The sequence below is a fragment of the Alosa pseudoharengus genome, unplaced genomic scaffold (assembly GCF_046254945.1).
Source record: "Alosa pseudoharengus isolate Yale_2024_CS ecotype anadromous, Long Island Sound unplaced genomic scaffold, YU_APseudo_1.1 YU_APseudo_1.1_scf_6, whole genome shotgun sequence".
NCBI lineage: Eukaryota > Metazoa > Chordata > Actinopteri > Clupeiformes > Clupeidae > Alosa > Alosa pseudoharengus.
The window spans coordinates 14,501,173-14,645,351 of NW_027468848.1; the positions used below are offsets into that span (position 1 = coordinate 14,501,173).

Here is a 144,179-nt window from a genome sequence, read left to right on the forward strand (position 1 = left end):
GCTCGGACGCAGCATCGTTTCACAAACTATGGACGCGAAGACTGCTGGTCAAATTATGTGCAGTGCTTCGCAATTAAATGTTAAGTTGATCTGTTTGCATCTTTCCAGCGTGTGTTGCTGGCCTAGCCTAGGGAAGAAAATATCTGTCTAAGTTATAATAGCCTACCTGTAATATCTGCCAGCAGCTTGCTTGCCAGCGTTTCCCAGTAGGCTAGGCCTACTTCGCAAAAGTTGTGAACTATAACCGCATATTTTTTGAATGTCGGCGACTGGCTACATAAAAACGTGTGTTCATAATACGTGCATGCTTGAGATGAAACCAGCGGTTTTCAGCAGGATCATGCGAGGAGGACCTAGCTGTCTCTTAATTAATTTAAAACAAGTCAATGGTTTTACAATGTTTCAGTCAAGCTTTGGTTGGTTTAGATACAACTGGTATGCAAAATGTAAAGTAGTGGATTAACTTGGACAATAGATGCACATAGTAAATTATATAAAGTAGGCTTATTAAAATATGTAAATAGCTTAGTCTAACTTTGAAAAAAATATTGAAGGGAATCCAGTCCAGTGCACATGTCTTTAGCCTAGGCTACTACAGACACAGGTGAAGAACAGTCAGCCTCAGCAGTAAGCAAAACCAAATATGTACAGCCAGCTTCAAAAGCAAGCAGCCCAGACCCTAAAATTGGGCATTTATAGCTTTGAAGGTAATTCACACACAATTATTTTTCTTTCGCCAACATATATTTGGTAACTTCTGTAGACATCCAAAATGGGTGGGGGTTAAAATTAGTAGGAAAAAAAAACTATTGCATAAACAGTCATATATATCTTTTTGCCGTGGTATAGTCTTAAGTTTCATTTAGATGTCTTGAAAAGGTCTTAAAAGTCTTTAAATATGCACTTGGAAAATGTGCAGATACCCTGAGAAAGACCGTTGGTTAGCTAGCTCATTTAAAATATCCTAAACTTTTTTTGACCCAGCCTCTTAAAAAAATCGGAATCGAGAATCGCTAGGAACCGGAATCGAAATAAGAAATCGGAATTGGAATCGGAATCGTTCAAATTCAAACGATACCCAACCCTAGTAGTAACGGATTACATGTAATCTGGATTACGTAATCAGATTACAAAAATCAAGTAACTATAATCAGCCCAGATTACAATAAAAAATTTGTGTAATCAGATTACAGTTACATTGTTGGGGATTACCTGATTACATTTTATCATGCAAACAATGCAACTTTTTTATGATAGCCTATCTATCTTTTAATTTGACAAGCTTCGGGCTTGCCGGTTCGATCCCCGACCAGTAGAAAAAATGTTGGCGGGGGAAGTGGTTGAGAACTGCTCTCCCATGCCCACATCCACGGCTGAAGTGCCCTTGAGTAAGGCACCTAACCCCTCACTGATCCCTGAGCACCGCTGCAGCAGACAGCTCACTGCTCCGGGTTGGTGTGTGCTTCACCTCACTGTGTGCTCATTGTGTGCTTCATCTCACTGTGTGTTCACTGTGTGCTCTGTGTGCTTCACTAATTCACGGATTGGGAGACCAAATTTCCCTCACAGGATCAAAAGAGTATCTATACTTACTTACTAACTTATTTACTATTGGGGCAGGTCTCTCGGCACACTGCCTGATATTTTCCTCCTAATCTTAATGTAGCCTCTTGTTTTAGTGTTACCGTTTACTCTGAGAAAGTCAGCATGTCCCCCTGGTTGAAAAACATCCCAAAGGAATAATTTTCTCACCTCCACAATTGAAATGGACATGGTGTCATTCAATCTCAGGCCATGTCCCTGGGTCAAAAAAAATCCAGCGAAAGCTAAATTCATTGTCCAGGTGTGCCCTTATAAAGGTTAAGCTGAGTTGTGCATGTTTGGAGAATAGTGATCGATCATATCCATGATGACTAAGTGATCAATTTTGGTATGGGGTGAAAATTTCAACCACCAAAACACCACCCCCAAAGTGGAGAATAGCTATAGAAATGTATTAGTTTTGGGTGTTTTTCAGACAATGGGACCTGGTGACCTCAAAGTAAATGGTAACACTAAAACAAGGGGCTACATTAAGATTTTTGGAGGAAAAGATCAGTTAATTCACACAGGAATGCTTTACTCAGAGCAAAGAGATTTCTTAGATGTAATGAAATAATAAAGAGAAAAATAGAAAGAGAATTCTTTCATTAATTCAGTGGTGGTGTCTTTTACTTAAGGGACATATTTATTGAAGTAATCTAAAAGTAATCAGATTATGTTACATGTTTTTGGTAATCCAACTGATTACGTTACTGATTACAAAAATTGCCATGTAATTTGTAGTCAGTAATGGATTACATTTCAAAGTAATCTGACCCAACCCTGTTGCTGAGTGACTTTCGAATGAGTTGATGGTCATATGTTATTTCTCATTCGAATGTCACTCAGCAACCCTAGGATGACATCAGAAAATTGTGCAGTGGTCTCTTCATTTTTTCAAGGGCTGTATACAGTATATACTCTATATATGTGTGTGTGAGTATGAGTATGAAGATTCCTCAGAGGAGATTCTGTGTAGAACAGGAGGACACTGTCCTGAGTGGGACAAACTCCCTTGGTCAGCTCTTATAATGTAATGCACAGAAGGGGTTGAATCATATCTGTCTATATGGTTCAAACTGAATATCCATATTTATTCTGTTTTTCTCTTAATATATTCTGTTATTACACTGCATACATTTATATTATTCTTACTACTATTACATTGTTACTACTACTGCATTGCACATATCTGTATGTTGTTCATACATTGCTCATATCACATAGCCATATTTATTCTGCTCTTATAAAGTAACTGCTAATACTACACTGCACATATTTATATCTAATTTATATTACTCTAAACCATCTTCTGTAAACCAACTAGAAGTAGAAGAAGAGGAGGAAGAAGAAGAGTTAGAAAGAAAAAGAAGAAAAAGAAGAAGAAGGTAGAAAGGAGGGAAAATCTTTTGTATCTGTCATAGATTAAACTGTCTTTTGGGTAAGAAGGAGAACTCTCCTGACTTAAAAATCAATGACCCACAGTTGAAGCGATATGTAGAGTTAGCTTAAGTCAGAAATGTGATCAATGAGTGTGCCACCAAGTCATCTCCACTGGGTGTGAGAGATACCCACCCTGCTTCTGTTTCATTTAGAAATTCAGTTAGGCTCACAGTCAAGGGCAATTTGCCTCTACAATAAAATCCTTGCAAATCACTCCAAGAACTGTAATTCACCTGAGCCATTTCCCGCTGACAGCCTGTGCAAATGACTGTATATTAGTGAGATATCAGGTGCATTTCGGTCGAAATGTTCGGCACATCTGCTTACAATAACTCTGCGCATACTATTAGAGGCTGAATTTAGAAGCAACATAAAACGGACGGCTGTGACCAGGTCACAGTGACCTCTTAGAGAACAGGTTGTTTTTTGGAGATTACCTATGCACCGTGCAACAACATGTGCATTTCAAAAGAGAAGGCCACATCCCAGGCAGGGATGGATTACTGCACGGGCCTACCGGGCCCAGGCCCAGGGGCCCAAGGCCGAAGTTGGATGCAGGGTCCAGGGTCCAGTATGAGAGTACCACAAGAGGAAAATACATCCGCACACCAAATAGCTCCCATTCATAATTTTGTATTATTATCATTATTATTATTTATAATAATAATATTTTATTAATTAAAGAAACGATTATGAATGGGAGCTATTTGTTTTAGCTATCTTGAAAAGACAAATAAACCTGGATAAAATAATTGGTAAAATAAAAGGTTATGATTTATAATTGCTTTGATTTATAAATGTTGTTCAACTCCCTCAGCAAAAGTATGTTTGTCCTTGATTGTGTTGATTTGGCATTCTGTGTTCTCAGTTTGGTGTGTTGATTTGGCATTCTATGTTCTCAGTGTGGTGTGTTGATTTGGCATTCTATGTTCTCAGTTTGGTGTGCTTGTAACTTTTTCAGTGCGGTGAATGATGGAGTCTGTATTTACCTGCAATACTCAGGTATGTCATTCATGGTTAATCAGGCTTCTTGTTACATCTGTCCTACAATATAAATTGATGTATACTAGCAACCAATGTGTCCTTACCATATTTAGCAGTAATCAGTAAATAATGTGTTATACTTACAGTATGTGTTATTCACATCAATGATATTTATGTCATATCTCTATTAACTGTGGGCTCAAATGTGTCCCTGTCTGAACTCCACTTGCTTTTCCATATTCTGTTATATTCTCGCTCTCTGTTCTCTGTTTGCTGTCTTTCCTATGGGGCAAATAACCTGCAATAGAAACAAAGTCAAGCGTTTAAATCGCATGAGTGGATTTTTGAAATTATTACATTGAGGATCACAGCACCCGGGAGACAAAACGACAGCCAATAAACAAAGACAAAAAGGTACTGGACCTACCTAGTTGGGCACTGATGCCAAAAGTGGCCCTTCGAGCCTCAAATCTAAAGCAGTCTCAGCCCTGATTCTACTGAATCCTGATTTTATGGACAGCCAGAGAGAAGAAATTGTCAGGTAAAAACAGAAAGTATAAGTAAGTATATATACTCTTTTGATCCCGTGAGGGAAATTTGGTCTCTGCATTTATCCTAATCCGTGAATTAGTGAAACACACCAGTAAACACACAGTGAGGTGAAGCACACACTAATCCTGGCGCAGTGAGCTGCCTGCAACAACAGCGGCGCTCTAGGAGCACTGAGGGGTTAGGTGCCTTGCTCAAGGGCACTTCAGCCGTGCCTACTGGTCAGGGTTCGAACCGGCAACCCTCCGGTAACAAGTCCGAAGCGCTAACCAGTAGGCCATGGCTGCCCCAAATGTCAGGGTGTTAGCTTATTTATCCCAGTGCTTTACCATGACAGTCCAGAGGAGATGTGTGTGTGTGTGTGTGCTGTTTTCTGACATCTTGTGTCCTGTGTGTAGAGTAGACTACCATAGTTTTTGGTATTTGGCTTTGTGTGAAGGGTCATAATATGTGTGCAAGATTAACATAGAGATATATCCCATGGCAAAGTCACTGCTAAATTCTCTCTCTCTCTCACTTTCCAAGCATCTATCTGTTGGAGGCTATTGCCATCTAGTGGCTTTGAGATAGCATTTCAGGCAGATCCCCCCATAACCGAGAGCAGTTCAATAAAGGAATAACTGTGCCATCTACAGGTGGAAAGATGAGTCAAGTTAGTGACAGTTTGTGTCACAAGGTGGAATTATCCTTCAGGGTATGAACAATATAAGAAACTCTGTCTGATGTTCTGTGTGGTCTGTTTATTCTTAGGCCAACAGGTGGCACAATCTGTTTTAAGCAGAAAGGATTGTAGAGGGAGCATTTAGATGTTAGAGAAATTGGTTACATTTTTAGATTAACAGAGATGAGGTATGAGGGCCCTTGAGCAGAACTTGTCTTAGGGCCCCAGGATGCCCAGACCAGCATCATTCACATTTACCGTACCCTCCAGAATTATTGGCACCTTAATTAATGTCATGCAAAATTTTGCATGAAAGCAGTCTGGCAGGCTTTGCAGGAGCTTTATCTTTTGTACTTATCAATCCTGCGGAATGAAGATCTGCCAGCAGATAAGCAGATACTGTAAGCAGGTGGTGGAAAACTGCAGGTGCAAACGTGCAAAAAGATCAGATGTGTCATGTGTGCAGAGGTGTATCAAGGTTTTTAAAAGTGTGGGGGTTGTGGGATTGGGAAGTGAAACAATCCGGCCAAATTATAAATAACTCCCTACAGGGACGTTCTTAGTATTTTCTGAGAGTGGTGCAGACTATATTGGCGGGTGTCTGGGAGTTTCTCCCCCGGAATGTTTTTGAAATTCTGATTGCTAAATACACGTATGCAGTTTGGGAGGGACAGAACAAGCAGCGCCCCTCATTTGTGTGGCTCATGTGGCTCATGTGACACGTAGGCCTACATTATCTACCTGCTATCACTTCACTATTTGACACTACTCTGGAGACACATTTCATGTTATAAATGAAGAAATTAATTCAGAAATTATGTTTTGTGCATATGGGTTAGCAAGCTACAACAAATTGCCTAATAGACAACAGCCTAATTTCGAGGTATCACTGGACTATTATATGCCTGACTATAATACCTATTAAATAAATGTAAAGGACACAGAATAATGACAGAACTCAAATTCAAAAATGTTTGAAGTCTACCCAAACATAAGGGAATATAAATACATTGTGTTGCATATAGCCATCTTAATTAATGTCAATTTAAAGATTATGATTAGCAGTTATGCTGTTTCCAATGATGGTTACAGGAAGCCACGTTATTGTTTTTTATTGTTGCTTCTAGCCCATGTTACCTTTCACTTGCTGCAGGAACGCATACATTGCATGAGCACTCATAAGCGTTCTATTTGAGATTTACATGCTGGAAATCTTAGTTCTCAGATGTAGAACTCAAATGTGTCTTGACGCCGCCGTTTGTAAGATCAAATAAGACGTTCTAAATGGAACGCGATGTAATGAAGCTGTTTTTCCAAGTGTCTTGGAGACGTGTGCTGACTGGCCTATGTCTATATAGTTGATGACACCAAATTAATAAGTAGGCTAGGCTATTTCTGATTGGGGAAACTTTTAGCCTAGTTTATTTTTCTTTCAGTCCGCGGTTCCATTCAAACTTGCTGCAAATGATCAGACGTGTGAAGCACCGGGCATAACTTAAAGGAATTATCCGGAGTAAAATGAACTTTAGATCAATTTACGGATGATTGGGAGTACATACGTTGAGTTGACATCAAAATCATGTCATTCGGATGTGTTTTGAGAAAGTTAATGTTGCTGCTGCAGCTGGCATCTTTAGGGGAAAGTCCGTAGGAGTCGATTGCCGACTGTTGAGTAACACGCTCTGGAAATTCAGTCCAGTATTTCTTTTGAAATTGAAATGAAGTTGTAGGCTATGCAACAGCAAACCCTAGCTTAGGTTGGAATTTTGAAATGTCACGTGACGTGATGTCGTGCAACGACGTGATGCAATCGACTCCTAAGGACTTTCCCCTAAAGATGCCAGCTGCAGCAGCAACATTTCCGGCATGGGCGTAGATTTAGGGTGGGACGCTCATGACTATTCCTAACCAATATTTTAAGATGACAAAATTGTCCCCACCAATATTTTAGCGAACTCATTTGTGCTGCTGATCATTCCGACAGCCAGCATGACAGTACAAGAAACGTCGTCATTTGATTGGCTGAAAAACCGAGGGGGAGGGGGAAGGGTTATCTGACACGCATAGGGAGGGAAAGTGAAAACCAGCGCCCCAAGTGGTTGCGTTCCTATCGAAGAGCAGCTTCAATGTTAAGTCCCATAGACCTATTTTAAAAAAAATACTGTGAAGCCAAATCAGCGATCTTATCCACCAAAAATATTTTTCAGTGTCTATACAGTAATAATCTTCTAACTGTGAAAATGTCAGACCCTATTTTGCCTTATTTAAAAAAATCGAAATTGCTCCTTTTGTTTCATAAACGAACTACAAAAAAGCCACGTGACTTTACCCTTCAACGTTACTCACTGTACCATGGTTTGTTTATTAGCCTGGTTAGCATTGCCACTTAACACTTACTGCCAGCTCTTCATGTGAGTAGAAGCACAACACCAGTTATCCAGACATAAAGGTTATCACCACGCGGTTTACATCACTTTCCGTTATTACAAAAATATGTAAGCCAGTTAAGCAAATTGCCGTATTGATCAGTTAGAGATGAAGCGCCCAAACATGTGACGTCACATGCAACTGTAGTTTGTTATCACCATGTTACGACAAAAACTCAAAACAATCCAACTGATCCTAAAAATAAGGTATGACCACTTGAAGCAATAGAGGTGACCCCAGTGCCTAACATATGTAAGGCATTAAATTAAGATCCCAATGTGCACCGAGATATATTTTTTCTAAAAAAAAAATCCCATCCCCTCCGCTAAACTCTAGGAACGCAACCACTAGATGGCGATGAGATTACTTTCCCTCCCTATGCTGCACTCTTGCACTGGTAGTCAAGCGAGCGGGTGTGTCAACGACAACGGTAAGTTACCAGGGCTGTCTGTCAATACATAGGCCTACCCCATAAAAGGCCAGAGTGAAACATTTTGATATTCCCTTTTCCCTTCAGCATACATACAAACCCCTTTTTGTGGTGTGTAGATCAGCTATGCCACCCAAGAAGAAGAAAGGGGGCATACGAAGCTTTTTCATAAAGCAGAGTGTAAGTAAGCAAAATAACTAGCCACACAAGCTAGCAGTGGTAGTGACCAGGCTTTCAAATTATGCAGATTCTATTATGTGGAAAAATAGTATTAACTGGTGATAGCATATGTTACCCAGGATATTGTTAAGATAAACCTAGCTTCTGTAATCTTTCAACCAAGGTCAGGAGTATTGATTAGGGGTGTGCAGCACGGTCGCATAGAAGTCGCGCAATCACATAGAAGTCGCGCTATCACAATAGATGCTATTACCAAGTCACTGAATGTTAATTAGCCTACCTTAAGTTAGAATCTTGGAAGTCATAGTAAACATTGGATCTGGACATTTTTCGTTTCTATTCTGTTTATGTTATGTATTTCTGAGTGTAGCCTACACAATGCAGAGAAATAAAAGGGAGACCCAAATTCGTTTGAAGGACTGTCATTGCATTGTTATGACACAAAACGTGTTGGCAATGTGAGTAAGTTAACACTGTTGGTTATTCAAATATAATGAATCATTATTTGATGAATAATATCCAAATAACACTATATACAATATGGTAGGAGGGTTAAACTCGCTAGCCAAAGGATAGGCTACAAAATGAATGAACCACTTTGTATGCAGGAAAGACAGCATCAAACCACTACAGATGGATGGCAGGTTGAGGAAACAGCATCAGGGCTTCAGGTGAGGTTCTAATTATTAGCCTATGTCAAATTGTCAATTGTCAGCAGCATTGCTGTACAATATAATGAGATGGAGTAGATTCACTTCTGTATTGTGATATTCTGTATTGCCAACAGTCTGAAATAACAAAGGAAATCGCCATTAAGGCACTGGTATCTTACAGCAAAAGAATTCCAATTACAGTTAAGCAAATACAAATATAATTTAGAGTCGCATAAATTCATAGATATATTCAATCCTAAATTATGGTGCATTTCCATACTCAGTAACATAAATAAAATACTATATAACTATATGACTAAATGATATATATGACTATATAATCTGGGCAAATTTAAAGGGACACCAGGCAAGCCTGATGCTTTTTCTCTACGAAACTCCCCCTCGCTCGGTCTGAAGCTCTTTTATTTTTTGCGTCTTCCGTCAAGGGTTTTCGCTGCTTCTTCGCCGGCTCTGCCATTATACACATGTTTGCAACAATCTCTAGTGTTTCGTTAGCCTGCCTCTGTGCTGTAAACTGATCCTGCTTCGGTCGGCGGGTAGGATACACCGAACTTGCAAGTGGGATATTCTTCCTACAGGCAGTAGGGGCGGGCGAGAGAGCCTTCATTCGCCCCGTAATGAGTAATTTAACCATATACCGACTTACGAAGATGATTCATTAACACGAAAACATTGCCTGGTGTCCCTTTAAGATATGCTTAGCTTCTGTTATCTGAGAAACAAAATTGGCATCTAGTGGTCAAACATTTATTTACGTTTAAACAGTTGTTTTCGTCTGCACATATTTCTCTCCAGTCGGAGATGCTAGTTTAACTTTAGAGTACTCTAAATAATGAAAGAGGCTATTGTCTATTGACAGTCTGACTCTTGTCAGTAAAAGTTAACTTTTCAGTGGGGGGGGGGGGGGGGGGGGGGGATTGGATGTCCCCACCAAAGCTGAGACCAAACCTACGCCCTTGATTTCCGGAAAGGTATTGGCTTGATGAAATTCATTCTGGACTCTCTATCCGACCACATAAAGACCTCGGGATACTTCGGTTTGGCTTTAGGGACCCTCTACTCACTACCACGTAAGTGGAATGTTGTTTGGAACTGTAGAAGAGGTAAAAAAATAGCCTTTTGTAGCGGCGAAATGACATGCCCTGGTCACTTCCAGGCTAACTAGTTTTGACTAAAAACGGTAAAATCGAACTTTCTCAAAACACATCCGAATGACATGATTTTGATGTCAACTCAACGTATGTACTCCCAATCATCCGTAAATTGATCTAAAGTGCTAGCCTGGCGACCCAGACCCACATTTACATGTAGGGTCTGGACACTCACCGTTCGCAGTGCTCAGTCCGAGGGACGGGATAATCAGTTGTCTTTCAAATTCCCTCTGCACGCAATAGGACAGCGGCAGCGCTATGAGTCCCATGCGTTTCCCACCAGCGGAGCTAGTTGGCTAGTTCAAACGTTTGCCAACTTAATAAAAGCTTAACTCGTGTCACACTGTTCGCCAACAGCAACATCCATCTTATTTGTTTTCAAGTAGCAGGGAATTCAAGCCAAACCGTTGCAACTCTGCCATCAATCATTAAGTTAAGCCCACCTACCGACTCTATACACGATTTCATTGGCCCGGCGAAGTCTGGGGATCTGGAGCTCACAAGCCAACGGAGAGTTGCTAGACTAGCCCTGGCAGCAAATGTAATTTGTAAACTGAAGTCAATTTCTGTGAGTGCTGTCAGCACTTTTAAACATGTCATGCATATTTGTGTGCGTCTCTAGTAGGCCTATATCAGAAAGTGACAAATCTGCAAGCGGCCACATCTGTCAAAGACTCGTCATCAATCATGAAACGTCATCAACGCAGCCAGTTAACACGGAAGCCAGTTGCCATGTAACACCGATACATGTGTTTTTAATAACTTTGCTTCACTTCAAGGATGGATGTTTCCTCATTGTTTTAATTCTATTTCTACCAGAAAGACTCGGGGAGTTTCAGTGCAAGTTAACACATGTTTTTAATCCATCAAAGAATTTACAAAAGACATAAGCAACAAGCAGCAGGCAGGTGCAAAGTCATGCCATAAAGACTGATGCAGACTGGTGAATGGTCGGAAGTAAAGAATGAATGATTGTCGTATCAGATATTCAGACTCGGGCCATAAATTAAGTCCAAACATCTTGTCCATGACGTAACAAAAATACACTATTATAAGTGCTGAAGTCAAAAACATATCCCAAAAAGAAGACGCAAAATTCCGGCAGAGTTCCGTGCAAAATTCCTTTAAAGTTCAGGGGTTTATAGAGTGATCACAGGTCACACATTGTTCACTCGTTTGCTCTCTTACTAGCTGTTTTGAGTAGAGTCCACCTCTGATGATGTAATTATCTCGGCAGCTGCAAGGCCAAGCATGCTTTTTTTCAAACAGGCTTCGCCCAGCTACAGTGAGAGAGTGGCAATGGGATACAGAGCGCAAATAGGGGGAATTCTGGTAGAATAGCTTCAGTATGTTAGTATTACCGGTAGTTAAACTTGTTATTTTAAATGTTATAAAAGTATGTTAGGAATAACTTCAGTGAATTACTTGATTATGGTTGAGGTTATATAAATACATGTTTTACAGTTTCAAACTCGTTCTATCTATGTCTACAAACCATAATGATAATTTTATACCACATGACGTAGGTCTATGCTGATGCCTTCATTTCTTTTTACTTAACACTTAGAGTGTGTTGAGTGCCAAAAACGCAATATTGATAATAATTAATTTTTTTAATTATGAAAATAGATGCTCTAACACACCTTATGTGTGATTTTGGGAACTCTATGATGAATAGAACTGAAATATATGACAACTCATGAAAACACACAATCTAGACATTTTATCTGGACATTTTATCATAACTGTGCTTCTGATGGTTGCCGCTTTGGGTCGAATTAGTGACACATGCACGTCAGGTTAAAACCAGGCCTTTTTCATAGGTTAATCACTAGGTGGCTGTCTCGCCAGGTCTTGCTGGGTCACTTCCCGGAAACTTTACAGGCAACACTTCATATTTCAAGAAAGACACTTTATCTCCATTTCTAGAAAAAAAAACAGGGATTTTGATGAAAACTAGTCATTGTTTAGCTTGGGATTTCACAGAGGCATGTAGAAATAAATGGTTACCCACTAAGAGCTTAAAGTCTCACCTTTCAAACGAGCCATAGTCCATAGCTAAAACATAGAATACGCTGTAGCGCTACAAAAATCGTCAACAATGATCTAGATTGCTGGCACTCTGGGCCAAAACAGTGCAGCATTCAAGTGTTAAAAGGACATTCCACCAGTGGAGACATGAATATGTATTGAAAGTGGGTCATATATGTTGTAGAATAGCAGCATAAATTTCTAATTTGGTGCCTTCTTGACCGAGAAAAGGCTGAAAATGACTTTTTAGTGCTTGTGGATTGCAGACTACAATCCCCATAGTGCATTGCAATGCTCAGCTCTGCAGGCCACTCCCACTGTCGAACTCAATTGTTTAACTCCGCCCATAATCTGTCAACCAAGGCTCAAGCATTGAGCTCCACACAATTTCTAGTGAAGAGTTAGTTTGCGAACTCATTAGTGAAATACTCCTCGTTTGTGTTTCGAAATGGACTTGCATGGTACCGGGATGTTCAGCCAGCAAAACTAATAATACAATGTATACTTGTAATACTTCATAATTTATAGAAATTATAGGTATGACCACCATTCTGTTATCTTTGTCATCTTAGGCAACAGTAGCTAGGTAGTTCCAGTTTTGAAATGTTGGTCGTTCAATAACTCAAATACACTTGGAGCAACACTACTAAGAAAGAACTACAACAACGTACATTTTAAGCATTTAATTAAATAACTATATACAAATAATACAACTGTTGAATGACTATACAAACAATGAAACTATAGCTCCTCCTGAGCATCCTCCGCTTCTTGCTGCCCGCAGTACTGGCCGTCTGGAGCTGGGTATTTCTGGCGGATAGCCAGCACGACACAAGTAGGTAACACGACACGACGACTGGGGTGAACGATTTTGGAAAAAAATCTAATTGCGATTTTTCTCACCAATATTGCGATTGCGATATGCGATTATTTTTAAGCTCTTTATCTTCTGTCTTATTCAACAAAGACAAGCAATATATTATTATATAGTATGACCAAAATTAGATAAGTTAAACATGAACTGTTCTTTCCTGGAGCCCAGGCCTATGTTATGATGCCATTAGGTTAATTAGGAATTAGGAATTAGGAATAAGATTGATGAATGAAATATTTTTTATTTAACTACTTTAATCACATTAGTAGACCTATATTTGTTGAACTTCCAGCCTTGTAAACATTTAATGATTGTGATTCGTTTCTATTTCATGTAGATATGACCTTCTTTCGTTAGTTAACAAATAGGTCTACATGTAGTGGCACTGACACGGCTTCTCCTTGTCCTGTGCTCTCCATACGCGCGCGCGCGCGCGCACACACACACACACCCACACACACACAGACCCGCTCCTCTCCTCTGTAGGCTACTTGCACGTGAATCGGAACAAACTACTGTAGATTGTTGTAGCGCAAATAAATGCGGCCGAATGACCGTTCGGCTCGGTGTTAACTAAAGGTTAGCATCATCAACACCGCAGCGCAATACGCATGCATGCAAATTAACTAGTTTGTTCATATCACAACAAAGCCAATCGCGGAGACAAAACTCTTTAAACAGGCAAAGTTATCAGCAATTAGTAGCATGTATGTAGCCTAGAGCCTTAGCTGGTAGCTGCTAAGCTAATGTTAGAACAGCTGGGGTTTTGGTGGTGGTTAGCTGTGTCAACTACTTGCGGATAACATTATGCATCAATTCATTACCTGTGAGATGAAATGTTTGTGCCGCCAACCCCCTTGGATATCGCAAATGCCCCCACTGTCACTGTACTCCAGTAAACAAAGTCCCCAGTGCAAAGGAGTTTTAATCGTCAGCTGGACAAGTGAACGAAGTTACCAGCCAGAGTAGCAGCACAGGGGAATTATGAACTAGAACCAGGGACATGGTAGGTTCGAGCAAAAGGTAATGAAGAGGTTTATTTTTAACCAAAGTAGCTCTACTGATCAGACCTTTCTTGACACTGTTAGCTGGTCCTCTTGTTTACGTTTTTTGCTTCTTCAGTGGTCGGTGAGAAGAGTCGGTGGCGCGTCGGCAAGCACAAGTATAAATGCGTTTTGGTGACGTCACATATTACAAATCGCAGCCTTTGCGGTTTGAAAATCGTGTTTCATCATATCGCGATATTATCGCAAATGCAATAAATCGTTCAGCCCAAACTATGACCTCTGCCCAATCTCTCTCCTTGTAGGACCCACTCAAGAAAGTGCGGGTAGGCTGTTAGGCGACAAAACATTGAGCACAAAGTGAGTGATGGTCTTTTAGCCTAGCGTGCCACAGTAGCTAGCATAACTGCAAGCTATTTGTGCAATGAACATGTCACGTTAGCGTGTTAGCAAGATTACTCCTTGACATTGTAACAAAGAAAATAAACTTACTTTACAGAAAGACATCCAGTTGACCTTAGGTATTCTAAAGTAGGTATCCAGGACGCCACTATCCATATGGGGTGCGAAACTTGTGTGATCAACAACACACACGTCCGTGTCATCCTCCGATTCCGTGATTTTGTCCAGAAGAAATTGGCACCGTTGGAACTCTCGGCAGCAAACAGACTCTTGTTCTGTGTCCATTGGCGCACAGTGAGAGCACCGGCACCACCAATCCGCCCCTCGTCGGGCCCCTCGTCCGCGGCAGGCAGGTCGTCTGCCTCGGCGGTTGTGGCAGCAGCTTCAGCCGCCTCCTGTTCCTCCATAGCCCTCAGCTGCTCGTCGCTATATTGTGGCTCAAAAAGATAGCCACGAACATCCGTTTCTACCATAACTTCTTCAAAATCCCAATCCTCCATATTGCATCCGTCTGCGTATTCGGTAGGGCCTACCTTCGGCCATGTTTTGTGCAGGTCTCCGCCAGTGAAGTCAAATGCACTGGCACTGATCTGTGATAGGTCTGTTAGCGCATTAGGTCCAATTTCCTATGGGCGGGGTTGAAAGTGTGGGAACTAGCGCTTGTAGTCTCAACAGAAATCCCCCCCTCTTACACTTCCTCCGACAATGACGCAAAATGATGATTTTTGCGTCATTGTGGGAGGAAGTGTAAAGAGGTGAATACGGATTTCTCCCGTCCCAGGGGGAAATGAGAGAGTGTTGCATGACCATTAAAAAGTTTGACTGGGTTTCTAACAATGCAAAGCCTAATGCAAATGGGTGGAGTGTTCCTTTAATAAAATATGGATTTTTTTACTTTTTACTTTATCAGGGTGGCAATAAATGCTGGGTTTCATATAACACACACACACACACACACACACACACATAAACACACATATACAAATCAGCTACACACTTCCATAGTAAACATGCCCCCCTCCGCCCTCCACACACACGTGTCTTGGAACACATAGCTGTGTGCAGCTGTTACTGGACACATGTGCATCCTCATGCAACAGCTGCCACTGGTGCTCGCTCGCAGTGTTCTTCACACAGAAGTCCTGTGTGCCCAGTGTAGACGCAGAGAGTACCAAGAACACTGCCACACAGTATCTTACCAAACTGCCATCCAAGTCCAACTTTGCCATTTGCAGTAATGGGGGAGAAGGTTCTAGTGAGTGTTCTAGAGAATTTTTTCTTTTCTTTCTTCATTTTCCCATCACTAGGCTACAGTGATATAGTTTAACTGAGTAATGTTTTTTTTTGTAATCATTCTTTAGGAGAGCTTGAAACAAGATTGGACGTTTATGGCAATTCAGCAGCAACATCAAGAGTTGGCGAAAGTAATCGAGGAGTATCAAGCCCAGGTAGGAATAAGAAAGTGGACAAAAGTCGTATACCTTCTGTGTAGAACCTTTGGAAAAGATGTCATTTTTGCTATTTAAAATTTCAGACGGATATGATAATGAATAATGTGTCAAAACCAGGGGCTCTACTATTAGCACTGCTCTGTCTTCTTCACTGCATAGTTACACATGCACTAAGAAAGAGAAAGTGATTTGACAAATAATAATAAAAGAAAAAAATGTGATTTAGAATTTTGCTTTCCTATATCTATATCTATATATACACCTTCCAACCTGGTGATTTCCGGTTGTTATTTTGGTTTTTGTTCTCTGCCAGCTATTTTGTTGGCCTACATTTGCCGAAATTCAGTGATTTTCCACCTGGTTCAACCTGGCGGAGATGGTGCATGTACAACTATCAATGTCCTATTACGCTGTCCAATGCTTTGGGGAAACCTGGCCCATGTATTTCATGTGTTTACACATGCAAGACTACTTAACAACATCATTGTATTCATTTAATTTCTTAATTTAATAGTAAAAGTAAAAAAGATAAATGAATGGTTTACTAGTAGTCTACTGTAGCTGATATACTGTTTTTATCTGTTAAAATGTAGCAAGAAGAGTTCAGGGTTTAACTTGATTTATTTACATAGCATTCATTAGCATTTATTTACATTTGTTATTTACATTTATTCAGTTAGCAGATGTTTTTATCCAAAGAGACATATATCAATATTATTACAAGGGCCATTGTTCCCAGATCAGCTTGGGGTTAAATGCCTTGCTCAAGGTCACAATGGTGGAAGCCAACGTGAGTGACAAGGACAACACTGAGCCATGAGTCATCTACTAGAAAAATAAACAGCATGCAGAAGTTAGTTTCCCTTGGACAGGGTCCAACAACTGCAGCCTCCCAATTAATTGGATCAGGAAAAAACATTGGATTCATGTTTGACAGCATGATGGAAAGGCCTAGGCTACATTCCTGATTAAGGGCCAGGTCTCAGCAGACCTTTTGGGCTCCTGACATAACAAAGGGAAAAATGTGAAATTTGTCACATGGAGGGCTTCAAGGAAACTCAAGTAGTGAGTCAGCATTTCCTCCCCCGAGTTCATTTACAGTAATAAATGTGGAAATATATGGGTATTTGCATGAGCAAGGTGGGGACTGGAAACTGGAAATGTACTGTAACATTTGACTATGTAATCTGGACGAGATGCCAGACATTGCACAAGCCATTTGTACCCAGGGGGGCTACAACAGCAAAGGGAGTCAGGAGCAGTGTGGAAAACTCCCTGCTGGACTGACGACGAGCCTACGTCTCTCTATGGACTCACACACTTGCTTGCGCTCATGTTCCATTTCCTCTTGCAGACATTCCAACCTGCAAAAAGCCATTTCAGGGACCTTACTTTAGCCAACTGAGATACTGAAATATAGATGGATAGCTTATGTTTGTTGTTTGTTGATGGATAGCCTGTTTTGTCTCTAGTCAGTACACCAAATAAGGCCAATAGAATTGTGATAATAATATACATAGATTTTGATAGATTTTAGAAAATACCTATAATTTCAAGGTGAGTAGGCCTTCTCATGCATATGTGCTACAATGCAGGCCTGTTAAGTGTATGACAACAGTGGCATATTTAAACTAGATCATAGCAATTTATTTTGTCAGTCATCATGCTCATTTTAATGAGTAAGAATGAAAGAATTAGCCTAGAAATCTAGACGCGCCCCTAGCGGCAGCAAATTACATTTGCTACACAAGCTTTTATTAAGTTGGCAAACGTTTGAACTAGCCAACTAGCTCCACTGGTAGGAAACGCATGGGACTCATAGCGCTGCCGCTGTCCTATTGCGTGCAGAGGGAATTTGAAAGACAACTGATTATCCCGCCCCTCGGACTGAACACTGCGAACGGTGAGTGCCCAGACCTACATTTTAATGTGGGTCTGGTTCGTCAGGCTATAAAAGAATGTCTCCCGCAACTTCAGACTTCAGGCAGACTGTAGCCGGTCTGTCCGGGATATGCTGCCGTCTGTTGTAGCTCCTCCCGGCTAGCCTTTGACGTTCATGTTGATGTAGAAAGTAAGCCAAAGTCAGGCGCAGTTAATCTCGAACGAGCCTATTCATCTGTGGGTCATGCCACCTGGGAATGACAAGGATCGCCCCTGTGATTAATTTAGGCTCGTTCGAGATTAACTGCTTCTGACTCTCCTAGCTTTCATGGGCATCGGAAAAACCTTTTTCCCAGTGGAAACATCATCATTACACATCATTCACGTCACGTCATGTGAGTCAGAGGTCGGAAACTGGGGCTAGATTTTGCTAACAGCATTCAAGATGGCAAAGCACATGAACACATTGTTTGTGGGAAAACAAAGTAATCACGGGGGTGGTCTTTGTCATTCCTAGGTGCCATGAAGACGCTTGTGAAAGAAAGATATGCAGCTTTCAAGTGACAAAAACAGCAAATTCCTAAGTTCACATTAAAACTGTTGGACATGAAAGGCCACATGGACTATAAACGAACTACAACGTGATGACAAAAGTGATGACGAGCCCCTAACTGGGCAACTCTGTTAGCAAAATCTAGCCCCAGTTTCCGACCTCTGACTCACACATGACATGACATGAATGATGCGGAATGATGACGTTTTCACTGGGAAAAAGGTTTTTCCGATGCCCATGAACGCTAGGTAAGACAACTGCAAGATCTGGCTGCAGGCGAAGACTCCCGCAATATTTTAAGGTCATGTGACATGGTGGTAAGTCCCTCCCCGGCTGCCAGAAGTCGGACAGGATTTCTAACCAGTATGCATTGCGTCCATCCCAGTATGCATTGTGTTCAACCCAGCATGCATCACATCAAGTCAGATCTGCATCAAGTCGTTTTTCCGACCGCGAGTGTTCATGTGCTTTGCCGTCGGAATGTCTGAAAAACACGGATGCCACAACAAAGGTTAAGACATATGCTCACTAATATTAAATAAGCAACTGTACTTGCTTAAAACTTAAAAATATGGTGTAAGACGCTTGTGAAAGAAAGATATGCAGCTTTCAAGTGGCAAAAACACAAATTCCCAAGTTTACAAGGCTCGTTAGACTTAACTGTCCATTTTCAAGCTAGCCCCATTCACATGGATTTTTTGAGTGCTGTGTCTCCTCATTAGAAAGTCTCTACCTACACTGTACAGAGCACAACCATCTAACTACTCAGAGTGGTGAACAAAGCTAGTTACACATCTTTGTGTAAGCTAGCTCGACAAACCCTGATTTGAAGTAAACTCTACTGATCAAACTACTGATCTGAAGTAAACTCTACTGATCAACTCTACACAACCAATCTCAAATATGAAGTCTACAGCAACCTATTTCAGTGGAAGATGAAACGCATAAATAGACAATCTAGACTACATGATCTGACTGTGTGTTCCATTAAATGAATGAGTCGGTTAGATGTATTGTTATGACATGTAAATCAGTATCAGTGTCATGCTTTCACTTGCAACGACTTAAATGTATCCAAAACACAATGGAAACGTAGAAAATAATAACAATGACAAATGAATAAACAAAGACAGTTGTTTTTATTTGTAGGACCTCCATGGGCTCTTCCCCTGGATGCTGGAGCAGGTGTGTGGGAGTCTGGATGGTTCCACTGTTGGCTGGGATCTCCTGCGGTGTCACAAAGGGGATGCTATGAGGAAGCTCTTGCAACCAAGGTGAGAAAACATTCTAGCAGTGTGACAACGTGCATTTGGGCCTCCCAGCATAATTTTGATTCAGCTCCACTGTAGTGGAGTAGCAATACCTTCGCTGACTAACAGTCGGTCTGTGTTGCTTTGGATAAAAGCATCTGCTAACAGTCACCATTGGCTTTAATGCTCAGTAATAATCATATACATTCAGGGTTCCCATAGATTCTTGAAGTCCTTGAAAGTTTGTGAATCAAAAAAAAAAATCAAGGCCCTGGAAAGTTTTTGAAAATATACTGTGCATAAATAGATACGGGTCCTTGAAAGTGCTTGAATTTATTATGTGCAAGAAGTTTTTGGTTTTTTTTCCCCCATACAATTCCCTCCGCAATGTGTCTCCATTATTTTGCCACCATTTTCATATGCATAGTTTGCCTGATTTATGTTGTTTACACGCAGTGGTGTAGTGGGGATTTTTGAAGGGGGAGAGGTTGCTATTTTAATGACGTCATTGCAAAAATGTCACACTCACACCTCCCCATTCAAGGTGTGTAAGGCCAAAGACCAAATTGTTACCAGCTTTCGTGAATGTGAACCCAAATTCACGAATACACTCAGTGATTTGGATTAGCTTCAAAATATAATGGGCCCTATCATGACATTCTAAAGTGCATCGTCACTCGTCAAAAGTCTATTCAAATTTAGTAGGATGTCCAGTTCACATTGGGAGGGGTTTCGTTATCAAACGTGGAGCGCATGGCGCAACAAGGTGTTCCTAGGTTTTTTAATCAGTCATATGGGTGTGTTTGGGGCGTAACATCATTTTAAACCAATGAGAATGACATCTGTCATTTCCTTTAACGGCGCAACGCGCGATATGTCAAATAAATGCATCGGTATTTTGGCATTCAACGGCGCATTTGAAGGGGGCTGCTTGCGAGACCGTATGGAATAGTCATTCTTAAACCATGCTTTACTCATTGGCAAACTGAAACTAACTTCACCAAGGAGTCAGTCAACGACAAGACAGTTATATGCAGTTACTTTCACTATTGACTGACAATGGGTTACCACCGAAAACATAAGCTGGAAAAAGCAACACTTACCCTAATATTGTTCAAATGACTGAATAAAACAACATTTATCCTGCAGTGGAGTTGCTTATATCTCGTGACAGTGCGTCTTCAGCTGTGCTCCATACGTGTCTCTCGCCTCCCCCCTAATCACTTTTAACCGTCATTACCAATTTGCAAATGATGGTGAATAACTACTCATTATGAGATGTACAGTATTTCGTAATATCTTTATTCTAATTATGTTTCCCATTGTAATCGTGCAATTTGTAATGCTTTTCAGGGACGTGCGCTGGTGTGCGTTCATGAATGATAGAAGGATGGTGCGTGCACCTGCCAATATGACTGTTCACATGCGCTCTTAAAATAGCATATGAACAACTCGACATTGACTTCTGACCAGGTTTAGATGGTGTATGATAGCGATTTTTAGACAACGCGCCAGGCCCCTCCCTAGGTTGTTAATTGCCACACCCCTGGGTGCAATGTTTAAAAAATAAACGTGCAAAATACCGAATTCAACTTTGCGCGGGTGAATAACGAACTTTACGCCATGCGCTGGTGCCCAAAATACAGCCCAATGTCTTCGTCCTCGCCCATACTACACTTTTGCACCAAATGTTAGGATTATCGGTTATCGTTCGGTATTTTCATTTAGTTGTATCATACAATAAACAGACAAACCATAATGTAGAGTAATGTAATCTAGTGCAGTCTAATCTTCTTGATGCACGTAATAATAACGGGGCAGTTGTGGCCTACTGGTTAGGGCTTTGGGCTTGGAACCGGAGGGTTGCCGGTTCGATCCCCGACCAGTAGGAACGACCGAAGTGCCTTTAAGCAAGGCACCTAACCCCTCACTCCTCCCCAAGCACCACTGTAGCAAGGCAGCTCACTGCTCCGGGTTAGTGTATGCTTCACCTCACTGTGAGCTCTGTGTGTTCACTAATTCACAGATGGGATAAATGCAGAGACTAAATTCCTTGTATTCACAAGTATACTTGGCTGAGAAACCTGATTTACATTTACATTACATTTAATAGCCTGATGCAAAACATAGATCCTGTTCGCCATGACAGGACTTATTTTCCGATAATTACCGCTGCACAATACATTATGCCTTACTTAATCCCTAAAACACATCAAATGAGGCAGCGCTCCTTCGACAAAAATCACATGTTTATTTCTGTTACATTGTCATGTTTCTGCAAAACATGAAGCAATTGCAACAATGGCAGTGTTTCCACTAGATTTTTTTTTAGTAGTGGGGGCAGGCCAGTCCGACGAAAAACATTCTACCTGAAATTTATTTAATTTAGTTGGTTTGTTCTAAAAAGTTACAGTGGAGCAAAGCCTGCTGGGAATTGGTAAATGTCCAATGATCATACTTCCCGTCATTCGCTACAACATGCCATCCATGTGTGTTCACTTCTGGCTCCTTGGCTATCAATTTGATAACTATAACAGGCTATTTGACGTCTTTAGAACACTAAATATATTGGAGGTGCCAAATGTTGAATTACTCCAGTCTATATTTTTTGACGTTAATCGTATGATGTGATCATGCTCGCATATATCTTATGTTAGCCTTTATATCAAGGAGAAATACTTTGTGTCTTATGATTGTTTTGCATTCATGTCACCTGAAGCATGCCGGTAGAAATATCTACTCTAAAGCACAGTTGATCTGTGGGAAACGTAGGCTAATTTACAAAGACATCATGCCACACTGAAAGCTAATATTTTGTCACTAGCAATTTACATCTGCCCTCTGTTAAACACAATTGCATTTTCAGAGCTCTGAACAAAACCTTTCACATTCAAACAAACTTTCACAACCTTTCACGTTCAAACAAACATTTTGTTTCATCCGTCCTTTCTGGCTGACCGGGACATATAAAGCAGGAATGGGGGACGAGAGACTGAAACGTTCAAAGCAATTATGCCGGAATTGTTTCAAGGCAAACACTTAAGTGTAGCATTCGAGTTATGCTCGCATAGCACACCAATTCAAAAGTATGTGTTTTCTGTCGGCTACGTGTCCAGCTACTGTAGGCCTATGAACAGAATATCAAACCGTTTTCAGTAGCCTACCACTGTTGCAGATATCACATAGGTATCCCTTACACAGGGACGGATCATGGCTTGTGCCAAGTGTGCACGTGCACAGGGGCCCTCAGCCAATAGGGGGCCTTCGGATTTAAAAAAAAAAATTGCCATGAATTTAGGCTAGATTATGCCCGGTGCTTCTGTATTAATAATTAATTTGCGGCACAACTGAATGGTGTTATGGAACCGCGGACCGAAAGAAAAATAAACTAAATGTTTTCCTGATCAATAAATACTTCTTAATTCATAAAATATAGAGGCATAACATTAGGTGGAAGTGGTAGGCTATGAGTGCTCATTCAATGTGTATGCGTGTTTGCGAAAGTGAAACTGACCCACTCGTGAGTAGGTGAATGAAGTGGATTCCTGCAATGTTCCTGAAAACAGCATATCGATTGGATAGCCTAATAAATCGCGACTTGTTGTAGGCCTAACAGTAGCTTATATCGTAGCAAATAGCCTATGGCGATGCCGATGACAGATAGGCCTACACTTATTTCACTCGTCTGGCTGGAGTGAGCGCATAATGTGGGCTATTGCGCAAAGAAATTAATTAGGGAGATGATCTGCATCTCCATTTACCAAACGCTATAGTTTTGCTAACATCTCCACTGTTAACGTGAAATATGTCTCCATGCAAGGTAGTGTCAAGCAGCAGTGAAGTGAAAACCTTATCATGCAGGTAGCCAATGTTCACGTCACCTGAGTCAGACAGAAAACGGGCCCTGCTTGCTCTGTTAAAGTTTGTATGCCCCTTCCAAACTGCGTTAAAAGGGTATATTTAACAGCCAGAATTTCGAAATCTTCCAGGGGGAGACACCCCCGAACCCCCCGTAATATGATCAGCACCACCTCTCACAAAATACTATCAACGTCCCTGCTACCGGTCCGTCAGAAATATGACAACTATTGTCCGGTCCGTTTAGTGAAAAATGTTGCTGTAGACTGTTTGGCCAGCAAAGGGAGATTACAGCCTAATAATAAAAACAGCTGCTGGAATTCATTTCTGTGTGGGCCTGAGTTATAATATATGACATAATGTAGGCTACTACATTTTCATTGTGTGAAATTGTGCACCAGCCTGCACAGCGACAGCAAAGAGAAGCGCTGGCTGCACGCGCACGTCTCTTGCACGCGTGGGAGGGGGGGCCTTTTTTGATATTGTGCACAGGGGCCCGTATGTGTTTAATCCGTCCCTGCCCTTACATGTTTGTACAATGTTGCATATTCCAACATAAGGAAGCAGTTGCGAAACTTCTAACTCCCTGTCTTAAACCAATGTGATAGCAGCTTCAAACCAAGGGGGCAGGCGAACGTTCGGAGAGCGTAGACACTATGGCTGATCTAAGGCTAAATAGTAGACCAGTTCACCTAGCCATCCCATTGAAGTCCATTCAATGTTGGCGCCACTTTGACATCAAATAGCGTTACAGCTAAAGCGTTTTAAGCCTTTATATGAACTTTTTCTATTTTCGGAGAAATACAACATTGTGTAATTGGCGTCATAACCTCGTAATTGACTTAACGGCTGAGTAATAAACTTTTTTCCGAAATCAATGCTAAAGTGACGTAATGAGCATTCAACCAGGGGGTCGTTTCTAGAAAAGTTAGCAACGACGTTGCTCAACCACCATGGTACGACGCAACTTGCGACCAAACAACGACACTGTTACACCTGTTTCCAGAAAGCATCGTACCTGTGTCGCAATTCACTACCTCCGACGTTCGAACACCGTAGTTCCAACAACGTTGTTGATGATGCAGCGATACATATCATTGGTGGAAACAGTGGCAACGTATAATACCCCACCCCCTAGAAATGTTCTGTCACGGCCTATGTCGACACTTTTCTAATCTAAACCGAGTGATTAATGCTGGCATTGTCATTGCCATCAGCCAAAACCTTAACCTATTGCAAGCATATAAAACAGTTAATTTAAGCAGACCAATATGAGTCATTATTTGTGTTAAATATCTATGTTGGAAAAAATATATAGCCTGGACAAATGTCTGGGTATCCCATAGCATATCAACTGTCTCGTGGCTTAACGGCAGCTCGTCAGTGCACTGAGCGCTCGGCCGGAGTTCGCGTCCTATGTCTTCTTTTCATCTCTGACTAAGAGTAGGCCTACGAGACACAACAATAGGTTTTGACCATACATATTTATGTATATAGTTACTCTACATCGAGAAACCATAGGTAGGCCTACAATACATCAGTCAAAAACAATTGAATGTCACACAACGTTGGGATAATAAGTCATCTGCTTTAGCCACTACACTATTTATCACTGCTGATGTAAGGGACTGTGAAGATTATAATACTAAAAGCAAGGCAATACTTGAATTAACATAAATAGCAAGAATGAGCCAAGTAGGGGAGTCAGTGTCTTAATCAAAATTAAGCTACAGGATAGATCAATCATTGAGTCACGAGATAAACATCCACTTCGCAAATTTTGGTTAGGCGGTTGTGATTTTTGGTTAGGCGCTCCGGACACCAACAGGAACTACCAAGGAATGACACAAGTGCGACTGCCTAGGGGCAGTAGTTCAAACGACCAAACTTTGCGTCCTTGTTTGCGATTGAGAGTTCGAACTACCCTTTCTAGAAACACCAAATCCAAGAACGATGGAGCGTACTACCAAGGTTGCGACGCAAGTTAGCAAACGATGCTTATTAGAAACAACCCCCTGAGCGGGTGAAAGCGTCGCACAGGAGCAAAATAACCGTATTCTCTGGATAAGAACGAAAGCATCGGAGCACATTTCTGCGAAGTTTGGATAGATTGACAGTAGCCTAGGCTATGAATGTGGCGAGTGCTGTTTATATGAAATAACATTTATCTACGAACAACTAGGACATTTAGAACAGTAATGTAGACACGGTGGTAACGAAGTAAGTGGCTACATACCCAATCTCTCGGTGCAGCTATCACAAGAGTTACAGTCAGACTACGTGCCTACGTTACATTTACGTCCCCTGAGCCTGCGCAGAAAGCCTCGTCGACCAACAGGAAACGGTTGAAATTTGCTTCACCCGCCTCGATTGACGTCTACGTGATGACTCTGTCCATATCTTTTACTGTCTATGCTTCAAACAAGCGGCAGCAGCCATCGTTGATGTTTTTTTTTAAAAACCCCGGCTTCTTCAACAGGGTGCTCTATCGTCATCGTGTAAAGCCCGCCTCAAGGGTTCTGATTGGTGCCTAGATCTAGGAAAAATGGAAATGGGCTAGAATGGGTTCTTGGCCAGACGGACTTTCAGAGTGAATGTTGAATTTGCCGGAAGTACGTCTGGGTTTTTCCCAGGCTAATACCATGTAGTAGAAATGTGCTAATACCATGTAGTAGAAATGTGTTGCCATTTCAAAACCAGTTTACTCAGGAAAGGCTTACTGTACAGAGGAATGCTTCATATCCTTGTATTCAATAAGATCAGCTGTTTATTTTGATATATGGTTAGCTATGTGTTGAGTGAAGTGTTCGTGAGATATGCCACCGAGAGTAATGGGTGTGGAGATGGACGAAGGCTGTGTGCAGAATGGAAATGTTATTACATTTCATGTAAATCCAACGTTAATTTTCTCCTGAATCGTTTATCACAACACCTAGCCACTAATATCATTGGAAAGCTCATGTCCAGCTCTGTGTGATTTATGTGTGATAATTACTCCGTAATAGCTTGGCTAACGTTTGGCTACAAGTTCATTTTCTCGTATTTAAAACATGGTTTACGAATGCCCAGAGCCATTTATTGGCCGCTACGAATGTCTATCAAATGCGTCTGTACGTAGCTTATAACCACTTCGGTGTGTCGTCATCGTCTTGCTGCCCCCCCCCCCTCCGTTTTGTGATTGGTTCCTTCGTTGAGGTGAAAACAAAGTCCATGGAATCCAGGCTGCCTAGCAGCGTGAATAAAATCGCGCGCAAGGCAGCATGGGAAAACCCAGGCTAACTCTGTAAGCAATTCAACAGGGAATAATGTGTGTGAATTTGGACGCATTTTGCTTCCATCGACCACATAGCCAGGGCTGGCCAGAGTTTTATGTTGTGGTGGCCACGGCCACCCCTTAGGGGCACCCCTGCTCACACTCAGACAATGCCGCTATTTCAAATTTATTTTATGAAACCATTCTCCTTCCCTGCCCTCAAAATACTTCATTATATCCTCAGTAAGTGGAAACCTATACTCCCTGGTTTTCATGTCCAAAGTAGAACTAGAATGTTTTTCCGAGGAACTGCGAAGTGTGCTTGTTTATGTGCGGTTTACCAACGAGAGCAGGTAGTAGAATAGGGTGCATTTAACTTGGATAGATCCAAGGATTCCAACAGTACCTAATTTTTCAACAAAAATGACTTGACTTGTTTATGATATTGAAGTAGTTCCTTACCTCACTGTGGTATGCCTTACTATCCTATTTTGTTGTGTATTTAAACAAATGTATAAAAGATAAGTCTGCGAACTGGCTTTGATTTAGGTAGGCTCTCAGCAATAATTTCATTGGCCTGGATGCCTATTATAGTGTACTGTATATGGGTATACAATTCAATGATAAATACAGCTGCCAATCTGCAGGAGTTATCTGCCTGCTTTAGCAAGCACACTAATAAAATAGGCCTTTTCCACCAACAAAAAGAACTGTGTGTAACACAGATTAGCTATAAACAACACCACTAAGGGCACCTTCAAGGTCCTAACAGTGAAATACAGAAATACTTTACAGTGATGATTTCTGTAATCCTCCATGTGTGTAGAGTATATTCTTATATGATAACTCCTGCAGATTGGCAGCTGTATTTATCATTGAATTGTATACCCATATACAATACAACACTATAATATTATACTATAATTGTATACCCATAATATTATACTATAATTGTATACCCATATACAATACAACACTATAATAGGCATCCAGGCCAATGAAATTATTGCTGAGAGCCTACCTAAATCAAAGCCAGTTCGCAGACTTATCTTTTATACATTTGTTTAAATACACAACAAAATAGGATAGTAAGGCATACCACAGTGAGGTAAGGAACTACTTCAATATCATAAACAAGTCAAGTCATTTTATTTGTATAGCACATTTAAACGAATGGAAGTTGACCCAGCAGGAAAGGCAAAAACAATATGCCTTGAAGGTACATAGACAGGTGTGCAAGACTCCATAAATATAGTTAAGTAATGTAAAATAGAATAATTTTTTTTTAAAAAGATAAAGTTTAAAGAGGTAAAACAAAGCATAAACATAAATGAAAAGACTATAAAATATAAAAACCAAATGATAAATACCCAAGGATAATACAATAAAATAAATATATTTATAATTTTATAAATATAAATATAAACAAAGGATAAAATAAAAAGGCATAAAAAGGAATTAAAAGGAATTAAAAGCAAGAGAATAAAAGTGTGTTTTCAGATTTGTCTGAAAGCTGGCAATTGTGTTACAGGATTTGATATGGGGTGGAAGGGAGTTCCAGAGTTTGGGGTCTACTACAGAAAAGGCTCGGTCCCCTCTGGTTTTAAGGTGTGTCTGGGGGATGGCAAAGAGCTGTTGGGTTGTGGACCTGAGCGATCTGGCGGCATAGTAAGTGGACAAGAGCTCAGAAATATACTGTACCCTGGAGTGAAACTTTAAAATCAATTCTAAATTTAACTGGTAACCAATGAAGCTCAGCTAAAACTGGAGTTATGTGCTCAAACTTTTTGGTGCCAGGATTTAAACCAGCATAAGACAGGGCCCTGTAGTCTGACTCTATTTTCCAGGCGATCAATAAGAGTGCAATGATCAGTAGTGTCGAAAGCAGTGCTGAGGTCAAGGAGAATGAGTAATGCACATGATCCTGAGTCAATGGTAAGAAGGATGTCATTATAAACTTGAAGTAGTGCTGATTCTGTGCTGACGAGGGCTCTGAAACCAGATTGGAATGTATTCAATATATTAAAACTAGCCAGGAAAGAGGAGATCTGCTGGAAAACTACTTTTTCCATGATTTTATGAATAAAAGATGATTTAGAAATGGCTCTAAAATTACTAGGGTCATTGGGGTCGAGATTGGGTTTTTTCAGCAGTGGTTGCACCACTGCATGCTTAAAACCAGAAGGGACAACACCAGTATATAAGGAGCAGTTCACTATAGCTAACACAATTGGACAAAGGATATATTGAGAGGGGATGACATCAGAGGGGCAGCATAAAGGCTTAAGGGTACTACATACTCGCCGCTCCCAACCGGTAGCGCGACAATGTGACGTCAAAATTGCGTAATTTCCTCTGTCGCTTTTTCAGATTTTTTTCAGATGCGCGCGACAAGCAGGATGAGCTTGAAGCCAAGATCAGGGAGCATGCATGCCTCTATACAGACATCAACCACATTCAGGCATTTCATATAGCCTAGCCCACATCTTAAACTAGATGTACAGTACCGCATAGCGGTACAAAATATGGCCGCCGCTCAGTCCTGTACATCCGTTCCACGAACATAAATCACACTGATCAATTTGTATCCATCTTCTACTCCATCCCCCACTCTTGAAACTTTTGAGTATGCTTGTTTGGCATGCCTATGCGTGTGTGTGCGGGCCGCACAGCAAGTAGCCTACTGGTGCTGCCAATGTGAATAGATTTGTAGCACTAGCCAAAAAATTTGTAGCATTGTTATAAAACCTTTAAAATCTCTAAACAATCACAAGTAGGGCAGTTCATCACAGTTCATCCATTGCAACTGGACTGATGAAAGGTCATGTACACCTGTAGGCTACATTGTATTTGGGGAAAGCAGAAGGTATCAGTTTTACATTTATTTATTTCTTTATTTATTTACAAACAAAACAATCCCTGTCATTTCCATGCAGTTTTCAACAGCTATCAAGAAGAGAGGTCATGCTATGGATTTTTGTGAATGTTTACACAGCACCTTTGCACTTTTCTACATTTTTTGCACATTTGTCTGTAGAGCCCTGGATATATGTAAAAGAATACTCATTAGTTTCACACACATTTTTTTTGCAATGTTTGCTAAATTACTTGTCAGCACATGTCATTGGCAAGGATCTATCAACATGTTCAAGTACAAAAGTACAACATGTGGGCCCTGGTCATCCATCATTACCTTTGTTTGTGTAGCTGTTTATTGTCTTTTATAGTGGCCCACTGATGAGACTCACGCTCGGCCTGCAAGACTACTCCTATGAAGTTCCCTTGGCCTCCTTACCGGTGAGCATGTACTGGACATACCACATTTACCTCACCATTTACAAACACTGGGCCTGTTTCCTGTACATTAATTAAGTGTAGTACTAAACTAAACCTTTTTCTTCTGTGGCGATCTTAATTGAAATTCTCTTTTAGGGTCACCCCCCCCCCCCATGCCCTGCTTATTCAGAACAATGAAAACCCGGACAAACCCTTTAAAAAATAGTTTCTATCCGAAGGCAATCATGACCCTTAACTCCTAAAATTTTAAATAGTCTGTTCTTGGCCCTTAACCCATTGTGCAAATTGTGGAGTATGTTTCTTACCAGTGTAATCTGCACAACTTTTTATCACCAGTATAATGATGTATATAGTCTGTACAGAACAATTCCTGTTCATAACCAGTGCAATATATGTTTATATTCTTTTTATATTCTTATATAAGTGTATATATTTAAACTATTTATTGTTCTTATGTATGAGTTGACAGCACTTTCAATCTCATTGTACCTTTGTAAAAAGTGGCAATGACCATAAAGACTATCTATCTATCTATCTATCTATCTATCTATCTATATATTTGTGGACAGCTTGTTAGAAAGTGAGGCCACATTTACATGTACATGGTTATTTTGAAAAACTGAGACATTTTCCTTCGTTTGTGCCCATTGTTTACACGCAAACGGAGAATTCGCCTCTGAAAACGATCCTTTCTAAAAACTCCAGCCAGAGTGTAAATTTTGGAAAACTTTGGTTGCACGTTTGCATGTAAACTGACAAAAACGGAGGAACTCTAGGACGCTCTAGAACTTGCATCTGCGCCAAAAGTGCAACCTATTTTTAGCCTACAGTACATTTTCATTTGGCTATTGTGATCATGGATGCATTCAAAGTATCAGTCGCATTTATGTTGGGGCAAACTCTTTTTGTTTGTTTGCAATTGCAAATATAGTTTAAAAGAGAAAGAGGAAGGGATTTGTTGCTGTTGTTGCTATTTTTGGGATTCTGATTGGCTAACGCGGCCTTGAGCTTCTCGTTACACTGCTACCTACAGGTTTGGCATGCTCTCGACGGCATATATACACGGGTTAGTGTACACGGACGGGACAGGTGTGCACAATGTTATTTTTGAAAACGCCAGCCAGCCATGTGTAAATGTAGCCTGAGTCACCCTAAGACAGTAGTCTTCCTATTCAAAGACTCTGGACCCTATCTTGGTGATCTGAAACGTTTAAGGTGTGTCCAGTCCACATTTGGTAATAAAATGGTGTGATTTTGTAATCAAACGCTGGGTGCTGGCCGCAAAAGGGTTATTCTTATGTTTCTTAATCAGTCATGGGTGTGTACTGGGTGTAACATCCTTTAAACCAATGAGAATGACATCTACAAAGAACTGTGCATTGCTTCTCCAACAATAGACCCTTTCAAGAGAGTTCCATTATCAGGATTATAGTTGGCCCCATAAGGCTTCCTTTTTAACATTTGGGAATCAAATAGAATGTTCAAGCATTGTTTTTGTTTTTCCGTTGTGAGATTTATTGTTCCATCCTTTTACGCAACACGATCGAACCATTTTCCACGACACTAAAGCTACAAACTACAAGCTCACGTTAACGCTCCTCAGCTACTACCTCAGAATACCTGCAAAATGGTGGATGATTATACTGTTACGTCATCTGTCAGAGACCGATAGACCCTTTCAAGAGAGTTCCATTATCAGCATCATAGTTGGCCCCACAAGGCTTCCTTATTAACATTTGGGAACCAAATAGAATGTTCAAGCATTGTTTTTGTTTTTATTGTTGAAAGGGTCTATAAACCATGGGTTACCTGTGAAGTAAAGATCATCCTCAACAAGAAGAAGAGGGCCTTTAACAACAGGAACAAGGAGGAGATGAAGTCAGCACAGAGGGAACTGAAACTGTGTGTGAGGGAGGCTAAAGCGAAATACAGGAAGAGGCTGGAGCAAGATGACAATATGTCTGGAAAGGAGTGAGAACCATCACAGGCTGTAAATCACAGAACAACAGTGTGGGGGAGGGGACAATGGAGAAGGTGAATTACCTTAAAGCAACACCTTTTTGTACCTTAAAATAATGTTTCCAAAATCGTTTCAGTGGTTCATCAACTCGTAACAGGGTGAACGGCACTTCTGCATTCGTTTCGCGGCCCTCTATCGGCTATAACCGCACTACGTAAGTTTGCCAGATCGGGTAGCAGATCTGTAGTTCGATGGAATGAGACATAAGAAACTACAAATTTGACTTGCATCTGATGTCGCAATACATCGTAATTTCATAAAATCTTGCAACATATTCTACCTTGTCTGTGGACATTGTTATTTGCAAAGCCGGTGCTGAATAAAGAAATACTGCGTGCGACAGAGGAAAAGTTCTTTGGTGATGCTTTAATAACTTCTTCAACAGCTTTGACCACCCCTGTCCCCCGTCCTTACCCCCTCCCCTCTCTCTCACCCAGGTGCCTCCCTCCTCTATAGACCCTTTCAAGAGAGTTCCGTTTTAACATTCCATATGTTATCTTAATGCAGAGGAAGTAGTTTGGGAACCAAATAGAACGTTCGAGCATTGTTTTTGTTTTTATTGTTGAAAGGGTCTATATCACGGTATTTTTGAACTAACCGTTATTAGCCTATTTGAATTGTAGGAGTTAAGACCCTTTTGAACAGACTTTGGGAAGTCAGCAAAGTAGGCTGTCACTGTAAAAAAAAGGTGACCGGTTCTTGTGCTGTAGCCATTGTTGTTTACGTGACCCTGGCGTGACCTAAAAATACTAGTGGACACGGAAGTGACTTCGAATGCTTCCTGACGTCACACTAGCCACGCCCATTACCTAATTCTGCGGTTAGGGAAGGGAGAATTCCCGGTGGGCTGCTTCACTTCTGGGCCGGTCGAGGGAAAAATATTGACATTTGCCACGTTAATCTATCTTCTCTTAAAATTGGCTACACACGTTCGCATTCTATGCCTAACACCGCAGACTCTGCATGGGTTGTTCTCCCCTCCCAAGCAGAGTTAATTGGTTGGGTCCATATAGCCCGTCTTTTCTAAAAAGTTTTCTCAGATACCAGCCGGGCCGGCCCTACCGTAGTGATAAGCGTCAGGGAGGATGGATGGTAGAAAGAGGCCATGAGGGACTGAAAAGGCCAGGTAAATAAGACGAAAAGTATTGGAGGAAAATGCTGCCAAATATGCCAAGCTTCCAGATTTTTTTGAAGAAGAAGACAGACATAATAGTGGCAACTGGTAAAGAGAGATTGATTATAGCGGCGTAATTATTGGGCAAATACTGGACGTTGTAGCGTTGTCAACCTATTCGCAAGCAACATATTAAATTAATTAAAATATTAGCTTTTTTGTATCATCCAATATGGCGATTCATAGACTTTGCAAATATTATGCAAATATTGATAACAAAACTCAAGCTTGATCTGTGCATGCAGTAGCCTAGGCCAAAAACCTAGTAGTAGCCTCTAAGCAGCAGATCAGCAGTCCCCAGCTGAAAATGATGAGCCTGAAATTAGCTATGACTACAGGGACAAGTAGAAAGGTTAATAGAGTTAACCATATAATTTAAAGTTATTTTATGTAAGAAAGAACAGTAGGCTATGACAGATCAACTTATACCTTGTTTGCTCAGAAGTGAGTGTAGTAAAGGAGAAAATCACCAAACAACAACATGATAACTGACCCATGCAGAAAAAACATGAACTGTAAACAATACAGTAGTTCAATATGCCTCTTAGTGGAATTGTGGGATACATTTCAAATGCTTTATTTCTTCCTTCCTGTTTTTGTTAACTTATCAACCTATCCTTGTGGAATAGTGGAATATTGGTAGCCTATAATAAAAACTATACAGGATAGTAAGAGCTAAAATGTTGCCTTATTTATCAAATTTCCACCGCCACTAAAAAAGTGGGCCGGTCTTGGGCCTGAAACTCCCGGGCTGAAAAGTGGCCCCACTCCGGCCCTGTATAATATCATACATTTTTGCTTGTCACACTATTTCCTAAACATGTCTTCCAAACACCACAACCCCACACCAAGTTTGTAAAACCGTACACTAATTCTCAGTGTTTGACTCAGTTTTCAATTTCCTAAAACACATTTTGCAAAACACCACATACAATTGTCTACAACCAAAAATCTAAGAGGGAGTAACTTGATTTCATTTTTCAAACACAACCTATCAAAATGCCACACTTATACGCCACTTATTCACACTCAGTCCTAAATATACAAACAGTCATTACTTTACTGAAGAGGCCTATGAATAGATATACTCTATATGTAGGTATAGACCCTTTTCATCTGTTCCTAGAGGATTTATGGTTCAAATGTTCAGAACCAATGCAGATACTTTGAAATGAAAATTAATTGGACTTTAGCACAATGTTCCCAAAATGTCGACTTTTACATAAAACTATGAATATGCCTATGAATATACACGCCCAACTGCCCCCCCCCCCCCCCCCCCCCCCAAACTCACACACACACCCTTTCAACTTGCTTAATGCCAAGAGGGGCCACATGGCTAACTAAAACTAGTCTTGAAACCCTAAAATTATTGCCATCATGTGTCATTTTGCTGGAGATTGGAGGCATTTTGCATTTTGTGTGAGCAATTGTGGGTTTTGTGTGTAGAGTTTTGAAAACATGTGTAAACAGTTGTAAAAAACTGTAATGACCTCATGTCGGAAAGGCGGGACATTTAAAAAAATAAAAAAAGTACCGCCAATCCGACAATGAAAACAAAAATTGTCGGAGTGGTGGGATGTTGAAAACAATGGAAGTGTCGCCACTCCGACAATTAGACCTCAATGTCGGAGTGGGGGTATGTCGGAATTGATGGCGGTACCCCCGGAAAATCTCCTGCGTCTCTCGCTGTACTGAAAAGGGGCAGAGCCTGCCAGGTGCTGACACTGAGTCGGAAAGCACCCAACTGCCTGTCACAAGGGCACTGAACTGAACAGTGAATACACCTAAAAGATAAGGAAAAGGAAAAGGCAACATAAGTACCGGAGAGGTCTCGTCCATTTCACAGTCCCTGCCTTGACGGAGCTTCCTGCTACCTAGATATTGCTGCCAAACTCGGGCCCTTGGTCTGTAACATCATCATGAATCTCATTATACCCATTCATTTGTTTCTATTTTCTATTTCCCAGAGTCCTGTGAGGGAATCATTATCTCAGGCTGATCTTGCACTCAGTCCCATGTTCCAGGACAAGCTGCAAACCCAAAACCAGGCCTTATCTCTCAGTATCCTTTGGGCTGGTGGGAGATAGATACTCAACATTTGTATGTGGGCAAATCACATGCACAACAGCAAAGCTTGAATTAAAGAAGACCCATCTTGTTTTCTGTTATGCTCCAAAAATACTGAAAAATACTGCAATGATTGTGAAACAACCTTTAGAGCTGTACCTTCACGGGAATGTTGGAAAATGAACGCTCTAAAGAACATCTGGGTTCATTGAATTCAACATAGAATTTTAGAACCTTGAATTGTTGAGGAACAGAATCTTATGTTTGAATGTTCAAAAACCCACACCTTTAACGGTTGTCTGCTAATGTCTGCTGATAATTTGCCTGACCATTTGCTACAGTTATCTTTCCTTGAATTACAAATGCACAGATAGTTTTGAAATCCACATGCTGTATTTGGCATCCACTCTCGTTGCACAAAAAGTGAGAACTTATTTAGGCTATTTAATTTTTATTAATAAACTGTTGATTTAATGATTATGATTTTATTAATAGACTGTTGATTTAATGACAATGTAATGTTTACTGATGTCATTACAAGCTGCTTTTGATAAAAGTGTCAGCTAAATACTAGCCTAGTCTTGCTGACAGATCTATCTATCTGGGACATTTCGTGTCAAATCAGATAAGGTTGTTGCTGCATCTCAGATTTTTATCTCGGATTAATATAATGAAAAGTATTATTCATAGGTAGCCCAAACTTTGGTTTCAATTCAATTCAATTGGTATCAATCATTATTTTTTTCTTAACTAATTGAATGCCAAGCTGTTTTCGGAAGCTTTGTCCTAGAGTGCCAGAAATCTAGACCATTGTTGATGATTTTTGTACAGCCACAGCATATTCTGTGTTATAGCTATGAACACATACAATGGCTTGTTTGAAAGGTGAGACTTTAAAGAGGCCCTATGCAACAATTTTAGCAAAAATGACCTTAATTATGCAGGTTGAGAGTCGTTCTGATGGTTCTACAACACTTTTTGGGTCGTTTGGTGGGTGCTTCGTCTCCCCCTAGTGCTTCTCCGCGGAAAAACCGAATATGCAACTTTCTGGTCACGGTCGGAACACATCCGGATGTAACTCGGCGGAAATACTCGAAAATGTAGTCAGATTTAGTCAGATTGTAGTTTCTAAGAAGACTGCAAAACGGACTCCGACTTGGCTTTGTTGCTGTTGAAATTGTAAGTAGCCTACCTTTGGGTGAACTTCGTTTTTGTAATGTGATTTTTGCTCGACCGTTTTATTGTGAGCCCTATGTGTTTAGCTTGGTTTATTGATGCTAGCTCGCTAGCTATTGGGGGTTTAGCGTAGCAGTCACTTGCTACCGAAGCTGCAGGGGGAGCTATGTCGTGAATAATGCGAGCCCAAATCAGGCGAAAACCCAGAAACAGCGAAGGAATAACCAGACCTGCATAGGGCTTCTTTAAGCTCTCAGTGGGTGCAAACCGTGTTTTTCTACATGCCTCTGTTCCTGAGAAATCCCAAGCTAAACAGTGGCTAGTTTTCATCAAAATCACTGTTTTTTTTCTAGAAATGGAGTCTTAGAAATGGAGGTCTTTCATGAAATATAGTCCAGTGGACAGAAAGGTGAACCCGGAAATGTTGAGTACACCAAAGTTTTATGATGGAAATATATAGTATGGGTTCCCACCATGCAGAAACTGCCGGATGCTAATTTGCATATGTTGGGCAATTTGTGTAATTGAGCTAATTAGCATAAATTAGCATAACCACCTATATTGATCATATTATAAGAGCTGCTTGGCCAAAATGGACCATGTTAGTATGTTTTTAGGGGTTACTGGAGATGCTGAGTCCATATCTGACATTTTCAAGATTCAAAATCACTATTTAAACTTGGTTTGGTCACGTTTTTACTCTCATTAAGCTGATTTTGCTGAGTTTTTGGGGGCGATTTAGACACATTTTTGGAGGATAAAAATGTTCAGTGTTTAGGAATAATTTGGATTCTCAAGTTATTTCTGAATTCCACAATCATTTTGGAAATAGCTATTCACTGGCCCTCTGCTGTGACTCACAATTGAGTAACAAAGGGAAGAACTAGCCTCTACTACTCCTCGCTGTCCTCATCCGTTGTCCTGTCGCCATCTTCTCCAGACTCTTCATCCCTGTCCTTCTGCTGTTTTTGCTGTGTAAATATATTGCCACATGTAACATCACTGCCTTTGCAGAAACAATAATTAGTACAGGCCAGGCCTGCAGCTGCACAGCTGCACTTTCCAGATACATGTATACACAGTTTTAACCCAGCTTTGCAGTTACAGCTGATAACATCTTACAAATCAGGAGGAGCAACAGGACAGGACAGAATCAAGGGTGGGCAAGTTCCTCTCCTTTCTTCATACCATAAAATGGCCTGGTTTTGAGCTGACGTGCATGCGTCACTGATTCAACCCAAAGCGGCAACCGAGTTATGATAAAATGTCCAGATAAAATGTCCAGATTGTGCGTTTTCATGAGTTTTCGATCGCCATATATTTAATTTCCATTCATCACAGAGTTCCCAAAATCACATATAAGGTGTGTTAGAGTGTCTAGTTTCGTAATTTAAAAAAAAGCTAAAAACGTAATATTAAGTTTTTGGCACTCAACGCATGGGAAGGAAAAACGTAATATTATGTTTTTGGCACTCAATGAGTTAACATACTATATCTTATTAATTAATGTTGCACCAATATTTGCGCTCTCCACATATAATGTGGACATATAATGAGACAATTTTAAGGATTGAACTAGGGGAGGTTGTGTATTTCGGTCTTTTTTATAGGATTAAAATGGCATGTGGGGTAGCTAGTAGGCACTCAAAAATCTATGTGAAAGCAGCTCAGTGTATGGGCAATTAGTCTACAAAGTGCCAATGTTGTACCATAGATACATTAATTCAATCAAAATCATTGGGTAACACTTTATTTTAATGTGTCGCTGTTACAGTGTACCTACCTAATTAGGTACAGTGGTACAAAATGTGTAACAACATGTACTATCAGGTACTATCATTGTACTTGCATTATGTATTTGTGGGTACCTACATATAGTTGTTACATTGTAATACTGAGTGCTTTTACAAAACTTTGCCAATTTGCCTAAATTTTCAGAGGCAAAGAGCTGACCTGAAACCTGCTGGATGGGGTAAATCTGGTCATAATATATTTGATATACAAAACATTCTTAGCTCCAGTCAAGGCCATTGTCTTCAGTGTACATGTAACAGCTGTGCTGCTACAACCTTGTTACTCTTTGATACAGTGGAATAAACCTATTAAGTGTACCAGTTAATTACTTACATGTACATATGACATGTATGTTGTGTCTTTGATGTCTTGGAACAGGTCTACTAATTCACACGTACTGTGTGGTGTAACAGCAGACACGTTTCAACACATCAATTACAGGATGCATGACATCATTGACATGATGTATATAATATGTACATGTAAATACTTAACTGGTACACTTTATTTTAATGGGTTTATTCCACTGTATTAAAAGAGTAATAAATACACAGTTGATACATGTACTACAGTATGTAGGGTAATGGAAGACATGTTCCAAGACACCAATGACACAACATACATGTAATATGTAATTGTAATTACTTAACTGGTACACTTTATTTTAATGTGTTTATGCCACTGTATCAAAGAGCAATAAGTGTGTACCAACACAGTTGATATATGCACTATGTAGTGAATTAGTAGACCTGTTCCAAGACATCGAAGACATAACATACATGTCATATGTACATGTAAGTAATTAACTGGTACTAATAGGTTTATTCCACTGTATCAAAGAGTAACAAGGTTGTAGCAGCACAGCTGTTACATGTTCACTGAAGACAATGAGGCCTTGACTGGAGCTAAGAATGGTTTGTATATCAAATATATTATGACCAGATTTAAAAATGCAATCACGCCTTGTTTTATCCTTAAAGGAACACGCCACCGTTTTATAAAATTGGTTTATTCACCGTCTCCCCTAGAGTTAGATAAGTGAGCAAAAACACTTTTGTCTCTGTGCATCAATGCATTTTCATAGTCCGGTAGCGCCCCCCGCTAGGTTAGCTTAGCATTGTGAATGGAATCCTTTGTAGCCAGATAGTATGTTGTGAATAAAAGTGAGCCAACAAAAAAAATCCCTAATTACTTATTGTGGCCTCCATCTTCACAACGAGTACAAATGGCAATGCAGATTAAGACGAGGTGATTTCCTATGCAGATATTGACTTGGGACTATATTGGGCCAAAGCACAGATGAAGCACAATTATACTGTTAGGGTCCGGTGCCATGTGCTGCTTTGTTTTGCCATGTGTTTAGTTTTGCCTGTTCCCCATGTGCTTTGTGTTTACCTGCCTGTCACCTGTCTTTATCTCCGCCCCATCTCCTTATTTGGTCTGTGCTTCCTGTCTTGTTAGTTTTCCCTCCGTTTCTACACCTGTTAACCGTTATTGTCTTGTTGGTCTCGTCCAGTCCTCTGTCTTTCTGTTAATTAGTCTGTTAGTTTAATTATGGTTTCCACCTGTCTTGATTTACCTTGATCATTGTCCACCTGTGCCCTGTTACCCCTGTGTATGTAAACCCTCTGTCTCCTCTCAGTCTTTGTCGGTTATTAGTCTATGTGGGTTGTGTTTAGAATAAAGATTCTTGCAATTCTAAGATTCCCTTGCCTTGTCATACTTTGCCCTGTGTTTGGGTCAAGCTCTCCCTGTGCAAACGTGACATATACTCAGTATTACCAGTTTTGCAATTTTTTCCATATCTAGGGCCTTATATAAAACTAATGTGAATGCAGTACAAACGTTTAATGATCATATTGTAAAGAGAACATGACTGTCTTCCACTCTACAAAGTTTGGGCAGGCTAGGAATCATTATTTTCAAGATATTAATGCCCAAACATGTCCTCCAAGAGAAGGCATTTCTGAGAGTGTAAAACTTATACATAATCAAGGGTGGAAAAAATGTATGAAAACGTATGAACATTGGCATTTAACACAAATATTTTACTGGTCATAGTTTTGGGACCTAAATATTAGGAAGACAAACTTTCAACAAAATCTGAGACTGTGCAGCAACCATTTTCCTGGATTTAGTCCGATTTTGACACGGAATGACCGATCTATCTGATCTATCTGTTCTCCCAGTTGTCCTCAGGAAAGCAGTTGAATGTGGCTAAAAGCGTGTATTTCCTCTTGATGGAGGACTATCTGACTCACTTCCTGCCTCTGGAGGGCAGTATGCCAATATACACAGTGGGGGATTTAACATTGGGAAGGTCGTGGTAAGCAACATTCTTTTACAGCTCATTATGTGTTCTGCAATAGTAGTAGTAGTAGTAGTAATAGGCAAGTAGTAGAAGTATTAATAGTAGTAGTAGGTTGGTAGTAGTATGTTGCTCCATAAGGGGGTTGGAAACACGTCAGAATTCAGGAAGAGCGGCTTCATTTCTGAGACAAGGACAAGACTGTTGTAAGCAGCAATATCTTTCTCTGGGCAATTAGCTGTATAAAAACCAACAAGGAAATTAAAACTCTATCAGGAGGACAGACTCTCTGATAAATGTGGACATTAAAGCTGCAGTTGCCAAGATTTTTTTGATCTTATTCACTGAAACTGGCACTATGCTCCGACAGAACAACATAAATCTTTTAGAAAAAATCCTGCACTTCTACCTCCACTTAGAGACTGTTATTTGCTGTGTGAGATCTGATTGTCAATCACAGTCTGGTGCGCACTGACGAGCACAAACTCGATGAGAGGGTGCTCGGTGGTAGTGGGGGAGGGGCATGAGAGTTGTAAACATTCAACATTTTGGCTAAGTCCCCTTAATCTGTCAGACTTGCCAACTGCAGCTTTAAGGTGGTCACTGACTCAGCTAACCTGATTTTCTCAGATGGATTGTTCCAGCCACAGGGTCCTAACTGTAAATGCCCTGTCCCCTTTAGTTTTCAACCAGGCCTCTGGAACAGTTAAAGGTGCCATGTGTAAGAATTGAGGTTAAAATATCCAAAAAATGCATGCATCAAAACAATGAGAAAAAATAAGGGCGATGATGACAACAAAGTTCGAAGATGATGATCAAAATGACAAGGTATAGTGCTGCAGATATATCAACCTGAATTAGCATGCTAAATTACTGGCCACAGCCCGACAGGTGTCATAATACCAGTTTCAGCCATGGGAGGCGGTATGCGGGCAACATAACCGCCAGCCAAACTGCAATACACGTTTCTCGGTTGTTACTCTAGGGTAGACCAACTCACTTTCTGGAGGTATACTTCCCCCATCTTTTATGGAATGTGGAGTATGAATTGATTTTTTGGCGGACATTACACATGGCACCTTTAAAGGAAGACACCAACTTTTTGAGAAATTAGCTTATTTGCATGGGCGTAGATTTGCGTGGGGTCCGAAGGACGTGTCCACACCAATATCAAATAATGACTGAAATGTCCCCACCAATATTCAGGTTGAATCGGCAAAAAAGCGCCTCATGCGGTACAAAGGGATATCTTCCCACTTCAGTACCGCCACCCAAAATACGTCTTTGAGAAGGTCTGTTTTTTGATTGGCTTATCTCCCTGTAGCCTATGCTGTCGATTAGAAGTTTTTGGCACACTTGGCTGCAAAGATCTTAGCTCTACAATCTTTGCTTGGCTGATTCGATAATGTCGGCAGGAAAAGAAAGGTGGAGGAAATCAGAAGCTATTTCAAGAAACAAAGTGTAGGCCTAAGTCATAATATCATGCGCTAGTTAAAGCCATAGAAATGCCAGAAACTTCGTTTTTTGGTACACATTTAGTTGACAGTGCTATATGTGTAGGCTATAGCCTATTAAATGGACGTTGGAATCGACCAAATACCAGCTAGTTCAGCTATATCGCGATGGCACATTTGTTAAGAAATGGTTAAGAAATGCATGCTTTTATCCAGCAATGCTATAAATGTTAGCTAAAAATGAATGAAAATGGCAAAAACACGAGGATGTCAGTGAAAACAAATGCATTTCTATGGGCTTGACGTGGTGTAGACAGAACATGAATGCAAAACATTGTTTCCAACTGTTTTCTTACTCATAATGGCAACTTTGTCAGATGACAGAAAAAGCAACCCAGCCGCTCCCTTTATCAGACAACGGTGGTGTGGCAGGGTCACTCACAGCAGCAGGTAAACTTGAATAAGGACATGGTGGTTAATTGATTTTTTAGTGTTAGCTAGTTATAGGCTAGTTATAGAACTAGTGAATACTACTGGTCTTCTTTGAGGTTTGAGTCATGCTATTTCACTGCTCACAACATCAATATTTTATTTATAAAGTGACAGAGGAACCCCAGCCAGGGTGTTGCTCAGATAGGGGAGATTCAGGGCTACAGGTAAATTTGACATGGTGTTTTGACTAAATGTTTTACTGCATATGCATCAGTAGGAAATGCATCATACAAAGTTAGTCAGGCACGCATCATACATTTTTTTTTTTTTTTGGGGGGGGGGGGGGGGTGGATAGTGTCCCCACCAAAGCTCAGACCAAACCTACACCCTTGCTTATTTGCCATCTACTTCAGAGTTAGATCAGAAGATACATACTCTTCTCTTCTCTATGCATGCAGCAGCCCAATCTGACACCATTAACCTACTGTAGCTTAGCATAATTAACTGAAAGTGGGTTACACCAGTTAGTCTATAACTCTTTTTTGGCTAACCGTCTTGCAAATGTAATTATCATATGGAAATTATTTTGCCTGATGGAATCTTCCATTAGCTATCATTGAATAAAACATGCACTGATATGTTTGAATGTTATAATGTTTGAAATGCATTGCTTTAGGTGATCTGATCAACGTCACATTCATTAGAACTCCCTGTCCTGGATGTGTTTGTACAAGTTAGAGTTTACAGCCTGTGCGTCAGTGTGTGAGTGTGTCGGATGCATTCAAAATGCACAGACAGTTTTGAAATGTTATATTTAGCAACCTATTTTTATGCTTCAGTTCTAATTTTAGTGTGTCAATTCACATTCATTAGAACCCCCATTGTCCCGTACCTGTCTGAACGAGTTTACAGCCTGTGTGTCAGTGTGTGCGTCACAAATAGTTTTGAAATGTTATATTTAGCATATATTTAATAATTTTAGAGTTTAAGTGAGTCAGTTTGGATTGCCTCGGGTGATCTGATCAACGTCACTTTCATTAGAACTCCAATTGTCCCATACCTGTGTGAACGAGTTAGAGTTTACAGCCTGTATGTGAGTGAACTAATATTTGTAACTTTTATAACCTGATTCATATCGTAGCCAACATAATGCTCTTGCCATTGTCAACATATTCCTTGATAATCAGTAATGAATGTTTATTACATACTAGTGCAGTGCCCGTTCAAACATGCTATTCCTGTAGCCCAATTACATGCCTGCAGGTAGGCCTGCTTTAAAAATAGGATGATAGGGAAAAACATAATTCCAGGTAAGCATTCAATAATGAATAGGCCTACAGATAATATAATAATATAATAAATGTGAAGTGAGCAGAATTTAAGCATGGCTGCATGTGAAATTTTTTACAAATCAAAATGACATAATCCTAACAGCTGTTTTGAGTCAAGGCTATATGCTTAGCCTATTGAATAACTTGATGATAGAGAAAACAAACCATTTTGTGGAATGATGCATCATATGGAATTTGCAACGGTGTGACTCAAAAACAGTCTCTGGTGGCCTATAAGTGACATCACACTCTGTCTGCCACTCGTTGCTTGTCGCTGCCTGGTTATGCTTTGCATGTGTGGCATTCTGAGACGTTCTTTAATTCGGGACCATTATCGCTCGTTTCAATTTAGGACCTTGCAGGTGGAATTGTCGTTTGTTTATTCAAAGTCTAAAGACAGTCCAAAGTAACCTGGGCTATTCATAAGTGACATCACACTGTCTGCCACTCGTTGCCTGTCGCTGGTTATGCTTTGCATGTGTGGCATTCTGGGACGTTCTTTGATTCGGGACCATTATCGCTCGTTTCAATTTAGGACCTTGCAGTTTGAATTGTCGTGTGCTTATTCAAAGTCTAAAGACAGTTCAAAGTAGCCTGGGCTATTCGAAGTGTCCGCTTATTGCACATCATTTTTTACGTCATTTTGAAGAGCCACCGCATATAGCCTACCTGTGTGTGTTGGCATGTTGCCGTGTTGTTGCAAAATCCGTGGAATTATCTTGCACTCGCTTAAGTTTTTACCCGTGTAACCTACACTGTCCAATTATGCCAAAGCCCTGCTTCTATCCTCACTGGTAGCTTACAGTCCTACAGTGCTGTGTGGGAGGGGGAGTGGCTAGCGGCGAAAGCCAATGCGTGCTTCTTTTACCGATATAGGCTATTTAACGATATCTTTTGCATACAACGTCAGATTCGGCAGTGCACTTACTCATGCCCGTAGCAAGACACCTGCCAAGTTTGTAATCAGTCTGACAAACAGTCAGCGAGATATGCGTGCCACACACACACACACACACACACACACACACACACACACACACAGACACACACACACACAGACACACAGACGCTTCTTGCTTTATAGATAGATTAACTACAAGATTACATGACATTATTTAGCTCACTCTCTAGATAATAGCTTAAGGATAGGGACAGTCCCCCTGGAGCAATTTGGGGTAAGGGCCTTGCTCAGGGCCACAACGATGGCAGTTGGGAATCAAACCCACAACGAAATCGCTTTATTGCTTTTTTTTACAGTGTATTCAGGCGACAGATAGCTAGCAAACCATGAAGAGATGCATGTGACAATTCGCTTTTTTTTTAGCTTAGAAACCACATGACTTTGCTTAGAGCACCTTTAATTCCCACCACAGGTTTATTCCTCCTTTTTTAAACTACAAAATCTTCCAAACGTTTTAGACCAGAATATGTATTTGACTAAATGAGAGGTTATCATTGGCCGTATATCCCACGCCTTGCTATTATCTATATACTTTGTTGATCCCCAAGGGGAAATTCCCTTCTTATCTTATCTAGGCCAAAGCCTTAGGCCTAGTCCACACGTACCAAACCGATCTTTTTTTCCTCCGTCTTCCCTGGAACCGTATCAAGAATATTTGCGTCCAAACGGATCCATCTCAACACGACTCAACACGTTACTTCATATCCCAGGCCTATAGGTGGCACTGTTTCTTTACAGTAATTTACCAAAACTTTCACGCTGTAGGCCTTACAAACAGACAGAATAGGCTATGACAAAATGGCTAGTGCAAGGAAACCAGAATTGTTTGTGTGGACTGATGGTGAACTGTCAACTGTAGTCAACTGTAAAACTAATAAACTTTATTTTACGGTTTGTGAAGGGTGCAGTCCCGTCCTTTATTTGACTAACGCAGGTAGGCCTACTAATCACCTTTACTTTCTTTGGTTGTAGGATAGTCCGTGATTCACATTAGTTTTGGCTATCACCGCAATTAGGCTACTAAACGCAAGGCTTACCCAAGTTCTAGGCTACTCTGTCGCCACATTTATAATATTGCTATAAAACCTTCGTTAGTAACAGTCAATACGTTTGCCTGCATCAAATCAAATCGCGCATTTGCATTCAGTGTGCTACCATCGGCTTAACGTGAGTTCTAAGCGTCTTTGTATGCTTATATCTGATTTCACTCGACTGTGAATGCATGTATATATGTTGTAAGACATGTAAAATAAATGAATGAAACTGGCACTACGCACAAATTAACAGAGGTGGGACCAAGTCACTGTTTGGCAAGTCACAAGTAAGTCCCAAGTCTTAGCAGTCAAGTCCAAGTCAAGTCCCAAGTAAAGACAGAGAAGGGCAAGTCGAGTCCAAGTCCAAGTCACCTCAAAGCCAAGTCGAGTCCAAGTCCAAGTCCCAACCTTTTTCAAGTCCTGAACAAGTCATCAGGTACTCTTCACTTAATAATGCCATTATTAGACTATCGATCATAATTTTAAGACATCAATCTAATCTACAGTATGTTTTTTATAAATACAGATTAAAATATGTTCAATGGTTCTGTCTTGAAATCTTTTACGATATATGCATGTGCATACCTGTGAAATATACGCATGAGCCTACCTGGGTAATCTGTACAAAACGGAAAGCTACAAGACACTCAGCACAGCAGCAAATATATATTGTTTTTCCAAATTGTGGCGTCCACTGTAAGGATGAATAATAATTTGACTGATGCCGTTTCACTGTGTTAGGCCACAGATTTGCCTGCAAACAATTTATTAGGCTGTCTGCCAGTGGCGACTCAAAAGGGAAGCCAAGGTCATGGTTAATGATTACAATAAATGGTGACGAGAAGAATCGTCACATAGGCTACATTAGTAAATTGCTGCAGTTAAATATTTTACGCTTTTATTAGGGCTGTCAAACGATTAAAAAAATAACTAATTCATCTCATATTTTGAAATGAATTAATCTAGATTAATTGCGATTAAAAAGTACATTTTTCTCCCTAAAGACTAAGCTTCTTATATGCCATATTAAATACAGCATAAATCACTTTTATTACTGAGTAACCACAAAGGTAAAAGTAAAACACTTCTATATTATTTAAATGATAATAATGACACAGTAATTTTGTTTTAAAGCATTCATTTCTTAAATACTAAACATGTGATGCTGTTTAACTCATTTGTAAAAGGTGCACTGTCACTTTAAGCCCATTGTGTGCCACTGTCCACATGTTCTCCTAATGATCTTTTTTTACCAGCTCCATTCAAATATAGCTATGGCTAGTCCACAAACTCTAACATTGTTGGTGCCACATGTATAGCACAATATTAACAATGATAAGCATGATATTAATTTGGCACAAACAGCTTTCTTTCCTTTGGAAATAAAAGCATGTAATGACATGATGCTTGCTAGACATTTTCTGTTTGTAATTAAAAGTGAATTATAAGCTTGGTATAGCCAGTAGCCACCTAGCTACGTTGAATGCGTTTCAATCGGCATAATATCATGTGCTAATGATAATATCACGTAAACGAATTATTGAAGACTCACCAGTTCCATTACACAAAGGCAAAGACAACTCTTCATATTCTTGTCCATTTTCCAAATCACAGTGAGTGCAGCCTATGTCAAAGTGCCCTGGCTCTCACAGTTTATAACAGTAGTGAGTACCGGATAAATCTGCAATTTCCTCTAATCTCGTCTTTGTTTCCTTCACGATTTCCCTTCATAGGCCTACGTTTCTCTCCCTTTCTTGCGCGCTGAGACGCGTTCTCAATTAAATGGAGTAGGCTAGCATATGTTCAAGTTGGATCTTAATGGAGAGGACCCGAAACGTATCATCTTTATGTAACATGCTGTTGATACATTTTGACATTGTAAACGTTCTCTAACAAGAATGCAAATCAGTTTGCAGTAAAGCTAATATTTATTTAATATTGGTCCTTCCTCTGTCTCTTGGTGCCCTACACACAGTGCGTGATGCATGTGGTGGTAACAGCAGCACTGGTGATCACTGTGCTCTTCCTGTTTGTGTCCACTATGTGTTTTGTTTTTCTCCTTGCGAGGTGAAAGCATCTCTGGGGTGACTGGCGAGACTTTTTTGACTCGAGACATGTCAAGTCATTACAAGTCAAAGAGGCAAAGTCCGAGTCAAGTCTCGAGTGAATAGTATTCAAGTCCAAGTCGAGTCGCAAGTCATGCCGAATTTTATCAAGTCGAGTCTGAAGTCATTAAAATCATGACTCGAGTCTGACTCGAGTCCAAGTCATGTGACTCGAGTCCACATGTCTGCAAATTAATGTAGCCTAAACTTACACCGCACTTTCCTAAGAACTTAAGTTCTCTCGCGTCACTGACAGTAGCTAGAATGCATTAAAAAAACACCGGGAAAAAACAGTGTTCAGTCCACCAAGTCATAAGCTATCGGCGCTGCGCAGTACCGGTTGTGATATTTATCTTACGGAGTGTAATCCTAGGTAATGTCATGTATGAAAACTAGTATTGTTAGGCAATACTATAAGTGCAAGTCCAGGGCAGCTGAGGTGTGGCGATGACATCATCGATACGCAAGCAGGATGTGCGGTTTCGCTGTCTAAACGAATTCAAACGGGCTACGGTTTCAGATTTCTCCACTCTGGGACCAGGTTTCAGAAAAGTGCGGTTTCGGGCAGTGCGTTTACAGGATTCGTTTGGACGCTCGGCCAAGACGAAGCAAAACCTCTGCGTTTAACCTAAAAAGCGTCTCCGTGTGGACGGGCCCTTAGAGAGAGTTTGGCCAACTCCGCCATGTTGGATGCCAAAGCCAATCCATGTTAATGGGCTAGTTGCATGAAAGGCTCCCGGTGAGCTTGTTTGTTTCCTGTGGAGCCAGGTGTGTTTGAACCTGCCGCTCTTCTGAATGTAATTAGTGTCTACACGTCCTTCTTTATCGTAACGTGCTGATTCTCTAGGTGCAACACCTAGCTGGGTCCGTGTAGACACTAATTACATTCAGAATAGCGGCAGGTTCAAACACACCTGGCTCCACAGGAAACAAATGAGCTCACCGGGAGCCTTTCGTGCAACTAGCCCATACAGGTCATGTAAAAAAAAGATGAGATATCTTGCCAATCCATGAAGCCCAGTTCAGTGCCTAGCCAGCACCAGCTGTATTTGTTTTAAAGCCAATCTATGTTTATACAGGTCATGTAAATAAAAGATGAGATATCTTGACAGCACCATTTAAGCCCATAGTTAGGCTGATTGTGCCTTTTTTTGTGACTAAAGCATGAAAAATTCACCATATAATCTTCACCCCCTAAGGTTTATTTCAGATGTGGAGGCTAGATATTTGCTGTATAATATACACATACTTGAGGAGTAAAATATTTTTCCAAGTCTGCGCGTCGGGGTTCTGTTCTCCCTGTCGGGACTTATTTTCTGATAATTACCGGTGGACAATACATTATCTCTTACTTTAAACTGGTTGCTTGAGTTCATTATGACAGTATCAAGTGGAACCTTTAATTGGCAACATTCTAATCACAAATTATTATTTATTTTTTCACCTTTAGGCCTAGACTGCTATTATGCCTATAGATAGATATATAGATAGATACAGTAGATAGATACAGTAGATAGATTTATCTGACATTATAAGCATTATAAACATTACCACCACCCTAGAATTACCATAAACTCAATTGTTAACCCCCAAGTCTCTCCAGAGGTCGAGGCATCCACCAATTGTGAAGTCTTTTACTGAGAAAATTGACCACATCAGAGCACAGTTCACTCTTGTTGTATCTGACACCCCACCCCATTTCCCCATTGCTACAGCTACTTTTGACCAATTTCAAGCAGTGTCCTACACTGAACTATGGGACATTAGCACATGAAATCATCAACAGCCCCACATGAGCCTATCCCTTCACTGATCATCAAATATGCTTTTGATGTTATTGGTCCCTCCATTCAATTATTCTTAACTCCTGCCTTGCCACTGGCACCGTTCCTATATGTTTCAACCATGCGGTTGTCCGGCCTATGCTAAAGAAACATAATCTGGATGCAAAATGTCCTAATAATTTCCGGCCTATCCCTAAACTGCCTATTGTCTCAAAAATGTTGGAAAAAGTGATGTTAACACAGCTGCTTCCATACCTCAACACAACAGAGATCCTACCATCTGGTTTCAAAGCCTGAGACAGCCCTGTTAAAGGTGACAAATTACCTGTTGCTCACCCTTGACTCAGGTGATAATGTCATTCTGGTTCTGTTGGATTCTACTGCATTTGACACTGTATACACTGCTAGAGCAACTTGAACAGTGTGTTGGCATTAAGAGTACAGCTCTAAACTGGTTTCACTCCTACCTCCACCAAAGTTCTTTTTTCTTTAGTATCGCCAGTACTCTTCATCCCCTACCCCTGTGTCTTTTGGTGTCCCCGAGTGATCCATTCTTGGTCCAGTACTTTTCTGCCTTTAGGTAACATCATCATAAAATTAAATATTTCATTCCATTTCTATGCAGATGACTCCCAACTTTACATGTACATCCCACTTAAATCCGGCAACTCCATGCAGTCTCTTTTAGACTGTTTGGAAGAAATTGAAATCTGGATGGCTAACAACTTCTTTCAGTTAAATGACAACAAAACTGAAGTTGTTGTCTTTGGCCCTTTAAAAAAAGGTCCATCCCTGCCAACCTTGGTCCCCTTGCCCCCTATGTTAAATCCCATGCATGTAACCTGGATGTTATTTTAGACTCCAATCTTAACCTGTTGTAAAGACCAGTTTATCAATTAAGAATAATTTCCAAACTCAGGTCTGTTGTCATACAATGATCTGGAAAGTCATCCATGCCTTCATAACCTCCAACCAGACTATTGTAACTCTCTCTACTTTGGTCTCCTACTGACACTGTTGGCATGGCTTCAAGGTCCAAAATGCAGCGGCTAGGCTACTCACAAACATAAAAAGGCGTGAACACATTACACCTGTCCTAGCCTCCTTGCACTGGCTTCCAGTCCAGTCTAGGATACATTTTGAAATACTGCTGATGGTTTTTAAAGATCTTCACTCCCTGGCCCCCAGCTACATAGCTGGTATCATTCATCCCCATGTAGCCCCCACCCTCTGATCCTTATTCTGTGGCTAATACGCTATGTACAGCACTTTGGCCAGTGTGAGCTGTGTTTAAATGTGCTCTAAAAATAAACTTAACTTACTTACTTACTTATACATAGTGGAATGGTAGATGGTAAATAATATGATAAAGAGAAATTTAATTCCTTTTTAATGTCATGTCTCAATGGCTGTGTATGTCCAGGCTAACAGTCTCCTTAGCAACTGCTGGAACGCTTTGTAGTGCTACTGCATGATAGGACAAGTGACATCATGGAGGTGAATGAGGCCAGAAAATACCTGTTCACACAGAAATGTAGAACTTTAGAGAACATCCCACCCACAAAGGCTGCACTTGAGCAAAATATTAAGCGGGCCACTTATCAAACCAGTGTATGGTACTAAGCTTTACTGCTTGATCCTGAGCTACCAAACCCTTCTGATTGGGGCTGGGTGAAGGATGAGACAGGATGGCAGCCTCTTAATGAGCTTGTGTGGCTTGGTAGCTTGCTGTGATCCCAGAATGTCTGTAGTGGGTGAGAAATGCACGTTGACATCCCATATGGATAAGGGTTAATTTGTTGTGCTTAGAGAGACTAGCGTAGTTCTACTACCTTTCAAACTGCAACTGTGGGTCACTGGCGCCCTCACAGATACTACCATTGGAGGCATTCAGTCAAACAAGTCCATAAAAATGCCAGTTCACAGAAATGTGAAACATACAGTATGCACATGCAACAGACAACATTTGCTTTCTTTGAACAGGTTGAACAACCAGTCCACAGGTATGTTTTCCTTGAGAACCAGGAACCTAATGAGAAGTCAGGCCTCCAAAAAAGCCTGCCAAGACAACTGGGCATCGTGGGCAATGTTACAGGTAAGACACCTGACACAGGTAAGATAAACACATTTGTGATATACATACACAATAATAGATGCACTCAAATACACTTGAGAAAAGCAGGTGATGGGGCACGTGGCCTTTGGGTTCAGATGTGTTTAACACACAAACACACACACACACACACACACACATACACACACAGCACTCGCCACAAAGGCCACATGCTCCATGATTTGCTCTTTTCTTAAGTGCATTTGAGTGCATCTGTGATTATGTATTAAATGTATTTGTCTTGTCATTGGCGGACACTTATTTTAAACACACACACATTGACAGACACTCATATTTTATAGCATTTCCTGTTGTTGTCCCTGCAGATCTTTGTGGAGATCTGGATGGCAGACTTCAACATGCAGGGAGAGCGTCCTGGTGATGTGACGGTAATCCACCATATTGTGCTTGTGTCTTTATTAATGTGGTGTTTTGGAGGAACCTCAGTAGATGTTGAAATGTGTTGATGTGGAAGTGCACAGAGGTGGCAAGCCCCTGTCTTAAGAAAGTGAAAGTCCTAGCATGTATTGGTTACACACAGACACATACAAACACATAGACACACAAAAATCACTGAAAAAGAGGAGGTTAATCAAAGTGAACACAAAATTAAATGTTTTTTTTATTAGGGTGACCACTCAAAAACACTATAGATTGGAGCACCCTGTAAAGCATCTGATGTGAAGTCACATATAACATCTAAAATTGCTTCTGCTATGACAGAAACAGGAGGTGCTACTTCCAAGCGAGGCCCACATGTTGGCACTCAGGCAGCTGCTGAAACACCTCCATGCTTTTTCTGGACGATCGATGCAAAACCCTGACATGGGCGAGGCTGGGTAAGCATCCTGTCCTCAACTTCTCCTTCTGCTATGTGCACGCAAATATTTCCTTTAAAATAATTAACGGTAATGTTGTTGGAGTGTCTATTTACACCCCTGGTACAAACAGCCACACAGCTGAGCTATTCACACCCTGTGACAACAACAAAAAGACGTTGCTTGCACAAAAAACATGGCGGACATTCGTTTTTTCGTCAGCAGAAAGTGAAGAATTCTGAAAGGTTTTGGCACTAATATATGTTCAAATTAAGTTTTAGATTGAAAAAGTTGTGTTTTATTTTCATAATCTTCGTTCAGTGAACACATACAACCGTCAGTTTGTTAGTTAACAGAAATGTTGTGAATATGGCGCTCAGGCCTATAAACTATAAGTTTACCTGCAAACACCACTCTAGTTGTGGAGGTAGATAGTGCAGTGGTCACATGGTTTAGCACGTGGGAGACCGGGGTTTGATTCCCGCATGACGCATTTTGGCAGAGTGAGTGAAGAGAGAACACTCTCTAAACACTAGTATGTTAGAGAGTTCAACATTGGGGTGAATTAATGAAGAGTGAAGCCCAGAGCGTCTAATAACATCACAGGTGGTTTTACGCTGAAGTTGGTTGAAAGCCATGTGCGTGTCATCTACACGCAAAATGGTGCTATATGCGTGGATAGAAAACGCCTAAGGATGTGACAAAACGGCCTTATATGACACCCTGAGATGAGAACGGGTTGGGCTGGCACATTCCTGTTTGCTGTCATGCATCACACTTGACTTTTTATAGGTCTATCCTACATAAACTGGCATGCAGCATATTGCTTTCACTAAAAGGAATAAATAAAGTATAAGTATATATACTCTTTTCATCACGTGAGGGAAATTTGGTCTCTGCATTTATCACAATCCGTGAATTAGTGAAACACACTCAGCACACAGTCAACACACAGTGAGGTGAAGCACACACTAATCCCGCCGCAGTGAGCTGCCTGCTACAACAGCGGCGCTTGGGGAGCAGTGAGGGGTTAGGTGCCTTGCTCAAGGGCACTTCAGCCGTTCCCACTGGTCGGGGCTCGAACCGGCAACCCTCCGGTTACAAGTCCAGAGTGCTAACCAGTGGGCCACGGCTGCCCAAATAGAAGCATATAACAGCATTAGCAGCATACATAAACACACACAGTCATACACACCCAGTCATTGCATACAGTACGTCATTGTGGTGCGTCATTGTAGCTAATATCATATTACCTTCACACTAAATGACATCTTATCAGTAGCCTAAACAATGTTTTAACAGGCTGGCACATTCCTGTTTGCTATCATGCGTCACACTTGACTTTTTATAGGCCTATCACACTTATCAATGCAATACTGTTAGTGAATTAATAGAATATAATAGAACAGGTCTTTATTGTCATTTTCACAGATACAACAGAATTTAAAGTGCTCTCCAGTCAGTGCATCATTCATTGAGTCTATAAAAAATACAATTTAAGTGCTAGTGTTGCTTAAAAAATAATAAATAGAAATATAACAGCATTAGAAGCATACAGTACATAAACATACACAGTCAAACACACCCAGTCATTGCATAAAAACAGTATGAACATCTAGACATGCATACTTTCTGTCATTGCATTGATCCATTTCATATCAGATTCCATATTGCACATGATTTTTACGCAGCATTGAGGGTAGTTATAGCAGTTGGATAAAAACTGTGTTTGAGTCTATTTGTTCTTGCGTTAATTGATCTGTACCGTCTGCCTGAAGGCAACAAATCACAGTGCTGCACTCACAAGTCACAAGATAGAACTTGCGTATTGCTCTTCCTCATGTGTAGTGTTCAGGCAAATAGACATGCAGTGGTGCGTCACTGTAGCTAATATCATATCACCTTCACACTAAATTACATCTTATCAGTAGCCTAAACAATGTTTGAACAGGCTGGCACATTCCTGTTTGCTGTCATGCGTCACATTTGACTTTTTATAGGCCTATCGTACATAAACTGGCATGCAGCGTATTGCTTTCACTATAGGGTAGGCAAAAAGCCACGACCGAAATGCAGTGTTGAGTGTAGGCTACAGTATGAAACATATTATAACAAACATTCTTCCAGAAATAAAGAAAAATAGAATCACACTTATCAATGCAATACTGTTAGAATAGAATAGAACAGGTCTTTATTGTCATTGTCACAGATACAACAAAATTTAAAGTGCTCTCCAGTCAGTGCATCATTCATTGAGTCTATAAAAATATAATTTAAGTGCTAGTGTTGCTTAAAAAGAGAATAAATAGAAAAACATATAACAGCATTAGCAGCCTACATAAACACAGTCATACACACCCAGTCATTACATAAAAAACAGCATGAACACTAGGGTTGGGCACTGAAACACGGTTCTAATACGGCACCAGTGGCAACGCAAACGGTAGTAACTGCATCGAATAACAACGTGGATTTCGGTGCCTCATTTCGGTGCTTAAATAGCGTTTTTTAAATTTATTTTTTTAATACGAGGCATCACTGCATGTCATGCGCCATCTCTAACGTCTTGCTCTGATAGCAACACATCCAGATACAGTTAGGTAACATATGATAAACACTGGATGTATAAACCAGAGGAGTGCACCACATAGGCGAGTGGACAGTGTTTGACAGCTTGAGTGAGCCCAAAGCGATTTAAAGCGATATCGCGAGCTCCTGTTAAAATCTAGCAGTGGGCCTAACTACACACAAGCAAAAGGCTATGAATAAAAACATTAACAGTAGGCTAGCTTATACGTTACACAATATCCTTGCTAATGCGCTAACTGACATTTATTTGAAATGTTATCAGCAAAGTTGTAAGGTGAAAACTTTATTTCACGGTGTGTTATGGCATGATATTAATATTTCATGTGCACGAGGCCCATATAGCATCACAATGAATATGAAGATCATGTTAAAAGTAAGCTGGCAAAAACATAAATATGTAGGTTACATACCTGATGTCACTGAGCTGTCAAAGAGGCTACGAAACCATCTCTGTACATTATCGCTAATTAAACTCAGCTGACTGGTGTTAGCGCATAGCCTAGTTGCTGTTAAAATGCCTACTAGGCTAGCGCTGGGAATCTAAACACTTCAACACCGACATGTAGCCTAACATGTTCAAAACTACTGCGTGTTATGGATTAAGACATGAAATTTCTTGAAGCATTTGGGAACACACTGAATTAACTGGAAAGTAGAGTCCCTGTTAGCTAGCTTGCTTGCAAATGCCGTTGTCCATGACCTGGCAGTTTTATGGCAAGCGGTTTTAACATACCTTATGGCAAACCACCTACACTGGGTAAACTTGAAAGCAGAGATTGTGTGTGCATGCATGGCAAGCTGTTTTAACATTTAAATGTATTATTCGTAGGAGCAATGAGATATTGATAGTAAATTGAATATAACAGTTCAATTAACAGTTCAATTCATGCTTTAGACCATTTTAATTAAAACACATTTTAAAAACAAAGTACCGGTTCAGGCACCGTTTCGGCACCGGCACCGTTTTAATAGTATTGATTTAGCACCGGTATCGGATAAAACCCTAACGATACCCAACCCTAATGAACACACAGTCATTGCATAAAAACAGTATGAATATCTACAGACATGTATACTTTCTGTCATTGCATTGATCCATTTCATATCAGATTGCATATTGCACATTATTTTTTTGCAGCATTGAGGGTGGTTATTGCAGTTGGATAAAAACTGTGTTTGAGTCTATTTGTTCTTGCGTCTCCATATGCGTCTTCCATAACTTGGAGAAGGGGCATACGCGTTTGTGGATTTCGGTCATACACTTTCCATCTACAGGCAGGAAAAATGCCTCAATAGGATTGAGGAATGGAGAATATGGAGGGAGATATACAACTAAAAAGTGTGGGTGGGCAGTGAACCAGTTACGAACCAGAGCAGCTCGGTAGAAACTTACAACGTACCTGGGCTAATTTAACATTTAACAACAATTTAACATCAGGTATACTCCAAAAACTTCTTCAGGGTTGACAGTTCTGTTTTGTTTTACTTGCTTATCCTACAACAACTTCTGCGTTTGATATTATTTTTTACCCACCCCAATTACCCCCCCCACCCCCACCCCACACACACACACACACACACACACACACACACACACACACACACAACACACACACAAGCAGACTCACACATACACGCATGCACACACTCATTTACATACACATGAGTTGCAAGAGTAGTGGATGGAGTAGGAGATGGAGACAAATTGACAAGCATGATTTATTTTGTGCAGGAATGCGTGTCGGTCATATTTTGTACTGCTCTGCTATCTACTGCTAAAATATGTACATCTAGTTTCCAATGGGCTTCTCCCAAATACTTTTTAAACCGCAACTGAAAGACTGTGAAAAGAGAAGGTAATTTCTTTGATATTTTTTTCAAAAACCATGAGAACCTTTACACCCCTTAAACACCAGGCGTTTCCATTTCTTCTCTTTGTGACGCAGGTTAATCTCCGGCCAGGTTCTCCACTTGATCCAGAGTAAAGTGTTCTCTCTTCTCCAGCACTGTTTCACGCACTGGCCACTGGATCCATCCTTCAGAGTCGTAAGTACCAGTCCAGACTGGCCATCGGAAGGCTTCTTGGTCGGGTTTGGTAGGGTTTTTAAAAGCACTGTGAGTCTAAGCAGTTTGTAGAATTCCTCTTACGGATCACCTTACAATATCTGAGCTTTTCCTAAAAGCATTATAAGTATAACCCCGTTTCCAAAAACGTTGGGGCGCTGTGAAAAAAAAATTGTAAATAAAAGCAGAATGTGATAATCGTTGAAATCGTTGAAAGTTTGACAATTTCATGAAAAATATACCCATTTTGAATTGGATGCCAGCAACATATCTCAAATAAGTTGGTACGTGTGCAACAAAAGGCGAGACAATTTGCGCAATACTAGCAACAACTAATTTAACAACAGTAGCTGGCCAGGTGCAAAATGGTACTGGTAATGGAAACTGTCATGGAACTCCCTCCTGTCTTCCACGCCATCATCATGAAGTGGGACGATTTTAATTCATCAATCAATATGTATGTAGTGACCTGATGAGTCTTGAGAGTTGGGATAAAGTCTTCAAGGGAAGTGAAATGCCAGGTGGTGTATCTGTTAAAGGAAAACAATAGATAGAGACCACTGGAATAATGGGTTTTGAGTGTTGTTATTGCTTGGGCCTGCAGGCACTGGAGACGTGGTTGAGCTACATTCAACCATGGAGATACGCTGAGCACAAAAAGCAAGTCTGCAGAGAGCCAACAGGAGGCGCTGATGAGCACTGGTAAGACAATCAAGCAAGGAGGACAAGAGTGCCTGCTCTTTGTAACTGAAATCTTACATGAAAACTACATTACACTAAATCTTCTCTAAGTTACTGTACATTGTTTTGTAGGCTATCTCTAGGTTAGGGGCAGGGGTGTAGTGGTAAAAAAAGAGGTGGGTACACTATAAATTATGTGATCAGGCGGACCACAACGCGGTTGCCGGTAAGGCGGACCACTGTATATACAGTTGTGTATCCTGACCACATCGCTATAGGCTACCATTTGACTGGGTGTTCCCTCATGGGCCTTTTGATTGCTTCTCGAGGAAATTAAATCCTTTCTCGACCAAAACTTCCTCAAAGCCTGCTTTGATATACTGTCAGCTGCCATTTTTCATAATGTATTTCTAATCAAGTCTGGTTTGTTTGTCCGAGTTTCACATGGTAACAATGGGGGGCGGAGCTTAGCAACAGGTCAACTAGTTGTGATGACTTTGTAACCAAGATTGTATTTAATTGATGAGCTAATTATGAGAAATGAAACTTTATTTCTGGCTACATCGCAAGCACGATTTCCAGTGGTTGGTTAATATTATTACAACCTAACAAAGGGAGCTTGCCACTAGCTTTTTTCTGCATGAAATAACAACCAGTTATTTATTTATCTGACTTTACATCCTGAATTTTACTTGCAACATACTGTAGGCTAATGGGAAAAGGTAGAGGTGACTTGCAACTTCGTGTCTGAACATAATGTCAACGGACGCCGTGCCTTGTTGACTCAGTGGCATGAATCCACCGCACACCAAATTAACATCAAAACGTTTTGTAGGCCTATTTCTGCTGCTCACTCACTTTGGGCTTGTAGTCGAGGCGTTTTTTTTTGGCATAATCAGTAAGAGGGATACTGTCTTGAAGCTGACACCATAATGCAGTACCCTGGAAAATCCAGAGTTCTCGCAAGAGCATAATTTGAATTGTCTCTGCGAGACACTCTGGCAATGAGTAATGATGCACGTTACTTTTGCCACTTGTATCACAGGGAGCCAATCACATCGGTGTATCTGATATAGGCGGGCCAGAGGCGAGCTTAACAGATGACAGTCGTAGTGTTATCCAATTGCGTCGAAGTCTGAAATCAGTCAGTATTGGTCGTATTGTGTTATCCAATGCGTGCAGTGAGATTTTCAAATGCCGCTTGGTGCTGCCCCTCGAGTTAGGCCATTACATTATTCGTTACATTATTCTTTCTAGATTACCACATACACACATTTAGACACACACACATACACACACACAAAACATACACCAATCCAGAAGTTATCTTGTTCACATTGCTTATCGGGGCAGCCGTGGCCTACTGGTCAGCGCTTCGGACTTGTAACCGGAGGGTTGCCGGTTCGAACCCCGACCAGTAGAAACGGTTGAAATGACCTAACCCCTCACTGCTCCTCGAAATGCAGATTGTTTCCTGTGGTGTGGATAAAAGGTGAAGCCATTAGTGAGTGTGTGTGTGTGTGTCTGTCTGTGGTGGTGTCTGTCTGGGTTGCTGATGGCTGCCACCTGCGTTCGCCTTTATGGGACATAGATTTTACACACATCATACATATTTATTATAAAACATCTATAAATAACGTTTGCTGAAAGAAAATAAAAACTTTTGTCAGAAAGTATGTTAATATTTGGTCAAAAACAAAGCCAAATCTTTACATCACGTATACATTTGCTGGTAGAAACCGAAATACTACATGTAGTATTGCTACACCAGCCCACTAAGTGTCACGCAAATTCTCCATAATCCTGCTGACAAAACGACAAACAAAGCTCTGAAACAACCTTCTTCGGCAGTGGTAATAATGATCTTAACAATGTCTAGATGAAGCCAAATCCATCCTGTGAATCTGGATCCAGTGGTACAGATGTACAGAACTGCTGTTCTCTTACATGTGCAGGCGCCTATACAATTGAGGTCTGAGATAAGATTGCACTGCCGTCTGTGTTGTTCTCCTCCCACACGCAGCAAAAAAGCTATAGCTGTCATGTGATAAAACACTACAGCGAGATGGCTGCATGTGTGAGCACAAGTACTGTGACCGCCGGTCCACGACTGGTAGAAAAAGATGATGCGAGGAGTGAAATATGGAAGTACTTTGCCTACCTTGCTGACAGTGAGGGCAAAGAGCGATGGAACCGTCAGAGCGAGCTGGCAATGAAAGTGAAGTGTTACACACTCCAGTCAGCGCCAAGTCATGGGTGTGGAAGTATTTTGGCTTTAGAAAAACAGATGGAGCAGTGGTAAGTCAGTGTGAGATAAGATATTGCGGCAATACGTCGAATCTATCTGCACACCTGAAAAGGCGCCGTGGTATTGATGGTGAGTGTGAAGAAAGAACACAGGCTTCCACGCCCACCACATCACTGACAATGTTTCTTCCTCCAAAGTTGTCAAGCACTTCAAAAAGAGCAAAAAACATCACCAAAGGCATTGCGTTTTTCATATGCAAAGACATGAGGCCCTATTGCGTCATAGAAAACGAAGGCTTTAGATACCTGCTCGAAATTCTTGAGCCGAGGTACAACATCGCCTCACGGCAACATTTCAGCGAGTCCTACATTCCGAACTTCTACACCAAAGTTCGTGATGAAGTTATTCAGGGTCTGATGAGTGCAGAGCGAATAGCCATACAGAGTCCTACATCACTGTAACGTGTCATTTCATTGACAACAAATGGCAAATGAAAAACCATGGTTTACAGACTCATGTCTTGGGAGACACTCATTCAGGAGTTAATATCGGGCAGGTTCTGAGAAGTGCGTGTGAAGAATGGGGTGTATTGGACACCGGCTCTCGTCATCGACAACGCTTCTAATATGATCAAAGCTGGTGAAGAGTCAGGGTTATCACCACATTGCTTTGCGCACACACTGAATCTGACAAGATGGCCTGAAGATTGCTGCCACAGAGGCTTTTAGGGTGCGTGAGAAGAATTGTGAGTTTTTTTCACCGTAGCGCAGTTGCGAACACAGTTTTGAAAGAGAAGCAAAGTTTGCTGGGGCTTCCACGCAACAAGCTCAAAGCAGACGTGAAAACCCGATGGAATAGTTCTTTAGAGATGTTGGAGCGATTTATTGAACAACAAGCTGCGGTGATGGCGACACTTCTCGACAAGAAAGTCAGAAAAGGCTTGTGTGACGTGCACACACTGTGAAAGTGATCTCTTGGCTGCCGAACAAATGGTGAGTCTGCTAGCCCCGCAAAAGGCTGCTACCACTCTGATGTGCGAGGAGAAGCAACCTACTGTGTCCATCGTCACACCTCTCCGAATGAAGTTGTTGACGCATTTCAAATATGCACTGGGTGACTCCCCCTTAATCAAAGACATGAAACGACTCATGTCTGATGATCTTAGAGAGCGATATGTGAACGAAGAACCATTCTTCCTTCGAGCAACTGCTTTGGACCCCCAATTCAATGTCGGACTGGCAGCACAACAAGTACCCCAAGGAGTCCAAAGAGGTAAAACGGCTTAACAGGGCAGTAGCAGAATTCATCTGTCTGAATCAGGTCCCAGTTTATATAGTGGAAAAAGCTGGGTTCAGAGACCTTATGCAAAATCTCGACAAAAGGTATGACATCACATCCAGGAATTTCTTCATGTACAATGAAATTCCCAAGATGTACAATGAAACACGATCGATAATCAGTGCACAACTTAGGCCTACACCAAATACATTTTTCACCTGCACCACAGATCTCTGGACCAGCAGAACTGTGGACACTTACAGTACATGGCTGTATCAGTCCAGTTCACTACACAGTCCTGGGAGATGCAGTCCTGGTGTTTAGGGTGCTCTGCATTGTATTCTGATCACCACACAGCAGACACTCTAAAGGAAGCCCTGGAGGAAATTATCACAGATTCCTGGGGGCTAGATATGGCCAATTTGGCTGGAATTAGACAACAGATAATGCGTCAAACTATGGATACTATGTTTTGGGCACAATCTGCATTTGACAGTGAACAAAGCCATAGATATTGATCGTGTGGCAAGCTGTCTGACCAGGCTCTGTAAGACTGTGTCAGTCTTCTCCAGATCAAACAAGATGTCTAGACTGCTCAAAGACAAACCCCCCGATGGGGTTCCACCTATGACATGGTGGAACGATTTTGTGAGCAGCCGCAAGCTGTCTCTGCTGTTCTGGCTGAGGACCGGAAGATGTGGCACCTGATGCCCAGGGACACAGACATGACTACTTTAGAAATAGTGAGGGATGTCCTGACTCCCCTCAGTGACTTCACTGATGCCCTGAGTGGAGAGAAAGAAACCGCCATATCTTCTATGGGAGGCCAAACAATTCAAAAGCTTAAGCAAAAAAGGACACCACCCATCCAGCTGGACGGAGCTAGCGACCCCACTGGGCAGCGCGGCGCTATCCGTTCGAACTAAGTTTATGCAAAACAGGACACCACCCATCCAGCTGAACGTAGCAGCTGGATACAGTCTATGGGCATACATATATGTGACATTGCTGGCATAATTTAGAGGTAACGTTAGCCTAGCAATGTAGCCTAAACTTTGGCATTAGCATAATAGATACAAAAATAAAACACCCGCAGGTAGATGTGAGCCCAGGTCAACCATTTAAAGAAGCATTTTGCAACATTTTGGTTAAATTCCAGGTATCGACTTTCTAGTGACCAGATATCCCAGTTCAGAGAGAGTGCCATGTCATAGGCCTCAATTGCTGACTGCTTGGGCATCAGCGTTGCAACCCTTTTCCGAAGAAGACGTGAATTGGGCCTACAGAGCTTTCACTCCATTTCCAATAGCGACCTTGACACCATGATCCGGGAAATTATCGCTTACACTGCAAATGCAGGGGCTAGACTTGTGCAAGGTAAATCTGACAATGTTTTGCACCCTATGTCCTCGGTTAAATGGACCGATTTGCAGAAGACGTCATAAACATTCTAAATCGCTGGTTGCACAAAGCTACATGAAAAGCATAACGTTTGTGTGAGCAAGTACCCCAGATCACAGATAAACCACCAACACTGCATAGGTAACAACAATTGGTATTGCACATGTAGGAATACAACCAAAAAAGTAAAAAGACTCCCATCTGTCAGGTCTATCTAGACCTCCCTCTCACAGAAACCGTATCAACCCTGCCACGGCGGGCTAACAGATTTGAAACAGCATGGCCTACCTTGACGGTTATTGACTGAGGTTGAATGTTCATATCATAATCCATAGTGTCTGCTAGTCTTGTCTGTATTTCCCCAGGTGTGTTTTGAAATAAACGATAGGTCTTTAGCCATAGTTTAACTTCACAAATGCCACAGAGAGGTTATACGAAACAGACGTTTGGTATTTTCTTTGCTTGGACTATCTTCACGAAGACGCATTTGAGAACTTTTTCTCACGATGTGGTCTTTCAATGTGTGACGTAATTTGTCACCATCAAAACCGCTTAATTAGTGTCTGCAATATTTCAAAATAAAAGTGTTTTGTGTAGAGCATAACACCAATGACGTAGTTTTGGAGGGCAAAACTACGTGCATTTCCCCTTGGCAAACAGATATTATCCTCTAGAATGATAGATAGATAGATACTTTAAAAGAAACTATAAAAGAATGACCCATTTATGTGGTTTTCCCCCTTTTTTGTAAACAAGGAAGTATAATGGCAAGGGGTCTTTCCATACAAAGGTGGAGAGTGCGGGAAAGACTAAGTGCAGTTGACCCAATAGGCACAATGTTGCGACGGCGACATGCCATTAGGAGAAGGGTCTACAGTGTCAGAGGCCCCAACCATCTATGGTTAGTTACATATCATCGTAAGCATTAACTTCATGGAGTACACAAAGGGAACATAATGCCAGTCATGTTAGCAATTCAATGATTCCAACATGTATTGAGTAGTTACTATAACATTCTTTTATCTTTCAATTACAGGCATATAGACTCCAACCATAAATTAATCTCTTGGAGATTTGTTTTCCATGGCTGTATTGATGGCTACAGTAGAACAGTATTCTACCTTGAGTGCTGCACAGACAACCGAGCCTCGACTGTTCTAGGTTTTTTTCAAAGAGGTGTTGCCCGGTTTGGTTTGCCCCAAAGAGTTAGAGGTGACAGAGGGGGAGAGAATAGGGATGTGGCAAGATTTATGGTTACTCATAGAGGTATTGACCGGGGGAGCTTCATTGCGGGAAGAAGCGTGCATAATCAGAGGATCGAGCGTCTCTGGGGGGATGTAAATAGGGTTGTGTCTGACTTCTATAGACAACTTTTCCAGTACATGGAGCATGTTGGCATTCTGGACTCACATGATGAAGGACATGTGTGGGCACTACATTATGTTTATCTGGGTAGAATACAGCGTTCCTGTCAGGAGTTTGTCGGGCAGTGGAATCACCATAGACTAAGAACCGAAGGGCATATGTCTCCACTGGCTCTGTGGCACACAGGCATGATGGGACAGCCAAACACCCTTGACATACCTAGCGAAATGGAATGGTATGGTGTGGATTACGAGAGAAGGAATGTTGATGTCTGTTTAGGTAATGAAAGTGTACAGATCATAGTACCCCGAAGTACTGTAGATGTACGGCAGTTAAACATAACATATTTGCAGGCCAATATCAACCCTCTTTTGAATGACGGGAACCATGGGATTGAACATTACTTGCATGTCTTAGAATATATATCACAAACACAGCATCCATAAATAACCATACATTTGTTTGAATCGTGTCATCCTGTTTTGCAGTGTGTTAAACTGTCAGTCTCACCTTTTGAGTGAAATAGTATGAATATGGAAGGATAATGTTGTATTTTGATTACTGTGACTGAAATAGTAGTTGATCTGTAACATAAGCACTCTATAATGTTAAAGTTGTACATGTTAACATTGTATGTCATGCATTAACATCAGCGATTGTGCAGAAAATCACACTTGTTTAGGATTGAGACTGCACCTTTACTGTAATTGAATCATCAAATAAGCAAAATAGATAGCATCAGACACTTAAGTTTGTTTTATGTTATATGTTTAATTCATGAACTGAATTATTTGCCACTGTCAGGTGTGTCCAAGGTCAGGGCAAAAGCTACGTACAGATAAGCCAAAACTGATGCAGCTGGAACTAAGAAAGCGCATTATCTTTCGACACAATACAACAAAATATATAAAACAAGGCAGGGACTATTTTACACTCCATCTAGAAAATAATTTAACACGGGGGAAGGAGAACATCGGTGTAAAAGTTACTAAACATTTAACATATTAAACAGAGTAATGTGGCGCTGTGCATCAAATCGAGAGCAAAAAAAAATCATATAAAAATTATCAAAATACAAAGTTAAGAACATTGTCTGATTTGACACAAAATATTACAACGGCACTTATTCCATGCCAAACCCTTGTGTATTTGTTAAGGCAAACTCTATGTTGGTTCTGAAGTCAGTGTATGTGTTGTGAATTGGTAGGCGTAAGCAGTTAATGCAAGTATTTGCTATAGGGAACCGCCCATTCCCATCGTGCAGAAATTCTACAGAAGGACTGGGAGAAAATCCAACTGGAGGCACATCATTGCTTCCTGTAGCAAAAACAAGGATGTCTCCCAACTTCTTTGGTCCTTCCTCTAGAAACACATGTATAAGATAACATAAGATAACACAGAGTAATTATTACAAACATTATAGACCTGACAAATAAAATGCTTACACACACATAAGAATAGAAAACATGATGAATGGTGTTCACTGATTGTGTTGTAACCACTTGGCTCGGGGTGAGCACGACAAGTGGAGACCACACCAAAGTGTATTTTAAGCAAAAGTATATTTGTTAAATGAGATATTTACAAAGTCAGCATATGTAAGGCAAAGCAAACTGTCATGTAGGTCAGCATGTGGATGTGTAGTGCAAAAAAGTACCACGGTAGAGTTGGGGCGTCACAATTGTAACTGTAATGGACCATTGAAATTGTATTCAAATAACTATCTGTGATCCCCCATGTTTTCCTACATGTGCCATAGTGAATACATAGTGAACACATGTTTACCTTCAGTATCCTGTAGGAAATCCCTCCAAAAGGTCACAATTTGACACTCAACATTTCGTCTGTTGCTTCCTTCCACTGACCATTGGATTTCAAACAAGTCATCCAACTTGTCCGCAGTTAAATGAACAGGTTGGTGGCAAAGGATGGGATGGAATGCTTGTGGATGTTCTTGTATTTTCGAAAGTATGCCCAAGGTCTTCAGTCCATCTCGGAATCTGAAAACCAGAACCACACAAAGATTATGTTTTCTCACCAACATCACTCAACATGAGCATTACTATCACCACACAGACTCATATTGTAATGACTACAGAAGGGACCCAGGTGCGAGGAGCAAAGGAGTTTTAATAGCGACAGTACAAAGGGGTGATCCACAGACGTAAGTCAATACAATACAGTCCAAGTTCGGTAACACAGGCAGGCAGGGAAAAAATAGGCAAAAGTGTCCAAAACACGATCCAAAGGGCAGATCAGAATACACGGTCCAAGTTGATGCACAGGTTGTTCAGAAAATAGAAGCGTCAATCCAAAAATACAGAATCCAGAAATCACAGTCGGGAAAACTATCTAGGTCATACACGGATTTATCCAAAATACATAGAATCACGGCTTAGTTCGTTATACGAGTCGCAAACAATACCTCACACTGAGGCCAGCCAGGAGAGTCTCTAAAATAGTCTACGGCTCATTAGTTCATTACTTGCAGGTGTTAAAACTCCGGTGAGCCCGGTCGGCTCTGGAGGGGGCGTGGTCGCTGTGACTGCTCTCCCCGTGACAGCAGCGGCAGAGGGCGCAGCTCCGATGTTACAGTATCCCCCTCTCCACGGGAGACCCCCGACGACCTCTGGCTAGAGGGGCGACCCCGGCAACGAGGGGCAGGTCGGCTCGGGTGCGTTTGATGAAACTCTGCAGTCAGCGTAGGGTCCAGGATGTTTCGAGCCCGTTCCCACGACTGCTCTTCGGGCCCATACCCCTCCCAGTCAATCAGATACTCTAGATGCCCCCCGCGTCTTCTAGAGTCCAGGATGGCCCGAACGGAGTAGGCAGGTTCCCCACCCACCACCAGCGGGGCCGGGGCACCGGAAGCTTTGGAGGGTGGGTGCATCGGGCTGTAGTGCACTGGTTTAAGTAGCGACACATGAAAGGTGGGAGAGATCCGGTATCTGGACGGCAACTGTAGGCGATAACAGACAGGATTAATTTTCTTTAATATTTTAAACGGTCCTATGTAGCGGGGACTCAACTTGTGACATGGAAGGCGTAGTCGTATGTCTCTTGTTGATAACCACACTCGTTGCCCAGGTTGAAGGTTCAAGTTGGGACGGCGGCGTCTGTCGGCAAAGCGTTTTTGCGAGCGGATAGCTCTCCCCAGATGTGTGTTCGCAGATTCCCAGACTTGGCCGCTCCGCTTGAACCAGTCATCAATGGCTGGTACATCCGTAGGTGACGTCTCCCACGGAAACAGTGGGGGCTGATAACCTAACACACATTGGAAAGGGGATAGTCGCAGCAATGATACAATGAATTTTGCGCATATTCTGCCCAACTAAGAAACCTGCTCCAGTCACTTTGGTTGCGACCACAGTACTGTCGGAGATACCTCCCGATCTCCTGGTTCAGTCTCTCAGTCTGCCCATTGCTTTGTGGGTGATAGCCCGACGTAAGACTGATGGACACCTGGAGACGTTCACAAAAGGCTCGCCACACGCGAGAGGTGAATTGAGGCCCTCTGTCCGACACAATGTCCTCTGGAATTCCATAAAGGCGAAATACATGGTTAAACAGACACTCAGCCATTACGACGGCATTCGGGAGACCAGAGAGGGGAATGAGCCGGCACATCTTTGAGAAACGATCAATCACTACAAGAACAGTATTGAATCCATTAGACAGCGGTAGGTCTGTAATAAAGTCTACACTAATGTGTGACCAAGGGCGATTTGGTATAGGTAAAGGTTCCAACATACCTTGGGGTAACTGGCGAGGTGATTTAGACTGGGCGCACACAGGGCACGACATCACGTAATCCTTCACATCCTCACGTAAGGAAGGCCACCAGTACTTCCGAGAGACCAGCTCAATCGTCCGTGATATGCCGGGATGTCCTGACGCAAGAGAGGTGTGTACCCATCGCATCAACTGGGGTCGAGTGATTGCCGGTACGTATGACTTCCGGGCTGGGGTGTCGTCTGGGGCCGGTTCTGCTCGTAGCGCGTTGCGGATGGCATCTTCAATTTCCCATCGGACAGGCGCGGCAACGCAGGCAGGCCGCAGAATGGGCTCGGATGCGTCGCGTGATTGTTCAGCATTAAATCTCAGAGAAAGAGCATCGGCCTTACCATTCTTTGATCCTGGACGGTACGTCACGACAAAATTAAATCGAGTGAAAAACAAGGCCCATCGCGCTTGTCTGGAGTTCAATCTCCTCACCTCCCTCAGGTATTCTAGATTGCGATGATCAGTGAGCACAATGAACGGGTGAGAGGCTCCCTCTAGCCAGTGTCGCCATTCTTAGAGTGCCAGTTTAATAGCAAGGAGTTCCCTATTCCCTACATCGTAATTCTGTTCCGCGGGGGATAATTTGTGGGAAAAATATGCGCAGGGGAACAATTTCGCTGGAGTCCCGTGCCTTTGCGATAGGACGGCTCCCACCCCTACTTCAGAGGCGTCTACCTCTACCACAAAGGGATGGGATGGATCTGGCTGTTTGAGGATCGGGGCCGAGCAAAACAGTTCCTTCAGGTGATCAAAGGCCCCCTGTGCGTCAACGTTCCACTTCAAACTCTTCTTTCCCTTCCCCAGCAGAGCAGTCATCGGCGCCGCCACTGTGCTGAAGCTCCTCACGAACCGGCGGTAGAAGTTTGCGAACCCCAAGAACTGTTGCAGTGCCTTGATCGTCCGCGGCACAGTCCACTGTTGCACAGCTGCCACCTTACGGTCATCCATGCGCACTCCATCGGGTCCCAGCACGTACCCAAGGAATGCGATATCGGTCTTGTGGAATTCGCATTTTTCAGCCTTGGCAAACAGCTGGTGGTCCCGGAGGCGTTGGAGCACCTGGCGGACATGTCGGATATGCGTAAGTATATCAGGTGAGTAAATCATGACGTCATCAATATAAATAACTACGAATTTACCCAACATGTCTCTGAATATCTCATTCATGAACGATTGGAAGACACTGGGAGCGTTCGATAGCCCATATGGCATAACTAAATATTCGTAGTGTCCCCGATTGGTGATGAATGCAGTCTTCCATTCATCCCCGGGTCTGATCCTAATCAAATTATATGCACTACGGAGGTCCAATTTCGAGAAAATCGTTGCCGTGCGCAGCTGTTCCAGGGCAGCGGGGATCAAAGGCAGCGGATAGCGGAATTTGACCGTACTAGAGTTAAGGGACCGATAATCAATACAGGGCCTTAGACCGCCGTCTTTTTTCTCCACAAAAAAAAACCCAGAAGCTGCAGGGGAGGTGGACGGTCTAATGAACCCCTGACTCATAGCTTCGTCGATGTACACTTCCATAGCTTCTGTTTCTGGGATTGTTAACGGGTATACTCGACTTCGGGGCAACGGGGCCCCCGGCAATAACTCAATGGCACAGTCCCATTTACGGTGCGGTGGCAATTTGGTGGCTTTAACCTTAAAAAAATACATCCGCAAACTCCTGGTATACAGAAGGCACGTCCTCAAAATTAAGAGTGGCTGGACTTTCGATTGATGTTGAACGGCAGGGGAGTGATAGACAAGCTGTAAAGCACTCAGTGCCCCAGGATATGATTTCGCCAGACCTCCAGGAAATTACAGGGTTATGTTGCTGAAGCCAGGGATGGCCTAACACTAAACAATCCTTGGGGGAATTGGTGATTAATAATTGTGTCTGCTCTGTGTGGATGGCCCCAACCATGAGCTGTAATGGAATAGTTTGGTGTGTTATCTGCCCTGTTCCCATAGGCTGGCCGTCAAGTGCGTGAATCGTGAGTGGAGGTTCTATGCATTGGATGGGGATTCCCAGTTTCATCACTAACGTTGCGTCGATGAAGTTTCCAGCAGCACCGGAGTCAATTAATGCTGGAAGAGAGTGAGAGATCGATGTGACAATAATCTCTGAGTTGTCTCTGAGAAACATTGTGAAGAAATCTTGCGCTCACCTCCGTTGCCGCTGCAGCATCGCCATCTCGATCAGGTGGACGGACCGGGCAGTAGAGACGCATGTGACCGGAGGCGCCGCAGTAGAGACACAGCCGGAGTTGGAATCGTCGCTGGCGTTCCTCTCGAGTCAGCGGTGCGCGCCCAAGTTGCATCGGCTCAGGGTCGGACTCAGGCCCCGGCGATATAGCGTTAACAAGGCGGCGTCATTCCATCCGCTGCCAGATGAAAGAGTGCGGAACTGGAGCGCGTAGTCCGCTGCGGTGCGCCGACCCTGACGCAGCTCACACAGGAGGCTGCCGATGTCACGGCCAGCAGCTGGATGATCGAACACCTCTCGGAAGCGTGAATGGAAGTCTTGCTCGGATCTCAGCATCGGATGACTTTGACTCCACATCGCCGTGGCCCACTCCCGGGCGCGACCAGAAAGGAGGGAGAGAACAAAGTGAATCTTATCTTGCTCAGTGGTGAATCGCTCACGATAATGAGCCAGATACAAGGAGCACTGCATAAGGAAACCCTTGCACTTCTCTGGATCACCATCATATCTCTCTGGCACGGCGACCAAAGCGGGCGGGTGGCCTGCGCCTCCTCTAGGAGGTGCCAAGAGCGATCTCCGCATCACATCCACCAAGTCCTGCAGCGTACGTTCCTGGCGATCCATGGCCGCACTTACTCCCGCTGGGTCCGTCATTGTGGTGAGGTATTCTGTAATGACTACAGAAGGGACCCAGGTGCGAGGAGCAAAGGAGTTTTAATAGCAACAGTACAAAGGGGTGATCCACAGACGTAAGTCAATACAATACAGTCCAAGTTCGGTAACACAGGCAGGCAGGGAAAAAATAGGCAAAAGTGTCCAAAACACGATCCAAAGGGCAGGCCAGAATACACGGTCCAAGTTGATGCACAGGTTGTTCAGAAAATAGAAGCGTCAATCCAAAAATACAGAATCCAGAAATCACAGTCGGGAAAACTATCTAGGTCATACACGGATTTATCCAAAATACATAGAATCACGGCTTAGTACGTTATACGAGTCGCAAACAATACCTCACACTGAGGCCAGCCAGGAGAGTCTCTAAAATAGTCTACGGCTCATTAGTTCATTACTTGCAGGTGTTAAAACTCCGGTGAGCCCGGTCGGCTCTGGAGGGGGCGTGGTCGCTGTGACTGCTCTCCCCGTGACAGCAGCGGCAGAGGGCGCAGCTCCGATGTCACATATGACACATATCCAGTTAGTCATGTTAGATTACTTCAAGCAAGGCTCACTCTAAAGGACGGAGTAAAGTGAGTGTTTTCTGTGATGAAATAATAATAACTTGATTTGTGAGAATGTTGAAACTTGAAGTACAGTAGAAGTAGTCCTTCCAAAAAAAAAAACCCTGCACATTTCCCTATAGTCACAACACACCTTTCAAATGGTGCACGGACTCTATTTACGACTTGGAAGAGTAGAACATCCTCCACCAGCCTTTCCTTGTGTGACATGTTTGTCAGCTGTCTCAGACAACCTGCATTGGCAAGGTAGTCCTGTAGGGGTCCTGTGGCATTTTTGAGGTCCTCCAGGGTTTCGGACTCTGAAACCTGAAAGACTTGGTTAAACGAGTTACTTACTCATATACACACATACACATTTACAAGTAGAGGATGCTGATATGTTGGCGCCAAACTAAATAAGTTGAATAACACAAATAAATGGAGAAATTACAGTGCAAACTAACCCTTTTCAATTTTTCCCGTAGCTCAAAATCAGCTATATCCTCCAACACAGGTTTGCACCTATCAGGGCCCTTGACAATGCTTTCAAACAGTGTTTTCGACAAGAAATTTGGTGGAGGTCCACCATGGACCAGGCACACAGCAACAGCCCTTCCAGCTACAAAGTACCTGTCTTCCCTAAGAGCTGGAAAAAATAACAAAATAAGATAATAGTGGATGCAAAGTTCTAATGTACAGTACATAAGTGCTTATTTTAAAAAAAATGTACCTGTTGCGTTTAGTGCCAGGTTCAGGTTCCCCTCACTTCCTTCAAACATCTCCGACTGCTGAAGGGCTTTCATAAGCAGCCGTAAAAATTCCCTCCTAGGCCCACCAAGGTCCACAGCCTCTTCGGCCATGCCCCTGTCATCGGAAAATTTGACCATGATCCGGTGATAGAGGTTGTACGTTTGTCGCTGAAATCCTCGGACAGCTCCATCTAACACAGAGGCACGGTTGATGTTGAACCGGCATGTGTTATTGGTCAAAATGGTTTCAGCCAACTCTGTTAGGATTTCCTTTATGGGAATCGTCTCCTTAAGGTCTTCCCCTTCAGATGAATTGCCTTTTCTGAAAAGAAAAAAGTAGGAGCAACTGTAATGCAAAGAGCAGTAATATTGTATTATGACCCAGCTATACCATCCCTATTACAAAATATTATCATTATCAAGTTTTTATAGACACCCACACTTGGTCCTCAATGCTGTCGAGTATTGCAGCAGTAAGATCCTCATCCTCGCTTTCTGTCCCACTTGACAAAATGTCAATGTATGAGGTGTAATCGGTGTCATGCATGCTTGTTGATGGTTGGGCAATAACCATCAAAGAATGGGTGGTAGTTGCATCCGTATTGTGGGAAGGACCACTTAGGCCTGCTGACTCTGTAGGGTATACAGGCTCAATGCTGTCTTCCTCAAAGACAGCAGAGCAGCTGTCTCCTGAGTCATTACTTTCCTCCTTAAAAGAAGAACAAAGTAGAGTAACAATTAAAATATATTCTATTTGTCTGGATAGTCACGCAGGTTCTCAGGAGGATAATACAGATTATAAATGCAATACAATAAAATACAATAATCTTCTAGCAATACAGTTGTGGTTATTGTTGTTACTAGTTATTATTGCAAATTACATAAATGTTGGGATTATGCAGATGCTTTATGTTGTCATACCGGTTGGACGGACTGGATGGATGTGGTTGGACGAACGTAGATGGTCCTGTCCTTAAATAGGAAGCATACCATCTTGCCATCCAAAACTTTCCCATCCTCAAGGGTGGGCCTCACCAGTGTAGTGCATACGGCCTTCACAATCTTTATTCTGTAAAGGATTTTTTTTATTATTATTATATTGTGTGTGGTATGGAGGAAGGTGGGACGTCCTTCACCTCTTTGGGAGATATTCTCCAAATACTGTATTTTAAGTGTGGCCTTTAGTTTGACTCCACATACATCGAGTAGGCATGTTATCAGCGCATCAGGTCCTTAGTGAATAGGGTTCATTGAAAGCGCTACACAAAATACTTTTATTTTGAAATATTGCAAAGACTAATTCAGTGGTTTTGATGACATGTGATGACAAACTACGTCACACATTGAAAGACCACATCATGAGAAAAAGTTCTCAAATGCGTCTTCGTGAAGATAGTCCAAGCAAAGAAAATACCAAACGTCTGTTTCGTATAACCTCTCTGTGGCATTTGTGAAGTTAAACTATGGCTAAAGACCTATCGTTTCTTTCAAAACACACCTGGGGAACTACAGACAAGACTAACAGACACTATGGATTATGATATGAACATTCAACCTCAGTCAATAACCGTCAAGGTAGGCCATGCTGTTTCAAATCTGTTAGCCCGCCGTGGCAGGGTTAGGCTATGGTTTCTTATTTTATTTTTGGTTATATTCCTACCTATGCGATAACTTGTTATTACAGTAGCCTATATAATGCGATTGCCTTGTGTGTTTATATTTTTTTTCGGCTAACATGATGCGTGGTAGCAACGCTTTCTCCTGTAGGCTTAATGGCGGTGTAGCCTATGCAGAACTAGAGTAGAAACTCCCGTTCAGTTTTGCTAGGCTGTGTATGGGGTAAATGGAGGGTGTTCTGGCCAGCAACAGGGCAACAATATGCAGTTGTGGTGGTTTATTAACCAGGTAGGCTACAGTGGGGGGGGGGGACAGGACAGGACAAAAGGAGTAATCCCAAATCTTTTAAACGATTACACTTTTGTAGCAACTACACGCTAAAAACGGTAATGTTAGCGTAGGCTGAGTTGCTCTCCTCTTTCCTGTTTTGGCACTCAAGAGCACAACATGACATTTTTGGGGATCTGGTAACTGGTTCACACCACAGACTGTACACATAGAACAGTCTATGGTTCACACAGCTTCCATTTAGAATGTAATTGTAACGTCTGCTTGCGACCCCCTGTTTTTCGCGGTCTGAGCGCGCGGGTGTGTGAATGTAAATGTGTGTGCGCGAGTGTTTGTGTGTCTCCCGCTCCGTCCCATGTCAAAGAACGTGTCAATCATTTTTGATGAGTTTGTGATTGGGGGGAGGTGTCCGAGGGGTGGGGTCATTGAAGGGAGTTTTAGACGTTAAGTAAAGTTCTGATCAGAGTTGAACAGAAGTAACTAACTGCCCGTTTCTTTAGAGTAGCCTTTTCAATCGCGTTACATTACCGAGTTACTTCCCAAGTCTAGATGGAAATAAAAACTTACTGTGTATATTCGGTAATTTTTGTCCGAAAAAGATGTCGGATATGCGCCAACACCTGTGCCTCATCCCAGTCTTTCTTAAAATTGACCCCGGAGAGGATATGGCCATTCTGACTTAGTTGAAGCCTCAGCTGTCCCCTTGGCACTGTGCCATGGCCAGGTGATGGCAGCAAGCACACTTCTCTTAGAAATGTAGATGCTCCATCACTTCTGACACGTCTTCTGTAGACATGTTGAAAGATACAAAAAAAGTAAATATAGCAACTGATCATTCATATCTATGTGTTATTCAAGACTAGCGTCACTGCTTCGCTAGCAGCTACTAGCTTCAGATTAACATTGGTTACTGGTCTTATTCATATGTCTTTTTCAGTGTGATTTAAAACTTTGAGCTAGCTCGAGCAATACGCTTATGTGATGTCACTAAAAGGCTGATGTCTGGACAAGGGAGTGAAGATTTACTGTTTATTGAACACTTTCAGCATTAACATACAAGGACATTTAGCCTACTGTGCACCGGAATATAATTTAGTTACACACTATCTAGCCTGCTGCTACATATTTAACGTTAACCTTAAGCCTACATTGACACCTACAGGTCATTTATTATATGACAGTCCCACTAACGTTAAAATGTATGCCGGCTATCAGACTTCATAGCAGTCACTTCATAGAAAATAATGGACTTACCTTCTACGGGAGTTTACAGCGCCAGCTGAGGCTTCGCAGGAAAAATTCCTGGCAAACTGAAATCTGGGGGCTCCTCGCTGGAAGATCTGGCATACTTCGTCCACGCATATCTGAGGAGTTGTAGAACTTGCTGCTGATGGTGATCGTGGTGGTTGTGGTGGGGTAAAAGATGACGGCGAGGATAAGGCTGTGTCTAATGACATTAATATGTCATTGTTGTTAAGTATACTCTCGATTACTCGTCGTGCCATCCCCCCTGACATGTCTAATATACAGTATATTCTAATCAATAGCTTATTACCTAATAACGTTCACCAACTAACTTCGAGAGTGACAGTGAGTGACAGCTAACAGCCTCTATATATAGCCTATACGTTGTATTTCTGCTTCCATGGTAACGGAAGTTGACCTGAAGTGGTAGATTCTAAAACGATAACAGATTAGCCTACTCGAACACCATCCTACAACAGGGCTAGTGCTATAGATTAAAAACTGTGTGAATTCATTATGAGTTGTTTTCATTGATAATAATACCGTATCATTTCAGTATAAGTATCTGAGTCGTGATCAGTTTGATGGGAATAGCATGTGACTTTCTACACACATTGAAAACATTGCAATCCTGTTATTGATATTTTAGGCAGAGCGAGATGGTTATAGCGCAACTTGACTAGGTGGTGTCTGTGTTGGCCAACTCGATAGCGCAGTTGTTGGACAACGCGCGATGGTCTCTGGTTAGCGCAACTTGACTAGGCGGTGTCTGTGTTGGCCAACTCTATAGCGCAGTTGTTGGACAGTGCGCGATGGTCTCTGGTTATGTTAGCTCAGATTGAATAGGTGGTGTCGGTCAACTCGATAGCGCAGTTGTAACATTGGACAGCGCGCGATGGTCTTAGGTTAGCGCAGCTTGACTCAATAGCGCGAAGTGCAACTGAATGGGTGGTGTCTGTGTTGGCCAGGCTTTTGATTTGTTTGGCTCGCCATAATTTTCAGTCCTGCCACTCATGTGGAAAATCAAAGCAAAGATGAGGAAGGTGACCACCCCTTTGCCCTAGAAATGAAGAACAAAATTAGAAGAAATTTTGAGAAAAGGTATGATGGTCACAACCTGCAGATGACACTAAACACCTCCACATTCCTTGATTCTAGATTTAAAGGTACTTTTGTAACTATGGAGGAAGATATAAAGATGGAACTGCAATAAGGTGAGGCTGTTCAGCTTCCACCCCACAGTCCAGTGGACCCTAGAGGCGCAGGTGCTGCACCAAAGAAGAATAGGAGAGACTTACAAAGTTTGCTCTGCCGCATAATATCAGAGAAGAACATTCTCCCACACCTGCAACGCCCACAAATAGATTTGGTGTGTGGGTTCACTACAAACAGTTCAGAGAAATCAGAGGATCCCCTGGCCTGGTGGAGTCAGCATGAGGCACAACTGCCCATCCTGGTGTACTTTGAGAAGAAGTATCTTTGCACAAGTTGTGCATCTGAACGGGTATTCAGCACATCTGGGAATATCTGCAGTCCAAGATGTTCCAGACTGACTGAGGAACATTTAGAAATGCTAGTTTTCTTGGCCAAGAGCTTGAATAAGACGAAGGAACAGAGTGACAAATGAACATCTGCTGGCCATTGGGCCAATGCTCACTGGAGAAAAAAAACAACAACTCAGGTTTCATAAGAGATTGTGCAGTTAAATTTGAATGCCAACAATTTGTTATATATGTATTGATATTTAATATTTTGTTCATAAGTTTAATGTAATTGTTCATATTTTCATTCAAAGTCCAGAATTAAAATAAAGCTCAATGGCTGACTGTTCTTCTTTGAAAGGAAAGGTGGCACAACTGACAGAATGAGTTACAATATCTGAGATCTATTATAGGTCTATAAGTGTAGGCCTATCTGAGATATGTCTATTATAGGTCTATAAGTTACAATATCTGAGGTAGGTCTATTGGTTGTATATGTGCCCATAACAAACGTCACTGGTTATGGCTGCATGCTTGCACTGACTTGTAACGTGGAGTATGCCTAGCATACATTCTGTTGATGTCGAGGAAGGTATTTTTTGTCCCAAAGTGCATGAAACATTCAAGTTCAAAATCCCCCCTGTAACCTACTAGTCTTACATCTCCGTTGTATATTTGCCTACAAGCCTAGCCTACACCTTCTCAGACAAAGCACTGGTCAATTTACGTGGCTACATTTCAGCCAGGCTTGTTGTAATGAGCAGTTGTGAGATTCTGAGATGAGATTCAAACTAGCCTACTGTTCCATAAGTGCTAGAAGTGCATAAGTGCTAGAGGGGGTTATTTTCAGTGCTGTGGATATATTTTTCTTCCCAATAACCCATCACCAGGCAGGCACTTAAACACCTTGACACTTAAAGATATCTGCGCTGAGCCACCCAGATTTATATTTAGGCGCGCTCGCAACATCCGCGATCGATTGGTCCACTAGGACATGCCCACCCCACTCCCTACCTCTTGGCTATCCTGTCCACCACAGGGTTTCTACAAATGCGGAAACTGTGCACAATGCTCAAATTCGTCCAATGCAAAATGCTTCTCTCACCCCCGTACTGGCAAGAAATTTGCTATCTCTTCATTTATCAATTGCAACACTACACACGTAATATATCTTCTAAAATGTCCCTGTGGACTTGCTTATATAGGCCAAACAAAACGTCAACTTAAAATACGGGTATCTGAACACAAGACCGCCATTCGCACCCAAAACGTAACATATGCCATGGCGCAACATTACAAGGAGGCCAATCATGGCTCTCCGGCATCATTAAGATTTTGGGGAATTGAGAAAATCACAGCCCCACCGAGGGGTGGTGATATTATCAAAAAACTTCTGTGCAGGGAAGCATATTGGATACATGCACTTGGCACTTTGGAACCTCTAGGCCTAAATGAAGAACTAAATAAATCTATCCTGCTTTCTGTAATGTTAACTATGAATTTGTCTAACTAACAATGTAGTTGGTAACTATGTATCAATCACTTTTATCCCCATTGTATTGTGAACTATGTATGCTTGTTTATATACGTATGCTTGTTGATCGATCATTTTAATCACGTTTCTAGTTTGTGGGCAACTTGCCTTTAATGACTGATGTTGTGAGTGTAGCTCCTTGGTAGCTTTGGGTGTATCTTCAGGTAGCCAACGCCCCCTTTACGCTAAATCACACCTGTTGATAATCCTTGCTCGGCACTGTCAGTAGCTACGCAACTGCCTATCAGGGGCCCCCTGTCAGTGCTGGGCCCTTAGAATCGTACGAACTTCGGCACCCCTGTGCTTTATGACAGACACCCATGGCTAGGGAATGTCCTTATTGAGTGTTCCCATTTCAGTGACTAATTTTCAGAGAGAGTAGTACTGGAATATCAGTAAGGAGATGCCAACGTGTCAGGTTGAGATAGATATTGTTTTTCCCAAATCGCAAAGGAGTAGGGACTACCAGTAATCCTGTTGTCATGAGCACAGCAATACAAGATGAAGTCTTGCATTTGTTCCTGGTTTGGTTTTTTTCTCTGGGCAATTAGGCTTATAGATTTGCTTAGAGCCTGCATCACCGGGGCATAAGCACTTGGTAGTAACTGTTGCATACAGAGGATGCTTTGTTGGTGATTTTGTGTTATCTGGTTTGGTTGTTGGTATTTGGTGGAGGACCCAAGAGTGTGGAGGGGGGGTGAGTCTGTCGAGCTTTCTGGAGGTGTCGTGGGCCTAATTCAATGAAAGGCCTATGAAGGATAACCCCAGTGAAATGCTCTTGAAGGCTGTTCTGTTGGTTATGTTTTTTGTCAGTGAGTGGTGATTTGTGATATGTTAGTGATTTTGGTTTTGACGGTAAATAAGCCTGGTTGTATATTGGCCGCTGTGTGAGTCCTATAGCACAATAAATGTAACATCTCTCTTGTGTATATTAAAAAAAAATAGTTGGATTGGTTTATGACATTGATAAATGAACAAATCAATTGATCTTTGCAGAAGATTACCTTCTAATTGAAAACTTATTGGATATTCACATGGGATGTAAATGACATGCAAAATAACTATAATAACTATAACTATAAACCATATACTGTGTGTGTGTGTGTGTGTGTGTGTGTGTGTGTGTGCGTGTGTATATGTGAGTGTAAATAACAAAGCCTAAAAATTAATAAAGTTATTATGGTCAAAGCCATCCGACTGATTTCCCCACAGGTCTCATTTTGTGCAAGAGAACCTCCAGGTGTACTCTGCTATCTTCCGGATGTTTCTGCGGAGGGCGTCCTGTGCAGACCTCACCGAGTCTTCCCACGCCCTTATGCTGTTCAGAGTGACCAAAGTGTTTGCCCAGCCCTGGCTGCCTCGACTGATTCACACCGGTAGCCCCACACCCCACCATGCGGCTCACAGTAATAGCTACCTACTACCTGCATTAATTCTACAGTTATTTTTAGCGTAATCCTGGATTGGTTCTGGTGTATTGTATTATATTCTTCCAATGAAAAGGTGTGTGTTCTAGTCATTACAACAGTCATCATCTCTGCTTTTTATGCCGATATTGGAGAGGGCAGGGTGATGGGCATCAAGTTGCTATGCTGAGTCAACTCATTAATACAGTGGTTATGACTGCCACTGCACCGCATGGTCATGTAATAGTTCTCATCCATTTATTTGACTTACATATGTCAGCTATATTACAAGGGATCACATTGTCCCCGGAGCAACTTGGGGTTAAGTGCCTTTCTCAAGGGCACAACGGTGGAATCCGGGAATTTAACCGACAACTTTCAGGCTACTGCACGCTAACCCAGCTCCTTAACCACTACACTACCACCGCCTCCTTAATCAACGAGACCAAACCACATGAAAATTAGCATGGTTGTAGCCCCATTTGGCTGATAGGAAATATAAGGTTTTGAGCCCTTTATGCTAGAGCAAATTGAAGCTGGGTAGGCTAAAAGCATTTTTGGGGCTTATACTATAACTTGACAATTGTATTCTCAAAAATTACAAACTGGCGCCAAAAATCTAGTGCTTCCTTAGAGCAAATATCTCATTATTTGCCGTGGCCTACTGGTTAGCACTTCGGACCTGTAACCGGAGGGTTGCCGGGTCGAACCCTGACCAGTAGGCACGGCTGAAGTGCCCTTGAGCAAGGCACCTAACTAACCCCTCACTGCTCCCCGAGCGCCGCTGTTGATGCAGGCAGCTCACTGCGCCAGGATGGGTACAACCTCACTGTGTGTACACTGTGTGCTGTGTGTGTTTCACTAATTCACGGATTGGGATAAATGCAGGGACCAAATTTCCCTCACGGGATCAAAAGAGTATATATACTTATATACTTATACTTATATACCTTTAGTTGCGTAAATGAAACTACATTTTGTTGCGTAATTTGTAATTTATCCTTTCATTGTCTGTTTTCTGATGAAAAGGAGAACGGCAACACGTGAATCAACACCTCCTCTCTCCTGCTGTGCAGAATCCAAAGAATTTCCAGACGTCAGTGAGGACAAACATGCGTCGCCATGGAGAGCTACAAGGTTCTCACTGCGTATCTATGTTTGATTCAGAGACACGCTCACAGGTAGGCTGCCTAAATAAGCATTTTTTGGCGTGAACCAGGGTTCTCAAGTCTCACGCAATGGGCGTGAGACACAATTCAACAAGTTCAGACACTCACACACCACACCTTGAATTTCTCACGCAGAAATATTACTAGGGATGTCAAGGTATCTGCATAATTATTGGAGGAGGCGCAGGGATACGAGAGGATTTCTCTCAGGGTTCAGAACTAGCGCACCACTCACCAGCCAAATAAATAAAAAATAAAAATAGCCACCGACATCCAATCATAAAATAGTATTCGATGTATCCGGGTAAAATTCCAAAATAGGACATCACCTCCCTGCAAACACGTTATGCTTGCTTATATAAAAAAAATCAAAAGTTGGTTGGTTGGCATGCACATTCTTGTTCCAATGGTTCAGTGACAATAGGCTACTCAAGTGAATAAAGCAATTAACCTAATAAATAAAATATTTGTCTTATTCAGTAGGCTACATATACATCTCGTAAATTGGCGAGCCATAGAATATCCCACCGTCAAGATTATTATATATCAAGATTCCAATCTATCCCACCTAAATATGAAAAGTTATTTCTACTGACACGCTTCCTGGTGACATAAAAACACAAACGGTTTAATACACAAACACCAGATATTGGATGTTACATCACTCTAAAAAGTGATGTGTTAAAATTACACATTGCTGTGTGCAGAGCTGCCAACCCTATCAGCGCCCCGTATCAGTTAGAATGCCACTTAAAATGCTTCTGGAGTAGAAGAATGAGTGGATTTGGCAATATGAAAAAGACAACTGCTTCCAGACACTCAAAAGCATACTTACCTCAGAGCCTGTGCTTAAATTCTATGACCCAAAGAAGAGCACAAGGATCTCGGCGGATGCGTCACAGTATGGCTTAGGGGCCGTCCTTCTACAGTTGCATGAGGAGACATGGCAACCAGTGGCCTACGCATCTAGGGCCCTGACAAGTGCAGAGGTCAACTATACACAGATAGAGAAGGAACTGCTGGCCTCTACATATGCATGTGAACGTTTTCATCAATACATATATGGACAAGAGGTTGAAGTGGAAACTGACCATAAACCCTTGATCGCCATCATGTCCAAGCCATTGACTGACTGTCCAATGAGGATACAGCGTATGTTGATAAGGCTACAGAAATATGATGTGAATATGACATATACACCTGGAAAGTACATGTATGCTGCAGATACTCTCTCTAGAGCAGTAGACAAACATGAGAAACTTGACGACGAAAAATGTGCTGACATACAGGCATATGTTTATTGATGATGATCATTACATCACTGCCAGTGTCAAGTGAAAGAATAGAGCAGATCAGAAAAGAGACTGAAAAGGATGAGACAATGAAAGAGCTAATGAAGATGATTAATTAAGAGGATGGCCTGAACACAAGTGACTGTTAACTACAAGTTCAAGACTACTGGATGTACAGAACGGAGCTGTCAGTTGTAAATGACGTAGGGCCCTATCATGACATTCTAAAGTGCATCGTCACTCGTCAAAAGTCTATTCAAATTTAGTAGGATGTCCAGTTCACATTGGGAGGGGTTTTGTTCTCAAAAGTGGAGCGCATGGCGTAACAAGGTGTTCCTAGGTCTTTTAATCAGTCATATGGGTGTGTTTGGGGCGTAACATCATTTTAAACCAATGAGAATGACATCTGTCATTCCCTTTAACGGCGCAACGCGCGATATGTCAAATAAATGCATCGGTATTTTGGCATTCAACGGCGCATTTGAAGGAGGCTGCTTGCAAGACCGTATGGAATAGTCATTCTTAAACCATGCTTTACTAAAACCTAGCATAGCCTTCACGCATTTGCACTCGTCTATTATTTGAACTCATTGGCAAAGTGAAACTAACTTCACCAAGGAGTCAGTCAACGACAAGACAGTTATATGCAGTTACTTTCACTATTGACTGACAATGGGTTACCATAGAAAACATAGGCTGGAAAAAGCAACACTTACCCTAATGTTGCTCAAATGACTAAATAAAACAACATTTATCCTGCAGAGGAGTTGCTTATATCTCGTGACAGTGCGTCTTCAGCTGTGCTCCATACTTGTCTCTCGCCTCTCCCCTAATCACTTTTAACCGTCATTACCAATTTGCAAATGATGGTGAATAACTACTCATCATGAGATGTACAGTATTTCGTAATATCTTTATTCTAATTATTTTTACCATTGTAATCGTGCAATTTGTAATGCTTTGCATGGACGTGCGCTGGTGTGCGTTCATGAATGATAGAAGGATGGTGCGTGCACCTGCCAATATGACTGTTGACATGCGCTCTTAAAATAGCATATGAACAACTCGCCATTGACTTCTGACCAGGTTTAGGTGGTGTATGATAGCGATTTTTAGACAATGCGCCAGGTCCCTCCCTAGGTTGTTAATTGCCACACCCCTGGGCGCAATGCTTAAAAAATAAAGGTGCAAAATAACGAATTCAACTTCGCGCCGGTGAATAACGAACTTTACGCCATGCGCTGGTGACCGAAAATACAGCCCGTAGTGTTTAAGGGCAACAAGTTCGTAATTCCATCTTCAATGTGCAGACATGCTACAAAAGATACACAAAGGGCACCTGGGTGAAGAAAAGTGTAAACGCTGAGCACGTGAGGTCATGTATTGGTCAAGAATGAACAAATGATTCCACAGAGTGGAAGCGGATTCGTTTGACTGTAATGGTAAGAGCCATATAGTTGTCACCGATTACTTACAACGCTACAGACAACATCGAGCAAAGCCGTCATTTCATTTTTGAAAATCGTCTTTGCAAGACACGGTGTCCCATGTGAACTGGTATCAGACAATGGTCCACAGTTCGCAAGTAGTGAGTTCGCTGACTTTGCAAGAGAATGGGGGTTCCAGCACATACATCTAGCCCACATTATCCCAGATCAAATGGCCTTGTAGAGATCTCAGTGAAAGTGGTCAAAGGTCTCATGAAGAAGGCACAAGATGGAAAGGCAGACTTTCAGCAGAGTCTGATGATCTCACAGAACCAAACAGCAGATCCGGAAGTGCCAGGCATGAATAACGATGTAAAAACACCTGGCAGACCAACACGTAATGTGCAGCCTCCTAAAAGACTTATTGAAAGTTGCTGAATGCTAGAGACTGTAAACGGGTTGAAGTTGGAAAAAAAAAGCTTTTTATTATGGGGTTGTTATGAACATAATAGCTAAAATGAGCATTCGACTGAAGTAATGTTAAGCTCTTATTTGGTGAAACGTGATGTTTATGTTGGTTTGTAAAGAAAGGTAATTTCTTCTTTAAAGGGGAGAGATGTGTTGCTATGTGTAGGTTAACTGAACTGCATTTCCCAGAATGCAACAGATATGTTAAGTGTACACATCAGGAGATGTACGGTGTTAAACGACTCCACTAAAGTTCGCAGCAAAACCCACGCATAGCTGTGTCAGTATTATTTGAAGTGCACTACACAACATAACAATTGTCAAATTGTAAACATTTTGGTGTGAGGGAGAGCTTTTGGCTTTTGTTTGTCTGTATGTATGTATGTATGTTTGTAATGTAGGTTTTTCTTTCTGGAGGTCCCCTCGAAAACGAGATGTTACATCTCAAGGGGTTTCCTCTTAATAAATTTCAAAGTCAGCGTGCCAGAGGAATCTGAGAAAGTTGCGATGGTCTTCTCTGACCAGAAAACTGTGAAACATCTGTCCCACGTCAGCTGTAATTGCAGCTGCTTCCTGCCTGAAACAAATCAATACACCTAGTAAGCTGTTGTTCAGGTCAGGCCCGGTAAGTAACACGTGGTTCAAGGAAAACACCTCTGTGTTGGGCGCTAGAATAAAAAAACACCCGTAATTGGCCTGGCTGCGAGGATGGTACAAGTCAAACATTGGTACGGTGGAGCCAGTTCTGCATAGTTCTGGTCAAATATGCTTTGCATGAATGTGACGAAATGGTCACAGATCTGTGGCTTTCTCTCCAGGATGTGACTGAGAGATTTGAAGCGCTTCATTGTCTGCTCTCTGTTATTACAAGATGGGCGGAACAGTCAAAAAACATTTCTTTGTGCATTAGTTCCAAAAACACTTGGAGGCCATGGAGAACGCAAATCGTTCATCATGTTGAATGCACTGGAGGATGTCATTGCCAAAATCATGTTCTGTGTGTGACCAAAATTACTGGTTTGAGACTCCAGCTTTATTCTTAATACCGGGAGCATGTTACCTACATGAAATGTCAAAGTAACAAGCCCACATATCTGTGGTTGAATCTGCGGTTTATTGATCCCCAAGGGGAAATTCAAGGTCTCAGTAGCATACAGACATCACACACAACATGCACTTACAGCAGAAGAAGTAAAAAAAGTATATAAATATAAAAAACTCCACTTCACAATAGAGGCAATAGAAGATAAAAAATACTAAAATACTAAATATACTAAATAAACTAAATCAAATATCCATAGTGTGCTTAAGGATGATCAAGCATGAGGCGCTTGCAGTGACAGGGCAGGGACTGAGCTTGTAATTCTGTATGCATGGTAAGGTGCTCTATGAGAGAGTCATGGTGATGGTGCAAATAAGTAAGTTCAACAGTGAAACAGTGCCTTTGCAAGCAGCCGCATCTGTCAGACTCATCAATCGTGAAACGTCATCAACGGAGCCAGCTAAAATGGGTGCCAGTTGCCATGTAACACCGGCTTTATAAGTCCCGACCTCCGAAAAGAGAGAGTGGTCATGAGATCAGCTCAGAAAACAAATACAGAAAATGCATAAATAAGTTATTAAAACTGCTTACTATGGTTAAGAGGAAAATGTCTCGGGTGAGTGTTTCTATCTGTAGTGTTAATTTAGTGATAAATTACCTTGCCTATGAGAGTGAAATTCCCCTCCTGTGTTGTTGCAAGGGAGGCTGCCGTGGTTGGAGCATATGATAGTGACGTCTCAACCCAACTCTGCTGATAACACATTATTCTGCACATAACTGTACATATTTAAAATACACTGCAATGCCACTAATCCAAGCATGTATGCAACAACATTAGGGGAAATAAGTATAAGTAATATATATATTCTTTTGATCCCGTGAGGGAAATTTGGTCTCTGCATTTATCCCAATCCGTGAATTAGTGAAACACACTCAGCACACAGTGAACACACAGTGAGGTGAAGCACACACTAATCCCGGCGCAGTGAGCTGCCTGCAACAACAGGGGAGCAGTGAGGGGTTAGGTGCCTTGCTCAAGGACACTTCAGCCATGCCTACTGGTCGGGGTTAGAACCGGCAACCCTCCGGTAACAAGTCGAATCGCTAACCAGTAGGCCACGGCTGCCCCTTTTGTACTAAAATTTAAATTAATTTAAAATTTACACAAGTTCAATTCAACTGAAGAAAGGGAACAGTGAAATACTGTGCTTGTGCTTGCTTTTACTGTAAGCCACATGGTGGGGCTACCGGTGTGAATCAGTCGAGGCAGCCGGGGCAGGGCAAACACTCTGGTCACTCTGAACTGCATAAGGGCGTGGGAAGACTCGGTGGGGTCAGCACAGGAGACCCTCCCTAGAAACAGTCTCAAACACAATATCAAGCTGAAATATTCTGGGAATGTGTCAGGGACCAGTGAATGATTTATCTGTGTTGCTAACACAGAATAAAAACAGAGACCAGCCTGCCCAGGTGAAAAAAATATAACATACTTCAGTATGCTAGGAGCTGCTGGGTTATTGAATAACCTGTGAGTCCGACTGTAAGTTAACGGTTAACGTGTGTCCAGTGTTTCCTCTAGATATTTTTTTACAGTGACAGTGGCAGCAGGCCAGGCCAGGATTCAGGAACTAAAGACAGGCCCATCTTCTGTCTGACTCACGTCACATTAACCCATGCATTACAGTTTTTTCTGATTGCTTAAAGGAGAATTCCGGTGTGATATTGACCTAAAGTGTGTTGAAACATGATACCGAGTGTGAACGTATGTCTCATAGCCCATCTCGGCTTGTCCCCTGCACTCCAAAATCTGGCGCTAGTTAGCCGATGCTACCAACAGCTTTTTCAATTGTGGTGCTTCGGCATCGGGCTAGCTATGCAAATAAATCACTGTTTTACACCATTTACGAGGCTCAATGTATCTCCAAACTCTCCATTGGTAGACTACCGAAGGCCCTGACATTTAAAACGAGACATTGAGAACTTTTAAAAAGCACTGGTAGTTTACTTACAAGACGATTTATACAGACAGTATCTTCACGAAGTTTAGCGTTTGCAGCCATCTTGAATTTAGTCACGATAAGTCGAGCGACGAGTAAGAATGAACAGGTATGATAAGGGATCAGATTCCAAAAATAATTCTGTGGAAATGCATGGATTCCAGTTGCTGCTACTGGAAGAAACTGGAATCCATGCATTTCCACTGAATTATTTTTGGAATCTGATCCCTTATCATACCATGCCTTTGTTCCACCAAGCAGCATGCGTCTGGACCACACTGACCATTGGCCAGATTTGAGAGCAGTGAAAGGGAGGTACAAATATCCCTGGTGCGAAGGCATCATAATGTTGACCAGCTCTAAGGTCTACCTCTGCTTTTACAGTGAGAAGAACTGCTCCAAAAGTTTTCACACTGACCCGATTTGACATCACTATCATAAATAGGCAAAATATAATTTATCACTAAATGAACTTTACAGATAGAAACATTTGGCCGAGACATTTTCCTTCTTGCTCGCCCATAGTAAGCAGTTCTAATAACGTAGGGTTACACTTGACAGTATCGACATAAGAGTGACATGACACTGTCATGAACATGTTATAAACGTTTATGACATAACGCTTCTGTCATTAAGTGACATTTGTTTTTTGTCATAACAAGTTAGGGTTAGGAAATTTAGACTTAGGGGTTAGGTAGGGTTAAAGTTAGAGGTTAGGGTTAGGGTTCATGTGTCATGTCACTCATATGCCGATACTGTCAAGTAAAGTGTAACATTGTTATGCGTTTTCTGCATTTGTTTTCCGAGCTGATCTCATGAACACACTCATGAACAGATCGGGATTTTAAAGTCGGGTCCTCCGTAGTTTTAATTTCATCAGACGAGACTAGAGGAAATATGTTCGTCAACGACCTTTTTTTTTATGACTAAGACGAGACGATGACGAGACGGCAGTAATGTCCTGAAACACTGACGAAGACTATCTTAAGATGCATTATTGTTGACGAAAAAAGACGAGACTAAAATGTTTTGCATGAAATAAAAACTAAGATAAAATCTCTCTTCATTTTCGTCTACAAAATGAGAAGACAGAATATCTAGTTGTTACGTTTTCAAAATATTCCGAATGAGTTCATTCGCAACAGCTTTCCTGTAGGCTAGTCTACGTGCTGTTGCTGCAACCCTGTGGCTGCAACACGAAACTACATGGAACAAGAACACTGGAGATTTCTGCCAGAGTTAGCAAGCTAACTACCTAAGCTTTATGCCACAATGCTACATACCTAGAAGTTGAAGCTTCTCTCATACAAATTAACATCCCCTAGAATGTCCATACGAAAATGTTCATCATGTAATGTCAACTATTTAACTAGTTAGACTGATGATGCAAAGTTTGCTAGCAAGTAAGCTAATATGGAAAGTTCGCTAGCAAGTTAGCTATGACTAAGATGGAGGGTCTATTTGGGGAATGTGTTGTGTTTGGGCGCATATCGCCATCTAGCGAGGCGGAGTAAAACATTAATACTTTGGCCTACGACAGTGTTTCTCAAACTTTTTCAGTTTCAGGACCACTTAACTAACCCTAGCTTAAAAAAAAAAAGATTAGACCTACTTCAACAGTAGCCTATAATTAGTCTACACAATAGGCCTACTCACTGAACCACCTTGCTTATTGTCTTTGCACTTTGCTTATTGTGTGGATTCATACTGTATGATTTAAACTGGCATTTCTTACATACACAGTGTTGCAGAACTGTTTTTACATACAAGTTGGTTCAATATTGCAAACAACTCATCATTATTATTTTTTACCACGTCTGCTCGCGGACCACTTGGGATAGCTTGCGGACCACCAGTGATCCCCGGACCACACTTTGAGAAACACTGGTCTACGAATATGACAGTGGTCCAGTCAAATCTTTTACTGTTTATGGTCAAATCCCAGCCGAGTTATAACTGTAGCTCGACTTACCTGTGCATGTAAACATACTGACTGACAAAAAATCAGAATGAGTAATTATAACAGACGAGTAGCCCTGTGGACACACAATATTGTTGGAAAATTGAGATGGTAATCAGAAATAATTTGTTATAAAAAAAAGACTAAAATGTGTTGACTAAAACCGACTAAGACTAATAGTGGGGGGCCTTAAGCACATTTTCGCGCAAATTCATCTAAAAGCGCCAAATTTGGTACAAATGTAGCTTAGGTCATACTGAAATGATTTAGCTAGGGCGCCAGAGTCAGCGACCCTTGGGGCCAAGATGGCGGCCAAATCCAATATGGCCGCTGCGCGAAAAGGGTTCCGGCTATAACTTTTGAACTACATGAGTTACAAATACAAACTTGATATCTTTTTCAGCTTAATTGATCATGGGGAATACATAGGAATGTTAATATTTATGACCCGGTGCATCTGGACCCCTTATTCCTCCAATTCTAATATGGCCGCTGTCCAAAAAAGCAGTTTTGGCTGTAGTATGGGGCCTTACACCCCATTGTTTGTGCAAATGAATCTACAAGCACCAAATTTGGCACGGATGCAGCTGAGGGCATAATGAAATTATTTAGCCAGGCCGCCCGAGCCAGTGGTCCCTGAGACCAACATGGCAGCCAAATCCAATATGGTTGTCGCCTGAAAGGGATTCGGCTATAGCTTTGGAGCCAGATGAGATACAAATACAAACTTGATGTCAATTTTACCTTTTTTGATGATGGGAAACCCATAGGAATACTTACATTTATGATTGGGTATATCAGGACCCGCCAAATTCCCTAAATTCAATATGGCTGTCCGAAAAAGGGTTTTGGCTTCAAATTTTGAACCAAATGCGCTACAAATGAGGATGTTGTGTTTATTTTTAGTTTATTGACCACAGGAAGTCCATTGGCATATTTATATGTATGCTTGTGTCAGTCTGGAACCTGTATTCTTTTCAAGACTTTTGTTGAAAATCTTTTTTTACCACAGCTTTGAAGGTTATTCTCAATGTGGATTAATTTCCTTATAAAAGTGAAATGCTTTCAGTGTACCACAGGTGAATACATTTTGAAATGTAATCATATAAGAAAGAATAAGACACAATTATTATTGCAAGGCAATATTTATAGTATGTCAAATTGTTAAAAGAATAAGAGAATATAATAGACTATCTAAGAGAATAATAGATAGTCAATTTGGCCAAAACTCTTCAAAGGTTTGCTTAGCATATAAAAAAAAACAGCAATAACATAAAAACAACAACAGAATTCTCATGGTCTCTCTCATGAATTTTTGCCTGAAGAAGACCCAGCAGGGTCATCTTTATGACCCAGTATATCTGGACCCCTTAATCCTCCAATTCCAATATGGCCTTACACCCCTTATGGCCTTATGGGAGTCAAAAGCAGTGTTGCGGACATTATATTTTTTCAATTGAGTAAGTTTTAATTTGTCCTGCACCTGCCAGAAGGTGGGATGTGCACACAATAACTGTTTGCTCTTTCATGAATTCTCATTCTCATGATCTCTCTCACAATTGTAGTCATAAGAACAAAACACTTATGGAAAAAAGTACACCTGGTTAGGAAGGAAGTTGGTAGGAAAAGTAGTTGGCTAAACACTGTTGTTGGTCATCTTCTGAGACCACAGGTGACTACTACAGTACATGGACCCATTACAATTTGCATACCGTCCAGAGGTGGGTGTGGAGGATGCCTTAATCTACCTGCTTCATAGAACACACTCTCACCTGGACAGGGGCTGGCAGTATTGTGAGGATCATGTTCTTTGATTTCTCAAGTGCTTTTAACACCATACAGACTATGCTGCTACGTGACAAGCTTTGAAGAATGCAAGTAGACACCTCCACAACTTCATGGATTACTTATTACCTGACTGACAGACCACAGGTTGTGAGAATGAAAGGGTGTGTTTTCTGAACAGGTAGTCAGTCACATAGGAGCACCACAAGGGACTGTGTTGTCTCCTTTTCTTTTCACACTGTACACCTCAGACTTCCAGTACAACTCTGAGTCATGTCACCTGCGGAAGTTCTCAGACAGTTCACACACTGCAGTTGTGGGGTGTGTCAGTGATGGTAAGGAGACGGAGTACAGGCAACTGGTGGACCACTTTGTGACATAGTGCAGAAACAACCACCTTGTCTTGAATGTGGCTAATACAAGGGAAATGGTGGTGGACTTTCGTAGGGCCAGGCCTGAGCTAAATACCATTTCATTACTGCACTGCAAAAAATGAATTCTAACCAAGTGTTATTGATCTTATATTAAGATTAAAAAATCTAATTTTAAATCTAAAATCTAGTTTTTAGTTTGAAAAGACTTACCTAGAGCCCTCTCAAAAGATCATTTTGACTTAATTTAAGAAGACTTTAACTTATTTTAAGGAGTCTTATCAAGACAAATTTGCTCAACGCACTGGCAGACAAATTTGCTTGTTTTTAGGACAAATTTGCTTAACGCACTGGCAGACAAATTTGCTTGTTTTCAAGATAAGATGTCTTAAAATAAGTGAATTATTTTTTAAATTAAGTCAAATGATTTCACAAGAAAGCGCTAGGTAAGTCTCTTTATACTGAAAACAATACCAACTAGTTTTTCTTATCTTGATATAAGATTAATAACACTTGGTTAGATTTTGTTAGATAAGCAGTTTTTGCAGTGTGGGTGAGGAAGTTGTTGAGAACTACAAATATGTGCGGGTTCTTATAGACAATAAACTGGATTGGAGGTACAACACTGAGGCTGTATACATAAGTATATATACTTTTTTGATCCCGTGAGGGAAATTTGACTCTGCATTTAACCCAATCCGTGAATTAGTGAAACACACTCAGCACAAAGTGAACACACAATGAGGTGAAGCACACACTAATCCCGACGCAGTGAGCTGCCTGCTACAGCGGCGCTCGAGGAGCAGTGAGGGGTTAGGTGCCTTGCTCAAGGGCACTTCAGTTGTTCCTACTGGTCGGTGTTCGTACCGGCAACCCTCCGGTTACAAGTCCGAAACGCTAACCAGTAGGCCACGGCTGCTCCAAAGAAGGGTCAGAGCAGACTCTATTTTTTGAGAAAGCTTAGGTCATTTAATGTGTGGTCATGGTAAAAGAAATAGTTTTCATCTGTAGCTTATTCGGTTCAAAAGTTGTAGTCAAAACCCTTTTTCGGACAGTCACCAGATTGCATTTGGGGACTTTGAGGGTCCACATATACCCAATCATAAATAGTTTGTGTTTCCCATAGCCAGAAAAGGTGAAATATTTTTTGATTTTACATTTGTATCTCATCTGGTTCAAAATATGCAGCCTACAGTAATCCTTTTTCAGGTGGTGGCCATATTGGATTTGGCAGCCATCTTGGTCCCAGGGGCCACTGGCTCCGGCATCCTCACTAAATAATTTCAGTATGCCCTCAGCTGCATCCATGCCAAATTTTGTGCTTGTAGATAAATTGGCGAAAACAATGGGGTGTAAGGCTATATTGGAATTGGAGGATTAAGGGGTCCAGATATACTGGGTCATAAAGATGAACATTTATATGTGTTTCCCATGATCAATTAAGCTGAAAAAGACATCAAGTTTGTATTTGCAGCTCATGTGGTTCAAAAGTTATAGTCGGAACACTTTTCGGGCAGCGGCCATATTGGATTTGGCTGCCATCTTGGCCCCAAGGGTCGCTGGCTGAGGCGCCCTAGCTAAATCATTTCAGTATGACCTGAGCTACATCTGTGCCAAATTTGGTGCTTGTAGATAAATTGGCGCAAACAATGGGGTATAACTACAGTCAAAACTGATTTTTTGGACAGGGGCCATATTGGAATTGGAGGATTAAGCTATCCAGATATACTGGGTCATAAATATAAACATTCCTATGTGTTTCCCATGATCAATTAAGTTGAAAAAGACATCAAGTTTGTTTTTGTAGCTCATGTGGTTAAAAATCTAGTCGGAACCCTTTTCGGGCAGCGGCCATATTGGATTGGCTGCCATCTTGGCCCCGAGGGTCTCTGGCTCCGGCGCCCTAGCTAAATCATTTCAGTATAACTTGAGCTACATCTGTGCCAAATTTGGCACTTTTAGAAGAAATTGCGCGAAACAACCTATTTATGTGCTTAAGGCCCCCCACTATAAGATACCTTTAGTTTTCTTTTGACTAAAACTAGACTAAAATTACGAGACTTTTAGTCGACTAAAACTTGACTAACAAAAATGATATTTGAATGACTAAATATGACAAAGACTAAAAAGGACATTTCGTCACAAGACTAAGACTAAGACTAAATTAAAAATAGGTGACAAAATTAACACTAGTCCTCCGAGTTTACGGCCGGCATGAAGGCACTATCAGTAGGAAAGGTGCTAATGGGCCGCAGGTGCAGGTGATCAGTAGATTGGGGAGTGAGACCAAGAGGTGCCAACTTCACGACAGTGAGGAGAGTTAGAAGTGGGTGTGACTAGTGCAGAGCCTGGTGTGGCTGTGACACAAACTCCCAGCATGGGAAAGCTTTGAAGACCTGGCAATTGCATATATTGAGCATGAACCACATAAAACATACAGCATTCACCGTACATAAAGTAGTATTAATGCACCTTGCTAACGCCCATCCTGCCCATTTCTCATCCCTCTCAAGGAGCTCAAATTATGGTACTCTCCATTAAACTAAACAAAATCACATGGCTCCATTTTTATTGGTCAAGTAAATGAAATAAATGTCTGACTCCGGACACTGGTGGCTCTCGAAGAAAAAAACACTACACATGTTATTTGGAGAAAATGTTGGATACAATATGCAGGCATCATACAGACAATATAAGCACAGATGATATTCATAAAGTGGGTATGTGGCACTGCAAAGAGAAATAGGATGCATTTTGCATAATGAAAGTTATGAAAATAAAGTAAGCTATAACAAACATGTCTGAATCAACTGTATTATTTCGGGTGTCCATTCAAAGCTCAAAACAGGTCAAAAATGTTGTCCTAAGTGATAATAATCTAGGGTATGCTGCCTCTTCACTACTGCAGGTGCTGCAGCTGCTGCAGAAGATTTTGCAGGCACGGTGTTCTGTCAACCAGGCCTCCCTCGCTACCCAGCCAAGAATATGGCCATTTTGTCCTGCATGGTTCTCCTTCCCATCACAAGGGACACCAGTGTCAAGAAATGGGGGAGATGAAGTGCACACATCTATCGTGAATACAACAGAGCTTCTGGACAGAGCCAAACTTCTCCTCTGTCAGATCTTTAAGGTAAGATAAGATACACTTTATTGGCCTCAAAGGGGACTTCATCTTGGACTCCAGTGCTGTCACATGTAGCTACTTTACAAAGAAATAAATAACAATACAAATGCAGACAAGTGCATATACAGTAGACATAGGCCACAGGCAGCATACACAGTATTGCACAACATACAAGTGATATTTATGAAAAGAAAACACACACACACACACACTGTAGAACACCATAGATCACGATTTTAGCACTATTACACAACCTGTATGACCTTAGAAGCATTTTGAATTCTGATTGAGGTAGGCACAAATGATACCTGTAAAAGTTAACGTGGTTGATTTTGTCACAATGAAGTATGATCCCCTACTGACTGAGGATCCAGCACCATTTCTTCTGTCTTAATATTTATAGTGAGGTGATTTCCGTCACACCACCTAACAAAACTTTTGTAAAATATGAGAGAGAGAGAGCAGAGTGCTAATGGCTCTAATTAGCATATGAATGCAGCGAAACCGCGCCTGGCCAGGCCTGGGTTGAATATCCTTACTCAGTATTGGATGAAACCACAACTTTCAAACAAGTAAAATCACTCGTGATTGGTTGGCAGATCTGTCACTATTGGTCACCCTGCCTCATAATAAATGTAAACCCCAATAATAATAATGTGTAGTGTGGAGTGGGTAAGACTGTTTTTAGTGGCAGGCTAGCACATACCGTTGACTTGCGCTAGCCTAGCACCTGCGAACTCTGCAATTAGAAGGACTGGATGAAACGTGTTGGAAACGGTCTCCACTGATAAATATCACACTTGCTTACTTGGAAATGAGGTCTTATGTCCAAAATCCTGAACCACCCCTTTAAGTGAATGTTGTACTTGCGAGCAAAGATTAACCGGAGTCAAATTCCTTGTTTGTGTACGCAAACCTGGCCAATAAAGCTGATTCTGATTCTGATTAAAACTAATTTTTGAAATAAATTATTTTGTTTATCTTTTTTACATAACATTTGCCATCGCTAATGACATACACAGTAATCTAGCATACTTTAATTAAATAAATCAATTCAAGCTAAAATGTAAGAGTCTATAATTAGGCTATACTGATCCTGATCTATTTGTACCAGAGATTTTCTTACCTTTTAGAAAAATGTCACCTGGGGTAAAACTCCCAGTTGAATAGCCTACTCTACAACTAGCTGTTGTCAAATTCTTAGGGAAGAAATTTGGTGATTAACATATCACATAAACTGTTATTGAGTGTTGTTGATACACAATAGGAAACTTGACAGCAGCTTTGGAGCTTTGGAAGTAGCAGGTGGATACATGACTGGCATGCTTATCTGTTTCGGTAAGGCAAAGGCAACAAATATGATCATCATGACTTCCTTTCCTGCCAGAAATGCGGTCATCACTTCTCATGGAATTCAATTCAGGGTTATTGTATGAATTATGATGGATTCATACATGTACAACTTCTTGAATTATTAGGACAATATCCAAAATCCATATTATCTTATGCTTAATAAATCATAATTCATAATGATGTGCCCACTGTACCTAGTGCTTTAGTTGATGTGTTGTTCATGCATGAGGTCACATGAGAGACTATGAACTCATGTCAATTCCTGATGATCCTGATGAGATATGAAGTAATGCACAAATCATGAATTAATTTATGCACAAATCATGAATTAATTCATGCATAAATCATGACTTAATTCATGCACACTTATCATAAAGTGTTAGCAATCAGCTAAAAGCTCACTTAATTATTCATGTATTTGCCACATAACCATAAGGGGGCGTTAGATATCTACTAAAATAGACTATTTTATTCCACAGCATAATATGGTTGTAAATGAGCTTGTAAAAGAAGCATTTGCATTTTTGACAGACCAAAGTTACATACTTTTGATGTTAATATCAGAGGTAAAATACACAAGGGTAAAATAATCCATTTATCCATCATATCATCTTCAATAGTTAACAACTAATCAATGAATAGATGAATTATTGCAGCCTTAGTTTGAATCTAGATGTACTTGCTTACTCACAACAATCTTGACATGCCTGTCTGTTGCTACGTAACTATACTCTTAAAACGAACTTGAGTTGTTTTTAACAGTGTACAGTCAATCAACAAATGTGTTGAAAATGTCACAATTTGTTTTTTTAACACATCTCTATGACCAGATAGGAACAACACAGTTTGTCTTGTTTCTAACAAATTTGTTTTAGTGTACAAGGTATGCCTGAGTCCAAGCCCTATCTTTGATATAACAACCTTTAATCTCACCTCACAGGGTCACAGAAGTCAATATTATTGAAAGCATTATATGTGGACAAATGGGCTCTAGTCATCCTGTCTGTGACTCGGGTCACAGAAAGAATCCTGTCCATGAAAGGAAAGGTTGCGTATTGGTGTTTTGATGGTCACTGGCGCACTTGAAGGAATATGCTTGCATGCAAGACTGTATGGAACAGGTATTCCACTAAACCATGGTTTACTAACACCTAGCAGAGCATCTGCATCCTACACACATCTGCATTTGTCTATTATTTGAACTCATTGGCAAAGTGAAACTAACTTCACCGTGGTGTCAGAGTAAACAACAAAACAGTTATACAAAGCTAATTACTTTTACTATTGATTGACATTGGGTTACCATCAAAAACATAGCCTGAAAAAGGCAACACTTACCCCAATAATGTTTGAATGACTGATAATAAAAAACCTAAGGACATTTATCCTGCAGAGGAGTTGCTGCTTACATCTTGTGACAGTGCGTCTTCAGCTGTGCTCCATATGTGCCTCTCGCTATACAGTAGACCAGGTTTGTTTTAGTCAGTGGCGCAATGGTTTTTACATAGTGTACAATAGAGATTTTTAGATCAAGCACCAGACCACTAGCCTGACGAGCCAGACCCACATCAAGATGTAGGGTCTGGGAACTCACCATTGGCAGTAGTGTTGTCACGATACCAAAAGTATGACTTCGATACGATACCTGCCATAAATATCACGATGCTCGATACTGAAATGATACTACAGCGAAATCCTAAGATATCTGGAAAAGAAAGGACTCATACCTCCTCCAAGTGTATTGAGTCATTTGTGTTGAATTCGGTGCACTTTTGTAGTGTGCAGGTCAATTCTGGGTTCTAACCTTCTAAACTTCCTACATAATTATTATTTTTTATAGTCAGTAAAATAGTAGGCCTACTTTGTGTGATTAAGTCCTTGTTATAGTTCATTTGTTGCGTTGTGTTTTGGCAATAACATAGCATTAAATAGCCAAACTAGGCTAGATCAAGGTCAGTGTTGAAATTACTGCATGCAAATCACTGAATGCTATGCAGAGGGGCCTAATCTTTAGGCCATCTGATGTACAGTATAGGCTACCCTAGGCCTTCCCGTGTTCATGTGATTTCTTTGACAGTTGCAAAGGGAAAAATGTGAGGATAGTCTTCTTTGCGCCCAGTGTACAAGTACGACGTTCCAACCATTCAGGTCTTCGTCAGATAGGCTTACACCATACCTGTTGCAATATATCTGTGTGCATTACATTACGTCTATTTCTTTGATAACATGATTTACTACCACGTAACAATAAGCCGCTATTATTATTAGGACTCAACACGCTTTGATGGTATGCTGTGGGCTTTAATTAGCGCCTTTCGGGTAGCCTATCCTACATCTGGGCAATAATTATTGAACAAATTGCAGTCTACATGCCATGACAAATATTACCAGTAGTACTGACCGAACATAAAATATTTTGTTTGGTAGGGTTGGTAATGTTATTCTGGCGTGAACATTGCGCTTTCATCACGTTAGCACCCTATGATTACAGCTCGTTATGTCTCGTCAAAATGAATACAGCTCGTTATGTCTCGTCAAAATTCATTGATGAAGGAAGGTTCGCTTTACTCGTTTCACTTTCACAAAACAGAAGAGAAGAACTTGGCACTAACCATGTAGTTGTGTTTTCTATAGCATATTTGTTAACCTGTCGTTCTTTGAACTTTGAATGTTGGGATATGTCTGCGAGGTGTTTAGCCAAGTTCCATGCGTAGCATACTGCTTTTAAATGACTTTGAAACATATTTTACAAACGGGCCTCTGTGTACCTGATGGCTTGCCTTCACTATTCGCGATGTATCCAAAATAGTTCCAGATTTCACATCACCTTTTGTTTTATCCACAAGTCCGAGGACTGTCAGCAAAGAACTATGTTGACGTTGCTGCGCACTCACTCACTCAGAGCTGCCTGCTTGACACGCCCACTTGCCTAGATGCGTGTGCGTGCAAGGAGCAGTGAGAGCAGCAGTTCACACAGACTGTTATTATTTTAATAAAGTATCGATTCTAAAAACGTCGGAAATCGTATCGTTTTTTGCGTGAAGGCATCGTGATACCTTTTTAGTATCGATACACCGTGCAACACTAATTGGCAGTGCTCAATCCGAGGGGCGGGATAAATGGTTGTCTTTCAAATTTTCTCTGCACGCAATAGGATAGCGCTACAACTCATGAGTCCCATGCATTTTTCCACCAGCGGAGCTAGTTGGCTAGTTGATCAAACTTTTGCCAACTTAAAGGGAAACTTGGCAGGATTTCCCCCTCTGCTGGAGAAATTGTGCATTATGCTATTTCAAACTGTGGGAAAAGGTAACGATAAAGCACATGGATTTGTTTACAAGCTAGTGAACTGTTAGCATAAGTTTGGCAGAACTATGTGGATGTTACAAGGTAAGAAACACGATTTAAAACGTGTTTCTTGTTTCTCACTTCTCTTTCCGGAACGGTAGTCTCAATGTTGCAAGGTTGATTTTCCGCCTGGGGACGCTAGGCGCAGCGGGGAAAGTCACCATTTTCACCGGAACAGGTCATTTAACCATCCAAATGATTTCTAAACGGGTTTATTACGTTGAAATAGTTGCCAAGTTCCCCTTTAAAAAAAAAAGCTTAACTCGAGTCGCGCTGTTCGCCAGCAACATGCATCCATCTTTGTTTTCAAGTAGACTAGCAGGGAATTCACGCGGAACCATCGCAACTCTGTCATCATTATGTCAAGCCCGCCCACCGACTCTATACACGATGTGATTGGCCTGATCGAAGTTTGATTTTCCAGCTCGCAACCCAACGGAGAGTTGCTAGACTACCCTGGCTGCAAATTACATTTCCTGCCGCTACATTTCCTGATGCGTCTAGATTTCTAGGCTACCGGACCACACCTTAGGTCGTTAATTGCCACACCCCTGAGCGAATTGCTCAATAAAAGAGACGGGCATGGCAAAAAACTCGACACTGCAAAAAATGAAATCTAACCAAGTGTTTATAATCTTATATTAAGATCAAAAAATCTATTTGGTATTGTTTTTAGTATGATAAGACTTACCTAGTGCTCTCTCGAAAAATCATTTTGACTTAATTTAAGAAGACTTTGACTTATTTTAAGGAGTCTTATCAAGACAAATTTGCTCAACGTACTGGCAGACAAATTTGCTTGTTTTTAGGACAAATTTGCTTAACGCACTGGCAGACAAATTTGCTTGTTTTAAGGATGAGATGTCTTAATTTAAAGGAACCGTATGTAAGAAATGTATTTCAATTAATCATTAAATGGCCCTGATATGTCACTAGACATTAAATAATCATGTTCATTTCAAATACTTATATCACTGACAACAGTAGTCCGGCCAGGATATTGTCATTTAAAAAGTGAAGTTGCAGCCCTCAACTGATGTTGATATTGTGTTTTGTCATGTCAAGTTGTGTTTTGGCCTGATGCGCCACCCTCCACCTATCTACTAATCACAGTCAGTAGTGTTTTGGCATCCGGGTTGGCAACCTCGAGTCAGGGGGGAGGGGGAGGGGATACACCACTCTACAGTAATTTGAAAGTGATTGCAGTACCAGTTTTGGCCACAATCTTACAAATGGTTCCTTTAAGAAAAGTTTGACTTATTTTAAGTCAAATGATTTCATGAGAAAGTGCTAGGTAAGTGTATTTATACTAAAAACAATACCAACTAGTTTTTTTTTTATCTTGATATAAGATTAATAACACTTGGTTAGATTTTGTTAGATAAGCAGTTTTTGCAGTGTACAATAGGAATACGCTTTGCATCGTGATGAGAATACGCTATGCGCCGACGGCATGACGGCAGTCATTAAAGTCATTAAAGTCATTAAAGGCATGTCCATAAAGGACTCATATCCTGTTCAGGTCAAGTTTCTGAAGTATTTCTGCAAAGGATCATTTCTAGTTCATATGACTAATACAAGTTCTGATTCATTCATTCAAGTTCTCTTGCGTTAGTAAATGTGACAAACCCTTTTTTCCCCTGTATATACACTTACCTTTCATGATTCAATTAGAAAAAGTGGGCCACTCAACTGGAATGACTATTTTACCACAATAAGGATGTGTTTCGTTCAAAACTAGACTGTTTCATGTAATTGTAACAGAATATGGTTTAATAAATTGGACAGCCCTGACTGTTCATTTTTTACAATGTGGGCTACTCACATTCAAGCTCAGGTTAAGGGTAAGTCACATTCAGCAAACATATCCTCACAATTCATTAGCACACAATCCATTCCGTGTGTTAAAAAATCCAGTCTCTGCAGGCAGCCAAGTCTCTGAAAACTGGAAACAAAGTGCGGGCAGCCTGTCGCCCAAACAAACATGAAACCCTGTTTCTCTGGGAATACTAAAGCAAGGGCTGAGCTGGTGTGTTTCGTTTGGTCCTTGGTTAGAATATACTGTAATGTACATTGTTTTGGACAAAAGCGTCTGCTAATAAATTTACACAAACATAAACAAACACAACTTTTTGCAAAATCGCTGACTGCATCTTTCAACTCCATGGGATACAAGGATACAAGGAAGCTTATTGTCACATGCATATAGTTACTGGATGTAAGAAATGCAGTGAAATTATGTCTGGTGTCAGCCTATTTGTGCATTTATGGGGGGGGGGGGGTAAAAAGTGCAGTAGAAGAGGTGTTTAGTAGATTAAGTGGCAAGGGCTGCATAAGAAAGGTGGGGAGGATTGGGATTGGGGGGGGCACCAACAAGGAGCACCCAAGAGCAACAGAGGCAAGGAAAAACTCCCTTACTAAGGAAGAAACCTTGGGCAGATCCACGGCTCTAGGGGCTAACCCAACTGCCAGGGGTCTTGGTGTGTGTGTTGGGGGGATGACAGGGGAGATGGGATAGTGTGCTGTGTATGTGGGGAGAGGACAGTGTGCAATATGGGTGTTGGAGAAGCTTCCTCATGAGACAATGTGCTGTGTATTGGGGGGGGGGGGGCAGTGTACTGCAAGTATGGTGAAGGGACTTACTATTACAAGCAGAGTACTGTATGTATGATGTATGTGAGTGATGACAGTGAAGATGTGTGTGTGGGTGGGAGGGGAGTGGAGCAGTGACTGTGTGTGTGGGTAGGTGGGGGCAGTGTGCTGTAAGTATGTAGAGGATGTGTGTTGGAGAAGATCCTGAAGACAATGTACTGTGTCTGTAGGGAGGGGGGGGGCAATGTGCAGCAAGTATGTAGAGGAGGCTTACTGTAGCAAGCAGTGTGCTGTATGTATGTGAGGTGATGACAGTGATGATGTAAGTGTGTGTGTTTTTTGTATGTGTGTTGGGGATGGGGGGGGGGGGGCAGAAAGGCTAGGCAATCAAGGACATGGGTAGATAGATGGAGGAGAAATCAAAAATTATTTTTAAAAAAGTTCTATGGAGATGTGCAAAAGTTGGAGAAAGTCAGATGTGTGTGTGTGTGTTTTGACGTGTGATGAAATAAGAAAATAAATAAAAGGTCTGTAGCATAGGGAGAGGGATGTAAAAGTGCTAAAAGTCATGTAGGTGTGTGTGTGAGGGGGGGGGGGTCATGAGTGCTGAGGAGTGAATGAGTGCAAAGTCAGTATAGTGTGAGTTCAGGGTTGGGAAATGTTTGAGAGTGCTGAGGAGTGAATGTGTGCAATTTCAGCGGTAGGAATAATCCATTGTTAGGATGAGAAGAGTCCTTCAGAATCTTTTGGGCTCTTAGGAGTACTCTTCTGGAATAGATATCTTGTAGAGCAGGGAGTTGAGTTCTTATAGTACGTTCAGCTGAGCGCACTACTCTCTGCAGATTACTACAATCTCTAACTGTGGAGTTCCCATACCAGGTGATGATGCTACCAGTTAGAACACTCTCAACCACTGAAGTGTAGAAGGCCTTCATGATGGATGTAGAAACTTTGAATTTCCTTAGCTGACGAAGGAAGTAGAGTCGTTGTCTGGACTTCTTCAGATCATATTGAGTGTTTGAAAGTCGGGCTGAAATCACATTCATATCTAGGTTTGCTGCATGCATGTTACAAGGACACTGGGCCATGTCATGTAAAGGACATGGTACCGCAAAAAAACGGAAACATAGCCTACATTGCAGAACCACTCAACTTTATGAATTTATGGTGAATAAATGTTACACTAATGTGCACAGCCTGACGTGACGATGCTAGCACGTTAGCAGCGGTTAGCTAACTATGCTAACGTTAGTTATCTACACGTCTTCTCCAAGTGACAATCATATTATACACAATGCTGGCAATGCTGAGAACAATTAGCATCCTCGTTTATCTTACTTACATTAAGTTGACTGTGTGGCTTAATCCACAGATGTGGTGAAGCACTGTTTCGTTATGGTTTGCTAAGGAGTAACCCATTGCTTGAAATAGTGGAGAGCTGGGATGAGAACATTGTGTCAAATCTTCGCATTGTATAGCGGAGTGATTTATTATTAGCTGTGCAAAGTCTGATGAAATGTCTGTTGAAATGTCCAGGGATATTCCAACTCATGGAACGTCTCTCGGCCAATCAGAAACAAATAAATAGTTCCATAGAACCCAATTGTTGTATAATATACATTACTGTGTGCTCAGACATTCAATGCACCACCTGTGTTTTGTTGTCGACTACACAGCACCTGCAGTGCACCTGTCCAGGTCATAGGTGCATCTGTCACCTGCACATCTCGTCAGGTGTCGGGGGAGAGGTTTACATGTATTGCACAGATACTGTACTGGCTACCATTACACTAGGGAGTTGTCTTGCTCGTTGCTCAGAAACTTCATAATAAAACGAATACCTCTTTTAATAACTTTTGGTGATCCTGCAGTTGAGTGCCGAGATGATGGTGAGTTTTGGAGCCGTGGAGGAAGAGGAGGAGCTTCCTGACTGTGTTGAGGGAGAGAACGGACTCGTTCTAACTGACCTGGGACGGATGCAAGTGAGTCTGGCGTGTCTGGGAGTAGGCCTACGCTAGCCTGGCTGACACCAGACAAATTCTCAATCGATTACGACCTACAGTAATCAACTTTTTGATTTCTAAGGGACCATAACCAGAGGTTAAATGCAACTGAAGTTGGTAGATTAAACTCTTAGTGGAAATTCCTGGTGAATATTTCCGTGTCAGCAAATATTTTAAAAGACAATTCTTAATTTTTTTTAAATAAAAAATACACATCTATGTTATTTAATACTGACACAGTCAATGCAGCCATTGTGTGTGTACACTAGTGCCTTCTCAGACTTCTGTCTGTTATTGAATAAAGCCCACTGCATAGACTAATGATTGCGTTGTTTTATTATAAACAGACCAAGCATTTCAATATGAAATTTTCCTTACACTTTAGTAGATTTATATTGTACATTGACATTTGACACTAGACATAATATATTGCAGGGATGACAGATTGTCGTCCTCTATTCTGTGCTTCAAATGGGCCTTCTTATGTATCCTACAGATTATTAACGAGGTGCGCAGGGTCAGGGTGCAGTATGGAGGAGACCCTGACCTTCAGCCTGTCAGAAGCTATGAGAGCACTCTTCTGGTGAAGCTTATGGCCTGGATTACCTCACATATCAACAAACAGGTGAGAAGTCTACATGTAGGCCTAGCAATTTACAAGGTTTAAGAAGTAATTCACAGGCCTTCTCTTAGTCCTTGGTTAAAGTTGTGTAATCTGTAATCAATCCTCATCAAAAACATTTTGCCAGAATCAAAGTATCCCTTTAACACTCAATGAAACATTTACACCCTCACTGCCATTGTCCATTTTATTTTGGAAAAACTCCATAATACCCTGCCTTTTCTCTCAATGCCAATAAATAAAATCATTGTTCATGTTCATGCGGGATCAAATGACCAGACCCACTCAGAGCACATCAAATAAGATTTTAAAGGGATATTCCACCATTTGGGGAATTACACTCATTTTCCACCTCCCCTTGAGTTAAACAATTGATTTTTACCTTTCTTCAGTTCATCCAGACATTCTTTAAGTCTGGCGATACCACTTTTAGCTCCAGCCTAGCATAGATCATTGAATCGGATTAGACCATTAGCATCTCGCCTGCTAGCATCACGTTTAAAAATGACTAAGATTTCCGGTAATTTTCCTATTTAAAACTTGTCTCCTCTCAAGTTAGAAGGTGTACTGGTTAGCGCTTCGGACTTGTAACCGGAGGGTTGCCGGTTCGAGCCCCGACTAGTAGGCACGGCTGAAGTGCCCTTGAGCAAGGCACCCAACCCCTCACTGCTCCCCGAGCGCCGCTGTTGTTGCAGGCAGCTCACTGCGCCGGGATTAGTGTGCTTCACCTCACTGTGTGTTCACTGTGTGCTGAGTGTGTTTCACTAATTCACGGATTGGGATAAATGCAGAGACCAAATTTCCCTCACGGGATCAAAAGAGTATATATACTTATACTTACTTATATAAGACCAACCGAAAATGAAATGTGGCGATTTTCTAGGCTAACTTGACATGAAACTATACTCTCATTCCAGCGTAATAAACCATGGGGGCAGCAGCACAATGATATCATGCAGCACCTGAAAATAGTCCCCGTAGGCTAACTTCCAGTAACAAGGTTGAGCTGCAGCAGACGAATTGGTTAGTGACTGGATTATTACACCTGAATGAGAGTATAGCTCCATGTCAAATCAGCCTAGAAAATCACCACATTTCATTTTCCATTGGTCAACAGAGTTCATGGGCCTACACTTGTCTTTGGTCTGTGGATCACGGTGGTTTCATTGATAACTTTGATCACCTCTGGGAACATCTGTCTTTTTATGGCAAAAATGGGATCCACCCATGTGTTCTGCGTACACAAATACTGGAAACATACAACGGTAGAACTTTATAATAACTATATTATTGCCATTGGCAACTATACCTCAGTGATGAACCAGTAAAGGTGGAAAATCCACACACTCAGATCTGTGCAATAGTTTTTTTTTTTTTTTTTAAATCTGCAAGCTTTCGGTCATAGACCTTCCTCAGGCAGAGTAGTTCATACACAATCAAGTGAAAAGACCACATCAATCCTACAGTATACTTAAATCCCTGTACTGGCTTCCAGTAACTGAGTTGATTGCTGCTTGTCTATGAATCTCTAAATTCAGTTCAGCTCTGGAAAGAACTTCCTAAAGAGAAAAGTGCTACAAGTTTAAAGAGTTAGGACCAAACTATTTACCATTTTACCAAAGGTTTAAAGCACATTGAATTGCCTTTGTGGACAGAATGTATTATATAAATAAGATTGCTTTACCTTGCCTTGTCATTCTACTAGTTTGGGAGCCAGATGGTGGTCCTGTGTTCACGGCAAGACCTGGTGGGTAGCATTTGTCGACACCTGTTACTCTGCCCGCTTGACGAAAGCGAAAGGATCCGGAAGAGCCTAGTGGCGGTGAGGCCGCGCCAAGTGCAGCGACAGCATCAGCAGGTGCCACGCGTCAGCCTGCGTGTGTTGGCCAGCTACCGCACGCTACTCTCCCTGCTGCTGGTGTACGTCCTGGGCTGTGCGCTCTGCTCGAGCCCCCTGCTCCTCTGCGGCCTGGTAGTGATGCTGCTGACTGTGCTGGATCCCCTGAGTCCCAGATTGTCCCGCTGGAGCAGGAAGTACAAACGCGTGCTCCAGGTGGTGCCACGACTGACTACGGGTTTGATACTGGTGCGTCAACCTCGCGATCGTGTGACAAGAGGAGAATCATTTCAAATGAGGGAAGCAACAATGAACCAAGAACATTATTTTGTTGTAGATAAATAAAATTATTTTTTAATTAATTGACTATGCGTTGGGATTGGAGGACCATTGTCCTGACCAACAGGTGCTCAGCGGACTATTATTCACTGTCTACAGGAAAACATAGAAAGGCATATAGTAACAGGGGTAACAGAGGGTAACAGAAGTAAACAGGAGGGGGCAGTAAACTGCATAGACCACTAGAACCACTGGACATAGCCTGTCAAATTAAAAAACATCTTTGTATTATGATAAAAACGTAAAAATCACAACCTCTTACATTAACTCATTGAGTGCCAAAAACGTAATATTACGTTTTTCCTTCCCATGCGTTGAGTGCCAAAAACGTAATATTACGTTTTTAGCTTTTTTTTTTTTAATTACAAAACTAGACACTCTAACACACCTTATATGTGATTTTGGGAACTCTATGATTAATGGAAATGAAATATATGACGATCGAAAACTCATGAAAACGCACAATCTGGACATTTTATCTGGACATTTATCATAACTCGGCTGCCGCTTTGGGTCGAATCAGTGACGCATGCACGTCAGGTCAAAACCAGGCCATTTTCGTGGGTCTATCACTAGGTGGCAGTCTCGCCAGGTCTCGCTGATCACTTCCCGGAAAGTTTACACAAGTAAGTAACAGGCAACACTTCATATTTCATGAAAGACGTTATATCTCCATTGCTAGAAAAAAACAGCGATTTTGAAAACTAGCCACTGTTTAGCTTGAGATTTCTCAGGAACAGAGGCGTGTAGAAATACACGGTTTGCACCCACCGAGAGCTTAAAGTCTCACCTTTTAAACGAGCCATTGTATGTGTTCATAGCTATAACACAGAATATGCTGTGGCTGTACAAAAATCATCAACAATGGTCTAGATTGCTGGCACTCTAGGACAAAGCTCCCGAAAACAGCTTGGCATTCAATGAGTTAAGCCGCGTTCATCTCTGAAGACCTGCTGGGACTTTTTAACTTTTTTTTTTTTTGGCAAATGCAACATTACAGTGTATACTCATCCAGTGGTGTCCCAATACATGTATTATATAATTAACTTGCTATTTGTGTCTTACTGGATTGAAATAAACTTAAAAGATGTGTTCACTACCATGCATCGCAAGGTAAATGTGTCCCTCTGATTCTTTAACAATCTAACAATCACTTTCCGGTGGCGCTGCTCTGCTGGCGACCTGGGCGTGAGTGCCGACGCTGTAAACCTTGTCGTTTGTTTTATTTGTTGCGAGCATGAGTGATTGTCTAACCTGTCTGCGAAAATAAACCCCTTACATATGCTTCTTTCGCTTGTATCAAGGAAGCAGGCACAAAATTGTTGTCGGAAGGCCTGCTTGCAAGCCAGATCGACCCGACGGATCGACAGTGGATGAGCCATGAAGCCCCTTACACCTGTTCTACTGCTGCTTCTGCTGGTGGCGAGCGAACTCCTTTGCAAGAATTTGCTGCCACAAACTTCTCCCGATGGCAACAATCCGGGCCTACAGTATGTCTACTCGAGGGAACTCCTGCTGTCTCTCAGGCACAACGGCGCCATGGCTCCAAACCACCTGCCGGAGGAGGTCAGGAGGAAGACGGGTGCCGATCGACAACAGAGGCGAAAAAGAGGCAGACGCGGGGGAGTTAGGCTGCGACTCCGACGCAGGGGTAATAAACCGCCGCTTCCTTCCATCATACTGAGCAACGTCAGATCCCTGTGTAACAAAATGGACGAGTTAGGCCTACGGCTGGTCAGCCTTCACTGCTACGAGTACGAGGCAAGTTTAATGATTTTAACCGAGTCATGGCTAAGGAAGGATATACCGGACTCTCTACTACAACTGGAAGGCTTCAGCTGCGTGCGGGCGGACAGGGAGGCATCATCAGGAAAGAAAAGAGGTGGGGGTATTTGTATATTTGTAAAAGACAGTTGGTGCAGTCAAATCTCGATAAGAGAGACTGAGTGTGATCCAGACATAGAGCTACTCTGTTTATCGTTACGCCCATTCTATTTACCTAGAGAGTTTGGCAATGTTATTATATGTGCAGCCTATGTTCCTCCGAGTGGAAATGCTGCCACAGCCGCAAGTTGTCTGGCGGACTGTGTGCACAACCAACTCCAACGCTGTAGAATGTTATATCTGCATTGCATTGCTGAGCTTTGTTTGGCCCAATGAGCCACGTAGTCACGTGAGCAGGAGACCCCTGTTAGTTAGTTGGCTAGCGATGTTGGAACTGGTAACATGTACTAGCTGTGCAATGTTAAATAAAACTTCAAAAGAAAGCCTCCGTCTGAGCTATTCTACATGGTGTCAGAAGTAAAACGTCGTTAGTGGAACGTTTGAATTGGGCCATATATATATATTTGATGTTGAGTGAGACCAAAAGTAAAAGACATGGCTGATGGATTTCGGCGCCCAGATCCGCTGGTGTTCGATGACAAAATCGCGGATAACTGGCGGGTATTCGAACAGGAATATGACATCTTCATAGCTGCAGCTCACGGTGACAAGCCAGATCGGATGAAAGCCTACATACTCCTCAATCTAGCGGGAAGCGAGGCTATCGAGAGAGAACGCACTTTCACCTATGCTGTGGCTCAGCTAGACGATGATGGCAACGTAGTCCGCCCAGCTGAATCGCGGGAGAATCCAGAGTGTTTGAAACGAAAGTTCAGGACATCTGCAATCCACAAACGAACATCACGATGGAGAGACATTCTTTCAACACAAGGAACCAAAAACCTGGTGAGACTGTAGAGTCAGTCGCTTTCGCTTAGAAATAAAGCGAAAAACGTGTGATTTTGGAGCACTGCAGGATGAACTAATTAGAGACAGGCTAGTCTGTGGCATCAACTCTGATAGAGTGAGGAAGATACTGCTACGAGAGTGTGAGCTAACGTTGGCAAAAGCTATCAGGATATGCCAGATTAACGAGCTGACCGAACAGCATACCAGAACACTAGCGGCTATTCCGCGCACCTCAACAATGAGCGTGGATGCGGTGCACCGAGACAAGAGAGGATACAGGCCTGGCCATAAGCAACAGAAAGATCAAGGTGCATCAGAAAACATCATAAGCTGCAGGAACTGTGGCCATGAACACCCCGCGAAAAAAGAACTTTGCCTCGCATATGGTAAACAATGCCATCACTGCAACAAATTGAACCATTTCCGTAGCCACTGCAGATCTGCATTTAAAAGCAAACAGCACAAGTCTGTGCACCAGGTTGCTCAAACCAACTCAGATAGCTGCAGTGAGGACTCTGAGTCATTTGACATTGATGGACTGTCACTCGTAGATAGCAGCGAAATAAATGCTTTAAATGAAAATAACAGGAATATCAAAGAAGAATTGAACTGCAGTGTAAACGTCAATGGAAAAAAACTCAAACTGAAAATCGATACTGGCGCAAAGTGCAACGTCATCTCATTGGACACACTCAAGCAGGTCAGAAATGGAGAAAAAGTTGACAATAATAGGAGGGTGAAGCTGGTGGCATATGGACGTACAGTGATAAACACTGAAGGGACTGTGCTGCTAAAATGTCAGCTGAGCAACCATAGATTCTACAGCCTACAATTCCATGTGGTAAACAGAAATGTCCAGACACTACTAGGGCTGCCGGCTTGTCTAGAAATGAATCTGATGACACTGAAAGATGAAGTTTTTCATGTAGACCTGAAAGAAAGACAAAACTCACAGCACAAGTGGTTTCATGAGTATGCCGACCTGTTCAGTGACGAAGTTGGCTCCCTTCCAGTTACATACCACATGAAGTTGGATCCAAATGTCACTCCTGTCGTCCGGCCGCCTCGTCGCATTCCAGTAGCAATGATGGACAAGGTGAAGACAGAGTTGTAGACCATGGTGAAATCGGGAGTCATCACACCCATCTCTGAGCCCACAGAATGGGTGTCCTCAATGGTAGCCACACACAAAAAAGACACTGACAAGATACGGTTGTGCATTGACCCAAGGGACCTAAATGAAGCAATAATGCGCCCTCACCATCCAATGCGCACGGTCGAGGAAGTGGCTGCCCAAATGTCGGGTAAAACAGTGTTTTCAGTGCTCGATGCCAAGAGTTCATTCTGGCAAATCAAACTAGATAGAAATTCCTCGTTTCTCACCACTTTTGCCACTCCATTTGGGCGTTTTCGCTATCTACGGATGCCATATGGCATCAGTGCCGCCTCAGAGGTCTTTCAGAGATCTATGGAGCAGATATTTGTGGGCCTCCCGTGTGCCATAATTGTCGATGACATAATCTTTGGTGGAAGAGACCTCAAAGAGCACGACGAGAATGTGCGGAAAGTGCTAGACAGGGCACGTAAGGTCCGGCTGAGGCTGAATCCAGAAAAATGCAAATTTCAGCTGAAGGAGGTCAGCTACGTTGGACACGTCTTCACTGAACAGGGGCTCAAGCCTGACCCAGCAAAGATTCAGGCGATCGCTGACATCCCGCCACCTGAGGACAAAGCTGCAATACAACGTTTCCTTGGAATGAACTATCTTGGAAAGATATCCCTACATCAGCTCCTGCACAAGGACATAGCATGGTGTTGGTCAGAGCAACAACAAGAGGCATTCGACACACTGAAGCAGTGTGTGGTATCACCACCTGTGCTGTCATACTACAATGTGCACAAACCAGTCACTCTCACATGTGACGCCTCACAATACGGCCTTGGCAGTGCGTGCCTCCAGAATGGCAGTCCTGTGGCCTATGCCTCTCGTACCCTCACAGAAACGGAGCAAAGGTACGCACAAATAGAAAAAGAACTGCTTGCCGCGGTGTTTGCCTGTTTTAAATTTTATGATTACATATATGGTAAACCAGTTATCATTGAGACAGACCATCAACCCTTGGTCTCAATCCTGAAAAAGCCTCTCCACACAGCACCAGCACGCCTGCAACGAATGATTTTGAAGCTCCACAAGTTCAATCTGACGTTGATCTACAAGAAAGGCAAAGAGCTCTACCTGGCAGACACGCTGTCACGTGCACCAAGAGAGACCACAGCACAACACCTCACAGAGCAGGAAGACTTCGAGGTGATGGCAGTACAGCGCATCTCATCCTCTCGCCAAGATGAGCTACGCAACCACACAATGGAAGATGTGTCTTTACAAACCCTGACCAACATCATCAGACATGGATGGCCAGAACGACTGAGCAGTGTACCAGCTATAGTGAAGCAGTTCTTCCCATTCCAAGATGAGCTTTCCGTGGAAGATGGAATAATAATGAAAGGGACAAGAGCAGTCATTCCACAAATGCTGCACAAAGAATACCTCACACTGCTACACAAAGGCCATCCTGGTGCAGAGGCCACCAAGCGACGAGCACGCAATGTGGTGTTTTGGACGACAATGACAAAAGACATTGATAACTTTGTACAGTCATGTAGTACATGCAATGCCTTGAAACCTCATCAGCCAAAGGAGCCATTGCAACTACATGCAGTCTCAGCCCAGATAGCAAACATACACTGGGACGGAACTGGGCCACACCTACCTCAACGTCCGGCACGGATCTGCATAATGGACCTGATCCGGCGTCCAAACGCACATCGGTCCAAAATTGGTCTGGATCCGTTTGACGGATCTGGTGCCAATAAGGGCTAAGACTGGCCCAGTTCCATATGGTAGTCTGTGTTACTGACGTGTTCCAGATCTGCTTATCATATACGGGTCCGCTTATTGTGTGTGGTACGAACCCGTTTATCAGACATCAGCTGGCTTTATTTGACATGTGAAATGTGATTGGTAATTAGGCCTAATTATCCTGAAAAATCTGTTTGCTACACATTTGCTAACAGGTTCGTTATAGGTTCACCCAGGCTAAAGTTCGTAACGTTTTCCCAACAGCTCAACTGATAAACATAAGCTAGGCTACAAACAAGAGGGGGGTAAAAAAAAACTTTACACATAAGTGTCTAATTAATTTTTTATTCAACAACCTGGCTGTAGAAGTGCAATCCCAGACAAAGTTTAAGTCGTGTTAATTCCACTGTTCCCATCGATATTCAGGCTGTCTTCCTCAGTCATCTCCATGGTCAATCTGAAACAACACAAAATTAACATTAGCCATTTATTTCTTTTTGAAAATAGATAGTCACAATTGCACTCGTTTTTTATCATCAGTGATCCTGTTAGCGTTATCAATGTTTTTTCCAAAATAGTTATTGTGATGGCTAAGGTAGTAGGCTAGCCCATATTGCTGGAAAGTATAACCTTAAAGTTATCAATCGCTCGGTTGCTTGTTGTTGTCTCTGAATAAAACAGATAAAAAGCAGATAACCTACCTTGAAAAGTTGGGCTGTCCTAGTCCAACCCCAGGCTGGCAAATCATGTATAGTGAGCAAACCAAAGATCCTTGATTAACGTTACTGCTTGGACTTCTGCATGCGTGGAAAGAATATGGGGTTGTCTCATAGCACTGTTAGATCTGACACAAACAACAATTGACTACTTTTACCACTGCTAGGTAATAATAAAAATAATGAAACGAACATATGATCAATATTGAGCCAACTATATCTTCTTTTCCAGCCTTACTGTAGAAATGAAGTGGCCATGGGAACATAGTGCACCCCCATGGTTTCTACATTTGTGCCATTCCAAAATACCTTTTTTTTTCTTTAGCAGCCAGTTGACAATGAAGTAGGGAAAGGACAGTCAATTTAGCAGAATCAGCACCTTAATTAATATCATTACCACCTGGGTCTGCTGTGAAAAAATGGTCCTTCGGTTCATATCCGTATCACAGGTTTGGGCCAAATCAGTGTTTTGTATTTTAAAAGCATCTCCTGACTTCCAGTTGAGTTGCGGAAATTGGACCTGGGACAAATCTGTAAACCGGTGATAAAACAGCATTGCTAGCAGAGCTGAAACCTCTATCAGGAGCAGACCTGGCCCACAGTCAGATACCGTATGTCCGCTACAGGCGGATCTAAAGGCTTTTATGCGGATCCGGCCCAAAGGAAATTGCTATCTGGGAGAGCTCCCCTGGTCAACAGTGGCAACATATCTATTTGAATGGAACAGCCATCACTACCTTGTCCTAGTTGACTCATATTCAGGATGGTTTGAGATGGACCAACTAAAGAACATTACGTCACAGTGTGTGATTAACAAGCTGAAACGGCATTTTTCTGTTCATGGAATTCCCCACAAGCTATTATCTGACTGTGGCACACAGTTCACGAGTCAGACCTTTTGTGACTTTGCCAAAGACTGGGATTTCACTCACGTCACTAGCAGTCCAGAATACCATCAAGCAGATGGACTGGCAGAACGAGCAGTGCGAAGCGCAAAGCGCCTGTTGGAAACATCTAAAAGAGATGGGACCGACCTGCTACTGAATCTGCTAAGTGTCAGAAATGTGCCAAGAGATGGCACCCTAGGCTCCCCTGCGCAAAGATTGATGTCCAGGGTGACTCGCACAAACCTACCAGTCAGCAAACACCTGTTGAAGCCAAAGCCATTGAACACTGGAACAGTCCACAATCATCTGTCAAAGAAGAGAGAGAACCAAAAAAAATTCTACAATCGTGGCAGCCAACCTCTCCACTCCGCAACTCCCAGGTGGTCCGACTGCAAACAGAGAAAGGACATGACAAAATAGGCATTGTAAAAAGGGGTGCCGCTGAACCAAGATCTTACCTGGTCGAGTCGGAGGGTAGAGAGTACCGCAGGAATCAACGCCATCTGCTGCCTGTAGCAGAACAACACCCTCAGGCCGTAGAGATTAATCCATCTTAATCAGCAGATCCAGCATCCGACAATGAAAACATCTGGAGTCCACCCAGTGTCCCATTGTCTCCAGAGACACTGCCCTCCACGCACAATGAGCACTCACCTGGCCACTCCGGTGAGACCCTCATCCAAACACCTACCGAGTGCTCAACCCCTTGTTCCAGATATGGCAGACCCTTGAAGCCCAACCCCAAGTACAACACTTAATCTAACAGCAGTGTTCTGCATGTGTTTAGTAAAAAAAAGAAAAAAAAAAAAAACACATGTTACCATGCATTGTATGTGATATATGAATGTTTATGCTGTTTCTTAGCACATGTTCACAATGACTTGTCTGGTGTGTACTTGAAGACAGTTGTGATTTCTACAGGTAACTCTTTTAACATAACAGCTGTTTATTCTGAGATTCTTTTAATGCATGTTTCCTGTTATTGGATGTGTTAAACTAAAGAAGGGGGATGTATAATGTTATATCTGCATTGCATTGCTGAGCTTTGATTGGCCCAATGAGCCACGTAGTCACGTGAGCAGGAGACCCCTGTTAGTTAGTTGGCTAGCGATGTTGGAACTGGTAACATGTACTAGCTGTGCAATGTTAAATAAAACTTCAAAAGAAAGCCTCCATCTGAGCTATTCTACAAACGCACTCCGGGGGCACCTGTTTTTATCCTTGGGGATTTTAACCACTGTCGCTTGGAACAATCACTACCAGGATTTTACTAGTATGTCAAATGCAGCAGGAGACACAGTAAAGTCCTGGACAAATGCTATGGAAACATAAAGGAGGCCTATAAAGCCAAAACACTGCCCCCCCTCTCGAACTCGGATCATGCCACTGTTCACCTTAGGCCCACCTATAAAACGGCACTGAAATCCTCCAAACCTCTGGAAAAAACGATGCTTCAGTGGACTGAGAGTAGCATTGAGACTTTAAAAGGATGCTTTTTATGTACGGACTGGGACATCTTTTTAAGTCATGACCTGAATGAGGCAACTGATGTAATTACGGACTACATACATTTTTGTGTGGACAATATTATCCCTAAAAAACATGTTTTGCACTTTCCAAATAATAAGCCATACATCACACAAGATATTAAAGCTTGTATAAATAAAAAAGAAGATGGCATTGGATGAGTGAGCCAAAGCGTTTTATAGCCGACCCAGCCATTGTCCTAATCTAGAAACGGCCCGGTTAGCTTTAGTTTAGCGTAGTCGCTGTAATCCGGAGATGCCAGCTAGCATGTCGTTGCAAAAGTGAATCAAATAACTCAAGATTTTTTATAATTATTTCTCGTAACCTGTACATTCACATCGAGTACAAATATCGATGCAAATTAACACGAAGGGATTTATTAGACCAATTTAGATTTGGAACTATTTTCTGGCATAGCACCGGCAAAGCACCGCTGCCAGGCGCAAAGACATCACGCCTCAACTTCCGGCAATACACCAGCGTGACTGACTACCAAGTTCTCTGCTACTAGGCTGACACTAGGGTGACCACCTGCTAATAAGCCCAAGGGGGGACAAGGGGTATGTTTCTGAGGGACAATGTGGGACACTGCCTGGCGCGGTGATGCCCCCACCTCACGAGCAGACTCACTGATAGTGGTTTACCCATTTCTAGCACATACCACCTTACATGGTATATTAATATGCCCTATTCCCCTAAACATGTGTAATTGCTGATGTATCATGAATAGGCCAACCAATGTGTATTTTTTTTTTCTAAATAAAGATTCATAATACTTTGAACATTCAATGAATTGACAGAAGCACTTCCACTTATGATTTACTTTAGCTATTTCATTTTATTTATTTTTCATTATTTATTCACTTTACATAAATTATATTGTAAAATTGTAGGATTAACAGGAATTATAGTTGCTCAACACCACAGGAACAGTTAAAAAAAAGTCTTAACTCACAACTCCAGAGGTTCACGGAACAAGAAGGGGGAGGAAGGATGGTGAACTTGCGTGTTAGTAATTCAGGCACAGGGGGAAAAAAACTGTTCAGTATTCTGGGTAGCCTAACGTTCACTGTAATGTTGTATGATAAAGCCATATTGAGTTTGAGTTCCTCCGCAATTACTTTGTTGTATGGAATAAAATAACACTGTATTTGAAAATAACAGGCTTTATTTTGTTGTAGGCCTATATGTGCTTTGGGAATATTTCAGCCACCACTTGGCCTAACGTATAGGGCTCTTACAGAGTCAACGCGAGCAACGCGAGCAAGCAACGTTAGCAACGCGAGCGACGTGCTCCCTTTCATAGTTTACACGGTGGACGCAAGCAACGCGGCCGATAAGTGAAATGCAATACGTCGCTCACGCAACAGGGGGTAGCAGTCACTGGTGACTGACATTCTGAGTGATATTCAAGCTGTCTGTAAAAGTTACATCCCAAGAGGCTCTTTTGGAGAGCCACGGATCATATTTAATTTAGAATTCTCAAAAAGACTCCAGTATGACATGGAGACACGTATAAAAAGTAATATCTAGCTTTGTTGGGTGACAAACTATAGACGGGAGGTGAGTGTGATTCGCTGTGCTAGATTGACTGCATGTTACAAGGACACTGGGTCATGTCATGTAAGGAACATGGTACTGTAAATAAACGGAAACGGAATGCTATACACAATGAATAGCATGTAGGCTAACCTACAATGTGGAGCTCCATAGACCGTAAAATAAAGATAAGCTTGCATAATTTTTCCTCTTCTCTGGCCATTGTATTCAAATCTTCTTCTGTAAATATAACATATACTTGACATAATGTACAATACTCGCAGTGTCGCCCCCACCGACAACGCATAGTATTGCATGCGTCAGTGCGTCGCGTATCAAAAACTGGGATGACACATTTTGCTACGCATCGACGCATAATGGCGGCCGAAGCGTAGCGATGCGTAGCCTTGCGGGCGCGTATGCGTAGCGATGCGTTGACTCTGTAAGAGCCCATAGCATCCCACATCCACTCCGGTTTGCGTACCGGGCCGGTGTTCCAGTTTAGATGGTGAGCAGTTTAACTGGTGATATTTGCATAAAATCAGTGAATATTCAACAAGACCCTGCCTACTTCTTAATCTGCTCTGCCTCCGATAGTGCAGGTTTATATTAGGCTACATTTTCACGAAGTGTTTGCAAGTGAGACAATATAATATCGCTGAAAACATCACCAGTGTATGTCTAATACATGTCCGTTTAAGCATTATCCACAAATATGACACATACTGAATGAATGGAAAAAAATCAAACTAGCGATCTAGCTGGGATTCGAACCACGCATGGACAAGAAAGTTGATTGGATTAGCTTCTACATCGTCTATACCACTACACTAAGAGCCACTGAAATCAATGCCAGATTGCTATGTATATATTGAACTGTTAGTCAAAGTTAACACAGGTTAACATAAGTGAGAAATATACGCCCATGTTAACTGGTGCCATCACAATTTAACATGGGCATATGCAAGCCTCAAAACAACAAAATAGGTTCATCTTTGCCTCACATACCAAAACCTAACTGATGTACAACAAAATGGCATGTCACACTAACACTTTATTCCGTTTTGGGGGTTAATAATATGAAATATGTCAGTCATGTGCAAAAATGATCATAACTTAGTGTCATGTCTCGGTGAAGTTATGCTGTGAGTGAGCTGTCTAATGATTTGAAGTGAACACATGAAACTTATTTTCTCCGAGTTAAATATTATTTAATTTGTTGGTCCTAATTTGACGACACAAAATGGTTATCATGGTAGCATATATTACAAAACTTTGATGTAGCTAGAGAGTTTGATGACAGATGTTGCTGTTTCAGATTCCCATGTAGCCTAAATTAGAAAATAGTTTAGCCTACTTACTGCTAGTTCAGCAGCCTGTTGCAAAACATTCACTTAGCCTAGATGTTTGCTATAATGAATATCTTGATCAATTGACAAATAAGCTGTCACAAGACAACATAGACCTACATTCATTTAATAGGAACACCATGCTATTGCATAGATACAAAATAACCAGTGGTGCAATTGGTTAGCAGCATGGACTATTGCTGCTAGCTTGCTATTTTAGTGAGCAGTTCGAGGCCCAAGTGATCTTCATAATTTTTGCTTTCTACACAAAAAACGAGCAACGTCTGATGGGGTCATTTGTTACTGTTTGTGATGCAAAATTACTGAGGCAAAATTAATCTGCATTATTCAAGGCATGCATTCGCTGTGTTTGCTCATGTTATAGGCTATCACCAGTTAACATGGACATCAGGATAGCTAGTAAGCTAGTAGACTAGTCTAATAGACTAATAACAAGTGTTGCTCTCTGTGGTGTAGTGGTGATAGTGCTTACTGCCTAGAACATTTTACATCAGTGAGACTCATGTTCGAAACCCAACAAAACCTTCGCTGATTTACTTTGACACATTTCCTGTTTGCACAACATTTTGTGTGGATGCTTAAGCAGACATGCATTATAGGCTACATAGCGATTCCCGCATGTTTTCGGCAAGATTTTGCTTCATATTCTGTCCTGCACTGCAGGCTTGTGAAATTGTGAATCTCCAGCACTAGAAGGGCGGAAGCAGAGCAAAGCGTTGTTAACAAGTAGGCAGGGTCTTGTTGAATATTCACGGATTTTATGCAAATATCACAAGTTAACCTGCTCACCATCTAAACTGGAACACCGGGCGCAGTACGGAGGATGCGGTTAGGCGTGACCCACCTAATAAACAAACATCTGGAAACCCCGGCAGCATACGCAAGAGTTCTTTTTGCTGATTTTAGCTCTGCTTTTGATACAATACACCCCCTGTTGTTGATTCAGAAACTGATCAAGCTAGAAGTTAGCCCAAACGTTATACGGGGGTTCCACTCATTCTTAACAAATAGATCACAGCAAGTTAGAATAAATAACACGCTTTCTGATGCAAAACATAGTTCGAATTACAGGGGGTACCAAAGAGACAGAAATATCAGTTTGGGGGGGGGGGGGGGTCAGATATTTTTTCTGATATTGTGAAAAAATATCATTACAGTTGGCTACAACACAAGTCAACTCCTATATTTTCACTAGAGAAAATGTAATGTAAAGCGATTTCAGACACCCCTATTATGGACCTTACCATTTTTATCCACCGTGGCGCTAGAAGCAACAGAGATAGAGAACGACTTCAACTTCTCAAGCAAGTGTCAACGTTAGGTAGATTCCTCCAGTAGCTTAAATTCGGTTTGCTGCTGACGTGCATGGGTAAATATAAGTTGCTAGCAGACGTCTAGCTTGTTGAAAATGTGCTATTTTACAACCTTCATGTATTAACGTGTTTTGTTCTTTCATAGCTCATGTCACGTCTTCATACATTTAATTACCGGCTACCTGCTACTCCACTGAGGCTAGTAAAGTAGACCTTGGTTAGATACCAAGGTTAGTTAGCAAGATAATTCTCTATTTAAATAATGTATAATTATTAATTTACATTGTGGTGAGGTAAAATCTATTGTCATTTCCAAGGAGATTAACTCCAGTCCACAGCCTAGGTGTCCATTCTCGTGAAAAAATGATTGTGCCCTTTTGAAATTAGTTTGGCACAGATCCTGTGTTGTTTTTATATTAAGCACAAGAGGGTCTGATGTAGCTACTGTAAGCCTACATAACATCAGTGAAACCTGTGGAAACATAAAAAGAGCCAAGTAGCCTAGGCTAAATAGTACAGCTATTATTTCATATTTTTAGTTCAATAAATGTAGTTTCATCTGAACCCTGATACTATCTTAATGAAACTAGGATTTTATTTTATTCACAGAGACACTATGAGGAAAAGGAAAGTGTATGTGTGCATGTGTATATGTGATTAATTTGTACAGTAGGATACTGTAGTGTTAATGACACAGCTTGTTCTGGTTATCGGATTCTTGTAGGTTACCGCTCTTTAGGCTAGTTTTTCTATGGTAGTATGTTTTTTCATAGTATGCTCCTTAATCACATTAAAGATTGCTCAGGTTTCACATATCTCTAAGCAATTGTGTTGATTTGACACTGACTACCATAGACTATAACGGAAAATTGGTTTCTGTTTATATGAGAGGGTTAGGGTCTTGCCTCCAGGTCTTATGAAATCTAAAAATAAACCAAATCAATATTTCATGAAATAGGCAATAGGCTTGTAAAGGTATTACTTTTACTAGTAATTAGAATGGTATTTCAGTGCACTTAACTTCTAACTTTTAAGAGTTGATCAAAAAAGTTCTCTAGTTTGGATATATAATAACAATGAGATATTCTGTAGACTACTGATTATCAGTTTGTCGCATGTTTAGACCTTGTATGTGTGTTGCACAACACATGTTGCACTTGGCGATCACAATGGGGATTGATATGGTAGTGGACCATGATGGTCATAGAAGAATTGAAGGAGCAGTACCCTCCAATGGGGTAATTCGCACTCTGATGCAAAACCCTGCTGCAGCATAGGGATACCACAAGGGGCAGTGAGTTCACGCTCTATACTAATGATTGCAGAAGCAGAGAAGAAAATAATGATATAATAAAATATTCAGATGACACAATCATTCTTAGTTTATTAAAAACTGGTGACAGTCCAAACGTATTTTAACGAAATCAGCTCCTTTCGGAACTGGTGTGAGAGAAATCATCTTAAACTTAATACAGCAAAAACCAAGGAAATGGTCTTCGACCCAAAGAAAGTGGGATCCCATAACCCTGTTGTTATAGGAGACATAAAAATTGAGCAAGTAGTGTCCTATAAGTACTTACGAATCCATATTGACAATCAACTAAAATGGAATGTGCAGATAGAGTGTCTGTGCCAAGCTGGGCTAGAGACTACACTTCTTATGCAGGTTGAGACTGTTTGGTGTAAGTACCAATATTATGATACTCTTCTACAATGCTGTATTGGAAAGTTGAATTAGATATAGTATGGCTGCCTGGTTTGGCCCACTCACAGTACAGCTTAAATCAAAAGTGGAGAGATTAGTAAAAACAGCGATGAAGGTAATGAATAGAAGAGATTACCCATCCCTTCAATACATTTTTGAAAAAGTGATGGTAAACCAGGCACACAAAATTCTAGATGACCCAACTCATATTCTCCATACCGAATATGAGCTACTGCCATCATGGAAGCGGTTTAGGGTCATTAGCTATAAGAGCAACCGTTTTAAGCAGTCCTTCCTCCCTACGTCAGTGGCTCTGCTGAATAAAACAAGGGAAGGAAGGAAACATACATTTTAGAAATTTTAGAATGAGATTGTTGTCCTGTTTGTATGTGATTGTCGTCCTGCATGTACATGTATGTGATTGTTGTCCTGCTTGTATGGGATTGTTGTCCTGTGATTGTTGTATTTGATTGCTGTTTACAGAGAAGGCACTTTACAGCCCAAGACAAATTTGAGGGACAACAAAGTATATCTTATCTTATCTTATCTTATCGTATCTTAAAGGGTGAATCAGAGTTTACTAACGAAGGAAATTAAAGCACAGTATAGGAATCTCTGGTATTTCCTGACTGTTTCTGTTCTCACAAACTGATACTAAAAGCTGTGTTCTTAGGAAACAAAAGGTAGGATAACCACTGAGACCAAACTGATATAACTTAACAAATAACTGATGGAAATGAGGGATGCTAAGATGAGAACCAATCATGACAGCCCTTCAACTCCCACTCAGCCTTTCTCAGTGCCTTTCAATACCATGCATTCCAAGTGTCTACACAGTTAGACAGAATAGGCACTGATACCGTAAACAACAGGTGACAACTTTCACCTGAGATTGAGAGTGGGCGTTAACTTGGTTTCAGCGTTTGAGGGTTTTTTTTTCTTTTTAAGGTATTTCATTTAAGGTAGGCCTATTTCATTTCATCATCTCGAGATCATACAGTGACTAGATGTAAAGGGAAAGTGAATTATCATGAAAGTGACCTCAGGTGATATAGATATAGAGCTGCCACTGAGGTTGGCCAAAGTGTAGTCCTGTCCACCTGTGGCTATGTGTGTCCATCTCTTCACTTGGACCAATATGGTCACTATATCAGCAAATACCATGGCACTGAAAAAGTACCATTCTTAGCTGTCAGGTCTTACCATGAACACATCACCCACATAGTTTGTGTGTTATAAATCAGTGTCTCTTAAAGGGACACCAGACAAGCCTGATGCTTTTTGTCTACGAAACTCCCCCTCGCTCGGTCTGAAGCTCTTTTCCTTTTTGTTTGCATCTTCCGTCAAGGGTTTTCGCTGCTTCTTCGCCGGCTCTGCCATTATACACACGTTTTGCAACAATCGCGTTTCGTTAGCCTGCCTCTGTGCTGTGGATGCAGGATGTAAACTGATCCTGCTTCGGTCGGCGCGTACGATACACTGAACTTGCAATCGGGATATTCTTCCTACAGGCAGTAGGGGCGGGCGAGAGAGTCTTCATTCGCCCTGTAAGGAGTCATTTAACCATATACCGACGTAATTAACACGAAAACGTTGCCTGGTGTCCCTTTAACTGGTGGGTCGGGACCCAAAACTGGGTCACAGAACTGACCCGCAAAAGCATCGTCCATGTAAAATTCTACATTATCAGATCTAATGTCGGACCTTTATTTTTATAGGAATAAAGTCTATGCCAGTTGTTGCCATGGACCTAGGCAATGTTTATTTGACAGGTCATGTTACATGACATCATTTTAGCGGTATACTAAAAATGGCAACGCGACCCTCAATATTTGAAGAATGGTTTGATGGACTTTGTAAACGTCAACATGTTCCAAACAAGTGCAGGCATTTTACGCATCTTACCACATAGCTCACCGTATCAGTTGGCTTTATTACTAAAATATGGGTCACAACTAAATGAGCATGGGCCAATTGCCAATGGCAATAAATAAGCCGTAAACAACAGTAGGGACTGAGAGTGAGATTCAGTGAGATTGAGAGTGGGCGTTCTTTTGGTTTCAGCCTTTGGGAGGTTCCGTCCGTTCTTTTTAGGAATGTCATTGTGCCGAGATCAGAAAGTGAAGTGTCACCTCACTCGCCATGCCCACATAAAGGAAACTGATCTGTGAATTATTGTAAAAAAATGTGGCTCCATGTGCTTTTGAGGTTGGCCAGGGTGTAGCGCCGCCCCCTGCAGCTATCTGTCTCTTTCTCTCGACTTAGCAACCTCAAATACAGTGATGAAAAAGTACCATTCTTAGCTGTCAGGTCTTGCCATGAATACAGCGCCCAGATAGTTTGTGTTTTGTAAATAAGCAGCATTTCATCAGTTTAGGCTTTTGATTTGAAGAGTTTGGTTCCTAAACGCTATATCCACCATTTTAATGAATTTTCATAAATAATTTTTGTCCATTTTGTTTTCCAAGTCATTTCAGTAGAACTATTGGGTATTGTTATTGTATAATATATTTACTCAATCAAAACAACGCAACTGCAATTTGATTGGTATTACTTGAAATACACAATTAAATAGCATGACTTTTAATGTTTTAATGTTTTTAAAAACAGAGATATAGCATGTTGGAACCAAACTCTTCATTTGTAACCACGCTTCCCTTTCCATGCACACACACACACACACACACACACACACGGTGACAGAGCACAGCTGTTACAATTAACATCCTAGAGTTGTTAGTGCATGGTACCTGCAGACTGCCATGACTCACTTCCTGTTGTGAGCTAGTATGAAGTGCACAGACGCCGTGCCACACCTTGGACATACTTTTGCTTATTACCAGGCACCAGGGCTTGAGTAAATATCCCTTTTTGGTTCCGGAAGCCAAATAAACGGGACACGTTCAGCATTAAAATCTTACTTTGTAGACTGTCGGGAACTGTCCACCCATGCCGTTTAACTGCATACCTTAGTGATTTAGTTAATCCAACCTCAACAAAGATTGAATGAATGAATGACTGAATGAATCATACAGTTGCATTATTAAGTCTAGGACAGAGCATAATCTTCTGTGTCTTATGTGTTTGAGTTAATTCGACTTACCTTGGACATGCCATGCCTCAGAAGTATGCATAGCTCATGCTTCTAAATACATGTCAAGGTCTTAAGGCTTGTGTCTTTGTTTTTATGCAATGACTGAAAGGCTTATTATGCCAAAATCGATGTTGATATTTCCGGTTTGATTTTCGACACATCATAGAATGTATACACAGAGAATAACTGTAGATTAGCAAGCTTGTCACTTTCCCAGTGTTGCATCACCACCGGCAGAATTGCATAGCTCTCATTCCACAAGAAGTGTGGGAGGAAGAAAAGGGCTGCCGCTTTGGTCTACAGAGGCTTGTCTGGGTTTACGCAACTTCAGCTCACTCTGTGAAGACTTGTGTTGTTTTTTAACACATGTCTATGTCCAGATAGGGACAACACAGTTTGTGTTTTTTCCAACACATTGATTTTTTTATTTGTTTCAAGAGTGTACACAGTATGTGTTGAAAATAACACAACATCGATAGGGACAACACAGTTTTGGCACAGAGTGCACTGCTCCACTGCACCCACTAAAATACAGCAGCACAAAACCACATACCACATCAGAGTATCTCCCCCATTCAGGTGCACTTGTAGGCATGGCCCACAGCTCCTTAGGATATGCAGCACACTGGCGCGCAGCTGTGCACAGCCTTTTAAGGCACCTGCTCCGTGTATCCAGCAGAGACCTTCTGCTGTTTTGAACATATAGCACACACCCAGCGCATTACCATTGATTCAACACCCCAACACCACTGGCTACTGACTCTCCTGTCTGAGTCATTTTTGTGCTTTAAATGTTAATAACCCTTGTAAATAAACCCTTGTTTTGTATGCGTCATCTCCCTCCTCTTTGATGTGATTTATTTAGGCCTTAACATGTTATATGTATTGATTTAGCAGACGCTTTAGTCTAAAGCAACTTACATATGTCAGTTATATTACAAGGACTATTGTCCAGCAACTCAGGGTTAAAGGAACACGCCACCCAAAATCAGTAGTGATATATGTTCTTACCGTAACTTTCACGAGTTGAGTCGTACCTCTCCCGCGTCGGTAGGTGCACTCAAACGCTCTGTCGCGCGGCGCGAATGTGTTAGCATGTTGCTATGCTAGCGGGCTCTGCCGTGGCCGTAGAGAGAGGCACATAGCAGTATTCAAACACCTCCACGTTTTACCTACTTAAATACAGTTGCACGAGTAGTTGAAAAATGTTAGGGCACACAACATGAAACGTGACGATTTTCCAAGCAAATAAACATGAGAACTACAATGTGTGGCGCAATAGCACTTGGGAGTACTTCGACCTAGCGTGGTAATATTATTAACACCTAATTGTAGATCGATCCTATCCACCACAGAGTTTAGAATCCATGCTGGATCGACCCTCAGCCTCTCCCTCCCCTCTGAGCAAGAGAGGCACACACACTAGAGATGCGCTGATGGGCTATTATTTCAACCATAACTGCATAGCAAAACTTATCATCCATCAGCCATCCATCAGCACCAAAGTTTGTTGACCAATTTTCAAAACTGCACCTGCCCACCATCCGCTGGTTGTTTTAATGTAGGCTATATGGGTGATGCAGCGCTGCTGACGTGAGGCTAGAAAGCCCTTGCCTGTTCTAGAAAGACTGATCTAATGCAGCAAATATATTAAAAGGCAAAAGTCGTACATTGGCTAGGCCTATCTCCAGAATATCAGCAGCAAACTCAGTCTCTGTCGCGCAAAACAGTCTCCAAATAAAACGCACATCGGCCTGTTGCCTATTCTGCCAGCTTGTGACAATATATCGTCCAAAATGCTTGATTGCATTGCATTCTCCACATTTTTAGCTACATTTTCATGTACCACATCAGCATTTTTGTTCAGTGAATCTTTTGTAAATTGCTTTACAATTACCGTCGGGCCCTTGTCAGCAGACTTCGGCTTGCCTCTTGCCATATTCACTCCTTGTCTTCCGATGTCATTTCTGAGTCATCTACAGATGTTCACCTCCCTAAATAGAACCAACTTCAACCTGTGTTATATCCTAGATGAGACTGCCTGGGTTATTTTGTTTAGATATTAGCCTATATGTAAAACACATAATTGTAGCCTACCATTCAGGGAATAGGCATTTAAAAGAGAGACAGAGAGTGATATGACTAAGAAATGACATCGGGCGATGGCAGTGCGAGATGTTCAGAACGTAAGAGCTAAAACTTCTACAAACTCACTAACATCCACAGCGGAAAAAGAAGGTAAGAAAAATAGTCGGAAAACTTAGATGTGTAAGGCAAGCAAGCAAGTTTGGCGGTTGTTACTAAAAATGTGAACATGCACGTTGCATTGTTGTGCGGTGGACTTTCAGAATGAATGGAGTCGGAGTTTCTTTAATATCGAGGAGTCATATTTGTCCGATGGCCTGCTATAAAATGAATTGCGATGTCTGTCTGAAAAAGACGCGCTCGTGCAGTCAAAATGAATGGGAGTCTTCAGAACAGGCTTGTCAGTCAACCTGACATAACAGTGTGTAAAGTAGCCTATAATGTGAATGCCTTGTTATTTTATCAAGGATTTCTTTCTTTTTGCAAAAAATAAAGTACAATAGGCATTAATTAGTAGGCCAGGAGCATGCTGAAATTATGTGGCAAATTGCGTTTTTTATTACAATGATAAAATTGTAAAAGGACGTGACCGAAGCTGAGGCAAGCCAGGCAATAGGCCTATAGGCCCGACGGTAATTGTAAAGCAATTTACAAAAGATTCACTGAACAAAAATGCTGATGTGGTACATGAAAATGTAGCTAAAAATGTGGAGAATGCAATGCAATCAAGCATTTTGGACGATATATTGTCACAAGCTGGCAGAATAGGCAACAGGCCGATGTGCGTTTTATTTGGAGACTGTTTTGCGCGACAGAGACTGAGTTTGCTGCTGATATTCTGGGGATAGGCCTAGCCAATGTACGACTTTTGCCTTTTAATATATTTGCTGCATTAGATCAGTCTTTCTAGAACAGGCAAGGGCTTTCTAGCCTCACGTCAGCAGCGCTGCATCACCCATATAGCCTACATTAAAACAACCAGCGGATGGTGGGCAGGTGCAGTTTTGAAAATTGGTCAACAAACTTTGGTGCTGATGGATGGCTGATGGATGATAAGTTTTGCTATGCAGTTATGGTTGAAATAATAGCCCATCAGCGCATCTCTAGTGTGTGTGCCTCTCTCGCTCAGAGGGGAGGGAGAGGCTGAGGGTCGATCCAGCATGGATTCTAAACTCTGTGGTGGATAGGATCTACAATTAGGTGTTAATAATATTACCACGCTAGGTCAAAGTACTCCCAAGTGCTATTGCGCCACACATTGTAGTTCTCATGTTTATTCGCTTGGAAAATCGTCACGTTTCATGTTGTGTGCCCTAACATTTTTCATCAACTACTCGTGCAACTGTATTTAAGTAGGTAAAACGTGGAGGTGTTTGAATACTGCTATGTGCCGCTAGCATAGCAACATGCTAACACATTCGCGCCGCGCGACAGAGCGTTTGAGTGCACCTACCGACGCGGGAGAGGTACGACTCAAGTCGTGAAAGTTACGGTAAGAACATATATCACTACTGATTTTGGGTGGCGTGTTCCTTTAAGTGCCTTGCTCAAGGAACAACAGTTGAAACCGAGAATTGAACCCACAACTTTTGCCAACTACTACTGCATGACAGCGATCCATTTTATTTCATCTCATGCATTCAGGATTAATTTGATCGTTCAACTATATATGGTCTAATAACTTGTTTATTTCACTGTTGTTATTTACAGCTTTAGTTATCCATTTGTTTTGTTTTGACCTTACATATAGTTTGACTGATACTTTTAATATGTAAGTTTACTGTTTATTGCATTAATAAGCTGTTCATTTATTAACAATTTATATCACTCCTTGTGTGCCATGACATTACAACAAGCTTGTAGTATACTATTTGGTATTATTGTAGGTAATTGTTTTGTGGCATTGGTAAAATCCTTATAAAACAATGTAGTCTGATACTCCTCCTTGACAATGCTTGGTAACAGCTAGCCCTATGCAGGAACTCACATTCCTGAGACTCTTTTTTTTACCTGTGAGTGTGCTTAAAGCAACACCAAAGAACTTTCCCTCTGTCGCACGCACGCTATTTGTTTATCCAGCACCGGCTTTGCAAATAATGATGTCCACAGACAAGGTAGAATATTTTGCATGACTTATAAAAGTACGATGTATTGTGACATCAGATGCAAGTCAAATTTGTAGTTTCTTATGTCTCATTCCATCGAACTACAGATCCGCTACCCGATCTGGCAAACTTACATAGTGCGGTTATAGGCGATAGAGGGCCGCGAAGCGAATGCAGAATTGCCGTTCACCCTGTTACGGGTTGATGAACCACTGAAACGATTTTAGAAACATTATTTTAAGGTATAAAAAACTCTTTGGTGTTGCTTTAAATGGGGGAAATTTGTCAGTCAAGGTCACAATGAAGTTTCACACAGAAGGTTTAGCCTACTCCAGCCTACTCTAATCAGACTGCTCAGGACTTCAGATCTGTGTTTCGTAAGTTCTACATGTGCAGCCCAAGGACTTGGTTGGACTTTTAAACATCATTATCTGTGTTGCTTAGCCTAAGCCAAGGGAATCACCATCCATGGACCTGACTTGTTTGTTGTCTTTGTCCACGTCTTTGCGTAAAGTGTTTGTATGGCCTATTGTGCTAGAATTGTTCATTTGTTTGTTTATGTTTTAAGTTACTGTGCTACATCTCCTGTGTGAGATAATCTATGGTCCTATATCATGTGTGTTTCATGTACAGTTGTCTAGTAACGGGTACGCTGGCGTCTTTCACAGCTCCTTCTGGCATGCTGTTGTGGAGTCTGTGGAGCATTTTAAGGTGCACTCTGTGCATGCAAAATGTGCTATACAAACACATATTTATTACTTACTTACAAGACTGTTTTTAAGAGCCATATGAAAACTACCTGCCTAGTTACTGGCACAGGGTCATTTTTTCACTCTGGGTTGAAGTTATACAGCATGTCAAAAGACAACTACCGCTATCTTTGCAATTTGAAATTGTTGGTGTGGTATACTAATATTTCATGGAACAGTGACATGTAGTCATAATCAAATTCAACATATTCTCTTCATTGTGCTCAAATGCAAATCCTCATCAACAATAACTAATCTCAAAAATGTTCAATTCTATTCCGTTTTATTTATATGGTGCCATAACATATGAAGTCTGAACACATCTTGAACTTAAACCCCCTACAGCAAGCACTAAGGTAAAAGGAAAAACTGACACACTGACACAGTAAGAAACGCTGTGTAAAGGAGTCTTTGCACAGAAATCTAGCTGATCATTGGTTTCAGTTGAGTACATTTTTATATATTTATGTATCTTATTATGACCGCCGCGCAGTCAGATTTTTTTTTTTTTTTTTTTTTTTTTTTTCGCATGTCCAAATTTCCGTCAAGGATTCCCGGGACACTGAAAGACCGGGGTAGACGAAACTTGGTGGGCATGTAACCCCATATGGATAGCATGGAACCATCGTTTTTCGTTTTGATCTGTAGCCCCCCCGCTGGACTGCACCCCCCGAAAGGAGGGTAGGGCAGACACAGTTTTCTGTGAATATCTCGAGAACCGTAGGGTTTAGGAGGACCATTTTTTTTTGTATGTTGATCTCAAAGGGCCATGTCAACCCATTCCATAGCCACTCATTTCATGTATAGCGCCACGTAGTTAAACACAAAGAAGTAAAAATGAGGTGTTGTAATCGCAGGTATCTGTGACCTAACATAGTCAAAACTGCACGAAATTGGAAGTATAGGATCATTATGACACCCTCTGAATGCACGCCAAGTTTTGTGGAATTCCGTTCATGGGGGGCCACACAATAAATTAATTTATGTTACTATACACCAACTGGCCTGTAGGTGGCCGGAGACAGTTTTCTGTGAATATCTCGAGAACCGTAGGGCCTAGGAGGTCCACCTTTTTTTTGTATGTTGGTCTTAAGGGGGCATGTCAGCCCATCCCATTACCACTTATTTCATGTATAGCGCCACCTAGTTAAAAATTAAAAAGCAAAAAATTAGGTGTTTTCATCACAATATCTCTGGCTGACATGGTCAAAACTGCACGAAATTGAAAGTGTAGGATCATTATGACACCCTCCGAATGCATGCCAAGTTTTGTGAACTTTCGTTCATGGGGGGCCTTACAATAAAATCATTTATGTGTACATTTAGTGACCGTACACCAACAAGGATTCCCGGGACACTGAAAGACCGGGGTACACGAAACTTGGTGGGCATGTAACCCCACATGGATAGCATGGAACCATCGTTTTTCGTTTTGATCTGTAGCCCCCCCCCCCCCGCTGTACTGGACCCCCCGAAAGGAGGGTAGGGCAGACACAGTTTTCTGTGAATATCTTGAGAACCGTAGGGCCTAGGATGACCAATTTTTTCCTTATGTTTGCCTCCAGGGGTCATGTTAACCCATCCCATACTCACACAGTAGACATATGTACGCATGCATGCACATGCACAAACACACATACGCAGGCAAACACACAAGCACGCACACACAAACACACACACACACACACACACACACACACATAAACATAACAGGATAAGTACACTCAACTACAACCCAATCGAGTCATCTTGTTGCTTTAAGCAGGCAATTTTTTAGCTGATTGTACAACTTCCAATGCAGACATGAAACAGTTGTAATTTGGTTTACGGCTCCCACACACAGCTGCGTGCATCGCGTTGCTGGAGACGCATCCCATTCACTTTACATGGACTCACGTGATCCGTTGCCGAACTGAATTGTGGGTCCGTTGCGTCGCGTTTCTCCCGCCGCTCGCGTTGAGGAGTTCAGCTGTTGCTGCACCGACAGACGGCACCGGCCAATCAAGCCAATCTATGGACGGCACCAACCAATCACATTACGGTTTTACTTCAAGTCATTTGCATAGCTACTGTCGGGAACACCCACTGGCATGCCTTGACGGAACGCAGCTGTGTGTGGGAGCCATTATGCACAGAAGGTTCTTTAGCTAGTTCATTTGTTTCCGGTGGAGCCAGATGTGTTGTAGCCACCGATATTGTTAATGTAATTAGTGTCTACACCAGGGTTGCCAACATTTTTCCCCATCAGGGGCCAAAAATTAATTGGAATGGAGGGCTACAAGCCAAAACTAAATGTCAGTCGTTGCTCCAATTGAACAAATTGACATTCTTTAGAACATTCTTTTATTCCAAGAATTGAGACATATTTAAATGGAAACCATATTGTAAAAACATTTTGTGCAACACAATGTATTTCCATACATTTGAATTCATATTAAGGAATGATAGAATAAATATTCTTACAATATTACTACACATAAGTAATAAACAAAATATTAATCCAAATAGATTTTATTAAAGCCCTCCTCACTCTTGTCATCATCATGACTATGGATCTGTGCTGACAGAAGCTCATTAGCCCTCCAATAAGCACAGATACAGATGCACACACACACACACACAATATCACTTTTGGTAAGTCTAACCAGGAAGATCTTCTGGTCGCTTTAGAGAGAAAGTGTCTGTCAGTGGTTCTTAAACTTTTTATATGGCGACCCCCCCCCCCCCAAAAAAAAAAAAAAACATGGGACAAGTCTTGCGACCCCCTTCTCTCTAACCGGCGGAATTTGGTTTCGAAATGTTGTGAGATGGGCATTGGAAGCAGAGACAGAAAATGTTTTATCTCATAGGTAGGCTATGTCATATGGCTATGTCTCTATTTCTTGAATTTCCCCTTGAGGATCTAGGAAGTAGATAGGAAGTATCTATCTATCTATCTATGTCAACACCACAGGCATTACAGTATGTCAATGGCAGCCTTTGACTAAATACCTTTAGAAACATGTCTTTAATCCAGACCAATGCAAATCATTTCACAACCCCTCCAATATTGTTGCCGACCCCCAGTTTAAGAACCACTGAGTTAGGTAGTTAGTCTAGATAGTTGATGTTAACATTTAACGGTATCATTGATACAGAAAGACTACCCGATTGACAAACACCAAACCCACAGCATACATTCAGGCAACCACAGTACAGCGTCTTCATTTGGCACATCTGTGGTCTCCATACAGTACATCAACATTTATATTGTTGCAAATTTGCATAATGTACATTTCAACTCAATACACCCTGCACTGTACAAAATTACATTTAATTGAGGTCCCTGTCGAGGTACACTCCCCAGAATGTTTTTGTCCCATATATGCCATACATATCGACCAGGCTGTGGTTAGAGATCAGTTTCACCTTGAGGCTATCTTCCTTGTATAAAAATATCCTGGCCGTGCTGTGTGTGGTTTTACGCCATTCCTCGCCACACACATTTCTCGGCACAGTCTCTAAGGAAGAGATGACTGTCCTAGGTTCATTGTTGTATCTCGGACTCCGCTTGATCACGTCGTGCATCAGGAGCACGTTTTTCTCGCAGGACTTGCTTATCCCACGGTAGGATATCTGCAGGTAGATGACGTAAAAGCCATTTTCGGGGATGACCAGGCTCTGTTCGCTGTGATTGTACTCCATGTTGAGGTCGTCTTTGGATCTATTCCGCCAACTAAGGAATCCATTTTTCTTGCCTGTTGGATCTAACAGAAGTACAAAACAGTGAGCTAGAGGGTCAAGAGCAGCAGCCGGTTAAAAACAAACAAAAAAAGCCTTAACACTTTACTTCAACCTTGCTCCACAAGACAAATATATGAATGCCTAAGTATTCAGTAATTCAAGCGCGCTTCTATAGACAGTCTGGTGCTTTCAAAGATTAGGACAAGTAGTTCTCTGGAACACACGGAAGTTCAATTCTCTATGGAAGATTAACATCCTTTAAAGGTGCCATGTGTAATGTCTGCCAAAAAATCAATTCATACTCCACATTCCATAAAAGATGGGGGCAGTATACCTCCAGAAAGTGAATTGGTCTACCCTAGAGTAACAATCGAGACACGTGTATTGCAGTTTGGCTGGCGGTTATGTTGCCCGCATACCGCCTCCCATGGCCGAAGCTGGTATTATGACACCTGTCGGGCTGTGGCTATTAATTTAATTACATTTTTCATTTTTTTAATGACATCATCACCCTTATTTCTTCTCATTCTTTTGATGCGTGTAGCTCATGTTTTGGATATTTTTACCTCAATTCTTACACATGGCACCTTTAAACCAATGAGAATGACTTTTGTCATTGCCTTTGAGAGCAAGCAGCGCAACTTCAAACAGCGCATCGGTATTTTGATAGTCAGCAGCGCATTTGACGGAATCTGCTTTAACGCAAGACCGTATGGAACAGGTATTCCACTAACCATGCTTTACTAAAACCTAGCAGAGTATAGCCTACACGCAACTGCACTTGGCTATTATTTGAACTCATTGGCAAAGTGAAACTAACTTCACCATGTTTCATAGTCTCATAGTCAACGACAAAACAGTTCTACACAGTTAATTACTTTCACTATCGACTGCAGAGAATTAGGGCCCGTCCCAATACCTCCCCTACCCCTAGATTTTTGCCCTAACCCTCGTTTTTGCGCGTGCATGTGTAGGGCTAGGGTGTTCCATTACTTTAGGGAGCAAGGGGAAGTGCTATTTTCCCCTTAAAATCAACCCTCAAAATATAGCCAGGACCGATGCAGGCTTAAAACGAAGTGGGAGATGAAATTACCCAGGATACCGTGCGAGCTTACCCAGCCGGACACATTTTTCATATATTTTCGCAAATAAGCATATTAAAATTTCGAACTTTGTTGGAATATGTTAGTTTGATGCACATCTGATGGACTGTTGAGTTTTGAACACTAATGTTAGAAAATATCTCACGAAGCTATCTGACGATGTTCATGATATCAGCTGAGTGCTTTGAGAGAGTCTGCCCGTAGATAAACCAGCACAGCCCACACAACGATGACCGCTGGAACGGGCATGTTCCTGAATGAAAATAGTAGCAGGCTACTACCGGTAGACACGTCGGCGCTGCGCGTGACATAGGTGAGTACGTTCGCTACGCTACTTTGCATATAGTGGTGTCCCAATTCATAGGGAAAGATCTTCACCTCCACTTCCCTTGTCGAGGGGGCTTTAATGTTGAGGGCAATCAAAACCAAGTGAAAGTTTTAAGGGGGGAGAAATGGGACGGACCCTTAGTTTGGGACTGCTTGCTAAGGGCTGCTTACATCTCGTGACAGTGCGTCTTCAGCTGTGCTTTATGTAGCAGGATAGATAAGTGTGTCCTGCTAAGTGCTACCCAGGTGCACGTCTTGTGCAGCTTAATTGGTTGGCAATTATCAGCCAATTAGTGGGTTTTCTATATTAGGTCAGGTGGCTGTTTGGAATTGCGCCTCACGCCAGGAACACACCCCATTTCTCATAACTCTCCCTAGGTGGCGTAGTCGACGACTAATTCCAACTTTCATCTCCGCCCTGTTACATTTAGATGCGCCTTTTGCTATAGACCAGGTTTTTAGGCGTAATCATTTTTATAGGGTGTAAGATAGCGATTTTTGGATCATGCACCAGACCACACCTTCTGCCACACCCCTGGGCGCAAGGCTTAATAAAAGTGAAGGGCATGGCGACATATTCGAGTGTAAGCTAGCAAAAAGCTTTGTGTCGCAATAAGAATAAGCTTTGTGCCGCATTTTTGATCCCCTTTGCCTTCACTGGTATACAGAGTTATAAAGAACAGGTGTTGGAGTAAAGTCTGTGTAGGTCATTATTGAAAATCAGCCTTTTCCATTTCCAATACTAGAGGCCAAAACAGTAGCTGAATAAATATATCCAGGCCTGGTCTTACAGCAGTATCACTCAAGTCTCTCAAATGCAATATCTCTTGGTCTTTTGTCGATTGCTAATAACAATAGCACATGCATAACATACAATAATATTATACATACAAATTATTTGTACCCTCCACTGTCCACATCATACTTTATGCAGCATATATTGTATTGTGTATTACTGTTGCATATGTTGAAACTAAATTCCTTGTGTGCATAACTCACTTAACCACAACACAAATGTCATTCATACTCTCTATTCATATAAAACAGCTCCTTTAGTATGAAGATATAAATGGTGCAAAAGTCGCAAGCACATTTAACTGCAGTCGCAAATCTGTAACAGTAAATTTTAAGTCATACATATTTGTTTTATACCTTGTAAACCTTATAGGGGCTACGGGTTCACAAATTCTTGTTACAGGTACACAAATCCTATCCTGTACATCACAAGTTCCAAGTGTCATGCAACAATACAACCAAATATACTACTGTCAACAGCAGGTCGTCCAATTTAATTTATTTAATATGCCGCTAGGAGTCTCAAATACTGTTTTCCGTGCTCTCACTTTTGCACCACACATGACTGGTATATTTGGTGCAAAACTCATTTGTACCCGTAGCTCAGTGGCTTTGATTTGTATCTGTAGCGCTAGGGGGCGGGCCCTCAACAGACAACCAATCAAAGGTGTTGGATGCCGATTTGGATAGAGGAACGTTAGGCATTTAAGATGAGACATATATACAGTCCTCTGCAGATTAAAGAAATTCAATTGGAGGACCTGCTGTTGACAACAGTATATTTTGTTGTATTGTTGCATGACTCTTGGAACTCGTGATGCACAGTATAGGATTTGTGTACCTGTAACAAGGATTTGTAATCCCGTAGCCCCTATTTTGTGTTTACAAGGTATAAAATAAATATGTACGACAAATTTACTGTTACAGATTTGTGACTTTAGTGTGCGCATGCAAAATCTGCAGTTAAATGTGCTCGCGACTTTTGGACCATTATATCTTCATACTAGTTGCATTGGTCTTCTGCATTTTGCATCATTACTACCCATCTGTAAAATAAAAAAACAAGTCTTTACCTGCGCCTAGGTGAGCATGAGGTTTGGTTTTTTGTGTGAGCCCCCCCTGCAGCTTCTGGTAGCCTTCAATAGAAAAAAAGATTGTAAAAAAAAACATATACTGTATGGTGTGTATATTATCTGTGTTGTGTAAACTATCCATATGAAATATGTAACCGATCTATGCCTGCAGTCTTTCTATGCCTTAACATGTTAGAGCCAGATTATATGGCAAGTTCAAAGACAGAAATTGGTGTACATGTCATACAGTTATGCTGAGACAGGACTTTCATTTATATTTCAGTATGATGCCACCTAGCTAAAATATGAATATAAAATATAAAATGTAAAATAAAAACAAATAAATATGATATATGGCACCAGTGAGTTCACTCTTTGACATACAGTAGACAAATCCCTTCATTAAAATGCTATTTTGACATCACAAAAACTAAAGCTTTAAAAGTAACAGTCTACACATACTGGCATAGTGGAATATCACATTTCACTGGTAGAAGCACCACTAGCCTAAAAGGGTGTCTATTGTTTGTGTCATTAGGCCACTACACTAAAGTTACTATATGCCCACTCTTCAGATTCACCTTGCCATCAACTTTAATTTTGCATAGGAGACACCTCATCTGATGTTGACCCTTGTAGAGCCAAATCTTCTGAAGAAAGCCCAGTGCTGTCAAATATGCCACTATATTCAGTAGTCTGGAAATATTGTACAGGGTGTCATTCTGCATTTGTGGTATAGCCTTTCAGTTTTCCTATATACATGGACTTCATCAGAACCAGTTTTTACCTTACTAAAGCTCTGCCACAACCTGAATGCTAAGCTCCCAACGTAGTCCAAAATACATGAAGTCAATGCATGTTTAACTTCAATGATGACCCCTAGCCTATACCAGTAGGCTACTACTTCTACTACCACTATAGCCTACTATTACTATTACCACTGCCACTATACCACAGTGGAATAGGCCATAACTATTACTAATAACCATACTACTGAAGTATTAATAATAATTACCTGTTGCTTCTTTTGCAGGAGATACCTTTACAAAAGACACAAGAGAATGATAAACCATTGAATGCAAAAGGTGATTCTATATTTCCAACATCAGATGGCAGATTATGCAGACGATATTGGACATACATTTAACCCAATTCTGCAGACACGAAGATTAAGCCAAGTTCTTCATTTACACTACTGACCTTTTGAAACGACTGTATGTCTGCCGACTATAAAACATTAGTCAGCAAGTTATTGCCGCAAATGCAGAACGTCAACAAAATGTGTTTCCCTTACCGTTGGCTGTTTACCCAATATGTGAAAGACCACCAAGGTGCACGTAAATGTAGAAATGACCACAGATGCAGTGATGGAGATGCACAGTTTACAATTAATTTCACTTCGACTCGGCGCCTGTCTATTATAGGCGAGCTCCATATCGACTCGTCCATCCATGGCGAATTTGCTCATTTTAGAAGGCGATTAAAATTCCCGGCTATTTATCAGTCGTGACTCGTGTAGGCCTACGCCCCAAAGTGAGCAGCTGTGTATGGGTGGTTTCGAATAGGCTCGACTACTCAGGCGTATCCGTGTCCGCGGAAGTATCAGGACAAACGCAATGCCGAGTCTACAAGGTGATACAACGGACACTTCCGTCTTAATGTTGAATAGCCGGTGTGTGTGTGTGTGTGTGTGTGTGGGTGGGTGAGTGATTGAGAGAAGGTGTGAGGGCCTGGCTCGTACTCGCACATTCCCTCTGAGGGTGCAGTAGCTTTTACATGGATTCAACCTAATCTCAACACACTAGGAAACAAATGTAATTTATCTTAAATTACCCCTGAAACAGGCCCTTCATTTTACCTTAAAATGCCATTTTAAGGTGTGAGTGAAACCTCTTAATCTTATATCTAAGGTGTCACCTAGGCCTAAGGGGTTCCCTTTATTTGTTGTGATTAAGGGGGTAATTAAGGACAGTTTAAGTATATTAATATTTTCATGTTGAGGTGTTTATTCAGGGATTCCTTGATTAAGGGAATTTAAAAAAGTAAGGGGTAAATTCATTAGGCGTTTCTCCTTAATCAACCTTAATTTATGCACAGTTCTACTTAAAAACTACTTAATTATAGAAGGGTTGTAAGGTCAAAAGTAAGTAATTTATAAGGGGTTTAGTGAAAACAGTATGGGGGAAGGAAATTACATATGCCAAGTGTAGTAAATTCTATATTTGGTCCCTCCCATTTTAATATGCCAACAGAGAGATGATGCACAAATAGTGAACAGTTTTGATACTAAGCTTAATTAGCGTACCTGTGTTGTGTTGTGACAAATGTTGTTTACAAAACCAAACCTAATAGGTAGGTGTTACATCTGACATTTGTTGCCACCAAGTGGTCAATTTATGTACTACAAATCCACAGCATGTGTGGGAATAGGTAGTTTAGGCTTCAACTTTTAACCATAGAGTCCTAGGCCTATATGATATGTAAACGCCGGACATCTGACATTTGTTGCCACCAAGTGGTCAATTTACATACTACAAATCCACAGCACGTGTGGGAATAGGTAGTTTAGGCTTCAACTTTTAACCACAGAGTCCTAGGCCTATATGATATGTAAACGCCGGACCTATAATTATATAAACAATAACAGTAACAAAATAATAATGATGATGAGAATGAACAGAATTAACTTTTTTATTGAATACTGAATAATATAGTACACAAATACATGGTATCAGGTAGTATATTACACACCATGTTAAACGGAATATTCACATAAAGGGAATTTGGGCAATAAACTGATTCGAACCCGTTTATTGGCTGCATGGAACCGTGCTGATTGAGGAGGAGGTTGGAGTAGTGGTTTCTGTACAGCCCATCTACAGCTTGTTGTAGCCTCATGCCTTGGTGTACATGTGGGGCGCAGTGGTCAAGTCAAGTAGTCAAGTAGCCTAGAAATCTAGACGCACCCTACCGGCAGCAAATGTATTTGCAGCCAGGTTAGTCTAGCAACTCTCCGTTGGCTTGCGAGCTGGAAAAATTAAACTTCAATTAGGCCAATCACATCGTGTCTAGAGTCGGTGGGTGGGCTTAACATAATGACAGCAGAGTTGTGACGGTGAGTTGCCATACAGTCATGAGTGTTCAACGAGTACAGCAGGGGGCTTAACACAAATCCCTGCGGTGCACCAGTGCTGAGTGTTAGAGTGGAGGAGATGATGTTAGCCAGCCGTACCACCTGTGTCCTGTCAGTCAGAAAGTCAAGAATCCAACTGCACAGGGAGGAACTGATGTTCAGGTCTCTCAGTTTCATGATCAGCCTGGATGGAACTATGGTGTTAAAAGCGGAGCTGTAGTCAATGAAGAGCATCCGTACATAGGTGTTTTTCTTATCCAGGTGAGAGAGAGCAGTGTTCAAAGCAAATGCTATTGCATTATCTGTGGACCTGTTTGACCTACAGGCAAACTGGAGTGGGTCTAATGTAGAAGACAGGGGGGGTGTAATATGATCTTTAACTAACCGCTCAAAGCACTTCATAACAACATTAGAGCAACAGGGCGGTAATCGTTAAGGCAGCTCACTGTTGATTTCTTAGGGACTGGAATGATGGTGGACCTCTTGAAACATGCAGGGATAACAGACTGAAGCAGGGAGAGATTAAAGATGTCCATAAAGACCTCAGCCAGTTCAGATGTGCAAGCCTTGAGAACGCAACATGGGATGTTGTCAGGTCCTGGAGCTTTATGTGTATTGATTTACACACATCTCTTTCAGATAACTGAAATGGGCAGCAATCTTGCTCTAACAGAGACTCTGACCTGATGTCATTCTCAAAGCGGGCATAGAAGGAGTTCAGCTCCTCTGCAAGAGAAGCAGACCTCTGCTCTGACGCTCTTTTCTCTGTAGTCTGTAATTGTCTTTAACCCACTCCGCGCCCCTGGTGTTCGAGACGCTGTAGTGTGACTCCACCTTTTTCCTGTACTGTCTCTTAGCCCTTTTAATCGATTTTCTCAGTTCATAACGTGCTTTACGGTACTCACTTGGGTTGCCAGAATGGAAGGTAGCTGTCCGAGCTCGGAGTGCTGAATATACCTCTCCGTTCACCCATGGCTTCTGGTTAGGAAAAGTTTGTACGGTCACCAATGTCATCAATGCATTTGCATATGTAGCCCATTACATACTCAGTGTTATCGTTGATGTTATCAGCAGCAGCAGTCTGAAAAACTCTCCAGTCTGTTGTGTGGAAACAGCCTGACACTGACACTTGAATGATCCACACAGGAAGAACAAGGAAGTGTGAAGTGTTGAAAATGTTATTACAGAAGGTGTGTCATAACTTACACCGGTTGTCTGACAACAATACGCAAACAAATCTACAAAAATATTGTTGCTGTGGTTTCAGGACTTGTCTCACAACAAACCCTTGGGTGTGTTTCTCCTTGGAAAAAACAGTAATGTCATTATTGTCATTATTTATTACACGGTTCACAAGGCAAATAGAATGCTCCATTGACTTGAATGGGCTTTCCCAAAGTTCTACGGTAAAATATTTTCATGTTATTACCGCTGCAAACATATAGTTACCGCTGTCAATGGCAACGGAGTTTGTGCTTCTACTTCAGGTATTTCATATCACTACGCAAGAACTGGAACTTCATTCAAAAGTGAAAGCAGACGGTTGATCAGCTGTGTTCTAAAGAATGTTTGATTCAAGTTCAACGTGTGTGTTGTTGCAAACTAGTCATATTGTGGGAAGTTTATTATTTCGTTTTGTCAAGTAGCCGTGTAATAAGCAGGATAATGTCTAGAACGCCGGTCATTATTGGGAAAATAAGTCCCTTCAGGGCGGAACAAGAGCCCTCCGCTTTGCGTCGGGACTTATTTTCCCAAATATGACCGTTCTTTCTATTATCCTTTACATGCAGTTAAGTATGATGGCCTGAGTAGATCATTACAGATCACCTGCCAAATTCTTTACCAGTTCACCAATTCATGAACCTTTTCAAATTCCTTTGTAGGAAACACACAGTTAGGAGGCAATATATGTTTCTACCAATGGACAGCGGATTATGGTACAAATAAGACAGTAAGCAATATGCATATTCAAATAAACATCAGAGTTGGGAAGTAACTGAATACATGTATTTCGAATTAGCCTACTTATTTAAAATACAAAATATGAGTAACTGTATTTAAATAAAGTTACAATTTAAATGGGTGGCATTCAGAATACAGTTACTGATAAATGTAAGGGATTATATTTTAAATCATTGTAACACGTAGCCTAGGCCAAGGCTTTTCAAACTCAAATAAATGAACAATAAATCCTTGTATTGTACGCCTCATCTCCCTCCTCTTTGTTGTAGCTCATTTAGCCCTCAACATTTCTACATTTACATGTATTGATTTAGCAGACACTTTTATCCAAAGCAACTTACACATGTCAGTTATATTACAAGGGCCATTGTCCAGCAACTCAGGGTAAAGTGCCTTGCTCAAGGAACAACAGTTGAAACCGGGTATTGAACCGACAACTTTTGCCAGCTACTGCATGAGAGCGATCCATTTTATTTAATCTCAGGTTTAGGTTCATGCTCCTTCCCTCATGCATTCAGGTTTATGAAGTTTACTTGATTGTTCAACTATATTTGGTCAAATTTGGTTTGTTTTGTTTTTACCTTACATATAGTGTGACTGATACTCTTAACATGTAGGCCTAAACTTACTGTTTATTCCATTAATACGCAGGTAATTGTTTTGTGCCAGGGTGGAGGGCTGCGGGCCAAAACTAAATGTCAAAGTCGTGGTCCATTCAATTGAAATGTATTGCATTTTTGTGCAAACATTAACATTCTATAAAAGGTAGACTATTTTTTTTTTAAAAACACTACTCTTTACTGTGATTGTCTTGTCACTGTGTCTACAGTACTTTTATTAGTATCATGAAATGATTGAACATCCATATGGCTGTTTTAAGGAGTAGACATATACGATGTATCTGAAGCAATCAAAATCTTTAAAGAACAGCATATGGAACAATTATATGTCTTGGAAGAAAGTTATTTGCATCAATATGAATGAATAATTAATATAGAATTGACATTCTTTAGAACAATCTTTTTTCCCCAAAAATGGAGACATTTGAAGTTGAACTCATATTAAGGAATAATACAATAAATATTCATACAATATTACACATAAGTGTAGTATATACACTTATGTATATACCCCCACCCCCTTTCATTGCCCCATCCAAACAATGGTGGCCAGATAGTGAACAGCAACTAGTCTTTGAGTTAATAGAACGTTGAGATAGAATTAAATTCGGACTAGAGCGCTGGCCAAAAAAACCCTGATTGCAGGCCAAATTTGTGAATCAGCACGTTACGATGCAGATGGATTTATGCTTGCGTCAAAATTGTTATTATTGGGCAAACAAGAAATTCATTGTCGTTATGGAAAGGTGGTGAGTGGTTACAACACAGATGACACTCCACCAGAATTAAATGACCTGGCTAAAGAGCTTTTTGTGTAGCCTAGAAATCTAGACGCACCCTAATGGCAGCAAATTTAATTTGCTAGGGTAGTAGCAACTCTCCGTTGGCTTGCGAGCTGGAAAAATTAAACTTCGACAAGGCCAATCACATCGTGTATACTGTATAGAGTCGGTAGGCGGGCTTAACATGATTGATGGTGCAGAGTTGCAAGGTTCGGCATATGGTGCATTCAATTCTTATTGTCTAGCATGAAGAATAATATGATACAGTACTGAAAATATTTACTTTACATATATACATATATAACATATTCTGCTGATGATAGTGAAAGTGTGTGAAATACAAAGGCAGATACAGATCTGAAGGAAAAGGCACATGTTCCCAAGCAAATGTCACCCTTCACAGGAATTGATATTGTGACGTCATACCCACAGCAACGCTGAGATCAGATAAAGCACACACACTCATACACATACATGGTATCAATATCATTTGGTAAAAAAGAAGGAAGATCTTCTGGTCACTTTGGAGAGAAAGTGTCTTTGTTCCTTCTCTAGTTAGGTCTCTAGTCAGTTAGTCTAGATAGTTTCTGTTTAACGGTATCACTAATACAGAAAGACTACCCGATCCATGAGCACCAAACCCACAGCATACATTCAGGCACCACAGTACAGCGTCTTCATCTATGGTCTCCATACAGTACATCAGCATTTATATTGATGTAAATTTGCAAAATGTACATTTCGACTCAATACAGCCTGCACTGTGCAAAATGACACCTATTTGAGGTCCCTGTCGAGGTACACTCCCCAGAATGTTTTTGTCCCATGTGGACCGTAAATATCGACCAGCGACCAGTTAGAGCTCAGTTTCACCTGGAGTCTGTCTTCCTTGCGGAAAAATATCCTGGCCATGCTGTGTGTGGTTCTCCCCCAGTACTTTTCCGTGCACGACACAGTCTCTAAGGAACTGATAACGTTCTTAGGTTTTGTGTAACTGTATCTCAGCAGACTCCGCTTGATCACTTCGTGAATTAGGACCACGTTGTCTCCCTTGCAGATGAAGTTTTCTGTGAAACGGTAGGATATCTGCAGGTAGATGATGTAAAAGCCCTTTTTGGGGATGACCAGGCTCCGTTCGCTGTCATTGTACTCCATGTTGAGGTCCTCTTTGGAGCTGTTCTGCCAACTAAGGACTCCATCGACATCGCTGCAAACTAACAGAAGTACAAAATAGTGAGCTAGAGGGCAGCAGCCAGTTAAAAACAAAATATGCTGTAGTACTTACTTACATATCTGCACTTGTCTTAAGATAATCCTTGCCATTCCCAGCTACATGCTAACTGCATCTCAACTGACTTTGTATCCACAAGCTACATAGTGAAAGGTAAATTTATTATTATTTATTAAAGGTATTAAAGATATTATAATTATGATTATTTGTATTAATATGTATCTCTATATCTAATCTAATCCAATCTTAGTATTAATAATAACTACATTCATTTTCTGCAGCATATATCGTATTTTGTTTATTACTGTTGCATATGTTGAAACCAAATTCCTTTTATAACTCTCTCTATATAACACTATACAGTACCATT

The 144,179-nt window shown here is 41.5% G+C and overlaps 4 protein-coding genes and 1 long non-coding RNA gene across 6 annotated transcripts in view; 1 reads left to right on the forward strand and 4 right to left on the reverse strand.

The window, feature by feature from the left end:
- Nucleotides 1–15,596: 15,596 nt before the first annotated feature.
- On the forward strand, nt 15,597–106,747 carry LOC143106699 (sphingomyelin phosphodiesterase 4-like). Its single transcript, XM_076271121.1, has 17 exons — nt 15,597–15,839; nt 19,426–19,550; nt 29,865–29,934; nt 35,099–35,192; nt 35,569–35,621; nt 40,358–40,494; nt 51,561–51,672; nt 52,017–52,079; nt 52,414–52,529; nt 57,044–57,143; nt 57,766–57,863; nt 79,455–79,618; nt 80,678–80,829; nt 94,068–94,289; nt 103,448–103,558; nt 104,076–104,204; nt 105,907–106,747. The coding sequence occupies exons 1-17, from the start codon at nt 15,780–15,782 to the stop codon at nt 106,381–106,383; spliced, it is 2,283 nt and encodes a 760-aa protein (XP_076127236.1). The 5' UTR covers nt 15,597–15,779; the 3' UTR covers nt 106,384–106,747.
- Nucleotides 65,258–75,439, reverse strand: LOC143106395 (G2/M phase-specific E3 ubiquitin-protein ligase-like). Its single transcript, XM_076270667.1, has 6 exons — nt 75,237–75,439; nt 72,059–72,399; nt 71,793–71,974; nt 71,483–71,655; nt 65,920–66,134; nt 65,258–65,496 (listed from the first exon to the last, which is right to left on the reverse strand). Exons 1-6 carry the CDS (start codon nt 75,437–75,439, stop codon nt 65,258–65,260), a joined length of 1,353 nt encoding a protein of 450 aa, XP_076126782.1.
- Nucleotides 106,748–112,339: 5,592 nt separating the features above from the next.
- Nucleotides 112,340–112,735, reverse strand: LOC143106342 (uncharacterized). Its single transcript, XR_012983662.1, has 2 exons — nt 112,672–112,735; nt 112,340–112,427 (listed from the first exon to the last, which is right to left on the reverse strand). It is a non-coding gene; the product is annotated as an uncharacterized LOC143106342 (long non-coding RNA).
- Nucleotides 112,736–131,461: 18,726 nt separating this feature from the next.
- On the reverse strand, nt 131,462–137,723 carry LOC143105711 (lymphotoxin-alpha-like). The gene is made up of 4 exons (XM_076269793.1): nt 137,376–137,723; nt 137,097–137,121; nt 136,082–136,144; nt 131,462–132,806 (listed from the first exon to the last, which is right to left on the reverse strand). Exons 1-4 carry the CDS (start codon nt 137,547–137,549, stop codon nt 132,373–132,375), a joined length of 696 nt encoding a protein of 231 aa, XP_076125908.1. The 5' UTR covers nt 137,550–137,723; the 3' UTR covers nt 131,462–132,372.
- A 4,595-nt stretch (nt 137,724–142,318) lies between these two features.
- LOC143105878 (tumor necrosis factor-like) overlaps nt 142,319–144,179 on the reverse strand; it is a 21,749-nt gene continuing 19,888 nt past the window's right edge. For both annotated transcript variants that reach the window (XM_076270009.1, XM_076270008.1), the window contains one exon: nt 142,319–143,792. In XM_076270009.1, the coding sequence (XP_076126124.1) occupies nt 143,356–143,792 (437 nt within the window). In that variant the 3' untranslated portion in view covers nt 142,319–143,355. The remainder of the gene's footprint in view (nt 143,793–144,179) is intronic.

Coding starts and splice junctions, on each gene's coding strand:
- LOC143106699 (XM_076271121.1), top strand. CDS start 15,780: ATGGCAATTCAGCAGCAACATCAAGAGTTGGCGAAAGTAATCGAGGAG. Junction 80,830..94,067: donor ATTCAGAGACACGCTCACAG/GTAGGCTGCCTA, acceptor TCACTACTGCAG/GTGCTGCAGCTGCTGCAGAA. Junction 104,205..105,906: donor CCTCACATATCAACAAACAG/GTGAGAAGTCTA, acceptor TCATTCTACTAG/TTTGGGAGCCAGATGGTGGT.
- LOC143106395 (XM_076270667.1), bottom strand. CDS start 75,439: ATGTCATTAGACACAGCCTTATCCTCGCCGTCATCTTTTACCCCACCA. Junction 72,400..75,236: donor GCTGTAAACTCCCGTAGAAG/GTAAGTCCATTA, acceptor TTTTCTTTTCAG/AAAAGGCAATTCATCTGAAG. Junction 65,497..65,919: donor TTTCCTACAGGATACTGAAG/GTAAACATGTGT, acceptor ATGTGTTTCTAG/AGGAAGGACCAAAGAAGTTG.
- LOC143105711 (XM_076269793.1), bottom strand. CDS start 137,549: ATGAGCAAATTCGCCATGGATGGACGAGTCGATATGGAGCTCGCCTAT. Junction 137,122..137,375: donor TATTGGGTAAACAGCCAACG/GTAAGGGAAACA, acceptor TCTTTTGTAAAG/GTATCTCCTGCAAAAGAAGC. Junction 132,807..136,081: donor TCATGCTCACCTAGGCGCAG/GTAAAGACTTGT, acceptor TACTTCTGTTAG/ATCCAACAGGCAAGAAAAAT.